We start from the raw sequence: 137099 nt of genomic DNA, 5'->3' as shown, positions 1-137099 counted from the left end.
CTGGCTGACATCAGCTGTGTTACCTTGGCAGTGAGGTAGTGCTGTTTGGCCTGGTCAATGTTGCCGCTCTGTTTGGCGTGTATGGCAGCCATCTTATAATCCCTCTGTCTGGTCAACACTGCCTGTTTCGCCTCTGCGTGAAGAAGACATAGTCATGTGAGGGCGAGCATTACAGTAACATTTAGTTAGCAGACACGCTACTTGTCAGAGCAGCATAAATTATAATGTATGTTGTCAGTTAAGCGTCCATCGATCTCTTTAACCGCTTATCAAAATAAGGGTCATGGAAGAGCTAAAACCTATCCCAGCTGCTACAGGACTGAGAGGTAGAGTGGTGCACTCACAGGGCTAACTCGAAGAGATAGACAACACACTGTCATCCACACCTACAGCCAGTTTAGAGTCACTCATTAACTAAGCATGTACTGTATGTCTGACGGTGTTAGCAAGGAGACAAAAGCATTCATGCAAACTGCGCGCAGAAAAGCCACTGACCAGGGGATCTGAACCAAGAACCGTTTTGCTGTGAGATCACATTGTGAGGCATTTATTAAAAAGGTGTCGTCGATAACAGAAGCTAGAGAAAATGTACTGTCTGATCAGAAGTGAAAAAAATCCCACATGTATTTTAATCTTAATAAAGGAAAGAAAGCTTCTCTCAAACTGAAACAGAAGTAAAGATCTGCAGAAGGAAAGAAAAACAACGCAAATTAATCTTTTATGCAATGTTGTTTAGTGCAGTTATTTAAATGACCAAATATTATTCAATTCTTTTGAGTACGATGCTAATCTGATTAACTTGCACTATGACCGTGTATTTACTTTTATACTCTTCTAATAAACAGTATAATTCACATAATGTGTTTACCTGAGTGATGAGCATTAGGCTGGCTGGGTGTGAGGGGAGAGATGGCAGGTGTTTCCGGAGTCATGGCAGCAGCTTGCTTTTGGGGAGGGATCAAACGCGTTGGCTTAGTGTTCAGAGGTGTCGGGTCAGCTTCCCTCAGAGGTTTCTGATTGGTGGGAGGGGGAGGGACCAGCACAGGCTTGGGCACCTCTCGTTCTTTAACCACTTCAGGCTGGGCTGGGGAATCCGACTTTCCGCCGAGAGCAACAGGTGGAGGCATCTCTTCTTCATTGACTGGTTTTCCTTTCTTGGCAGATGTTAGCATGGACTGTAGAGTCTAAGGTGGAAGAAAAAAACCCATAAACATAAAGCTTGATCTGAGCAGTAAATGAAAACTTGAAGACTCTAAATAAAGACAAAAGTATGTACACAAGACTTCACATCCTATAAGATGCGTTTCTGCCTATTTGCTTTACCTTCAGCCCGCGTTCATATCTTCGAACTTTGCTAGTCTCGCCTGCAGCCTTGGCGTTGGAAATGGCAGTCTGATACATTTCAATACGCTCGAGGAGCCGTGACTCCAACCCAGTTGCACCACTGGGAGCAGCAGGAGGTGAGGGGTGTGAGGCGACACTAGTTTTAGGAGCTGTTGGTGTAGCGGCAGGTGGAGTTGGAGCAGGAGTATGCTCCTCATCATCCTCCAAAACATCATTCAGTTCTGCCTATGTGCAGAAAGGAAAATGTCAGTTAACTGTTTAGTCCCTGAAACGCTTACGTTTGTGTCTGTTTGTGTCCATTACCAACAGATCTTCATCATCCAAATCATCGTCCCCCATGTCGTCATCATCTATATCTTTCATACACAGAGCTGCCATTCGCTCAATTTCAGCCATGGGAACAGGAGCTGAACAGAAGAGGCAAACATATGAACATAATGTCAACTGCTCTTTGTGATATAAGGAAAAGGTCAGTTTAAACATTAGCACATGAATGAGAAAGAAAGAAGGCTTAATGTGCCAGAAGTGTGTCATCCTCACCTCTCCCATCACCTTTCTTCCCTTGTGCTCTTCCTTCCTTCCTTCCTCCCACCAGATTGAGCAACTCTGCCTCCAGCTCATCATCATTTCCCTCATCATCCATGCCGCCATCCGGAGACAGGTCAAGGAGCAGCCCCATCTGTGACACAGACAGACAGATAGGAGAAACGGCTTCAGAGTCCTGCCTGCTTGCCACACGTAAAGTTTACAGTTATCAGACAGGGAGGGTAATTACCTGTTTGGCTCGGGCCGCCCCTTGACCCCGAGGAGGTGGGTTGCGACTGCGACTCATTGACTTTTAATACCTAAAAGTGAACGCACAAACAGGATGACAGTAAATTACCCCAAAAGGGAAACCAATAGATATAGAATAAAGTTAAAACAAGTACAACTCTGACTCCTTGGAGTAAAATATACATAAATAATGATTACTTAGTACACCTGAGTCGGTACACTTCACTATCAGCCTCAAGGGCAATGTGGCGTAATAAATCAAACAACTTCTATGATCTAATATGCAGTTAGCTTCTATATTTATGTCAGCTAATAGCTAGACCCACAGCTTCACACGGGCTGTTTACCTGCTTAGATTAACGGAGTTAAACGTTAGCGTTACAGCCACACGGGTCGACGGTTAAAATCGGATCCAAATGAGGAACAGCAGACCAGATCTACCGTGACAGATATATTTCTGCCTTCTTTTCGAGTTCCCAAAACAAGATTCGCAGACAGTGGAATTTACTTCCTATATTGCGTCTCCAATAGCAACGAGCATTGCACTTTACGGCTAGACCAGAGCCGTTGAATGGAGAGTCACGTCTCACGTGATTCATGCAGGGCAAATCGATCCCGGAAGTGCTTAGGGAGTGTGATTGCAGAGCGAAAAAGTGTTTTTGTGTTTGTTGTTGTTGTTTTTTGTAATTAGGCATCAAGAAATGCATCATTATGTAATAGTGTGTATACCTCGATGAGGTACATCCATTAACATCTTTGTATATTTATTTATAACTCAAATATTCTAGGATTCATTTGAACTGGAAGCCTTATTTGCTTACTCAACATATTTTAAAACTGTTGAATTGTTGTTCATGTGTTGTTTAACAGCATGCTAATCAGAAAGAGTCTAAACCAAATATATTACTATATGTTGATGGAACAAAATAAATATTTAAAAGTTAATTATTTCCTACCTGCCACGTTTTCTTCATTGTCCTTTCAGAATTTATCATAAATTTATGTTATTTAAGAAAAGGTTATGAAGGATGACATTATAACAATTCACTGCACTAGCATGAGCGTTAGTCTGCTTTCTTTGTAAATACATAGCACACTTGATAATAATAATAATAATATACTGCTATTTGTTCTTTTGCATGACATAGGCAGAAACCTTTCTGTTGTGTATGTAAAAACAATCTGCTACTAAATTAGAACATCAATACTGGGAAGGTTACATTAAAACAAGTTACTGTGTATCATGTATCCCTGTATACATCCTTGTGCTGCTCACTCAGAGATCAGATTATAAATTACATCTACAGTCATCCCAGTGGCATCCTACTATCTTTCTTATTGCTGCTTACAAGTATTTCTTTTTTCAAGCTAATGTTTAAAAGTGAATATGTGATTATTTATGTATGTATTTTGGTAATAACTCTTAATTCTTATCATTGTAGTTTTTATGGCTATATTTGGATAGCTTTATCTAACTTGTTATCTTTATGTACGTCAGAGCTGATTCACTGATGGAGGAGTTTTGTGGAACAAGAGCAGAGTAACACCAGCAGCAAACTGTCTACCACAGATAGAGATGAGTCACTTTAACCTGAGAAATTAGATAGGGAGAAAACATAGCATCAAAGAACCACTGATATTATTGTAATGGTCCTCTAACCTCAAAGTGCCTATCAACAGCCAAAATGGGAAGCATATGAGCCAATCAGAGAAGAGCTTTCGGACAGTTTGAGCTGCGTGTTGGTATACATGTACTCAATATTGTTTCTCTTGCATCCATGAGGGGAATTAGCATGATGTTTGCTCAACACTTTGTGGGAGGAGCTAGATGTTAACCACGTTGATGCTCTGGCTAAAACCGTAAATGAAGCCGTAAATGATATTTCAAATTATTATTTGCATCAGGACATCTTGTTATTTTTAATTAGAAAGTATTATTAAAGTTAATGAAATGTTACAACTGAAAAAAAAATAGGAAATATTTCAAATCAAATATGTTCTCAGATTGTTGTTACTCTGTCCATCTCTTTTTGCTCAATAGAACCAGACATGCAACATCCCCGACAAACATCCTGATGAGAGTGGGGTGGATTTTACTCAAGGACAGCTGGATCAGCTCAGCTCAGCTGAAGATAAACCACACGTCTGTGACCAGCGTTGGAAGCTTCAGTCATTTATGCAATTTTAATATTCATCTGTATAGCCTGAGTGAAGAAAAACACGACTCTTGTGATGAGTGTGAAAAGAGTTTTACCCAGTCAACAAATCTGAAGACACGGCATACCCACACAAGAGAGAAACCATGCATCTGTCAGTGTGGGAGGCTTTCAGTGACCCATTAAATTTATGACATAATAAGAATTCCTATCAACGTTGTCCCCGAAGCTACATCAGCATTTCCACAAGGACCACAATCTGAAAATTTCAGAAGCATATATGAAGTCTATGAAGCAATAAAAAGCACTTTGTAAGAATGCTCAGTAGTTCTGATTCACTTTTTCTAATGATAGCATTAAACTCAGGTGGAGTTATGGATTTAAAAAAGAAAAATAACTACTACTCTGTGGGATGCTGGGATGCCACCTGGATAGATTTTTACTATCTTTGAGTTTTTGGTGCTGAGGAGTGAGAGCAGGGGTGAGGCATGCCCCTCACAAAATGGTATGGTCACATCAGTGGAGCTGTGGGCAGAAACTACGGGAGGATAAGCAGGTTCTGATCTTATTTTACTCTTATTTTACTCTCATAAGTACATCACTGACAATATAGTAATATTAAATGAATATTAAATTAAGCAGTACTTCCAAAAAAAAGGGAAAAAAAGTTTACTCCCTACTTTACTTGTACAGTTTCATCACCTGTGAGCCCAACATCAAAAGAGTTTTTTGCTCCTTCATCTAGAGATATTAAACTTTTATGTCAAATCTACTGAGTAGTTCTTAGTAGTATATATTATTAAATGTTATCTTCAAGCACAAACTAGTAACTGTTTTGTTCATCTATGTTTTTGCCACCATCTATTGGTCAATTAGATTTCCTGCAAACCAATTCATATTTTAGAGAAAATCACATATAAGCATTGGTTTAATGTTCAGATGATCAGATTTATTTTGAAATTAGTAGCCAAATCAGGTGGGTGATTTAGAATTTTCAGTCAGGTGCATATTTTTGGATATTGGAAAAAATTTGGAATACCCGGAGAAAAATCCAAAAGAACATAGAGAGAATATTCAAACTCCTCACGGGAAGAAAGAGGATATTAAGAGTGCAGCAGATTGATAAACAAAAGAGCAGGAAAGGTGAAGAAGAGGTGAGCTTCCAAAATACAAGACAGACGTGAGAGTTAAAAAACAGTAAAAGGGACCATTATGGCACAATGGAAGTAGAAGGCCAGTACTGGTCTTTGTCTCAGAGCTTCTACTTTAAACTGACTTTAAAAACTGAACTAAACATTTTTACTTTTTTTCTTAAGGTTTTACTTCTGTTGCTTAAAAAAATAATTGTGAGACTTTAAGCTTTAGGAAGAAAGTGTTTGACATTTAGTATTCAGTTTACTATAAAATGTATAAATTAAATTTTAAAAGGTGCTATTATTGTGCTGTTATCTGTTAGATTGAAAGTCCAGTGTTTTAAGATTCTGGGAACACCACTGCTAACAAAAGCCCTTTACTTCAGGCCTTATTTGAATCCAGATGGATAAGTTATATTAAAAAAATACTTCAATGCAACTTTTGTGAAATGGGGAAAGTGCCACGAAACGTTTTTGTACCAGGCTGGAAACATCTGCGTGTCTTTGAGAACTGAGTTGCTTTTGAAATCAGCTTCAAGTGTTGACGAAACACGTCCATCACTGACGTAAAACGTAAGCACACGGTCCGTGCATCTGGTGGGTGGATGTATGTCCCCGTGGGAAGAAAAAGTCAGCTGAAAAAAGTCGTCACTTTGTCACAGGAGTTATTTAATCCCCATATTTTTATTACTTAATGTAAGCAGACACATTTAATCGGTGCTCCGATTATCTGTACGTTTTCTCATTGAGTAAGCAAAGTTTACGTTTGTTAGCTAGCTAATACATTTGTTTCGAGAAAAATGTCTTTAACAGTTAGCTGACTCTTTTGCATAACCTTAAGTTAGCTGGCTTATCAGCTGATATATCTTTGATATTTTCACGTCTTTATCTTTCTCGTAGGAGGAGATGGCGAAAGGCAAAACGAAGATCAAGAGCAGTGGTAACAGGAGATGCTACTGACACAGATATTTGCTAATTTAGCCGCCGAATATAAATAATTATAAGATTAATTATGGTTTAAAATAAGTTGATTTTGAAAAAAGTTACGAATTTGATTTCAGTCCATTTAAAGGAGTGTGTTGTGTTGTGCTGTGTCCTGTGACTCCTGTCTTGTGCCAGAGAGTGATTACCAGTATTTAAACTGTTGTAAATGACTTGTTGGCCTATAATCTACCAAACATATCTCAACATATCTCTGATGAATGATAAAAAAAAGTCATTTTTGTCCAGAAAGAACATTTCTGCCACAAAGTAGCAATCAGTTTTTGGCAAAGTGACTTTTATATTTATATTTTATATATATACTTTATTTATTATTATTTATAGACAAAACTCTCATTGACATTAATTTTTTTTTCAAGAGATTCTGGCTAAGAGGGAAGCAGGAAATATAACATCATCTATAATGATATTTTATGTGGAGTAAAAGGACTGGATCGATTATTACTGATTAGGTACAATAATGCAGAGTCACAAAACAACAAGCCATTTCTTTGGATAACTATTTTGTAACTCCTGTTACAGAAGGCTAACACAAGATAAATAGTAATAAAGGAAAAACATTTTGGAATAATCCTACTAATAATACATAAATATATATAAGGTATTATATAGTAATTTTACTTGTCTGGCCTACTTGAGATTAAACTTGCTGTACGTGACTTAAGAACTAAAAAGGGTTTGACTCTCCTCTTTGACATAGCACCAACTAAATGTTAATGGTGAGTATATGTAGTGATTCTTCTCCACAGTATTTGATTAATTGAACGGATTGCTTTGTTTTAAGAAGACTTAGCTCCACCCCAGGCTCGGTCACTCAGGTCTAGAAAGAGGGAATGTCCAAGTGATGACATTTCTCTAACCGATGATGTTCAGGCTCCACATCAACAGGTACTTTAGGTGATTGAAACAGAACCTACATTCACATATCATTAAGACAAGCTGCTTGATTCTCTTTGTCTTTTCTTTAACTTCAGGATGCTGAAGAGTATAACTCAGCAGTAGTTTCCACACCACCACAGTGTCCTCAGTCTCTTGCTCAGGAATGTGCTAAGACTACAAATCAGCAGGAAGCAGATCAAGCCTGTGCCACAAAACAGGAAGAAGATGCAGGCTGCTTTACAAATGTGGAACTTCAAGAGCAAGATGCTAACAATCCCAAAAATGATTCTCAGCTGGAAGACCTTCAAGTACTTTCTGAAAATTTCACCAACAAGAGTGGAACAAATGAGGAGGAAATGGATTTAGATGAATGTAACAGATCATTGTATGACACACGCACAGATCAGCTCAAGGTCTTCTTGCCTATCACCAAAGAACATGTCCAGTCCTGCCCGGTTGCTTTGAATGGAAAGGAGAACTCTGATGTGGAGAGCAATCAACACACTGGCCCAGAAGAACCTACCAACGTGTGCTTGGGTGATGTCACAAAGGGGTCGGTAGCAGGATTGCCAGCCAAGAAAAAGCGAAGGATGGGCATGTGTGGCCTGACAGAGAAGGAGCGGAGTCATTTTTTAATGACACAAAAGCGTGAAAACGGGCAAAACAGAGAGGGTAAAGTGGAGAAACCTATTTGCGAGAACACAGCTGAACCTGTGACTGTGGAAGAAAACACATCTTCACTCCCGTTACCATCCTCACCTCCATCCATCCCAGCAGACGGGCAGAACGGGGAGCCGAGAGAGGAAGAGATAAAGCTTCAGCCTAGTCACTGTAAAGGAGATGAAAGGTAAGTGTAATATTACATTTATTACATTTATTACATTTTTCAGAGTTTTACACTGTTTTAGCAACCAGCAGTGTTGGAAAGGAACATTAACACAACTACTGTTACATTAGTTATATTTTACCTAAAAGAGGTTTCACGTAACAGTTTTGCTCATTTAAAATTTAAACACCATGAACTTCAGTTAATGATTAGTTTTAAATACCTTAATTATCAAAATGGAGTTCAGTTTAGACAGTTTTATTTTCCAGAATTGAAAATCACAGGACAAAGAGAAAAATTAAGATTGCAAAGTGCTGTTTTCATTGCGAGTCAAGATGTTAAATAACCGTTTCAGAAGAGGTTTATAAAAATTCAAATGACTTTTTAAAACTGACTTGTATATGTAAAATACAAGAGATACTAATTTGTCATTTCTTTCTTTGAGAACACACAGAGCAGAAAGTGAAGCCTGTGCTGCTGTCAGTCCTTCAGATGGCTCCACCGCTGGTTTCGATTCCGGCTGCTCAGAGGGAAAAGGTAGTGAGCGTGAAGATGGCATAGTTACTGATTCAGAGCAAGCCGGTGACTTAGATCACATTGCAGAAAAAGAAGCAGGGGAGGATTTGGGCAGCCAAAAACTCCAAGAACTCAAAGTTTGTACCAATGAAATTATGGCTGAAGTACCTAAAAATCAAGAGGAAGCTGGCTTAGCAGAAGCAAACTGCAGCTCTGCCATGTCTTTCTGCACAAGTCAAGATGAGAAGACTGTCCACCTGCAGGCTCTCCTTCTGCAGGTGGACAGTGTTACTGGAACAAGAGATGAGAAGGAGGAAGAGATCAGCGGGAATGTGTTCAGTGGTGATGGAGCTGATAAAAATGTCTCCTGTTCACACACCCAAATGGGAGGATTAAACTGTGGCTCTGTGGAAATCTGTGAGAGCGCAGCTACACCCAGTGTCTCAGAGAGGAAAGACAGTGTAAGTAGTGGCGCTAAAACCTAAAACGGAGGGAAGGAACAGACTGTTATGCAACAGAGTATTATTTTGAGAATAATGTCAAAATGTGGCGATTACAGTTGTTGTTTCAAGTCAAACAACTTCCACAGCTCGTATAAGCTCTACAAAATGCCCTGTGTAGATGAGCTAGGGAAACAGCTTGATCAGCTGCCATTGTTTCCCCTCTGTACTGCATGAGGGCGTAGCCATCCATATCGATATACTGTCCATTGCCAGCTATTTAATTTTGCAAGTATGATTTCACTAACTCATCAGCACAAACCATTTTTTAGAGGTTGTAGCAGCCGTGGCACGTCTATGACCTGAAACAACAATTTTAATCTCCACATTTCAACTTTATTCTTCTTCTATTTTAAGGACTAAAGGACTAAATCTTTCTTCTTATTTTGCCCTTTTGTTCCCCTTAATGATTCATTAATGTAGTTTATAATGTCATCACAGTCTTTCACACTTATGCACCACCAGTAAACGCACTGGGCATTAGTGCTGAAACTCTTAATCAGTTATTGATTAAACTGTCTGTAAAATTATAAGTCATTTATGTTAAAAATATCAAGAACAAATGTTTCAATCTTGTGTGTTTCTAGTATATTTATCTGTGTTGATTTACAGTCAGTTTTCCTTATGTTCTCTTTACTTGTGATGTTAATTTGACAAATTAATTATTTTAATATTTAAAAAACTAAACTATGAAATTAATTAACTGAAAATAAGCCCAACATAAAATAGCTACTTAATTAATATCATGTGGAAAGAGCATTTATTGTTTTTGTTTCTTTGTGTTTATAAATACAGTGTGATCCTGATGAACCTGCTGCTGGTCCGTCAGCTGTTCACGCTGATCGCTCGCAGACACTCTCACTCACTGCTGACTCGTTTGGATCTGGGTGCTTAGATTATGTGTCGGACTCCCAGCTGAACACCATCGTTCTGATGTAAGAAATAAGCGAGGAAATACCAGTATATCCGCTGATACACAAAAGACTGCACACACGAGCAGTCGGATGCTTCAGATGTACAAGTCTCTGTATGTGTATCTTTCAACTCTACTGTGCTAATTTTACTCAATATTCAAGAAACTGTTTTAAAAAAATAGTCTCAAATATAAAAAAAAGACATTTTTAAGAGACAATGCTGTCTTAAAAGTTAAAAATGTACTTTGGTCATCTTATGAAATTAACAGACAAGCTTTAACACCTCTATTTTTAAATTATTCCGATGTTTGTGTTTCTGTAGTGAGGATGAGGCGATGCAGAAAGAGGAAGACCCTGATTCCTCAGACTGTGATGAAGATGGTACAGACCTAATCTGCGGACTTATCAGAGAACTCTCCTCTCTAAAGTTAGTACATGCCATTCTTCTTTCAGCTACCAGCGTCTTAGCGTCTCTTCCTATAGGTAACCTTTTGACTTTCACTACCATTAGTCAGTTTAATTGTTTTTATACTCGCCTCCCTGCTGTGATTGGTTGGGGGTAAAGCATGTGTGGTCAACTCTGCCAGCTGTAGATCTCGTCTGGTCAAAGATGAGCAAGCGAAAGTATGTAGATGTGAGAGAGACCGACATTTAAGTGGCAAATTTGCTTGAATAATCCTGCAGCACCTTTAAAGTCCATGACATTTATCTGTTATTACACACCTCTCCCATTCTTTAAACCAGTCACTTAAAAGGCAGTTCTTGCTCTAATTTCTAACTCCAAAATTTCACTAGAGCAACTTTGTAGGTTGCACATGTCCAAAAAAAATGAATGTTTTATCTCCCTTTCTCTTCCAAGCAAGGCAGTTTTCTTCTGATTGGGTGCCCCACACAAAAAAAAGCCACAGTTGTGTGCCTGAGATGACCAAAGTAGGGCCATCTACTCTCACTGACATTACACAGAGCCAAGATCAGAAAAACAGTAAACCCTGTTGTGCATCGTCGACATGCACAGCGGGTTGAGGATGGTAAAACAGAATCGCTGACAAAATTAAATATAATAGTGGCTTCTCTCAGCTTCCCAGTAGATGCACCTATGGTACAAATTTGAAGATCGTTGGTGATTTGCAGAGAAGTTGACCTCTGACCTTAAGGTCAAAGTCATTTGGATTTGAACTTGTCTGAGATTTTTTACTAGATGCTTCTCTGGGATTTATCTTAAAGTTCTACATCGCCTCATTCTTGAGTTCACAAGCTTAGGTGTCCATGACGCTTGTAGCCCACCCGGCAGGTTGACGGATACAGAGTTAAATTGTCATGAATGAAAAATAATGTCCTCCATCTTTCTTCTAGTCGGAGAGTCATGGCTGCTCATCGAGAGCTGGAGAGTCTGCGCCGTAGCAGTAAAAGTTCAAGGAGCTCAACTCGTTAAGAGAGTTGTTTCAGGTTTCTTCAGTCCTTATTTTACTGCTGCCCCAGTGGTTCACTGGTAAAGAACATGTTTTAAAGTGTTTACTGTTCTGGAGTTAACTGCAGCTCAGTTTTGTTTTGCTTTTTTAGTTTAATGACTCATTCCACTTCTTCCCAAATAAAGATGGATGTTTATTACATGCGTCTTGTCATTGGTGATTTAGTCACATTAATTTGAACATGGCTCATTTAAAATGTCAAAAATAATAAAAAAATAAAAAATAAAAATTCAAAATTGAAAAATGACAACATAGAATGCAAATAAACTTAACCAATTTAGTTATTTATAACTTTTTAGCACACAAGAATATCCACAGAGAAATTTTCAGACTTTTTCCACAAAGGCAGAAGAGTTACAACGGCGTTAACATTTTTAGAAAAGCCACAATTACAGTTTTCAAAATAAAATAATCTATCCTCAAGAACAGAGGCCTACTTGCACACAGAAACAAGAACAAGTCACTCATTTTTAAAAAATTTAAAATGCTGACATGGTCACATAATGCTTTACCTGTTTTAGTAGAGTTATTAATGATGACTGCATCTCTTATAATGTTTGACAGTGTTATAATCCTTCAATGCATGGACAGGAAATATGAAACGATATCAGCTGGCCACGTTTTAAAAGTATGTAAAAGAAACATACAGTAATTTTTTGAAACATGTCTCCTCCCAAACATAAAATCTGGCAGTCGTTCTTGAAAGTGCCTCTCAAATCCAAACACCAAACAGCTGAGGTATTTTAGGCTGGCAGGACCAGCTGCAAAGAAACTCTAATCAGCTACACAGCAAACGAACCAAAGCATGCAAATGAAAAGCACACAAAAGCAAAACCACACTAGAGCTAAAATAAATACACAAATAGAAAAAATAAAGTCACACTAAACGAAACGAGGGTCCTGCCTTCTGTGTAGTGTCTTATTGTCCCTTGCCACCTGCTGGTTCAGCGTCTGGACTTGGCGTACACGGAGCTGTATGCGCTGTCCACTTTGGGGCAGAAGCGCTTGGTGTGAGCCTTGGCCCCCGTGGCTCCACACAGAGGACACACGTACTGGCGCAGATAGGGACACAAAACATCTCCTTCTTGGTTCTTCAGCCAATGGGATCCGTAGACCAGCTCAGACTCTCCGTTGTGTTTACAAAAGCTGCAGAACATGCGCTCAGGAGTGGGTAAGACTGCCTCAGGTGTTTTGAAACGACTCGTCTTCTTTCGATTTTTTGGCCCCCGGGAGCCCGGCGGGTTTTGCATCACTTTCACATCAATTGCGTTTGGTGCATACGCCACACCATCCACTGGATCCGTGCGAGCAGGGGAACGCATTAGTGCACATTCGCGGGAGCAGGGATCCGGCGCGCTCTCTGCTCCGAGGCCACCTTGTGCGTTATTGCGCACAGATACCATAGCTTGACTCATGTCGTCACACTCCGTGTGATGAGCTTTGGACACAGGCTGGGAGGACTCGGAGACGGTGCTGCGACCCAGGATATCTCGAATTGTATCACACAGTCCCATGTAGTCTCGCCAGGGCTGGAAACTTTTGCTGTCGGACTCCATGACGCGTGGCAGGTGATGAAGGAATCCCCAAACCATTCCGTTCATTCTAGCTCCAGTCCGGCGATGTTTTCGGCCCCTTCGGGAAGATGACCCAGTTTTTTTACTTGAAACAAACACCAGCAGACAAAACAGCTCGCGTTGCGCACAGAATTTACGAGTAGTAATTGAGCACAAGGTGTGACCTCACCAACAGCGCAGCAGCCAGTCACGTGAGCACGTGCCCAACGCGTGCGGCCAATTAAAATGAATTTCCTCCAAATGTTTGCGCAGCCCTTGTCGAGGGTTAATGGGTACATAGATTTCATTTTCTGTACGTAAACATATTCAACATGCTTCAATGTCAAATTATATATGTCAGTATACAAACTTTTTCATTATTGGAATAAACATTAAAATAAATAAATTCTATTTTATTTCGATAATGACTGAAAAGTCGAAGCGCCAGAAATACATAAATCATTCTATATATGTAGACACCTTCGTGCCCATCTTAGTCCAGTTGAACTACTATTCAGAAATTTTGGATTATACCCCCCCCCCAAAAAAAAGTTATGAATTTGCTGAGCTTCACTTGATTCAAATAAGTTAAACCAGTGATAAAGGCCAATGGCATCTTAAAGAACCTCATGGTATCACCCTTTAGTTATGCAGCTATAGTCTCAGACTGCTGTGAGACCTCCCATGATGAACTTTCCACCACTCCTTTTCACTCCCATTGTTAATATGCCACTATTGCATGCTAACTTATGTACTCTCTCCTGTTTGAATTTGGTCCCCTTTTGTCGTGCAAAGTCTCTATGCTCCTTTTACCCTTGTGTTGTCCTCGGGATTCCCATATACTTGTTTGCCATTCACCTACGGGTCGTTTTTGACCTGAGGACAACACAAGGGTTTAACAAGTCATAGCAGATGGCTGCCTGACCTGGTCCAGATCCTGGGTCGTCATCCTGTTAAAAGGGAGATCTTCCACTCTGCTGTTGCAAAGTGTTGTTCACAGCAGGGAATTACAGTTCACTAAATTCTTGAGGTTCTCTCTAAAATATAGTGCAAGTCTACTGACAACTTTAGATCACAGCAAACAGCACTGCATCCACATGAAAAAAAAAAAAGAAGAGAAACAAAAAACAGTGGAGATAAATAAAATTCAATATTTATTGTCAATTCTAAAAAGGGGAAATTGAGTTTCTGTTGAATAAAATTGCATTAAAATGACCAATCTAAATGTGGAGCATGGGGCGTGTGCCCAATCCTGTCTGCTCCAGCGTCCCATGTTTCCAAGTGCTGATCAACATCTCTGGATCTACACAATACAGAAACAAAATTTAAAATAAGCAGCACTTTCATAAAGTCAGGAGGAAAAGAGTTTGCAGTAAATACAGAAGTTGTATCTGTTTTCATGTCACAACCCCCCACCACCCAAAAAATACTTTGTTAAATAATTATTGCATGAAAGGAGTGCAGGAGAGAACTGAAGAGTCATATCAATCCACCTGCAGTTGTATGGTAGATTGAGGGAAGAGTAGAGCTCAGGAGTGCTGGGAGTTTGGACTCTGCCTCTTCCCTGATGTAATCCAGCAACGGCAGCGGTCCCTGACTCAGAGGTTGATGGAGTAAGGGGAAGACAGCCAGATATGTTTGTGGGTCCCAAACCTGACAGACCTGGAGTCAAACATGTGTGTGACTTCAAAGCATTTGACGTAAATTATTTAAACCTATTAAAACGACTTCACTCACTGAGAGCAGTGCTCTCTCTTCTGTTGTTGTTTGGCGCTCCTTTGTTAAACAGAGGTGAGTCACACAGATATTGCTGCTTGAGAAGAGAGGCTCTCTGTTGCTCAAAATCACAGCGCTGCAGACAAGACATTAAAACAAAGCAGAAAAACAAGTTGCATAAGAGAACCACTCGAAAATGTACAATCCTCCAGTGTGATGTGTCCTGATAAACTATTTTTTTTATTTTTTTTGACAAACCTTATTAGGGAACTATCAGAACTGACAGCAAATGACATTTATATAACCCTTTATAAATGAGTCTGCCTTATTTTCTTCAAACCTCACGGCTCAGTCGAATGGCGGCATCAGTGAACGACTGACGTTCCCTTTCAAAAGTCCTCCTCATATGATGGAACTCTGCCCAGCGCACCTGAAGACGTTCCCACTCTTCCAAAAAGTAGCTATCAGTAAGTTCGGAGGGGATGGGTGAAGCAAGGGTATCCTTCACAAAGAAATGAGGGGAAAAAAGTCTGAGACTAGCAAAAGTTTACAAGACAAAGAATGTTAACTCATATTAGAGGGCAATACCTGCAGCATTTGCTGCTGCAATCTGACAAGATGTTGACTCTCTTTCAGTTCAGCTTCCAGCTGAGCCAGAAGCTTTTCTTGGTCGGTACCAGCAGTAGTCTGACCTGCATGAACACTGTAATTCTTAAAAGTTTTCCAGTCAACACTCGATACAGTCTTCTTTGACCCAACAATATTTCACAGATTGTTTTAAAGTGTGTTTGAAAGAGGTTTACCTTCAAACATGATGCCCGGTAGTAGCCTCTGCACTTTCCTCCAACTCTGAACAACCCCGCCTGTCACATGTTCTCCAAGTGCTTCCTCAGCTTGATCCAACCTTTTATCTCCATCCTGGGCCATATCCATCGACTCTGACAGGGTCTTACATCAAAGTTTAGATCGATTTATTGAGATTGGGAAGAAGACTCTAATGTTAAAAATATTCAAAAGCTTTGAAAGTGTATTTATTATCTTGACATTATTTTAGTAGCTATTCCAGAACTTTAAACTTTACATGGTCTTCATCAGCAAATGTAATTTGTGGTTTAAGGCAGCAGATTTATGAATATATGATCAGTCACTATAAGGTTCATTAGTGTATCATTCCAAATGTTTGCAGCAGCAGGGATTGAAACTCTAAAAGGATCTTGTGGTGGGATTGAGTTTTCATTTGACTGTTTTTGGATCAGTTCATTCAACATAACTTATTCAGCATCTCTGGTGTTAGTTAAGCCTTTGCCCACCTGCTCCATGTCGACTCTGAGTGCATGAAGTAAAGTGGTGAGGCTGTGACGCAGCTTCATCGCCTCCCTGAGCTCTGCTTCTCTTCGCTCCAGCATCAGACGCAATGCTGCCTCTTCTCGTCTACAAGTTGGAGAGAGCAAGTCAAGATTAGGAAGAGCAATTTGATGAGAGTCCAAGGTCAGAAAATGCATGAAAATAACCAGCTAACGTACTTCGCAGTAGATCTGAATGATTTAATTGGCTGTTCTTTTTTGCCCCGGCTTCCAGGTGGAAAGTTTAGCACCTCTATGGCTGGATAGAAAAATATAACTGGTTGAAAGCTACAGGATGTGAGAAATATTTAAGAGGTAAGCAAACTGCTGGGGTTAATCTCACCTGGTCCTTTCTCTCCATGTCTGTCAGTCATCTGTGACAGTCGCTCCTTCAGTCTGTTGGTCTGCAGTTCTCGCCGTCGCAGCTCCGCTTCCTGCTGGTTACATTGGAGCTGCAGATGGCCGCACTGACAAGTGGAAAGATATAGTTTAGGAATTGGAAATGAATATGAAGGCATTCATTTAGAAAACCCTCACACATGCTTTCATCTTACTTTGACCCGCTCACATCTCAGCATGTCCTGAAGCCTGGCCACATGCTCATCCATCTCTTTTAGCTGCTCCTAGAGGGAAAGAGTTCACCTTGTCTCCTTAATCTGAAACACAAATCTGTGCTCTTAAATTTATTGTAACACACCCTCAGTGAGTCTCCTTGTTCCTCCCTATCAGCCCACCAGGAGGCGCTTTGGGGGTGCGCATTTAGAGGGTTGAGACTGGGATCCCTAAACAGATGAGAGTCTGCAGGAGAAACACAAAAAAGCAAGTAGGTGGAGATAAGGTGAAATATGAATACAAATATGTCTTCTTTTTTAAAAAAAAAATCTGTGGTCTGGTAGCTTAGATAATGTTCTTTCAAGTGAAAGGATGTCATTACCTGAGTACTCCTGTCTGTCGTCTTTTCTTTGCACAAACCTGGAAGCCATCTGGCTGCAGTATACGTATAATAGCAAAAGGTAGATGTTTTTACAATTCTAATTGATGTGCACAACATCTAGGAAACGCGGCTATATATAACTTTACAAAGGCTCTCACCTGAGCAGCAAAACCTCCTCAGGTGAGTCCAGCCTGTGTTCACAGGTGATGGCACTTTTGTTAATTATCACTGACAATGATGAATGAGGAGACTGCAGCTTTAGACTATTATTCAATCAAACTACTTATTATAAAAGAAATTCCACTACTACTTCTCAAATTGTTGCTGTGGAGATTGAACAGCACAAGATTCCTGGGGGTGCATGTGACCGACAACCTCCTCCAGTGTCAAAGCTCACCAGCACCTGCACTTCCTACAGAGGCTAAAAAAGACTCATCCCAACCCATCGGGCTTCACCACTTTCTACAGAGTCACCGCAGAGAGTGTTGCATTCGTCTGCAACATGAGAGTAGCAGTGTCTCAGAAAGAACGGCACTGACAAGATTATCGGGGTCTCACTGCCACCATCTGGGGATCTGGCAAAGGAACGCTGCCCTTCATGGGCAAAAAGGATCGTGACGGTCATCACTCACCCGGTCACTGGCCGTTTTCCCTCCTGCCTTCAGGCAAAAGGTATCGCAGTATAATGTGAATTTACCCAACTGCCATCAGACTGGTAAATTCATAATGTACATCATAAATGGATGTAGTACAATAACCTAAGCACGACTTAGCTTTTTCAGGTTTCTTATATAAATATAATGTTTTTTGACAGCTGCACTAGAGCATTTTTACATGGTCCCCTTTTTGTTTTTCTGTGTTCATAATTTCGTTCAGCAATGCATCTGTAACGTATCGACTGAATGCCAATAAAGAAATCCAGATGGGGTTTTTTCCCGTTTAATGTCAAATTAAAAGCAGTACCTCGAACAAGAGCAGCAGCGATAATTTGAGACGTCTTTGCAGTGTCACACTGCTGTAAGTCACAGTGTTCGTCATCTGTCCCGTGACTTTGAGCTTGGTGCTGTATTTTGTTTTCAAATGCATGAATAGAACAAATGCAGCACATTATCAACATTTATTTTATTGTTTTTTTTTTTGTTTTTGTTTTTTATGAAGACACTGCCGTTATCAGTATATTTTTCTTGATTTATAGAGGTGACACATGACATACTGATGCTGGTGAGATCCTGGAGATTTATGACATGTGGGCAGACACTTACTAGTGCACAAAAGTTTGTGTTAATGTAGAAACATGCCACTTGCATACAAGACAGATGGTCACTGGAACTGAGTCAGTGCATGCCTACCCTAAATATTCATTTAAAAATCATAAATGATTTCATATTCAGCTGTTCAGATGGCTTTAATATCAGATTAAAAAAGTGAAACCACGTTTCAAAATGACATCAAACTTTTGAGCATCACACTTGATGCAGTTCTCTGTTCCTCAGATGCACTTTACACAATATATGATCTGGAAAATGTTGATGTTTGCATATCCTTCAGTCTTTTCACTTTGACTATAAAACACCTGAGACTGAACCTTCTGACCTGCTAATGTGCGAGTCGTAAAATAAGTCAAAAAAGTGACACTTCATAATAATCATTTTCTTATGCTATCTGTGCAAAGGATTAACATTTCCTTAAAAAAAAAAACAAAAAAAAGCATAGCATACAGATTTTCAGTGTTCAAAAAAAAAAAAAAATTTTTTAATTTAGTTTCTTTTGAAGGCTTCCCACAAAAGCAACGTTTATAAAGATACAGACTAACAGCAGTGAAGGTTTTGGTTGATAGTAAAATGATTCCAGTGTGGAAAACAACTATTGCAACAAGTCATTGCAGTAGATTCATTAAATACAAACATTATCAGAAATATGTTTCTAATGTGATATACATTCAATTTCTGCCACTATCCAAATTGTGTAAGGCCATAATGTGTTTTTAAATTAAAGACAGGTACAGATACAGGCAGGTAAAAGCACGTCTAATGGGCTCTTACATACATACAGAAAACAGCGGGACAAAATGTTAATGAACAATCACATGCCCTAAAGCGAGAGGTTAAAAGTGTCGTAAATCAGATTATTAGAAACACCTTTTACATAATCACAAATACATGAGCAGTTTCTTTTGGCCACATATAGAGTTAGTCCTGTGTCTGTAGTGTTAATGTCTGTGCTTTGTAATGACACACTTGGCATGGATAACAACATGTTCCTATTGCTGAGCAGCACCTGCTTTAAATTAATGATTGATTGTACTTCCACGTGTTACGCAGAATACAAGAGGAAGTTACACTTGCACTGGCCGTTAAACATGGGCTGAATTTCACTGACTGGAAACAGACACTGTTCAGTCAGTAAATGGAGAGTGGACATGTTAAGTACTAGGTAAACCCAGAGCGGCTTAATCATTAGTCAAGTTAGTGTCAGGAACAACTTTTTTTTTTTTAAACATGTAGAGTTTAGACCTGCTTTTATGTAACAGATTGGAGTTATGAAGCCATTAGTTTGGCAAACAAGTGGAATAACTGCCCCCCATAATCCCTCCTCCCCTCTCCCAAAACCCCGACCCCTGTGTGCATCATCCCAAGAGGTGTTGCAGGTAGATCTACAGCGGCAACAACTAGAAGTGAAGAAAGCCTTCAAAGAACAGATCCAGAAATCCTCCGCGTCTCCTTCCGCTACACACAAAAAAAAACAGAAACATGGAAAAAAAGAGTTAAGCTGCAGGCCAAAATGACAAAAATCAGTAAATCAATAAAACACATCTGATGACATCTAATGCATGCTAAAACTCTGAGTTTGTGTTATGAAGGTGGTTCACTCGGTACCAAGGTACATCACCATGGTAACTTATGCTGCAGAATAAACCTGCTCCAGATGAGTGCATGTTTGAAATTTGAGATAAAAAAGGTATGAAATCACTGCCTACGGACCAACCAGTTCTACAGAGAACAGCTTCAGCATTCCTAGAATATCACTCAGACCTCCGTGTGTAGACAGTAGGAGGACCAAAAGTTGTTTTTTTTTTTTAAAATCATCATCTAAAGTCTTTTGTCTTTCTCTAATGAACATCAATAATAAATCCATACATACAATAAATATTCTTAGAACCATCTTTATTTCTCCCCCCCCCCCACTTGTTGGCTGCAAACAATTTGAAAAACTTTTCATTGTTCTAAAAGCCTTAATGCTCGCTCCTAAACCAGAGCACTGGTTTGTATGTTTTATTCTTTACTCTGGCTGCAGCTGAAAGGATGAACTAAAGCAACAACTATTATAATCTGTAAGATTCTCTTACCAAGTCTTAATACCACATTATGTGTAATGTTATATTGTTGCTTTATTTACACAGTCATCTTTTGTTTTATTGCCAACTTTCCTTTTTGACTTCAAATAGGCCAATCTTTATTAACAAAGTAGGTCTATTCTGGTCTTACTTACAAAAGTGCTTAAACAAATTACTAAACAAGTGGACACGCACTCAGCTGCTCTCAGTTTGTATTATGTGTGTAACCTTCATATTTTTCTAATATCACGGTTTTATCCTTGCAAAATCAGCCACTCTGCTGCTAAACAGACTTATTTGTGTTTGTTATCTTTTGTGTCAACACGCTCCATGTGACCTCTCAGCCTGACTGATGATGTTAGGGTAAATGAAGCCAGATAACAGAAAGATCACAGAGGAGAGCAATGACAACACCACTGTTGGTTTTTCTCGGAAACATTAAGGTCAGGAAAATTCCTAATTGTTTATATAGTCAACTCACATTCAGCTGTCAAACACATGCATATCTGACCAGGCCAGACAGCATTAGGGTTTTTGCTGTTTAGTGGAATACGTTTTAGCCCAAGCCAAAAGAAAAACACGAGTACTTGGATATAATATTTTGTTCTTACCAGTGTTTTGCTTAAAGCACATTTTTGTTTTTCAAAATGTTAGAAATAACACAAAAACACAAGTTTTTGTCAATTGCTTCCTTTTGTGTAACACAAAAGCACACACACTGTTGTAACACACAATAAAGCAAGCTTTAAGAAACAAATGAAGCAACACTTCAAGTACTGCATGCTATGTTTATCTCTTACCTGTTTTTTCTACTTTTTAATTTTAACTATTTTTAATAAAATATTCAAATATTATTTACTTATTCTTACTTAAAATATTATTTGACTATTGTACCTTTTACTTTTATTTTCTCTTTTTTCGACATTTTTAAAAGCAGATTTTATTTGTCTTTTATTAGTTTTATTATGTCTACGTGATTCTCTTATTTTGTAATTATGGGCAGTGTTGGGGAGTAACGGAATACATGTACCGCCGTTACGTATTTAAAATACAAAATATGAGTAACTGTATTCCGTTACAGTTACCATTTAAAAAGGTGGTATTCAGAATACAGTTACTTTGTTGAAATAAATGGATTACACTGCGGTACTTTCCTGTTTCATTTTGGCGTGGGTCAGGACTGTTTGGGTTTTGTTTGACAGCTACGTGCTGTTGTTCCAGGCAGCAGCGTTACGGTTGCCATGGTTACAGGGCGACGCTCTCTCTCTCTCTGCGACTGTGTGTTTCCTGGGTGAGAGAGCACCTTTTCGTTGTTGTTGTTGTTGTTGTGCTAAGCTAATAGGCAGAATGCTACAAGCATAGCTCTAAAGAATGTAGCATCATGGGCAGTGTCTGTGAGCGCGAGGAGGGAGAAAAAGGGGAGTGGAAAGGTACAAGTTGTCATCGAGGAAAAACGGGAGCTGGAAGCATGTAAATATAATAATAACCACTGCAGCCAAGAAGAGTGCCTGACGAGCCCAGTTGTAAGTAAGCTATTAAGACTCGACTGTACACAGTGTTCATGTTTTCCTCCGAAAACAATAAGTTCCGTTGGAGCAGTCTTTCAACGCCTCTCTCTGTGTCTCGCAAGAAAAGTTGACCCACACAACAAAGTAAAGCTATTTTTCGGCTACGAGCTGACACGGACCCCGCCGTATTAGTCTGAGGTCCCTTTACTACAGTTCGGAGTCGCGGACCTTCAGTAATAGTAATAAATCACACAGCAATAGTACATTCACGTTGTTGTAAAAAGCATGATAATATATTAAGTAATCCAAAGTATTCAGAATACGTTACTGTCATTGAGTAACGTAACGGAATACGTTACAGAATACATTTTGGGGCATGTATTCTGTAATGGAATACATTTTAAAAGTAACCTTCCCAACACTGATTATGGGTTTGTTTTTTTGTATTTTGTGTTTTCAGTTTTGTCACTGCTGGTTCTGCACATTTTTGAAGACTACATAGTCCATTTGCCTCCATTGAAAAGCACTTAACTTTGGTTTTAAATTTCATATTAAAATTAGTGACTTAATTAATTCACATATTTAACAGGGAACTACTCCACCTATGTTTTAAAGTTTTTAGGTTTAAAGTTAGAATTAGGTTTAGGTTTAAGAAGCTTGGAAGTGCAATAATATTACTGAATGCTTAATCATGCTTTGTGTAGATACCAAAAATAATTAAAAATAATGACAGTGTAACAGCATTGAGTGTGGGAGTAATGTTCTGGGTGGTTTGTACTGTAGCCTTACTGGAACAGGTAAATAAAATAGGGGCATCATTACAAGTATTATCAACACTTGGCCTTTTCCTGTGGTGAAAAGTAAAAGTATTTCATGTGCTCTTAGTAGCACATGCAGCTTGGCAATCTGATGTAATTTCCTGGAAAACTCCACCCAACCTTAACAGACAAGTGAAAACTCCAGTATAGCTGTACTGGGTTTATATTCTTAGTGCTGGAGAAACTGTGGGAAAAGCAATGCCGACATTGTCATTTGTGTAAAACATAAATAAGTTTGAGAAAATATGGTGGCAAATGATAACATTTCAGTAAAACAATGGTTCTATGGATGTTTTTTGGATGTTTGTAATAAAAATAAATGGGTCAGCACAATGGTGCAGCAGCTGGCGCCATCAATTCACAGCGAAAATATTTGGGGTTTTAATCCGTTGACCTGCTGGGGCTCTCCTGTATAGAGTCTACATGTTCTCTCTGTGCCTGCATTGGCTGGCTCCAGGCATGAACATCTTTGCATTAGTGCTGTGATAAACTGGTGACCTGTCCACAGCTACAATAGGCCCCACTCATGACCCTAAACAGAATAAATTTGTTAAGAAGACTGATGGATAGTATACACTTAAATGGATGTACTCACGTGTCGATAAAGAAATAAAACTGAACTTAATGTGTTTTTTGGTCCCATTTTTATTCTCTTTCCATTTGCTTCTGTAGGGTCAGATAATGTGTAAATATACTGTTAATTTCCACTGTTATGCTGATGACACACAACTATATGCAAATACAAAAATCTTTTGAAGGGCGAGGACGAGTAAAAAAAAGCCGCCCCGGCCTGTTTATAGTCTGTTTATATTCTAGCCTATTTGCCCCAAAGGCTGGGTGGAGCAACCCTAGTGTTTGTAGTAGTGCTCAACAGCATGATTTGAGATCCCTTCCCAGACGCCTTAACGCCCACTCACATCCTGGGCCATCTGATCTCAGGAATTCGCATGATAAGGTGGGGCCAGGTTTCACAATGAACTCACCCGAAACTCTGGCTGATTGGGACCCACACCCAGTTTCACACCTTGGCTCAGGCGATTAGAGGATCATCAGGGGGTCCTTTTGTCCCTCTCTGTGGGGGATACTCCCACTAGGTTTATATCTGGGACTCTCCACCATTTGACCTTAGAACTGAAGAAGCTTCTCGGATGAGAGGTGAAACGTCTTCAAGCAACTTAAAGAAGTCCAGACGCTTTTCTTTGCAAGCTCCTTTGACTACGATGACCTGGATGACTGAGAACCTTCACAGTCAACAGCATGATCAATTCACTTTTACCAACAATAGAAAAATTTGGACTGTGAAGCATATTTAGGGGCACGTGCGTATAATACGACCAGCCCAACTAGCCTCTTTTATCTCGACTAAAAGCCTGAAAACAATTACAATTGTAATTACAATCATAATTACAATGAAAACCCTCACAGCCTTAATCAACCCGCCTGATCTCCAGCCTTTCTTTTATTTAGAATAAATTAAAACTAGTCCAAATACATGCACACCATCAGGATGACTGACTACTTGCAGAAATCCCATACAGGCACAGGATAAACAGTGAGATGCCACTGTTTACTGTGGTATCTTTAAATTCATCAGATTTCTTGTAAACTTTGCTGCAGGCTGAAGGCAGCTAACCTCAGTAACTCCTAGCATGAAAAGCTAGAGTCCTTCATGTTTGTAATTAAAGCTTTAATTAAGTTAGTTTAAGCTTTAGTTAATATTTTTGTGTGTGTATGTAAACTAAAACTGTAAAATTAAAGCTGTTTTTGATAACATGGAAAAGAACAAACAGGGCTGTGGGAGAAAAAAGAAAAAAAAAAAAAAAAAAAAAAAAAAAAAGGTTTTCAATCACGTGCCCAAAGTTGCGACATTGGATGCCGCTAAGACTGGTCTCGATGACGTTAGATATTTGATGTCACAAAACTTTGGTTCAGTGATTCCAAATCTGAGGTCCTTTTGTTCATTTCCACAAACCTGACCTGTAGCTTGGAAAACAATCATGGAAACCGGTTCTCCTACATTGAGGACTCTGCTACCAATCTGGATGTGATGTTTGACTCAGAGCTTTGTTTAGACAGTCATGCCTTCTCCAACTAAGAGATATTACCAAAGTTAAAACTGTTTTAATCCCAAGCAGACCCTGAAAGTCATCCATACTTTCAACTCATCACATTTGGGCTTGTAAGTCACTCTGTGTGAGTCTCAGCCAAAAATCTCCAAATTCAAAGAGACAGAGTCACATCGCTCCCATCCACGTGACACCAAACTCACTGTCTGTAATTGTAGATTTGATTTTATATTTTCCCCAGTTACCTTTATAGTGTCTGTGGGCTAAATTAAGTTCACTGACCGGAAAGGTGCTCTAGCCTGTGAGCTTCAGGTCAAGCAGCGTAAAACAAACTTTGCATGAAGGCGACACATAGAAACACATTTATGCATTTTTGGAGTCACCAACTGAATCCATGCAAATTCCGGTGGCAATGTAATGCATGCAATTTGCGCTGCTGTGACTTTACCACACAGCTTCCTTGTGATGTTGTTGTAAAGGCTCTGAACCTTCCTCCAAAACAGATGTGTTAGCAAGATAGCTCGACATGTATAAAATGCATTCCTTGAGCAGAGGAGCGATGCACCGCTTGACAATTTTAAACTACAACTAATTTTATTTACATTTTTTTTTTTTTTTAATCAAATATCAGGAATGTACTTTAAGGTAACACTACATTATTTGATACCATCTACTTCAACTGTGTGTGACCCATATATGCATTAACCCCCTAAAAATGTCCATTATAAATGCCCCCCAAAATGCAGGGTTTTAACTGGGTCATAATGGATATTTTTCAGAATCAGAATCAAATTCTGATTCTGAAAAATGTCCATTATGACCCAGTTAAAACCCTGCATTTTTTTCCCGCCCTAGTTTAATTAAATATACAGTTTTATACCCCCACCAAATGAAACCTCCATGAAGGAGCAAGCAAGCCTACCTCAGAACAGGGAGCAGGACTTGGGGGGTCTGAAGGGATTATCACTGGAGGGGACGCCCATCAGGAGAGGATCCTTGGAGGCGTTTTGCATACAGAAGTTTTTCAGATCTGCGGCAGCCTGGGACACCTGCAGAGCCAGACACACGAGTGAGTGTGTGTGTGTGTTGGGTGGGGGATCATGAAAACAAAAACAGAGTATTTGTGATTCCTGCTACAACCCTTTGTACCTCCCACTCTCTCATTTACATGACTAACTGGCTCATTTTTTTTGCATAACATTTGCAAGGAACAGTTCCATACACGAACGGGTGTGTCTGCTGTGTATCTCTGACAGATTATACTCACAGTCTCCTTAAAATAATCAACCCAGGGAGGTTTAACTTTCAGAAATTCCATAAACGGGTCACTTCTCCTGACACTTTAGAGCGACTTTCTAAAACAAACTAATAAGCAGAAGAAACTTGTTCGCTTGTAGCTGCGATTTAAACTACCAGAAAGCAATCTGTGAGTCTTAAGTGTAACTTAGTGTGGACAACTTTGTTGAATCTACGGACACAGCGTCACTTCTACGGTCGGTCTCCGCCATTCAGCAGCAAGAACAGCTCAATCTTCCGTGTTTGTGTGTGAGTGTAGCAGGGGTTCGTTCGTACCTTGATCCTCCGGATACTGGCCTCGAACCGGAGCTGCTTCACGGCTCTCTGGGCGATAACTAAGTTGTTGTTGGCATTGTTGTTAGACATGGCGACGGCTGTCGGTAAAGACACGTTGAAGGCTGTTTCTTATAAACTGCCACCACCGAGCGAGAGGCAATTTATCCCTAACGGCTCCAAACTAAACCCGAGAGGGGAAACATCGTCCACTGGTCAGTGCCCCGCCCCCGCTGCGCCAATGAGGTACTGGATTGGACTCTAGACCCGTCAATCAAAAAGTAAACTCGGAGACACGCCCCTGAAAACATTAACCATTATTATTAGTTTCCTAGAGAGCAGATCTCGAGGGTATCCTGTGACCTTCAGCCACAACATTTATCACATCACTTAACGTCCACCACTGTGATAGCCATATCTACAATAAAATACGTGAAAATAAAATAAGTGAGGGTAAATGACTCACTGAACACAAATCTAGTGTTTTGTTGGAGACATCCAGTGTAGCAACAGCAGGGCGTAATTCAGGGATTTTTACTTTGGTGCCTACACAATAGCATGAAAGACGGACATAACTTCCAGATCTGAAAAGCCAAGCCAAGGTGAAAGTGTGCTAACCTTTGCCTTCTTTTTAATACCACCAGGTGGCGACTCATGTGGTTTCAGAAAGACTTGTATAGAAAACATGGGAAAATGGTCCAGGGCTCACTTAATCTGTGACCTCAGTAAACACTTTCCCAATGAGTTTATGAGCTTAATTGATACTTTCCAGTCATACTGAACTTAAAATTAAGTCTGTTTGAATTGCAAATGATGGTCACTCAAAAAGTCTGACAGGATTATACAAGATTGGCTCCCTGGGTGTGTATTTTCACAGTACTCACCCACACATCACTCATCATATCCACTTTCAAATCACTAAGTTGGAAGTGGCAAAAATGCTCACCTCGAGTGTTTGCAATAGGACCATACTATAGGATGGTCCTGTTGTGTAGGATAGGATAGAATAGGATCATACTAACAACTGGGTGACATCAAACTGGCTAGTAAGACTAGTTCAGCACTGTTAAAACAGTAAGCACAGTTCTAGTGTTAGTACTGTATCGGTATGAAGGTGATATCTCATGAACATTGTCACTGCATGAAAACTTGGTCTAGCTATTATCTGATAACTGTTTTGCATTGTAATCGAGGGCTAAAAATTGAGCCAACACGGAAATACCAAAAATTGTAGTTCCTGGAGTAACTTCAGGATGGCTTGAAAAACAAATCAGTCCCCACAGACTTCCACGGTAAAAATGGCCAAACAAAAAGTATGTTTAGAGCCCTGTGTAAAAATGGTGTTGGGTGTAGTGGGTGAGTCTTTTATAACTTATCTGTCTGGATTTTGCTAAGATTTGCTTTGACTTCAAAATTAACCGGAAAAACCAACATAACTTTAATTATGCAAGAGGATCCTTGCCTACAGGCTGTCAATCACTGCCTGTAGTTTAGAACCCATTGACATCACCAAATGCTTCAGGCTTTCTTCGGTAAATGTAAACCATGGTCTACTAGGGTTCAGATCAGGTGACTGACGTGTCTATTGAAGAATATCCTATTTCGTTGCCTTGAGAAATTCTTGCAGTATTTTGCTTAATCTGAGCAGAAAGTACAGTGGTGTACACGTCACCAGGAGTCACATAATCACTAAACACTAGTAACTTGTTTCTATTCTTAACCATACATGCTAAGGCCATGACATTACCTGGTGATGTGGTATACTCTGGATCATACTCCTTCTTTATTTGACTACTCGTGAACTCTTTGTTATCTTGCTCATAGGTATATATGTTTTTAAGTCAAGATGTTAATGAGGTACTTTTGTAAAAACCTCTTGAATTCAAGCTGGAATCTGCACTTCACTCACATCTAGAAAATTCACTGTTGTAGTGTACAGAGGATCACTGAAACAGTCGTTGACCAAAACCTTACGGACCTGAATTTCATCATGTAGTACAAATGACAGCCTCATGGTGACGCCAGAGGAAAAGTTATCAGTTAACCAAAGTCATTCAAATCCTCCATTGAGACACATACTACATTTAATGACAGATTATCAAGCAGTTGTTTTTCATCATATTTTTCACCTTTTATGCTGTGAAACTTTATAACTGGTTTGGTTATTAGACCCAGAGAGGAGCCCAGTGTTTTTTGAAACAGATGGTCTTAGTCCCAGTAATAAAGAAAAATAGTTGTGAACATAGTAATAATAATAGTTCAATAATTCAAACAATTTTTTATACAAATAAGAAAACAAAAACAAATACAAAAGAAAGTACATGCATCTTGATTTTTATTATTGATTAAATTGTACAATATCACAGCATTAATATTTATTATTTAAATATGAATATTTAATGAATTTGAAAAAAGGATTTAAAAAAATGAATATGCCCTCATAGAATGTCCTTGCGATATACTTGGATATTATGAGTTCATGCAGGTGACTTATTCCCTAATAGAAAAAGAAGAAATGGTGGTTATTGATTTGAGACCGATCATTAAACATTAGTATTGAATCTAAATTTGTATTCATACTCACAAGTGATCGGTCCAATGGTGATGGGATTCATAGAAGCTGAGTTGGAAACAGAGCGGCGTGTCCTACTTGTGCATGACTACAAGGAGAGAGGCGATGAGAATAAAGATATAGGATTAAAACCAGAGAAACCATTTTGGATTATGGAGTAGTGCTAAAGTGAAATGTGGAACTCACTGCTACACAGCTGGAGGTCCCCTTTTTGCACAGGCTGAGGCTGCAGTGAAGATATATGTCTCTGTATTGACCCTGGAGCAGGAAGAGCAGAGCAGAGAAACGAGCTCGGAGGGACGAGCCGCTTTCAACTATTGACACCTTTAGGCGGTTAGTGGGACACCTGTGAGACAGGAGGGAGGAGATCAGCAGGGTCCACACAATTCACTGTATCTCACAAAGCATTGGTGAGGTTGGAGAGATGCACATACTGGTTCTGGATGAGAGGATATTGTGTGGGATCATCAGGGTTTGGTGAGTGAGTGGCATAGCAGTCCTCCAGAACAGCTGCCAAAACTGGGTCTGTGTCCTCCACAGAGACGCCCACGTACAGAGGTGAACCCACTGGGAGGAAGACTTGGCCTGGTGGATAAGACTCAGTGTAGTTGGAGTTGCGGAACAGAGACATGGAGGCTCGAGCTTTTGGACCCGAACCTGAAATGCCTCCAGACAACCTGAAAAAAAGGAAAGAAAATTATATAATGCAATGATCTCTCAGACACTACTTGCTGCTATTCTGTCTTTTTCCTGGTTTGTGTAAGTGGAGGCCTTCAGTTTGTTTGCTTTGTTTTCACTTTATGTCTTTATGCCCACTGTGCTCCGGAGTGGACATCTCTAAATCAGAAGTCTGATGGTTCAATCCCCAGCTCTTCCAGACCATATGTTGGAGATGTGTGTATGTGAGCATGTGCCGATAAAAAGTGCTTCAAGTGCATAGACTCAAGTAGCATAATCAGGGACCATATAATGACCAAAAATGTGCCTGAGAGCAGCACCACTTTGAGATTATTGACCTGGATTTCACAACTTATCTTTGTGCCTGTGCGTGTGTGTATGATTGTGTGTGTATAATCACTTCACCCCACCAATCATTCTGCTGAGTCAAGTGATCACTGCTATCTCTCCTCTCTTCCTCAAAGCCTTTGTGGGAAAACTCTGTTTCAGCCTACATACAGTTTGTGGGGTTATGTTAATTTGTAAATCCAAATTGTTGCCTCGAGGCAAGTGTTTAAAGTCCCTGTCAGTACTTGAATGTGGGTATTTAGATCCTCATCATTAATAGATTCGTCTTTACATGATTTTTATTGACTGACGGCTCTGTTCACTAAAGCAATGTGTGGCTGTCATATAATTTTGTTACAACATTTCTGAATTGGTGGATACATAGAAATAGCAAAAAGAAGGACAAATACAAATATAGAAATCTCTCATGTGAAATCTCCTTGAGTTTTTTCCTCTCACTGTACTGATCTTTATTTGTTAATGAATAATCAGGTCCTCAGATGACAGGAGGCTCAACAAGTCAACAAGGACAGGTTAAATAATAAATAAGGCTGTAAAAAATCAGAAACTTGTTTTAGTGATAAAAATCTAATTGCAGAATCTTTTTGTCCTGTTTTCTCATGTTTATCCTGTTGTTCTTAAAATGGACAGGATACATTATGGAATGAAGCAAAGAAAAGACTTTTGAGAACAGGAAGTGCTCTCTTTAAAAAATGTACTCTTCACATCCCACGGCTGCTCACTCAAATATGTGAACGCTTGCTACCAAACAAATTTCCTGTAGATGAACAGTTAAGACAACCTTGAATTTTGAACCTTGACGTGTGTGTGATCATTTGATTCAGAAAGAGTCATAAATAATCATTTAGGAAATGAATATAATTACCACATTTGTCTTGGACCTATGCCTATCAGTGACCATGTAATCTACTTTCCCTTTCATCATGGGAAGCCAAGTAGACGCACCCTTATGGAAAACACTGTCCTCAGCTGGAGAAAGGTAAAAAAAATTAAATAAAAAAATTATACAGCATAATCAGGGACCATATAATGACCAAAAATGTGCCTGAGAGCAGCACCACTTTGAGATTATTGACCTGGATTTCACAACTTATCTTTGTGCCTGTGCGTGTGTGTATGATTGTGTGTGTATAATCACTTCACCCCACCAATCATTCTGCTGAGTCAAGTGATCACTGCTATCTCTCCTCTCTTCCTCAAAGCCTTTGTGGGAAAACTCTGTTTCAGCCTCTCACTAAAGACTCAGGTGGGTTCTTTTGCCCCCTGAATCCTCTTCTTTCTACTGGAATTAGAGTTTGTTTTTAGGTTTTATTATTAAGTATATTTGTCTCAAATTTGTTTTTAAAACTTTAAGTAAACAGTTTTTAGATTTAAATGTTTTATATAAATGTGATTTGACTAAATAAGAAGACGCTTCCTACGTATTCTTTACATCTTAGAAACCACGTGGTAATCCACCATAGGAACGCCAAGCAAAACAACACTATTGTACAAAAACACAGAGAAAAGATGAAAAATGTTTAAAAACAACATATAACAGATGGGCTGAAGAAGATGATTTTAAATAAAGGACATTTGTGGTGTTTTAGTCACAAAATCTTGAAGAATCATATTTTTTATGTTTTATATTTATTTGCACCAGAGTACCAAAAGAATTCATTAATTTTGGCAGTTTTATTTGCACAAACATTATTCTTGAATGTTTGACACTTCATGAAATGTCATGAAGTGGAGCTAAAGAGAAAAATCTCAAGTAACATTTTGCAACTACTTTGGTTAATTTCTATAAGGTCATTAACATTGCTGGGTAATTGTATTTCAAATCAACCAAGTCCTCTGCTTGACCAGCAGGGCTTGGTTGTCCAAAGATTGCAAAGTCCCATATTTGAACACACATAAATCCAAAAATCCAATGTGAAATTCCCAGTCACAAAAATGAAAAAATTCTATTCCATGTTGACTCATCAAATTGTTTAGACTATTTTTTGTTAAACCATCTCAGATTCATCTACACTTTTTGTTATCCATATTTACGTTTTTAGTGGAAGAAACGAGGGAAAAATAAGAATTTGCATATTAATGATTAAGGAACTGACCTCCCAGACCATTGTTCCTTCAGCCGTTATGCAGCGTACTGTTTATAAGATTGGGGAAACCTGCACTCAGCTGAGACCGAAGAAGTCACTTGGATTAGTGACGAAACGTTTCTCTCACTGAAAACTTCACGTCCAGATGAGCAGAATCAAACTTTGGTGATTTACTTGTAGTCATTCTATTTCCTCTGTACTAATACTTAGGTTTATCCCAGCTGTGACCAGTTTCCAGCCCTCCTGATTATCAGGGGCGGATCTACTGGGGTGGCATGTGCCACAAGTGGTTGATTGTTACACTCTGGAAATGGAATGAAGGTGAGTGTTATTAACCTTCTGGGGCCGACGGACGCAACACTATCAAGAAAGAGAGAGAGAGAGAGAGAGAGAGAGAGAGAGAGAGGAAGAGAGAGAGAGACAGAAAGGGGTACACAGACACTTTGCGCAGGCACCGTCTCCACCTCACTGAAGCCAGTAAACACGTCACTGGATTTGGCCCGGTGGCAAATTCATAAAAGGAGACATAAGCCTGCTTTGTTATAATATTTACCTCCACAGATGACTCTGGCATCTTTACAGTTAACACAATTGTGGACCCCAAACCAAGTATGTTTGCATTTGGTAGTGCTATTAGCGCTGCCACAGCCCAACTGTCTGCACACCACATTGGCATCATTAAGATCTCAGGAATCATCACCAACAGAAAAACAAAATATTAATTGGGGTAAGTAAAATAAGAATAATGTTATTGGTAGACAAGGCTTGCTATGATGACTGCTAACATATAGGATGATGTGGAAGAATGGGGGAAGGTGTTGTTGCTTTGGGTCTTTGGGCAAGAGTTTCGTGTTTCTATTCTTAGTTTATTCTTTTGGATATTTCAGTCTGTAGTTCTTGTTACTTTTGTACTCTGGCTCTGTTTGCATTTTGAGCATTGGTTTATATCTCAGCATAACATCTCCAGTGTCCTTTTGTATCTTGTTAACACTTTGTCTCTCTCCGTGTTTGTTACTTCCTGTTTTATTTTCGCCCTCTGTTGTCTCCTGTGCAATCTATAAGAGATAAGAGACAGAGAAGCTGATACAGACTCTGGCTACGTCTACACTAATTTCAAATGATAAATTTGAAAACGACATTCTCGTCTAAAAACGCTCCGCGTCCACACTGTCGTTTTCAGTCATTTCCTAACAGTTGTTCATCTACACTGAAACGACTCAAAGCGCTTGTTCCTGTATTGCGCATGCGTGAAACGAAAACGATTCGACCTGCTAATTTCTGCCTGCTGTTTATTTACTTACCGGCTCTTTGAAACGTTGCTGTAAAATGTTGAGGAAAAGCACCAAGTTTTTTAAATGGACTGACAATGAGGTGGAGTTCTTGCTGCAAGTAACACAAAAGTACAAAGTAGCAAAAGTGAGTGAGAATTAAAGAATTTTCTAAATGCTCCGGATTCGCAGTCCACACTGCGATTCGAAAACGATGTTTTCAAATGTATCCGCTTTGGAGAGCATTTTCAAAGAGCTCAGTTTTCCTTGACCAAAAATGCCGTCTCAGTGTGGACGGAAGGCCAAAACGGAGAGAAAAAGATGCGTTCTCAAATGAAAACGTATTATGTGGACATGGCCTCTGGGTAGTAGGGAATTAGTTGCCAGATGACTTGGAAAGTACAGCTTAAGTGATGAGGGAAATTCCCAAGAAGGTGTTGTGTCCTCTGGACTGTGGAATTGGTGGTGGAATGAGGAAGTAAAGGAAAGTGTTCAAAACAAAACAAAGAGATCAGTGAAGAAAAAGAGGGGTAGTGAAGGACATGAAGAAAGTAGACTAGAGCAGCGGTCCCCAACCTTTTTTGCGCCACGGACCGGTTTATGCCCGACAATATTTTCATGGACCGGCCTTTAAGGTGTCGCGGATAAATACAACAAAATAAAACTAGTACCGGTACCGAAAAAAAGAAAATTTATTCATAACACACGTGAAAAGACCAAGGAAAACCGAGTAAACGATAAAAACGATAACAAAATAACGCTGAAAACCGATAAAAACCCTGAAAACTATACATTTCACACCTGAGCCTCAACTCTCGCGGCCCGGTACCAAACGACTCACGGACCGGTACCGGTCCAAGGCCCGGGGGTTGGGGACCGCTGGACTAGAGCACTGGGCGGCTTGGCGTACAGAAAAGAGAGAGGTAGCAAAGAGACAGCAAAGAGAAAAGACTTTTATCAACTTGTCTGAGAGAGAGGGTAGTTGCTGAGATAGTTTAGATATCTGCAGAGAAGATATAGAGTTGATGTATTTGACCAAAGATGTTGATTATGGAGCTTCCAGGTGCTGGACAACATAGATGATTCATGGATGTGGTGAAAGAGGAGATGCAGAGGGTTGGTGTGACAGAGGAGGGATAGGGTGAGATGGAGGTGATCCACTGTGGAGAGCATGCTAGGGAGCAGCCAGAAGAGGAAGAATGAAAACAGATAACCTATCTAACCAATTCAGGTTAAACTATTGCACTGATAAGATACCATATCTTGGTATTGTATCTTGATAGGATAAAATCTTGGTATCTTATCAAGATATGTTTGTTTTAGATTTGCTCTCACGTGATTTTTACTGTAAGATATGAGGAATAGGCTTTGATATAATCTGACCTCCTTTCTGTTTTATGCAGGTAGTGTCATACAACATTCAAGTCTTACAATTAGAGTCATTACAGAAGATGTCGTTAGGCCCCCGTTTTTTTAACAAATAAAAATGTAAAAAAAAATCTTTTGAATTTGAAGAAAAAACATACAAACTTGTCATATCTAAAATGGATTACAACTTACATCGCACTCAGAATAAGATCTCTGAGCGAAAATTGATTACATCTTGGAGAAGCTCACTGCAGTCGTTAGTTCTCAGAATCTGCTCTTTGAGCACAAGAAGGACAACATCACGGAGCGTAGGTTTGATAAGATCATGGAGAAGCTCACGGCTCTCCAACGGGAGATTGAGAGACCAGTGTCGGACTGTTAGAACAGCTTTGAAATTCACATGAGTTGTTCGCACTAAAGTAAAAACCACCATCACTTCATGCGGCTACCACTTCGGCGCCAGCTGTGATCTCAAGGCAGGAGCTGAACAAAAACACCCTGATAACAGACTGTGCTCAGACTGTTCTTCCTATCCTACGCAAGGCCACCTGGGTTGGCTGGAAGACTGTTTACTTAGCCTAGCAGGGCGGAGGACACTGTCTCAGCTGAACTCTGGACACACACACACACACACACACACACTGATACACACTCATCCCCCCTCCCTTTCCAAACTCCTTCGATGCTTGTCCCCTCCCGGGGAAGATGGCGGTCGACTGGACCAGCGCAGACATGCTGCAGGACCGGATGCGCTGTCTACACCGGCTCTCTCTTACCCTTTACCCACCCTGTTGCTTGTCTTGTGTTTCTATGGTGTATTGATAGTCATGTGCTTTTTGTGCTGAGGTGTTTTTTTCTGTTATCAAACTGTTCTCCCATTAGGAGCTCAGTCTGAGTGGAGTTTTTTTTTCTCCTCCTCTCACCTCATGTTATATATTTTCGTTGTTTTTTTCCTATCAGCCTACCTCTCTGACATGTCTTCCCAATGTGTTGTTTGTGTAAGTTTGGTCAGAAGGTTCCTTTGTAAGTGTGCATGCGCCATTAGCGTGCTGCCTGCTGTAACCCTAATTTCCTTCGGGATTAATAAAGTATTCTGATTCTGATTCTTAGATCAAAATATTACATAGACAAGACATCATATTATCCTAAACTAAAGTGCACATGATAAGACCCAATGGGAAATAGTGATGTTATTTGATCTGGTCATGTTCTATAATATTTGCCTCAAAGGCATGAATTCATCTGTAAAGAAAAACTAACATTTTTTCTGCCTATAGTCTGTTTTAAGATTAAAAGAACAAAAGCCTAGTGTTTGAAGTTAGTGAAAGAAAAAACAAGTGGCTCAACAGCACGATCAATTCATTTCACTTTTACTAACAATAAAAGCATTTAGACTGTCAAACACATGTATAAAAATTATAATACAACCAGCCCAAGTAGAATCTTTTTCTCAACTAAAAGCCTGTAAACAAAAAACACTAGTGATGACAATGCTGTCTTATGCAGCAGTAGCCTCTCCTCTCGGACACACACGGCAATCAGCTTGTTACTATAAATACAATGAAAACCTTCACAGCCTTTATAAAACCATCTGATCAACTAGCATAACTGAAGAATTTTTTCAACTACTCCCGTCTGTGTGACGCCAAACTGACTGACTGCTAAATGTAGATTTGATTTTAAATTTTCCTCAGTTACTTTTATAGTCTTCTGTAAGCTAAATTGAGTTCACTGACTGAAAAGGTGCTCTAGCCTGTGAGCTTCAGGTCAAGCAGTGTAAAACAGACTTTACAGGAAGGCGACACATAAAAACGCATTTATGCATTTTTGGAGTCACCAACTGAATACATGCAAATTCTGGCAGCAATGCAATGCATGCAGTTTGTGCTGATGTCACGGTGACATGCACAAAAAGCATTCCTTCAGCGGAGAATCTATGCACTGCTTGACAATTTTAAATTATAACTCAGGTCACATAAAAGGTGCTCAGTGTTAAGTTACTATGGCGATCTTACCAGGTACAAAGGAAGGCCACCTTTGTCACACTGAAATCTCGAGTTGAGGCTCAGCACAGCTCAGTAACCTGTTACATACATATATACATTATATATAATATTTATTTATATATATATAAATTATAATTTGAGTAAAAAAAAAAGCACTGGATTGGACTCTAGACCAGTCAATCAAAAAGTAAACTCAGAGACACGCCCCTGAAAACATTAGCCATTGCATGACCTTCAGCCACAGCATTCATCACATCACTTAACGTCCACCAGTGTGATAGCTTTATTTACAATAAAATAAATGAAATGTGAGGGTAAATAGCTTACTAAACACAAATCCAGTGTTTTGTTGGAGGCATCAAATGTAATAACAGGAGAGCGTAATTTTTACTTTGGTGCCTACAGAGTAGCATGAAAGACAGATATATCATCCTGGTCTAAACAGCATTATTTACCATTATTTAGCACTAATTAGGTGGTGCAGTTTGGTCGGTAACCTTTTGGAAAACTGTACAATTCTTGTAATTTTGTTTTTAACCTCCTAGGACCTGGCGTCCACATATGTGGACATCACATTTTTGGATGTCTAGACCAAAATACCTAATTTTGCTCTACAAGGGACTGATATCCACTTACGAGGACATTATACTGCCACTGTTCTATCAAAATTTAAAACGAATGTCCTCATATGTTGATCTCATTTTTCTCAGAAACAAAAATTAGGTTATAAAAAAAAAAATCAGGTAATTCTTTGTTTTTATATTCATTAGGTCCCAATCAGCCCAAATGGCAAAGAAAAATTAAAAATGCATGCCGTGAAAGAGTTCAGGTCTTAGGAGGTTAAATAATAAAGTCGAGATGTTATTGAAGGGCTGACCTTCAGCTTTAATTCAAAGGGTTTAACAAAACTATTAACTGCTTAGGAAGCCATTTTATACATAGTTCTGTATTTCAGAGGTTCAAAATTAACTAGATAAAATAACATAATTTTACATTTGAATACTTGGATGAGGATTCTTTGCTCTCAATAACTGCCTGAAGTTTAGAATCCATGAACATCACCAATCCCCCTCTGCGATTCGCTACCTTATCGTGGTGGAGGGTTTTGTGTGTTCCAGGGATCCCAGGGGCTGTGTTGTCTGAGGGCTTCTGCCCCCTGGTAGGGTCTCCCATGGCAAATTGGTCCTGGGTGAGGGACCAGACAAAGAGCGGTTCAGAAGACCATTATGAGAAGAGAACAGTTCACCCTGCCTGGGATAGGGTTACCAGGGCCCTTCCCTGGAGCCAGGCTCAGGGAGGGTGCCCGAGGGCGAGCGTATGGTGGCCAGGCCTTAGTCCATTGAGCCCAGCCGGGCACAGCCCGAAAAAAGGACATAGGCCCATCGTCCTGCAGGCCCACCACCCGCAGGAGGTATCGCAGGGGTCGGGTGCATCGTGTGTCGGGCAGCAGCCAGGAGCGGAGGCCCTGGCAGACCGATCCCCGGCTACCAAGACAGCAACTGGGACGTGTGAACATCACCAAATGCTGTGGTTCCTCCTCTGAGATGCTTTAACAGGCTTTTATTGAGCCCATGTTCAGTTGTTACTTGTTTGTGGGTCTTTCTGCCTTCAGTAACTGTAAACTATGGTCTACTAGGGTTCAGATCAGTGACTGATGTGTCTATTGAAGAATATCCCATTTCGTTGCCTTGAGAAATTCTTGCAGGATTTTGTTTAATCTGAGCAGAAAGTACAGTCGTGTACTCATCACCAGGAGTCACATCATCAGTAAACACAAAGTTAACTTGTTTCTATTCTTAACCATACATGCCAAGGCCATGACATTACCTGGTGATGTGGTATACTCTGGATCATACTCCTTCTTTATTTGACCACTCGTGAACTCTTCATTATCTTGCTCATAGGTATATATGTCTTTAAGTCAAATGATGGCCTGACTAAGCTGTTAATGCTGTACTTTTGTAAAAACCTCTTGAATTCAAGCTGGAATCTGCACTTCGCTCATATCTAGAAAATTCAGTGTTGCAGTGTACAGAGGAAAGATCACAGAAACAGTCATTGTCCAAAAGCTTACAGACCTGATTTTCATCATGTAATACAAATGACAACCTCATGGTGACGCCAGAGGAAAAGTCATCTGTTAACCAAAGTCATTCAAATCCTCCTTCTTTGACTGTTGATACCCATCCCAAATTTAATGGCAGTTTATCAAAATATGGAAAGTCAGTAAACCAACCCAGAGAGGAATCCAGTGTTTTTTTGAGAAAGATTATATTAGTTCCAGTAATAAAGAAAATGTTTTGTGAATATAATAATAAGGTTGGATATAATGTACTTAGCATATAACATATGAAATAACATATTAAATTCTACAATGTAACATCAGTTTGATTAAATTATATAGAATGAATTTGAAAAAAGGATTTAATTACATCATAGAAAGTCTTTCTGATATTACAGGATGTTACAAGCTCACCGAGCTGATTTATCCCGCAAAACAAAAAGAAGAAATGGTGGCATTTATTACTTCTAGGCTGGACTACTGTAATTCATTATCAGGATGTCCTAAAAATTCCCTGAAAACCCTTCAGCTGATCAAAAATACTGCAGCAAGAGTACTGACACAGACTAGAAAGCGAGCAGATTTCTCCGATATTTGTTTCTCTTCACTGGCTTCCTGTTAAATCCAGAATCAGATTTAAAATCCTCTTCCTTACACACAAGGTCTAGAATAATCGGGCCCCATCTTATCATAATGATTTTATAGTACTGAATCACCCCATTAAAGCACTTCACTCTCAGACTACAGGCTTTATTGTGGTTCCTAGAGTATTTAAAAGTAGAATGGCAGGCAGAGCCTTCAGCTTTCATGCCCTTCTTCTGTGGAACAAACTTCCAGTTCGGACTCGAGAGAAAGAAACTGGTGGAGGTTTCTTCCTGTTAAAAGTGTGTTTTTCCTTCCCACTGTCACCAAAGCACTTGGCCATAGAGGTCATATGTTTGTTGGTGTTTTCTCTGTTTTCTTTGTATTATTGTAGGGTCTATACCTTACAACATAAAGCACCTTGAGGAAACAGTTGTTCTGATTCGGCACTTTATAAATAAAATTGCATTGAATTGAATTAATACCTTCTCTGCAATTTTCATACGGTGCAATGAAATGTAAAGGGTATGATTAGAGTGTGTGAACTGTGATACTTGGTGGATGCAGTTTATCACCCAGTTGGTTTCACATTCTAGCATCAAGGTATAGTTTTTACAAATAGGATGCATACCTTATTTGGACAGTTTGCAGTTATACAATGAAAAAAAGCCCAAATGGAACATAATATCAAAAAATATGTGTAAAATATTTGTGAATATTATATTTAAATCATCTCTCTTCTGAAAACAGAGTTCTGGCAGTTAATTTCACACTACAGAATGTTATTGGATGTTCCAGATCACTCAGCTGGCTTGTCCACTAAAAAAAAAGAAGAAGAAGAAAAAGTTGATATGGCAGTTATTAGTTTAATATAAATCACTATGTCAAGACATGAGCTCTGAATCCAGGTTTTAATTCATACTCACAAGTGATCGGTCCAATGGTGACGGGATTCATAAAAGCTGAGTTGGAAACAGAGCGATGTGCCCTACTTGTGCACGACTGCAAAGGGCAAAAGAATGAGAAAAGAGATATAGGATTTAAACCAGAGAAACCATTTTGGATTATGGAGTACTGCTAAAATGAAATGTGGAACTCACTGGTACACAGTTGTACTTCCTCTGGTTACACAGGCTGAGGCTGCAGTGAAGATATATGTCTCTGTATTCACCCTGGAGCAGGAAGAGCAGAGCAGAGAAACGAGCTCGGAGGGATGAACCACTTTCAACTATTGACACCTTTAGGCGGTCAGTGGGACACCTGTGAGACAGGAGGGAGGAGATCAGCAGGGTCCACACACTTCACTGTATCTCACAAAGCATTGGTGAGGTTGGAGAGATGCACATACTTGTTCTGGATGAGAGGATATTGTGTGGGATCATCAGGGTTTGGTGAGTGAGTGGCGTAGCAGTCCTCCAGAACAGCTGCCAAAACTGGGTCTGTGTCCTCCACAGAGACGCCCACGTACAGAGGTGAACCCACTGGGAGGAAGACTTGGCCTGGTGGATAAGACTCAGTGTAGTTGGAGTTGCGGAACAGAGACATGGAGGCTCGAGCTTTTGGACCCGAACCTGAAATTCCTCCAGTGAACCTGACAAAGGGAAAGAAAATTATATAATGCAATGATCTCTCAGACACTACTTGCTGCTATTCTGTCTTTTTCCTGGTTTGTGTAAGAAGACAGCTTTGGATTTGTTTTCTTCAAAAGTCTGATGGTTCGAGCCCCAGCTCCTCCAGACCATATGCTGGAAATGTCTTTGGAGATGGTGCTAAACATGCATCCATTGGTATGTGAGCATGTGCAGATAAAAAGTGCTTCAAGTGCATATAATCAAGTAGTTGAACAAGTGAAATAGCACTGCCTAAATAACAGATTATATAGCTGATTTAAATTTTACACTAGAGTTTTAATCCAGTAAACATGTTTTGTTATGTTAATTGACAAATCTCCCTTTCTGACTGGAAAGAAGACTTTGTTTATTTTATTTTATAAACTTTATTTTATAAAGTCCAAGATATATATGTATTTTGAGCAAAAAGCAACAAAGTCTCTTGAGGGAATTGTGCGACTAAAAAGACATTTGCACTGGTAAAACGCTGCCTCCTGGTGGTAAATGTTTGTTAAATTCTGCATTGAATAATTACAAAACACATCTTTAAACTACAACTAGGCAGCAAACTGTTAACTGGATTGAGTAAACAACTTAATGTGGAGCTTTCTAAACAAACTGTAACGCTGTTTGGAAAGTAGCCTCACAGCTAAAAGCACTTAAGTTTATGCATGAAGGATCTGAAAATGACTTTCAGTGGTCATGTTAAATTACAAACAGCTCACAGTAATGCATGCTTACTCTCTCATAAATGGTTAAAAGAAACACACACAGTAAACAAGATTCATCTTAATTATTGCAGTTTGGTAACAGAATAATTGAAAAGAGTGGGGTAATAACTATACTATTACACACATGAGAGCCCTGAATTTTAGAGCTACATATACTAAGTGATGCTGCAGTTAAATTCAATGAACTTACAGGTCTGGCCTGATAGCTACATTCAGGCTGGCGTCTGTGTCCAGGGGATAAGCACAGGAGAAGGGAAGACCCACAGGAAGAGCGAAGGACAAATTAGTCAGAGGGTAGATGAATAAACTGTTGAAGTAGATGACATGTGTGCTGTTGGTCTGAAAGACAGATGATGACATTTTCAGTCAGTTAAGAAATCATGTCACCTAGAGAAAGTCTAATCACCAGAGACATGTCCACAGGGGTTAATACAGTGAATCCTTCTGAAGTCTCTGACTGCTGTTGCTCACTTTTTTCTCCTTGAATAACAAAAAGGCCATTTTATGCCAAAACACAGTCTACAGCCATCTTATCACAAATTAATTGCGCAGTAGTGTTTTTTAATGGGACAGTTAAACAATAGGAAAAAGAAATAAGTCTTTACCCTCAGCACATTTCCACAGGCACCTGCCCGAGCCTCCATTTCATACCAAACATAATCATCACGGACTCTGACCCAGGAACAGTTGCTGGAAGCCAGGTTGCCCGAGAAGGGGTTCAAACCGGAGGATGACATGCTGCCCATATGCAGACCTACTTGGATTTTATCACGGCCACAAATTAACTGTGAAGTCTGGAGTGGAGGCTGCTGGACTAAAGAAAAAGACATGAGGTCACTAATAAAAAATGAAAGCAGATGAAATAGGAAATACCAAATGAGGCCAGCATGAGTACTTCAATGTCATAATATAAGATAAGATAAAAGATTTCATTATTTCAATTTTTCAGTATGTGAGAACTTTAACTTACATTCACATACGACGCTGGCATCTTCATGGTGACCACAGTTGTGGACTCCAAGCCCGTTGTGTCTGCAGTCAGTTATTGATGATTCATTTCCAAAACAGTATACATCGTCCAACCAGATGGGTCCGCTGCCCTGTCCAAAAGCTGCACTTTGTAGCGCTGAACGAGCGCTTCCACAGCCCAGCTGTCTGCACACCACTTTAGCATCATTCAGGTCCCAAGAATCATCACACACTGTGCCCCACTGTCCATCATTGAAGACCTCCACTCTGCCAGAGCAGCGGTTCTGACCGTTGACCAGCCTCACTGACGAAAGAGCTAATAGAAAACCAAAAGAAGGAACACTGTCAAATTTTACTGGAATATTTTTCAATAGTAGCATCTGTACTTCTACTTAAGTACAGAATTTCTGTACTTTTGCTACCTCTGGTGGTGCTGTAAAAGATGACACCACTACAACATGTCAGTACATGAAACCTCTTGCTTCTTAGATATTCCAGGATCACCTATAAGTGATATTATTGCAAAGTGGAAACTCTTAGGAACCACAGCAGCTCAGTCACAAAGAATCATCCTATGTAAAGTTACTGAGCAGTGTCTCTGTGTGCTGAGGCACATAGTATGTTAAAATGTCCAACACTCAGCTGGCTCAATAACTGCAGTGCTCCATACCTCCTCTGGCATTAACAGCTGTTCAAAAACTGCGCAACAGGAGCTTCTTGGCATGGGCTTCTGCTCTGTCTCAAAGCCAGACAGTTACAAAGTTTGATTCCACTCTTCATAGCTCCACATGTTCATATTTACCTTCACAGACGACACCAGCATCCTCAGAGTGGGCACAGTTATGAGATCCAAACCCTCTGTGTTGACACTCAGAGAGCTTTGATTCATTGCCCGTGCATGTGACTTCATCCAACCAGATGGGTCCGTTGCCCTGTCCAAATTGTGCATTTGTTGGTGCTGATAGGACCGTACCACAGCCCAGCTGTCTACACACCACCTGAGCATCCACCAGGCCCCAGGCATCGTCACACACCGTCCCCCACTGTCCACTGTGGAAGATCTCCACCCTGCCAGAGCAGGAGCTGTTTCCATTAACCAGGCGGACCTCCCCCTCGACTGCTGTGCTGTTGCCCACTGGTGTTGTGGTAGAGATGTTAGCGGTCACATGTGTGGTGGTGAAGTTCTGTGGCCTTGGTGTTGTTGGAAAAACAGTGCTGTTGATTCCTGGTTGGACTGAAAGAAAAGTGTCTTTGAACTAAAAGGACAAACTCAGTTTGCACTTCCTTCTACATTAATGAGGATAAGCTCTCATTAGAACATCTCAACATAATTGTTTTCTCACCAAATCCTTATTTACTTTGCATTTGACTCCATGTGCTGCACAACAACTTTATATTTAAATGGTAAATTAAAACAACAAATGAGAATAGTTTTCACATCAGTTAGATGTCAGCAGTAGGAAGTGGAGGATGGTGAAGATGACAACATTTGTTTTGAATTTATTTATAATTTGTTGCTAATTACATAGTTTTTAGTGGCATTATCTGTGGATCCATGGAAATATTGCCATAGTAAGTGTATCTTTAGTTAAAAATGGTAAATTAAAGCAACAAATGAGAATAGTTTTCTCATCAGTTAGGTGTCAGCAGTAAGAAATGGAGGGTACCTGAAAAATGCATAAAATTTACCTTCACAGATGATGCTGGCATCTTCATTATGACGACAGTCGTGGACTCCAAGCCCGTTGTGTCTGCAGTCAGTTATTGATGATTCATTTCCAAAACATGCTACATCGTCCAACCAGATGGGTCCGCTGCCCTGTCCAAAAGCTGCATTTTGTAGTGCTGAACGAGCGCTTCCACAGCCCAGCTGTCTGCACACCACATTAGCATCATTCAGGTCCCACAAATCATCACACACTGTGCCCCACTGTCCATCATTGAAGACCTCCACTCTGCCAGAGCAGCGGTTCTGACCGTTGACCAGCCTCACTGTTGAAGCAGCTAATAGAAAACCAGAAGAAGGAACGCTGTCAATGGGAGTACTTCAGATGAAATGTAGACTTATTAGAATAATATAACAATATAATAATATATATAATATATAATAATATAACATAATCATCTTTCTACTATTTATTTAACTTCAGCTGACAACATGTTATTTTAAACTTATTTTTAATTTGTTGGTAATTTGATAGTTCTTGGGGGCAGGTTCTGGATTCATGGAAATATCTTCATAGTAAGTTTATCTTTATTGAAAAATTTCTCATAATTCAAGACTAAAAGAAAAAATTGTTGTGTGGATAAAAACCTGTAGTAGTATGTAACTATAAATCATCTTAGTTCAGTGTTATCCCAAATGCACACACGAACAAAGTTGGATTTCACTCTCTTTAACCCCACATGTTCATATTTACCTTCACAGACGACACCAGCATCCTCAGAGTGGGCACAGTCATGAGATCCAAACCCTCTGTGTTGACACTCAGAGAGCTTTGATTCGTTGCCTGAGCATGTGACTTCATCCAACCAGATGGGTCCGTTGCCCTGTCCAAATCGCGCGTTTGTTGGTGCTGAGAAGACCCTGCCACAGCCCAGCTGTCTACACACCACCTGAGCATCCACCAGGACCCAGGCATCGTCACACACCGTCCCCCACTGTCCACTGTGGAAGATCTCCACCCTGCCAGAGCAGGAGCTGTTTCCATTAACCAGGCGGACCTCCCCCTCGACTGCTGTGCTGTTGCCCACTGGTGTTGTGGTAGTGATGTTAGCGGTCACATGTGTGGTGGTGAAGTTCTGTGGCCTTGGTGTTGTTGGAAAAACAGTGCTGTTGATTCCTGGTTGGACTGAAAGAAAAGTGTCTTTGAACTAAAAGGACAAACTCAGTTTGCACTTCCTTCTACATTAATGAGGATAAGCTCTCACCTTGTTTACTTTGCATTTGACTCCATGTGCTGCACAACAACTTTATATTTAAATGGTAAATTAAAACAACAAATGAGAATAGTTTTCACATCAGTTAGGTGTCAGCAGTAGGAAGTGGAGGATGGTGAAGATGACAACATTTGTTTTGAATTTATTTATAATTTGTTGCTAATTACATAGTTTTTAGTGGCATTATCTGTGGATCCATGGAAATATTGCCATAGTAAGTGTATCTTTAGTTAAAAAATGGTAAATTAAAGCAACAAATGAGAATAGTTTTCTCATCAGTTTGATGTCAGCAGTAAGAAATGGAGGGTACCTGAAAAATGCATAAAATTTACCTTCACAGATGATGCTGGCATCTTCATTATGACGACAGTCGTGGACTCCAAGCCCGTTGTGTCTGCAGTCAGTTATTGATGATTCATTTCCAAAACATGCTACATCGTCCAACCAGATGGGTCCGCTGCCCTGTCCAAAAGCTGCACTTTGTAGTGCTGAACGAGCGCTTCCACAGCCCAGCTGTCTGCACACCACATTAGCATCATTCAGGTCCCAGGAATCATCACACACTGTGCCCCACTGTCCATCATTGAAGACCTCCACTCTGCCAGAGCAGCGGTTCTGACCATTGACCAGCCTCACTGACGAAGGAGCTAATAGAAAACCAAAAGAAGGAACACTGTAAATTTTAATGAAAGGTGGATCTATTAGAGCAATATAAAAAACAACACAATAATCTTTCTACTCTTTCTTGCATTGACTGACAGGTGACAACATTTTATTTTGAATTTAATTCTATTTAGTTTTTACTGAATTGGGTTCTTGGAGTGATTTTGTGTAGAGTTATCGAAAAATTGTCATGTTATGTTCATCTTTATAAAAAAGGTTACTCATAATTCGCCTGAAAGAAAAAATACTTACCATGAAAAGCCTTATAGGTAAAAACCTGTAGTAGTATATAACTTTAAGCCATCTTAGATCAATCTGGCCCCAAATGCAGTCGGTACAAAGCCGAACTTCACTGCACATGTTCATATTTACCTGCACAGATGACACCGGCATCCTCATAGTGACCACAGTTATGAGATCCAAACCCGTTGTGGTGACACTCGGAGAGCGTTGATTCCATGCCTGAGCATGTGACATCATCCAACCAGATGGGTCCGTTGCCCTGTCCAAATTGTGCATTTGTTGGTGCTGAGATGACCCTGCCACAGCCCAGCTGTCTACACACCACATGAGCATTCACCAGGCCCCAGTTATCGTCACACACCGTCCCCCACTGTCCACTGTGGAAGATCTCCACCCTGCCAGAGCAGGAGCTGTTTCCATTAACCAGGCGGACCTCCCCCTCGACTGTTGTGCTGTTGCCCACTGGTGTTGTGGTAGAGATGTTAGCAGTCACATGTGTGGTGGTGAAGTTCTGTGGCCTTGGTGTTGTGGTAGGTAAAACAGGTGTAATTGTGTTCACTTCTGTTTAAAATAATAATAATAATCATGCACTCAGAAACCATTGAACCAACTGAATCATCAACAGGTTAATCATATTTAAAGCATAGGTTTACCTGCACAGTATGCAAGGTTGCATGCATATGGCTTCACAAGTTTGTAGACATAGTAGTTTGCATGGCAAAGTTTAACATGGATGGTGTGTGACTGAAAATGGCAGCAGCTGCCACTCCAAACATTGCACACAGTGCGATTCACAATTTCACCTGACCATGTGGGATGAGGTTGTGTTATCCACAAAGGCGCATGAGTTCCACACCTGTTTGATTCGACACACCTCTCTGGAATACGAGCACTGGTTTGATTCAAAAACAGGCGATACCAGCCTTGCCAGTTTATATATTGATCACAGTGTAGGACCTCAGTATTTGTGTTATTTGTTGAACGCCAGTCATCATTCAATGTTGCATAGTTCTGACAAGGGTCCACACATTGGGAATTGATGCAGTCCGTGCCTGAAGGACAAACTGTGTTCCCACAGTAGAACCGGACAGATTGGGAAGAGGCAGCTGCTCTGTTCTTGGAGGAAGGCTCCGGACATTCGTATGAGCCTGGTGTGTTGTGGCAAATCTGAGGTGGTGTGCATGGTGAGTTTGGGAGGGAACACTCATCAGTGTCCACACAGCCCTTCTCTGAGGACCAGTGGTAACCTCGGTCACAGCAAGAAGAGTCACTGCAGAGTTTTGGGTCATAGCAGGTGAGGCCATCACCTACAAAGCCATCTTTACAGATACATGAGAGGGCGTGGCCGGTGAAGGTGTCACCTCTTTCCTGTGACTCCAAGCAGGTGGCTTTGCCATGACATGAATCACAGCTGGTCACAGGAGTCCCTGCAGACAAAATAGTCACAGCATTTCATCTGTCACAGCACTTAAATACAAGTAAGACTTTTTGATTCATAATCATTTTGAAACATCTTTTGAAATCTCACCACAGTGTAAAATAGCTGAATTTAAAAAGAAGAAAGATTTGAGTAATTTGTTGTAATTTAGATAATTCATCAAAATAACTCTTTGGAGGCATTTCACGTCACTGTTGAATACTCTTACTGAATATGAGGTAAATATTTGTCTACTTTCAAACTGATATTTAAATAACATACCTTACCTAAAAAATTTCTAAAGGAGAAATGTGAAAATGTAAAATTAGCAAATTCATTATAGTTTGTCTGGAGCAATTATTTAATTAGTGTCTTAATTAGAGGCACAATAATTGACAAAGGAAAAAGTACCATTATAATAATTACATCAGTCCATTTAGAAAATGAATTTATGTCTAACTAGAGATGATTTACCTGAAGAAGTTCCTGTGAAAATATGCACAAGTATGAGTAAGAACAGTCCAGAAGGCGTTCCCATTATTGATCACATCCACGACTCAAACTGCGTGAAAAAGACAAAGGAGATGTTTTAAAACTGCATTTTTACATTATGCCATCTTATTCTGTATTAAATCTATAACTTCTGATGTGTCTGTACTTACCCTGGAGAGACTCTGAGAATCCAGCGCTTAAGCTCACAGAGAGTCTGAGGATGAGAATTTATTGGCCTGTTTCTGTGTGCAAAGGACAAATAGAAGTGATTGATGGGGAAATATTTAAGTAGGTAAGACAAAGAACTTATTCATATGGCATCAAAGGAGTTACTCATTAATCTAAAGAACGAAAAAGAATCACGTCCACAATGAAAGGGCACATCCACAAAGCCCAAGTCAGTCATTTTTATGGTACAACAAATTGATGTTTGCACAATCCAGTATTTTCTCACACTTTGCTCATTTATAACCATCTCAGAAGATAAAGAGTACACTAAGTTTTGTGCAATGAAGCTATCTGCCCGACATTCAGAAATGTTGTTTGATCCAATATTCTTATCTCAAGATCCTGTTGGCATCTAGACTTTCAACTATTCAATATTTCCAGTGACATCAGGTGAACCCTGCTAATAATCATGCATGAATCAAAATGCCCCAGCACATGTAAGTACTTTTACAGTTAGACCCAAAAGGTTTTGGATAAAGACTTGCTGTTGTTGTAAGTTTGACCAAACATTGATGTTGTGAAAGGCTTTCATCTTTAATATGAGGGGCTTTACAACATTTTGCTTTATTGGTTTAGAACTTACAGCTGCTTGTGCATGTGTTTCTTTGCCTTCAGGTTTGTATTGAAAAGTTGCTCTGTTGGATTGAAATCGGCAGCTCAACAGTCTGACTGACGTGGCCATTGATTATTCCTTTCCTTTGTTCTGAGAAATTTGGGGGTTGCTTTTGCAGTTTCTTATCATTATCTGAACAGAGCCATGCATATAATCCATCTATTATTCTTAAAGACATCTCTTCACTGTAAACTGACAGTCACACACCTACCTCCTCAAACGTGTTCTTGACATGGTTAGATGTTATGAAGTTATTTTTCTTAACCAAGGAAAGAATTCTGTGATCATCCTTTTTCATCTTCTGAGCTCCTTCAGGCGTTTTAATGTTGCTAAGCTGACCAGAATGTACCAGATTGTTGATATATATATATATATATATATATATATATATATATATATATATATATATATATATATATATATATATATATATATATATATATATAATGAATAATAGTAATGGGTTGCAGCCACAGCTGCCCTGGGGCAGACTGACAGAAGCGAGGCTGCCATATCGCACCATCGGCCCCTCTGGCCAACACCAGTAGGCAGTAGGTGAAATGTCTTGCCCAAGGACGCAACAACCAGGACAGAGAGCCCGGGGATTGAACCGGTGACCTTCCAGTTACAGATACGCTTCCCAACCCCCTGAGCCAAAAAATTCCCCACTCGCCCCTGCGGGCGGTCAATCCTTCAAGCTGGGGTCCTCTACCAGAGGCCTGGGAGCTTGAGGGTCCTGCGCAGTATCTTTGCTGTTCCTAGGACTGCGCTCTTCTGGACAGAGATCTCCGATGTTGTTCCCGGGATCTGCTGGAGCCACTCGCCTAGTTTGGGAGTCACCGCACCTAGTGCTCCGATTACCACGGGGACCACCGTTACCTTCACCCTCCACATCCTCTCGAGCTCTTCTCTGAGCCCTTGGTATTTCTCGAGCTTCTCGTGTTCCTTCTTCCTGATGTTGCTGTCATTCGGAACTGCTACATCGATCACTACGGCCGTCTTCTTCTGTTTGTCTACCACCACTGTGTCCGGTTGGTTAGCCGCCACCATTTTGTCCGTCTGTATCTGGAAGTCCCACAGGATCTTAGCTCGGTCATTCTCCATCACCCTTGGGGGCATCTACCATTTTGACCTTGGGACTTCCAGGTTATACTCGGCACAGATACTATGCCGGCCACTTGGTTATGGCGTTTGTTAAGGTTCAAAGTTGAGGAAGGAGAGTACACACCACCCATGGTCCAGAAGGTCTTTGGTCAAACAATGATTTTAATGAACACACGTGTGGGAAGACACTCTGTACGCAGACAGCCAGTAGTCCTCGACTTAATCAAAGCATGAACAGATATTTTATAGCATCAGGGTTTGTTTACTGACGCCCCTTCATGCGTCACCGGTACATTTTATACATAGATCAGATCAACATCATCATGACTTTTCACCTAGAAAATCATCTTCTATTTTCATGGCTAGCCCTTCCTGTCTACCTTTCAGTTCTTGTCTTGTTCCTCTTTCTTGCCGAGACAACAAGGAACGGTTCCTCTTTTACCGAGACACTTTTGCAGTTACAACCAGACATGAGTAATCTCTCCTCTAAATAAATTTAACTCTATGTGTGTGTGTGTCACGACCTCACATGCTCTTTGTGTCACCTCTTCACCTGTTGCACTTCTGACCTTTTACCAGACCAGAGGCTCACTGAGACTATGTGTATGTCTTCTACTAAATAAATGTTTTAATCAAGAACCTCTACTTAAAAGCTTAATATAAAATGATCTGATATATAAGTGTTTTGTAAGCATGTATTGCAATTCCTTCTATGTTCTAGTTTTCCCTCAGCATGGATCATCTAGACACTCTCACTAGATGAAGCTTAAGACCTTTAAAGAACCTGAACATCAACTCAAATAAGCACAGATATGCAATATGTATAAAATAGTTATAACTGCACCTGGAATACAAAGTTAATTTAATACCTGTATGCATAAAACCTTAAAGCCTTCTTAAAGCTATCTGTTACATTGTTAAAGCCTCGTCTTAGCCTGCTGCTCAAAATAACTTCCTGCTTTCACTTCTGCATACAACTTCCTGTCAGCCTGCAACTCAGTCTTTCTGAAAGAGACACTGTTTAACCCCTGAATGCAATATAAACTCCAGATTATATTATTAATGCAATGGTAATGATGACAATTATTTAACAATAGCAGTAAAATAATTTCCCTGCTCCACACGTTCCATGTATGCCTTACCTGCTAGCATCTTGCACCCTACTGTCATGTGCTGGATTGTCTCTGGGGCATCTTTACACAGCCTGCACCTGGGGTCTTGCCTGGTGTGATAGACCCCAGCCTCAATGGATCTTGTGCTTAGTGCTTGTTCCTGTGCTGCCATGATTAGTGCTTCCGTGCTGTCTTTCAGTCCAGCTTTGTCCAGCCACTGGTAGGATTTCTGGATATCAGCCACCCCCTCTATCTGTCGGTGGTACATACCGTGCAGGGGCCTGTCCTTCCATGATGGTTCCTCGCCTTCCTCCACTTTCTTGGGTTTCTGCTGCCTGAGGTATTCACTGAGCACGCTGTCAGTTGGGGCCATCTTTGTGATGTATTCGTGGATGTTCCTTGTCTCATCCTGGACTGTGGTGCTGACACTCACCAGTCTCCGGCCTCCTTCCTTCCGCTTAGCGTACAGCCTCAGGGTGCTGGACTTGGGGTGAAACCCTCCATGCATGGTAAGGAGCTTTCTTGTCTTGATGTCAGTGGCTTCTATCTCCTCCTTTGGCCAGCCTATTACCCCAGCAGGGTACCTGATCACGGGCAGGGCGTACGTGTTGATGGCCCGGATCTTGTTCTTACCGTTCAGCTGACTCCTCAGGACTCGCCTGACCCTCTGCAGGTACTTGGTGGTTGCAGCTTTCCTAGCGGCCTCTTCATGGTTCCCATTTGCCTGCGGGATCCCCAGGTACTTGTAACTGTCCTCTAGGTCTGCAATGTTGCCTTCTGGTAGTTTGATCCCCTCTGTTCTGACTACCTTTCCTCTCTTTGTTATCATCCGACTACACTTCTCCAGCCCGAACGACATTCCGATGTCATTTTTGTATATCCTGGTGGTGTGGATCAGTGAATTGATGTCTCGTTCACTCTTGGCATACAGCTTGATGTCATCCATGTACAGGAGGTGGCTGACAACTGCTCCATTCCGTAGTCGGTATCCGTAGCCAATCTTGTCAATTATCTCACTATGCAGAACAGCAGTGGGGACAGAGCATCTCCTTGGTAGATCCTGCACTTGATGGTGACTTGTGCTATGGGCTTGAGGTTGGCCTCCAGTGTTGTCTGCCACATCCCCATTGAGTTCCTGATGAAGGCTCTCAGGGTCCTGTTGATCTTATATAGTTCTAGGCATTCCAGGATCCAGGTGTGGGGCATTGAGTCATAGGCCTTCTTGTAATCAATCCAGGCAGTGCACAGGTTGGTCAGTCTGGTCCTGCAGTCTCGGCTGACTGCTTGGTCTGCCAGTAGCTGGTGTTTTGCGCCTCTGGTATTCTTTCTATGCCCCGCTCATGTATTGACCCATGTGCCTGTTCATCTTAGCCGCTATGATGCCTGACAGGAGCTTCCACGTGGTGCTGAGGCAGGTTATTGGTCGGTAGTTGGAGGGGACCGGTCCCTTCTGGGGGTCCTTGAGGATCAGGACTGACTTCGGTTAGCCATTCCGGGTGTCTCTCGTCAACTAGCAGCTGGTTCATTTGTGCTGCCAGGCGCTCGTGGAGTGCAGTCAGCTTCTTCAGCCAGTAGGCGTGAAACATGTCAGGGCCTGGTGCTGTCCAACTCTTCATATTGGAGACCCTTTCTTGGATATCTGCCACTGTGATGGTTACTGGACCCTGTTCAGGGAGGTTGCTATGGTCTGCCCTCAGATCCACTAGCCACTGAGCATTGCCGTTATGGGTTGCGTCCTTCTCCCATATGCTCTTCCAGTATTGTTCCGTCTCCAGCCTTGGTGGTGCTGTTCTCATATTGTTCCCCTGCCAGTGAGAGTACACCTTGGCTGGTTCCGTGGAGAACGGCTGGCCAAGGCTGTGAGTCGTTGCTTGGCAGTTTCCAAGGCCTCAGGTATGGACAGCTTCCTGTACTTCTTAGGCACCTTCCTCATCGCGCCTTTCTGCAACTCCGATAGTTGGCTAACCTCCCTCCGTGCTACCTTGGTCTTAGCCTCTAGCCTCCTTCTCCATGGAGGGTACTGCCCCTTGTGGCTGTTCAACTTGTAGCCAAGCATCTCACTGATCACTGCTGCCGTATTGTAGATCAGCTTGTTAGTGTCGGTAATCGTGGCTGTAGGTATCATCCGTAGTGCTGCATTAACATCATCTAGCAGACCTTCTGAGGATCGTTCTCCTATCGCACTTGGGGCTTGGTACCCAATCTCGGGTGGGGGTGATGATATCTCCCCCCTGACCTGGCGTCCTGGCTCCCCCTTGCCATAGCATTTATGTTGTACCTCGTCAATCTCTAGCTGTGAGAGCAGTCCCTTCTTCCAAATGTTGGAACACTGAGCTACTAGTTGTTTCGCCGTCATTGTGGATGTTGGGTATCGAAGAATCCATAGGTCCCTCATCCTATTCATGTAGCCCCTTCCGCCAGGGTTACTTGCGTAGTAGCATTCCAACAACGCCCTGTTTTCGTCTCTTGCCCACCGATGCCTTCTTGTTCCAGTAGCCCACTTCTCGTCAGGGTGCCCTGTTCCTCAACACCTGATGCGGACCTTGTTGATCCGGGCGATGTCCGAGCTGGCATGCCTTCATATTTATCTGTCTCGCTCATGTCTACGGTAGGCTTGCTTAGCAAAAGGGGTCTAGCCTTGTGTGTATATATATACATATATATATATATATATATATATATACACACATATATGTAGATATATGATGAACTCCTTGAATTAAAGCTAAAAGTCTGCGCTTCAATCACATCTTTGTGTTTATCATTAAAATCATCTCTACAGATGCGAAAATACCACAAAAAAAAGGTGCCATTTTCAAAAAGCAGATAGACCACACTGTATATCACGTTTGTTCTTTTGTGTGTTGTTCTCTATATTTATCCGACTGGCTTTAAAAAATTGGTTTCAATAAATCAAATTGTCTTCTTTGAAAACAGGAGTGGCTCACTTTAACCTCTATTTGACTGATCGTTCTCATTTTCTAGTTCAATTTATTTTACTTTTATTATGCTGGCATGTCACTTCTTATCATTACTTAGTGGAATAAACACCATTACACAATATTTATTCAGAGAATTCCTTGTTCCCCTTTTTGATTAATGATTGACTTCTTCTTTGTTCAATTACAAGAAAAGTTTGATAGTAATATTTTTACAGCACTTTGTGACTGTAAGTACCAAAGAGCACCAACGATGTTCCAAATAGAAACTAAACTTTCAGCCCTTCAGGAAGGAACGTTATTAAGAAAGCACATATTTGTGTTCCTCTCAGGATGTATTTAACATTGACTGTGGAGACCAAAGCAAAACATAAAGCACTATACATCACAAAGCATAGATGTGAGAGTAACACTGCAATAATCATCTTGAGCTTTATCATTAATAGATTCCTTTTACATGACTTGTTTTACTGTAACATTTTATTTAATAACTGAACCTGTTTAAGCTAAAAGGTCAGGCCATATACATTTTCTTCTTTAATTTTCTCTTTCACACCATGTGCCTGTAACACACCACTCCAGTCTTTCTTTTTAAAACTGCAAAACTGGCACAAATGTTGACACTGATTATTTCAGTAATATATTCAGTGACAATCTGTTTTTAATGCCAGTCCAGCCAGTCTTTCAGAGTTACTAAAACACAGATAATCAGCTATTCTTAATTTTTATGCAGGTCTTGACAGGTTTGACATAAGAGGTCTTTAAGAGCACAGAAACTTAATGTCTTGGAGACATGGGACTTTCTCGTTTCTCTGTTTAGTGCCTCTTCTCATCCTGCAGATCAGTCTCATTAAGTCACGTTAGAGGATGTCTTAAATTCTAAAATACATATGCCTCCTTTGCAGAAATGTTTTTACCTCTGATGCATGAAGTTGGTTTTCCATGCTGCTGAAATATACATATAAAAAAATCACCTAATGTGGACTCTACATGCTTGTATCACCTCCGATATCATTAGATAGAGTAGCAGTTGGCTGGCAATATCAAGCAATATCAGTGTTGCCATACGAAATTTCTTTAAAATTCATAGAATGAGCCTCTTACACTAAGGCAACTGGGATCGGTTCTGTTCTCATTCTGCGTTCTCTTGTGTCTGGTTTCCTGTGTTAGTATCTCTCTTTGAAGTCAGTCTTGTCTCCGTGTTAATTTGTCTGTTCCCTAGTCATGTCTCTGTGTAGCCTATCATGCCTGGGAAGTTCTGTCCCTCGCACTCCCACCTTGTTCTGTGTAATTCTAATTTTGTCTCTGTCTTGTTTATTCACCTGTTCTGCAGTCGGGTCGTGTTTCCCTCACTCCCTCTGTTCCCTGTGTTTAGTCAGTCTGTGTCTCAGTGTTTGTTTCGCTTCATGTTTTACTTTAATAGTCACTTGTGTTGTGTGCAGAGATGGGCAGTAATGCGGTAGCTTTACTGTAATCTAATTACTTTTTTCAAGTAATGAATAATGTAAGGGATTATTATTGCAAAAAAGTAATTAGACTGCTGTTACTTTCCTGTAAGTATGCTGCGTTACCTCGTTACTAAACCGTCGTGATTTTGTTTGTGAGAGTGTCTCATGACAATGACGTAAGCGTGTGCGTCGTCCATGGCAGCAACAGATGTGTGTAGATCAACAATGGATAATATGGATTGCAGCAGAGAGTACGACCATGCAGCGTTTAAACCGTGGAAATACTTACATTACTTTAAGTTTAATTCTGTAAAAAGTGACAAAAACATTAGAGTCTGCTGTACTCTGCTTGGGAAGAAAACGTCTTTCTACAGTGAAAAATTAAACTTCAAATCTGAGCAAGAACCTAGCAAGCCACCATGGGAATGTGAAGTTCACAGAGAAACCCCCGTATCCCCACTGACAAATGTAGAATTGGGCTGAAAGGTCTATTGCATTATTAAGTACTCGGGTTTATCATGTTTTTGAATTACTTTTGGAAAATAAGCAATCAGTAAAGTAACTGGATTACTTTTTTGGAGAAGTAATCAGTCATTAGTAACTAGTTACTTGACCAACACTGGTTGTGTGCAGCATGTTCTGTTTTGTTTCCCTGTCTCATTAGTTAGATAACGTCCTGAGAGAGACAATCACATCTGCAAACTTGATTATATTTCTGCCCTGGTAGAGGCTCTGACATTTATTTGTATAATAACAAATAAAAGTGGTAAAAGGACACAACTTTGAGAGGATCTGATGGAAGATAAAAGCACATCTGATAAGATATTGTTGACTCTCACTTTCTGAGGTCTATCAGTTTAAAAGTCAGTAAGCCAAGAAATCAAGCCAGAATTAAGATTAAGTGTACTGGTGAGATGTCTTGCTAAAATATGGGGCTGAATACAATTAAAAGCAGATGAAAAATGTGCAAAAAGCACAACGTCCACAGGTGGAAACACAGCTGACACTAATCTGACTGACAAGACAGGGGAAGCAAAACTGAACATAATGCACATTAAACAGAAGACTATCAAAGTAAAACAGGAAGTACAAACACTGGCAGACTAAGAAAATCGTAAACACAAAAACTGGGTTGAGAAGTATTTGATACATGAAGCTAAAATTTCACAGCTCTCATTGTTTATGTTTAAACTTTTGCATAAAAAAAGATGAAAATATTCTAAAAATGTGCTAATTTGAAATAGGTTGTCCGTATACTCTTTTGAAACTTTTGATTCACACCCACATCAAGTTTCAAGATTCTTTGTCTTTTTTGTCCAACAACAGAAAATTTGTTTTGCCAGAATTCAAATTTTAGTGCAGAGTTGACCTTTGTAGCCTAAAGTGTGGGCAACATCCGGCCAGTTGGTTCTCTGTGATCTGACAGGCTGGTACGAATCACAACTGTCATCCTTGTTGTGGGGCCACAGAAAAAGTGAGCTGCTTTTGATCTTCATCATTAATAGATCTATCTTTACATGATTTTTGTTGACTGCTCTGGTCACTGAAGCAAAATAGGTGTCATAATAAAAATATTTTTTTCCAGTGTTTCAGCATTGTGGTTTTAAAACACATTTGACTTTTGCAAGAACAGCTATATCTATAGGCTCCTCTTGGTCATGTGAATCTTTTATCTGTTTATTTATTCATTTCTATTTGTATTATTTCAGTTATTACATTATATGTGGTATAGTTAAAAAAAACATACAAACAAACACAATAATTAGAAAATACACAGATGCATAAATTAACAATTCTTTTATAGAGTGAGAGAAAGAGAATTAGTGTGAGAATGTTTGTGTCTTTGTCACCAATGTACTTGAGAATGAAGGTGGGAAGCTGCAGCAAGACCAGGGAGACCAAAGGATGAGAGTCCCAGAGGACCAGAGGTAAGGAGCAGTCGAGCCTGCTAGAGGCCGGCTACCCTGGTACGAATTGAGAATAGGGTCCATGAACTATTAAGACAGCCCAGAATTCTGAATTTTGGCATGTATGACTCATCTTTTTCCAGAAAGGTTCATAAGATAAGATTATCATTTGTGTTGTTGGAGTGTTAACCTTCCGAATGTAGGTTAACATTCTGAATTTCACAACTTATCTTTGCGTGTGTGTTTTTCCAGGGGTGTGGCTGGTGTTCCATTTCTCTGATAGTAATTACCTCACTTCTTTCCTATCAATAATCACCACACCTGCCCAAATAATTCCGCCAACTCAAGTTGTCACTGTTATGTCAATATCTCTGATAGAAGCTGTTTGTGACTCTGGAGGTGTGACTGACCTGAGGCACCGACCAGAAGGCAGTGGATTCTCAGTTGTGGTATCACAGACAGCGGTGGCAGACCGTGGTGTTGCGGGAAAGTAGGACCCAAATGCAGGACTGATGCAGATGAACAGTGAGTTTTATTAACAGTGAAACAACTACTATGTACATTCCCAGGCACTGTGGTCCCAGTGGTGATTCCTCCCCAGAATCCTCACACAGCACATACAGCACTTTAAAATAACATAGTTGACCAAAGTGCTTTCTAATAATAAAAAACCAGAGATAACAGTTAAAAAAATACATTAAACAGACAAAGAAATATATATAAATAAAAGAAAAGAAAAAAAAATCAGTATATCTTAAATATTAAGACATGAGTAAAATAAACAATAAAATATACAATGAATAAAATTAACAAAATAAATAGATTAAGAGCGACCAGTTACTGACTACAAGCTGACTCTGTGTCATGGCTACTGGACGGACTCACGCGCAGACAGTTCTTTCTTTGAGAACAAAAGGAGATTATTTATTTACAACAGGGATCACCTCAGTGCTATATATATATATATATATATATATATATATATATATATTTTCCAGGGAGGGAAGGGGGGGGGGGGGGGGGGAATCCATACAGCTCCTCCGCACACACGCACTCCTCTTCAGCCGCACTCGCTCCAAAACTCCACACACGCTGCCACACCCGGGCAGGTCCCGTGATTTGGTCCAGAAGATGGATATCTACACACAGAATTTCAACGTTAGTTCCACAGCAAAATACACACAGGGGATTCCTTTGATAATGCCGAGAGCACGAACTCAAGAGGCTCAACGTTCCAGCGGTGAGCTGCTCTGTGCCACTGCCTTAAATAGCAACTGGGGAAATCAGCCAGATCAGCAGCAGGTGGAGACAATCACACAGGTGCGTGGGCCAAGAGCGAGAGCCCGTAACGAGCTCCACCCAGGCAGAGAGGAGGAGGAGAGACAAAGAAAACAAAAACAAAAAAGAACAACAACAACAAAACGTGTAGCCAGCGTGAGCCAGCCAGAGAGACACAGGGACCGTGACACTCTGGTACTATTCCTAAAAAGCCTTGGGAAAAAAGGTGTGTTTTTAAAATGATTTGAACATTTCAAGTGTTGGGGCCAGCCTAATATGGAGGGTCAGCTTATTCCATATTTGTGGGCCACAACAGCGAACGCTCAGTCCCCCCGGTGTTTCAGTCTCGACATGAGGACAGCAAGGAGTGACTGGTCAGTTGATCTGAGAGACCTTCGTGGTATCGGTGTAGAAGGTCTGACAGATAAGAAGGAGCCAGGCCATTTAAAACTTTAAAAGCAAACAATAAGATTTTAAAATTAATTCTAAAATGGACAGGCAACCAGTGTAAAGAGCAAAGAACTGGGGTAATGTGCTCACGTTTGCGTGTCTCTGTCAGCAGGCGAGCAGCAGCGTTCTGGACCATTTGCAGGCATGTTAGTGAGGCCGGATCAATACCAACATAAAGTCCATTACAATAATCACGGCGAGTGGTCACAAATGCATGTAAAACTCTCTCCAAGTCACAAAAAGAAAAAAAGGTTTGACTTTAGAGAGCTGCCTCAGCCGAAAAAAAGCTCACCGCTGTATTTACCTGTTTATCCATTTTAAGAGCTGTGTCGATTTTTATTCCAAGGTTGGTGACAATTGGTTTGACACAGGATGTGAGAGGACCCAAGTCAGATGGTGGGACACCAGGGCCACTCGGCCCAAATATAATGACCCCAGTCTTCTTTTCATTAAAATTTTAAAAATTCAGAGCCAGCCATGCTCTGATATCCTTAAGACATTCTTAAATAGGCCTGAGGGGGTTAGGGTCATTGTGTTTCAGGGGTAGATAAATTTGACAGTCGTCTGCATAAAAATGAAATGAGACTCTATATTTTTTTTTAATAATATGGCCAAGGGGAAGTAAATAAATGCTAAAAAAAAAGAAGAAAAAAAAGAAGGGGCCCGAGGATGGATCCTTGAGGTACACCACATGGGAGGGGGGCGGCGAATGAATAAAATTTCCCAAGTGAGACAAAGAAACTTCTGTCAGACAGGTATGACTTGAACCACTCCAAGGCAGTGCCTCTAATTCCGACATGATGTTCTAGGTGGGAAATTAAAATGTTGTGATCTACTGTATCAAAAGCTGCTGTGAGATCCAAAAGCACAAATAAGACAGAATTCCCAGAGTCAGCAGTTAGTAAGATATCATTAAAAACTCTCAAAGTGCAGACTCTTTGCTGTGAAGTGCTTTAAAATCTGCTTGAAATACCTCAAAAATGTTTTGACTCGTTTAAAAAACAGTCCAAACGGTGAAAAAATTACAATTACTTCTTAATTGTTGTTCTTACTACTTGAGCTATTCCTGTTAAAAGTAGTTTTAAAACCTACTGCATCATAGAGTGTACTTTTTTTTTTTTTTTTTACACAATGCTTGCATTTTGGTTTAGTTTTTGTCAAAGAGATAATAACACAGTGTAACATGTCATGTGTTGCTTTTTCATCTGAGGTTTTATTTAAATTATTTCAAAATCTGGTGAAGACTAGATGACTTTTTAACTTGTGTCCTGATGTGTAAAACTAGAACAGAAAGATGGCGTACTTTTTTTTTTAAACGACTGCATTCTGGGGAGAGTTATGAACAGACTATGAAAAGATGTGGCAGCAAACTGGAAGGAAAACTAGCAAAAATAAAACTAATAGAAATGGAAAAGAACCCTGAACCAGCTTTTCAGTTGCAGCACGGTTGCATGGTGATCCCAAGGATCATGCCCATGACAAGTGATGATAACTAATGATCATTAAATAGAAGAATAAATGATAAATGAAAAGAAAATTCTTCATGTACATAGAAACACAAATAACTTGTAATGATTTATTCAGGAAAAATCTTTGTATAAATGTGATGATTTGGGTTAAAAATATAATTCACTCATCTTCAACATTTTTTTAACGTCTGAACTAGAGATCCTGTCCCAGCTGTCATTGGCTGGGAGGCTGTGTGCACCAGGTCTCTCGCAACACTGGAATAATTTATTTATAAAGAGAAAAGTTTTGTCTTTTTCCCACCTAGAAGCATTTCTTTGTCAACATAAAATAAGAGACTACTGCCTTACAGTACATTTTACACATATGAATAAATAAAACGATAGATGGCACTTGTGTTAGCCTGACTTTGCTCAGTTCATTAATCAGTAACTTCTTATTTTTAAGAACATATTTGGTCCCACTCTGGACTTTCAACCTTAAAACACCACACAGACATCTATTAGCAAAATTATACCACATATATCCACTATTACTTACACAGTCCAGATATTAATAGATTATATTATTTACATTTACAGACATTATATTAAACTTGTGCTCCAAAGTTGTTGTGCAGTGGACAGTGTTTGTAAACTTAACAGATTTCCTTATTTCTTCACTTGGTCAGTGGCAGTCGCTGCAAACTGCAGAGAAATTACTCGCTGGAGGTAGTTTATAGATTTTTTTGAGGTCTTAAGAGCCTTATAATTCCAGATTAGGGGCATCTCTCCTCTCCAGGCTGTAACTGGATAGTTTTTGTGTTAGTCATCAAGAAGGTTCCTTGACTCCATCTGCAGTGCCTCGTCTACGCTGTGATTGTGCCTGAAGCCCTCCAGATCAGCTGCCAGGAGAACCTTCAGAATAGAGGGCTGAAGGAGGGAGGAAGACACAGGCAGGGGAAAGCAAAAGATGATGAGTATGAACTCATTCAGTAAGGATTAAAGGTTTTTAAGGACTGAAGGGTGTACCTGCAATCCGGCAAAAATCAGATGCACTTCTCGGAGTTTGAACTGCCTCAGCAGGTCCCTGAGCTCACTGATCACTGTGTAATCGATGACGCTGACGTGAGAGCAGTCCAGCACCACAGACCGTGGTGGAGACACTGGGGAAAGACGAGCAAGTAAACAGCAGGAAACACTGAAATGTGCCCACGCAGACTATCAAGCATTTCATTACCCTGCAGAGCCCGAGTGTGTATGATGTGGCTGAGATACTCGGTAGCAGGAAAACTGAGGCCACTGCTCAACTCCATCACCAACACGCCGTGATCAGTCACCTGCAATGCAGATATGCAATATTACAGCATTAGTCTTGTTTGATACCACATATTTCAAATGTGTCCTCATCAAAGTTATGAAAAATGTTTAGTTTTAGTTTTTACTACTTTTATTTTTTGCTTATTCATTATTAAGTATTGGCAGGGCAAGATTTAAGAAGTTCATACAAAGTCTCAAAGTTCTGTTGACATTCCAGTTCCAGTTCCTCATTTTGTTTTTCTTAAGCCTCTCAGAGGTGGACTCGCTGGTGTCTTTTGTCCTGCTGCAGAACCCAAGTGCGCTTCAGCAGAGGTCATGAACAGACGGTCGGACATTCTGCATTTTGTATTTACACTTTTTCCCACCACTGTAACTGGCTCTAAAATAAACTGAAATGGTGAATACCCCACTACGAAACAACACAGTGTCTCCTGCATCTGGGTTCTAGTTTGGTCCTGATATAAGATGCAGTCTGAGAGAGTTTAGCTGCTGGAAGCTGGGCCAGTCATCACACACTGGTGTGACAGGAAGAAGCAGCAAAACATCACAATTTAACTCTATGATGACTGTAAAATTATGATATTATTTTATGCCATGTTATACCCCTAATTAAAGATTGTGAATTATTATGTAGTTTTAGTTTGCATTATTCTCCTGAATTAGAAGAAGCTGATAACTATTGCATTAGTTAAACTGATTTGCATTACATTAAATTGCTGACTTGTTGTGAATGAATGATATTGTTTTATGATGCATTATATTGCTGAGTTATAAGAAATACTGTTCGCAGAAGGTTATTGTCTAATTTGTCTGAGTAGAAGAGAATAGAGTGTGCTGGAGTTTTCTGCCCCATTTCAGCAGGAGCAGATAAACAGGGAGCCAAGGTCGTAGCTCAGGCGCTGTGTGAGAGAGAGCATGTGAATGTTTAGGCTTTTTATGATAAGGTGGAGGCACCAGAGGCTATAAAAGTTTGAGCAATGCTCCACCATTTTGAGATTTTGAGGCTGTCTGCATCAGTGTCCATCTCCCACGTGTGTGATCATTAAATCATCGTTTGACTCAACCCGACCGGACCAGTGTTGTTATTGTGGTTTTTTCTCTTGTCTCCATCCCCAATATTTTGAACCTTAACATGACTTTTCTCTGGGTGGATAAGGATGGATCCAGCTTTGATTCACATACCTACAAAAAGCAAATGTTTCACCCAGGCAAATACTAACAAAAAAAAAATCTTAGCTTTTAAGCTTTTAAGACATTTTCACGGTCAAATCATCCTTAATCATTATCCTCTTTTGCGTCCTTCATCTCTCCCTCCCCTCTTTCTCTTTTCATGTATTTTTTTTACATTTTTAGTACTTTACGGATTAGTATTTTATGACTTTTAAGACCATTTCATGACTTAATATTTGTGACCTTCTTAATTGTTTTTTTCTCCTGTTTTATGCTTGTGAACCACTTTAACCCTTTACCTGTGATATTGAGCCAAACAAACTCACTTCACATGACTAGTTTCATACACTGCTTGCACACAGATATAAAAAGATAACGCACCTCTATCTGGGGTCTGGCCATACTGTAGAGCAGCAGGGCTCCAGACACAGCTATACCTCCTACGATGCCGTACTGCACCGCCCAGAAACTCATCAGGAACGTCACAAAAAAGGGGAGAAGGTCCAGCTCTATGGGGGATAAATCATCATCATTAACGTTTAAGTGCCATCGATACTAGACGTTACACATGTTACATATTATGTTCTTGCCTAAAAATGGGGTACTGAGACGGTGACTGAGTCTGGCTCCAGACTCCAGAATTCTCCCTCCCATATAAAGTTTACAACAGTTGACAAATTGAATTCAGTTCAATCATTTTTTCCCACATCCTTTTTATATATTTTGGCTACTCTGTATAGTCGAATACAAAGAACTTTGGGTAAACTCTGTTTTAAATTTAAATATCTTACATAAATAAAAGTGACTTGACTAATTACAATAGCAAGATGAAACTCACTTCGTATCCTCCACATCTTAGCCACCACACGGTAATCCACCATGGGAGCCACCGCACAGATGATGACAGCAGCTAGAGAAGCTTTGGGGATGTAATAAAAGGCCGGCATGAGGAAGGCCAAGGAGAGCAACACTATTACACCTGCAACAATAAAGAGAAAGAAAATCATGAAACATTTAAAAACAGTATAAACAACATAAAATATGATATTTATTTGCACCAAAATAGCAAAAAAATATGTGATTGTTATTTTGGTTTTGACTTCAAGGTGCAAATTTTTTAAATAAGAAGGATGCTATGACAGACTGAAAGATAAACTTTTGAATTCTTGTACAAACATTGTTCTTGCAGTGTCTCCAACCTGCACGATAAGCCTTTTAATTTCACCAATAACGAAAAAAGAAACTAAAGAAATGTGAAGTGAGGATAATTTGCTGTATGACAACATAAATGGCCACAAGGGGGCAGAAGAGGAAAACGTAAAAGCTGAAAGTGTCACAACTTACTGGTGACAACCCCTCCAGCTGGAGTGCAAACTCCAGTCTGGGAGTTCACAGCTGTCCTGGATGTGAAAGAAAACATGTCAGTATAAACATAACTGTTATTATAACTATGAAAATAACACACACAGACACACAAACCTCCCAAAGCTGCCTGTGACAGGGTAGGCTGACACAAAGGAGCCCATGATGTTGGTCACTCCGATTGCCAGCAGCTCCTGGTTGGCATCGATCCTGTAGTCGTTCTGACTGGCTGAGGAGAAACATTAAGTTAAAATCAGCCACCAGTGTGATGAGGAAAAACATTCTTTAGCTGCCTTTATTATCTAATATCTAATCTTCTTTCTTTAGCACCTTTGTGGTTCAGCTACCCAATTTCGCTGTGCAAGAAACCGCACAATGACAATAAAAAGCTCTAAGTCTAAGTCTCTCTAATAACTATTTAATGAGTAGAAAAATGCTTTTGAAACATGTTTTGTTTTTAAAAATGTATAAAGTATTGATCTTTATTAATTTCATCTTCATGATGAAGCCTTAAATTGACAGCCAGGTTGCACTTACAAGCTAAATACATGATAAATATTAAGATTGCTATTGGAGTTTTATATGTTTACAGTGTTAGTTTAACATGTTAAATTATGGGACTGTCAGCTATTAGTTTTGGAGATACTTATTTTTATTATTATTCTGGTAAGAAATGTGAATATCTGTACCATATTTTATGTCTATCGTTTAATTCTGTCTGAAGACATCTCATTGAAAAAGTGGAAACGTCAAGGAATTACCAGCATCATTATGATTATCCTCTGAAACCAGTGACTAACATTACTTACCAAATGCTTTCGCAATAGCAATGCTCTCCAACAGGCCCATGAAGGGGATCACCGCTAGCCCTCCTCCAAAGTCCTTTAAAACACACAGAGAGGAAAACGAGACAGTCAGCAGCTCTTTCTGAGAGCAGAGGGATTCTGGAAGTGAAACTTTCAGCTCAATCATTTATCAAAAAGATCCAGTGTCTTCATCGGGTTACTGGCGGTTTCCTCCTTACTTTCACAATCTCTCCAAAGGAAACGACGGTGCCGTTAGCTGTAGTGTCAGAGGTGGGTGGAGGCCTGAATGGTGGCAGTCCGCGGGTAGTTTTTCCAGTGATCGTGAAGACATGATTACCATACACCTCCCAGGAAAATGCTATGAGGGATGCAGCGATGACCACTGCAGCGTTACGCACTGATGATATAAAGAAATACAATAAAAATGTAATGAACAGAATTTTTTTTTTGTAAAAGAGAGACACGTGTACTCAAACACAAAGGTACTCACTGGTAGCTACAGCCCACACTACTTTCCTGGCATACATGGAGCAGGTGGAGTCACTGTCAGAGGTTAGACTCGACTTCATGAACATCAACGTGACCAGCAGAGCGAGACAAATCAGACCAAGAACCACATCACCGATCCTGGCCTCGGGAATCTTGTGGAAGGTGTAGTAAACCTCCAGGAAAAACTGCTGAGGGACACCCTGGATTCCCAGAATATTCTAGAAAAAAAGGAAGAGCGGGTAAAACCACTGACATTATGAACGGAAAAAATGAGAGGGCAAGAGCAGTTCTCTCTTTGGAGTTTAAGCACTCAGAGCAATCAAAATGCATTTTTGAGTATAACCTAAACATTCGCGTGTGCGATTGTGGCTCAAGAGTTGGGAGGTCGCCTTGTAATCGGAAGGTTGCCAGTTCGAGCCCTGGCTCGGACAGTCTTGGTCGTTGTGTCTTTGGGCAAGACACTTCACCTGTTGCCTACTGGTGGCGCCAGTGTCTGGCAGCCTTGCCTCTGTCAGTGCGCCCCAGGGTGGCTGTGGCTACAATGTAACTTGCCATCACCAGTGTGTGAATGGGTGGATGACTGGATGTGTAAAGCGCTTTGGGGTCCTTAGGGACTAATAAAGCGCTATACAAATACAGGCCATTTACCATTTATTGTTAATCAGTTCACCAACAATGATGCAAATCCACCAGTAAAAGCTCAACACAGATTATAGTGCTCACCGGTCACATCTTTGACCTGTCTGCATGAGGTCAATGGGAAATTGATAGGTGTGATTTTTGTGGGAAACCACACCACAACTTTTTTCCTTTTTTTTTTTTTTGAAGGCAACTATTAATTTTATTGTATATTATGTATGCGTGTGCAAGCAAAGAGATTTCAACTTGCATTAATTAATAAAGAAACACTGATGCAGAATATAGAGTTTTAAGACAGACTTTTCAAATATTTATTTACTAAAGTCAGAGGTAAAGCCATGTGCTTAGTTTGTAGAGAGCAGACTGCTGTGTTTAAGTGTTTTATTAAGAGACTAAACCGCAGAGAAGTACAAGAACCTGACTGAAGCAGAGCGGGAATGTACATCAGAGCCTGTGCTGGTAAAAAAAAAAAAAAAAAAAAAGCAATAAGGAGTTTTGTAGGCAGAAGGAGAACATGCAAACTCCACACAGAAAGGACCCAGCAGGTGGATTCAAACACACAATCTTTTAGCTTAAAGGCAACAGTACTAACCACTGGTCGACCCAATGCTCAAATCATTATTGTGGTGCTTTCTGGTGACTTTTCTATTTTCTTAGATGCCAATAAGCTAGTTTTGATCATTCTAGAGATTATTTTTTAATTCTGTGTGCTTCTCAGCGTATTTTTCAGCACTTCTTCTGTCATGATTCTGGGTCTTTTACCCAGCGTTTTGTGTTTTTTGGTCTTTTCAAGTTCTGTTTATTTTTCATTATCTTTAGTTTGCTGGTTTTGGTTTAGACTTTCACCTTTGTGTACTCCCTTAGCATTTCAGTCTTGAGCATTTAGTTCAAATTACTGTTTCCTACCTTTTCCTTCTATGCCAGTTCCCCTACGTTTAGGCTAGTTCTGTCTGCAGTTTAGTTATTGTGCCTCTCTTCCCGTTTTATTTTGCTACCATTTTGTCTCCTTTACATTGTGTTTAGTCTTACTTTCTCCCCCTGCCTCATTGTGTCGATTATTTACGCCTGTGTTTATTTGCCCCAGCTGTTCCACGTTCCCCTAATCTGCCTTGGTGCAGTTATACCCCCAGTTTGGCCCTTGCTCTTTGTTGTGTCATCTGTTATGCCTTCCTGTTTTCTCCGGTCTCATTTCCATCCTGGCGTGTTTATTTATATAATATTTTCCTTTCTGCTTTGTTTTAATAAAGACTCACTTTTTATCTTTTCATTCTTTTAAAGACTTTTTTCCTACTGAGGCATACAGTTCGATGTGTTGTATATGCTGAGATAACTCTATGTATGTGTGTTAGTTTTTGCTGTGTGTGCATGTTTTCACTCTTACTTTGACTTGGCCAAATCCAATGGTTACTGCAGCAGCACATGTGAAGCCTTTTATTACAGGAAAAGAGATGAAGTCCAGAAGGAAACCTGCAGAAGAGAAGCAAAGCAGTGGATGATTTACAGAACCAAGACATTATTAAACCTTCCAGATTTCAAATATTACAGTAACTCTTTAAGGAAAAAATATAAATTCTCATTTGATAAGGAGCTTATGTTCGTAGGCTGCCCATTCATTGACATTTTACCGTAAAATGACACAAGACTAGTAAGTCATTTAAAAATAACCCGCAGCACAATTAAGTTTGGATTGGGTCCTGTCCAAGGAGAACATGAGACAAGGTTTCATGTTCTCCTTGTGCCTGTGGAGTTTGTTCCAGGTACTCTAGCTTCCTCCCACAGTCCAAAGACATGCTTGGTCGGGTGATGGCAATTCTAACCTAGATGTTAATGTGAGCATGAATGGCTATCTCTGTGTGCCATCCCTGTCCAGGGTGTATCCTGCGTCACACCATATGAAAGCAGTGAGGGGGCTCCAGCTCCCTACGACCCTGAACTAGATATGTGGCTAATAAAATGGATGACCACATGACTATTTAAGAGCCACAGATTTTATAGTAGACTGTCTACCTCTAAAATTTAAGTTCCTACATGATAGTTACTTGATTTTTGTGATGTTGTTTTTACTTTTGGACTTCACCTTAAATTTTACATACTGGAGGATGTGATAAACTACCAGTGCTCTCAGACTCACACAACAATGTGTGTTACTGTGAAAAAATATTTTGTTTTGCTGTCAGTGGTTCACAAGTTTTTCAGGAAAAGCCCAAAACTGAAATCACAAGCTTTCCACATGACCTCGGGAGCACTCATTTCACCTAATCTCAGTAACGCCATCACAGCTTGGATGAGTCCACAGAGGAGGCTGAGCAGCACGGCTCGGTGAGGCTGCCCTCCCACCACAGAGGAGCACAAGAGGGACATGATGGCCGTGGGGCCCAGGGTCACATCCTTGGAGGTTCCCAGAAAGGTGTAAATGAACCCCCCCATGAAGGCCGAGTAGAGTCCGAACTGTGGACAGAAAATAAAATAAAGTCTGAACTAATTATGCAGCTAATTATTTTTTCATCTTAAAGCTCATGTCTCAGGAAAAGAGGAAAGCCAAATTAGTTATCCAGAGGGAGGTGAACCCTAATGGAAAGCCTAAGACTCGCCTGCACAGGAAGGCCGGCCACTTCAGCATAAGCCAGCGCTTGTGGTACAGTCGTCAATCCAACAGTGAGACCAGCAAGGACGTCCATCTTTAGCCATTTCAGGTTGTACTTTGGCAGCCATGAGAGGATGGGCAACCAGGCCTTCAGGGTGCTGTAGGAACAGCAGCACCGGGCTGACTGTCTTCTCATCAGACGCCGCTGCATCACACTTAGAGGTAAAGACCGGCGGGAGAGGAATTCAGCAAAGAGACATCTGTAGCAGAAAAAAGTAAAATGAACAAAACAACAGCCACACACAAAGCAGCTTTAAATATCATCAGCTTTGCTGGGTGCTGCCCAAGTTTCTGTTTTTTCCTTTTATTTCCTACCTCCTGCTGAGATATGCAGCATTCAGGAAAACGCCACAAAGATGCTGCTCATGCAAGCAGCTGTCAACCTGTTTGTTTGCATTTCTTCAAGCCGAGGACTTATCTTCAGGTGCATGCTGTGATCTGCGTGCCACACAAAAAAAGAACCATTCACAAGCTCACTGTGTGTCATTTACAATTATATGGCGATCATATGACAGCTGGGTGCTTTGCATACCGGTATCTGAACAGTCAGGACTTTTTTTTTTCATGAAGTCACCTTTACCTTCAAACTATAAACTCCCTCATCAGAAAAGTCCAACAGATAGGTCCACAGTCTTACGTGAACTTGACCTCAGACTGATACTTTATCTCCCACTGTGTCTGATTATGAGTCTATGTTACCCAGACTATAACAACCTTGTAATTATCAAAAAAGAATGATAATACACTAAAAACAGTGATGTGTTTGAGTGCAAGAGAGAAGAATGCACAGAAGAGACTGAATTCGTATACTACAGAAATGAAACAAAACAGAATAAAATAGAAATTTGACAATATAATATAAAATAACTCCGCAGTGTTTAACCGAACTGAACCAAAATAGACTAAAATAGACAAGAACAGACCAAAATAAAGTAGAAAAGAGTAAATAAAATAGAATAGAGTTGAATAAAACATAAATTCTTACACAGCGTGATGCTTTCTCTTGGCTGGGCTGTGATTTTTCACGTCCTTCTCTACTGTTCCTTTTGCTAAACCCACTTCTCCAAAAACATTTCGCTGACTAGGCGCGAGATAAGTCGTTTCCTGTTTTTTTTCTCCTCACGTGACTTGTGTCATGTGACTCCCAGTGGGCGGGGTTTGAGTTGTTTGAGGAAGCATATTTCACGTCGTTCCAACAATGCTTTTAAGTGCTAACTTTAGCGAGTTTTATTTTCATATTTAAAGTTTATTTTTCTGTGGAGAAATAGAGGAAGAGGCCAGCATGCTCCCTCGGGTTGTTTTTATTATTTTTTTAGCATCATGTTGCATCGGAGAGTCCAAAACAAGAAATGTGCTTCTAATAATTGGTGAGTTCACGTTTTTGTGCTCCTGGAGAAACTATAAATCATTTCTGTTATCTGGCTGGAAATTTAAAATGCTGAAATACACCCTCCTGTTGCCATTACAATTATCTGCAAAAATCTCGAGCCACCCTTTAATTCGTTATATAACAGAGATTCAATAGTTCCCGAAGTTTTTCATTGGACATTGACTGCTTGTTCACTCATTTTCAATCCACTTAAAAGTGCCAGGCTTAAAAAAAATATCTACAGCATTAATGATTAATGAAAGCTACATGGGGAAAAGGCTTAAGTACACCAAATTACACAAGAATTGAACTGAAAATCAGCAGTAACAGTCTCAAATCCAAATTTGAGATTGTTGGTTCAAATCATTGTTAGTATTTACAGAGAAGATCAGGAGAGAGGTACAACAGCGAGTGTCTACAGCTATCTGTAACAGTGCAGGCTCTGTCATGGTTTGGAGCTGCAGTTGGGGATCATAAAAACTGATGGACACTGAGATGGATGCAGAAAGCGTCTTACTAAAAACAGCTTTAATTTTTCAGGATGATCAAATGATCTCAAATGCACCGACAATGCAGTGAAAGCATGCCTGGATAGAAAAACACATACTGGAGTACCATCAGTCATGGATCGGCCTCCCCAGAGACTTTATCATTATAGTGAAAGGGAACAGTGCAAAAGAACAGCTTTGAATGTCCTTCAAGCCTGGAGAATGATTCCTGAAGACTGCTCAAAAAAAATTACAAGAAAGCTTGCCCAAGACAGTTCAGGCTGTGTTGAAGAAATAAGATAGTCATACCAAATACTGACGTTTTGGATTCAAAGGAGCTTGCAAAGAAAAGTGTCTGGACTTCTTTCAGTTACTTGAAGACGTTTCACCTCTCATCCGAGAAGCTTCTTCAGTTCTAAGGTCAAATGGTGGAGAGTCCCAGATAATAGTCCCAGACATTTGACCTTAGAACTGAAGAAGCTTCTCGGATGAGAGGTGAAACGTCTTCAAGTAACTGAAAGAAGTCCAGACACTTTTCTTTGCAAGCTCCTTTGACTACAATGACCTGGATGACTGAGAACCTTCACAGACATATTGCTGACTTTTTGGATTGTATAAACTCTGTATATACAAATAAGTAGAGGCATGAGATTTGCACAGTACTGAAAGTGCATGATGGAGGTTATAACTGTTTTAGGCAGTTGCTTTTATTTTGTTTATTAGTAGAACCTCTCTCCATAACATAAAATAATTAAGTTGACTAAATACAAACTAAATATGAGGCAGAAGTCGGTTTGTATGTTACAGTCTTGAGCCGTTTTAACCTTCATGCAAGTAGATTTTATTATCGTACAAATATTCTATAAAGAAATATGTTTAAAGTAAAACTAATCTAAAATGATCTGTCAGAAAATGCCAAACAATTGGAAAAAAAATGAAAACTATACTCGGGGAAAAAGAAAAATGTCAGTGTCTCTTTACATGAAGCCTGATCCACCAAGAAACACTTTTCCTACTTAAATCCTCTGCACTGAACCCCAACCTTAAACCCATCCTGTACTTCTGAGAAGAACTGGAATTGTGACTCAAAGCCAGGTTTCATTACTCTACTGACTTTGCAAAGCAGTATGTAGATGACAAAGATTTTAGAGATTATTAAAAGTGAGTTATGGGCATTTTGTTTGAGCCCCCGCATCAGTTTCTGTCTTTTTCTCCTCACAGCTGATGATGCAGGTTTCGAGACAGAGGTTTATAACAACTCTGTGGTCCACACGCCTCACCTGCGCTCTCTGGCTCAGCACAGCGTGGTGTTCAAGAACGCCTTCACATCTGTCAGCAGCTGCTCACCCAGCCGCTCCGCCATCCTCACCGGCCTGCCACAGGTGAGACACACACACCTGTAAATGCCACTCATTAAAGCGAGGTGAATTATTGAGGTGTGTTTCTCTTGTGGTTTCCAGCATCAGAATGGCATTTATGGACTTCATCAAGGAGTTCATCACTTTAATTCTTTTGATGAAGTACAAAGTCTGCCGCTGCTTCTCAAACAAACCAACGTACACACAGGTAGATAACAAAATGTCTATAAAAAAATCGTTCTTATTTTTTACTTTTTGAACTCACTGATTGTTTCTTCACAGGTATAATTGGAAAGAAGCACGTTGGCCCTGGATCTGTTTACCCCTTTGACTTTGCCTACACAGAGGAAAACAGCTCTGTCCTCCAGGTGGGGAGGAACATCACTCGCATTAAACTCCTGGTCCGCAAGTTTTTCCAGACTCACAAAGAGGAAGCCTTTCAACAAAAGAACGGGAAAAAAGCAGAAAAAAGTAACCGGGAGAATATAAAGAATGAAGACAGGCCATTTTTCCTTTATGTTGCCTTCCATGATACTCATCGATGTGGACACTCGCAGCCCCAATACGGAGCCTTCTGTGAGAAGTTTGGGAATGGTGAAAAGGGGATGGGTAGAATCGGTGACTGGACACCACAGTATTACACGCCAGACCAAGTAAAGGTCAGAGAAATCCCAGTTTCTGCTTTAATACCTGTTTTATGTCATTATTTAACTGTTTTAAAAAGAAAAAGGCTATAAAAATGAAAGCAGGCTAGTCCATTTTGCTGAAATTTCATTGCAGCAGCTGACATTGTTGTATGCATGCTCCTACTGAGATGGTAGATGGTATCATTAGGAATTTCCTGATCTCCAGATCTGGACCCGGACATCACTGAGCTCCTAGGTAGTCTGAGGTTCAACCTGGCAGCATCAGATAGCCTGAAACATAACATACCAGAGTTGTTCTATTGGATTTAGGGGCCCAGTCGGTGGTATCAGTTACTTCATCCTCCAGGAAGTGCATGCATACTCTCGCCACATGAAGCCAGGCTTTGTCGTGCAACTGGAGGAACCCAGGAACCACTGTGCCATTGTACTGTGTGTGCCGTTGCCTAGCCTGCATGGATATGCTTCCCCAGACCATCACAGAACCATCACCAAACTGGTCATGCTGAACAACATTACAGGCAGCATTATTCTCCAACTTGTCCAAACCCATTCTTGTCTGTCACATGTGCTCAGGATGAGCCTGCTCTCATTAATGAAAAGTACAGGGTGACAGTGGTGGACTTACAAATTTTGGCATTTTATAGTAAATGACAGTCAGGCTCTATGGTGCCGGGCAGTGAGCACAGGACCAACTAGAGTACACTAAGCCCTCAGTGCACCGTCATGAAGTTTGAGACATTCACACCAGTGGCCTGCTGTAGGGCTCCAGATCAATATCCCAGAGGTTGGCTTGATGCTATACTCTGGTTAAAGTGTTTCTTTAATTATTACAAAACTGTTTACTGTAGTAGTGTGTTTTTGTTTCTGGGATTGTGCCTAAAATGTGGCTGTGCAGATTTCTGCAAAACTGCTCATTCAAACGAAATGAATGAGTCAAATCATTTGTTACAGGAAACTAAAGACAATAAATAAATGAAATTAAACAAAACATATACTCAGGTTTTTCTGAGAACGGTTTAAACCAGCGGTCCCCAGAGTTGAGGCCGCGAGAGTTGAGGCTCAGGTGTGAAATGTATAGTTTTCAGGGTTTTTATCGGTCTTCAGCATTATTTTGTTATCGTTTTTATCGTTTACTCTGTTTTCCTGGGTCTTTTCACGTGTGTTATGAATAAAATTTCTTTTTTTCGGTACCGGTACTAGTTTTATTTTGTTGTATTTATCCATGACACCTTAAAGGCCGTTCCGTGAAAATATTGTCGGGCATAAACCGGTCCGTGGCGCAAAAAAGGTTGGAGACCGCTGGTTTAAACCATCTGACTGATTAAGTTGTATAAAAGTTAGGACTGTTTTGGCCAGATGTCATATTTTTCACACCAAGTCAAAAGTCTGTTTAAATGTCAGAATTAGCTGTAGTTACAGTTACGTGCTTTGGGAGTGCATTAATGTTAATAAATGTGGGTTCATTCATGACGTACTCGCCTAACAATAAATTCTAAACGGAGTACTCATCGATGATGGTTTTATCACGGACTTCATATTTAACCAAACACCAGATAAAGCATTTAAGATTTGGTCTTGAGCTCATTGCTGCTTTGCATTACAGCCTGCACAGGCTGCAGTTGAAATTAACAGAAATTTTCAAATGCCCAAATTTTCCACAGCTTTTTCTTATTTCCCAGTTTGTCTTAGTCTTTACTCTTTTTTTTTAATTTTTTTATTTAAACTTTTCACATTACATTATGGTTGAATTAAAGCTACAGAACTTTAACACATGATAATGCAGAATTTCCTCATCTTCTGCACTTCAGGTTCCTCCTTTTGTGCCGGATACACCTGCATCACGAGCTGACTTGGCTGCACTGTACACCACAGTGAGCCGGCTGGATCAGGGTGCGTAACGGTTTTATAACATAGAAAAAGAAGGTTGTAAAACACTAAACTACGATGCTGTGCATATCCCCTGCAGGTATCGGTTTAGTTCTTCAGGAGCTCAGAGAAGCTGGTTATGAGAACGACACTCTGATAATCTACAGCTCAGACAACGGGATCCCCTTCCCGAATGGCAGAACCAACCTGTATCACTCTGGAACGGCAGAGCCGATGCTGGTGTCCTCTCCGGAGCACAGGGAGCGATGGGGAGACACCAGCGAGGCCTACGTCAGCCTGCTGGGTAAGAAAATTGAAGATACAAGGAACGATGCAAATGGACCTTTTCTCAGTATTTTAGGCCTTAAAATTAAGCAGCTATCCATTATGAGCACAGAGTGAGCTGCAGGTTAAAGTTAAATACTGATGCCACTCATTCCTAAACCTTTCTGGATTGTGAATAACAAACAATAAAAAAGTTCTAATAATTACGATCCAGTAAAGAGTGACAGAGCAGAAGAGTCGGTGTGTTGATCTGAAGCAGACACTAGATGGAGACTTAACAACAGAGCATGAAATATTGATAGAAGGAAAAATAATAGAGTAATAGACTGTACAAGTAGGGGTAGAAGTATTTTCTCAACCTATCAACAAATACTAACAAAAATACAGAGATATGTGGCTTTCTTTTTCTTTCTTTTGACGGTGTTGTATAAATATGAGGGTATCCCTTAGTTTAAAATGTACTATTTAAAGCTAAGGGGTCTTATATTTTGGTCTGTGTGCCTTTTTAAGAATTCCTTTAATTATTAGTAACTTAAGTTGAACATTTGTCAGTTTTTTGTTTGTTTTTACTATCTTTTCTTTTCCTTTTTATTTTTACAGACATCACTCCCACCATCCTCGACTGGTTCTCTGTTCCTTACCCATCCTACAGCCTACCTGGCACCCCTGCCTCCCAGGTCCACCTCACTGGCCGCTCGTTACTCCCTGCTTTGGTAACTGAGCCCACCAGCTGGCACACTGTCTACTCCAGCCAGTCCCTGCATGAGGTCAGGACATCACCACCACTTTAGCTTGATGAATCATTTTTATTTCTAACTCTAAATTTTTATTTTGGACTCTACTGTGGTAGCCTTGCTTGAGTCTCAGTTTAAAATATTCCCTTATCTAAACTAATGATGAGCTATTTTCGCTCCTCTTACTTGAAGCCAACCTTTTTCTGATTGGCTGCCCCTTACAAGCTAAAAGTTTGAACAGCAGTGGGCTGTTGTGGTTACAGCTAGAGTTGTAAGCCTGACACAACCATATAAGAATATCTGCTTTGACTGGACTCACACTGAGCCAAGAGTAGGGAACAAAAGTCTAAAACCAAGTGCTTAGAGCAGTGTGCAGCTTTTGGCTCAGAAGGATTAATTGCACGTACACTGACATCTTTATTTTAAATTCGCTGTTGCAAAAGTATTAATAAGACAGAAAATCAAGAAAAACATGACAGCAACACTTTAATGAGAGAATAAAATGTCTTTAACTAAAACTTTTGCTGTGATTTCAGGTCACCATGTACTACCCGATTCGCTCTATTCACCAGGGGCCGTACCACCTTCTGCACAACCTGCACTACCGTATGCCCTTCCCTATCGATCAAGATCTGTACGTGTCGCCCACCTTTCAGGACCTGCTGAACCGCACCACGCTGAGTCAGCCGACACACTGGTTTAAAAGCCTGGAGCAGTACTACTACAGAGCTCGCTGGGAGCTGTACGACACCAGGTCTGTAACAGCTGCTGTCGCTCGCTTTGTTAGAGCTGATCCAGAGAAGCAAACACAACCTTATTCCTGATAAGTATCAGTCCCTGCAAAGGACGGGAGTTAAAAGGTCCTCATGGAAAAGTGGATCACAATACTTGACCTTGATCAGTGGATGACAGGGGCATCCACCGATTCCAGTGAGATAAACCTAAAACAGCTGATTTAGCGATAACAACTCTGTCTCAGAAAACAAAGAGCAGAGGTCAAAAACAGAACAAGAATCACGTGTTGAGCAAATTTTATTTGCCATGATTGTTCAGATTTTTTTTTGGTGATCTATCAGTATTTAAAACTTTTTTCTTTTTCTTTTTTTTTCTTCAAACACTGTTGCATTTGATGGTAAAGATTCCTGGCATGAATCTCCTGCCCCCCACCCACATATTCAACAACACAGAAAGAAACATGCATGTTAGGTTAATTGGTGATTCTCAATCTGCTGTGGATGTGAGAAGGATAAAGTGCTTGGAGTACAGAAGAAACATGTACTGGTCAAATGCAACTCGTCTTTCGAAGCACTTTGATCGGTCACTAAAAAAAATGTGACACATAAATAGCAGGCTGTTTCCATTTAAAGCTTTTTATTTCACGGTTTGTGTGTCCGTAATTTTTCACTGCAGCAGTAACAAGTGAAAAACTGAGGAGGATGTTGATAACGAGCTGTGCCGTCTTTCACACTAAAAATCAGCAGCACTGTCTTTGCTGTGACTTTTACACTGAGGTTAATCAGTTGTGAGTAAAAAACGTAGATGGTTCACTAGTTGAGTCCACCACATCTGCAGACACATCGTTCACATCTTATATCAGACCGTTAACAGACTGTTCCCTCAGTTTCTTAGAGTGTAAAGCTTTTTTAAAGATGACATTCATAACAACGGATGAAGGTGACTGTTAGCTGAAGAGTGAACGAGCACAAACGTAATCAAGTTTCTTTTTTCTCCAATAATGAACACTATTGATAGTCTAAAACTAAAACTACACCACAGATTGGCGTTGAAAACCATGTTTAGCTTAATTTAAAACTGATTTTCAACAACCTGATTGAATGCACAGTATAAAAACATTTAATGAATGACTTATAACACACTATAATGAAGGCATACACTTGTATAAGAACATTTTAACGGATTATTACTTGTCATAATTTATTTCACCATTCATTTCTTACTCCTCTTTCCTGCTGTGCTAATGACTGTTGACCTGAAGGTTTTAATTAATTAATAATATACCAACAAACGCCTTATTTAAACATAGGTATGTAGTGCACTTTAAAAAAGTATTTGATGGTAATATTAAGTTTTTAAGAGGTAAAAGTTGGTTTCATTCATAGGCTATGTTTAGTACTTTTAAATGTAATGTGTGGGGAAAAAACACTGGTCAGATATTATGTTAGCCAATAAAATGCTTATTATTTTCACTAGAAATGGAGGCAAAGCAACCATTCTCTTACTGGGTTTAGGGTTGTGGAGAAGCTGTAGCCTATCACATGTGTCATGGGGTGAGATTCATGTTAAACCCTGAACGGTTCAACAGTTTAACGCCAACATATTTCCCTGAAAAATTAATAATTTTAATAAAACTAACAGAAGCTATAGTTGCTATAGTCTATAGTCATTTTAGTAAATATAACTCATTATTTTTGCATTAGATGGAGGGATTTGCAGTGAGTAATTGTGGCTTATGAGCTCAGTCTTTCTAAAATGTTTAAATATTAATAATTGCATCGCTAACGCAGGACAGACCCACTGGAAACGAAGAACCTGGTGTTAGACCCGTCCTACAGCGGCGTGCTGGAGAGCCTGAAGCAGGATCTGCAGAAGTGGCAGTGGAAGACTGGCGACCCCTGGGTCTGTGGACCAGACTATGTCCTGGAGGACAAACTGGAGCCGCACTGCAGACCACTTTACAATGGACTATGAGGGACCCTAATGGTACCTTCAGTCATCTTGACTGATAAAGCTCTATGGATGAGGACATTTACTTTGTAAAATACAATATGTTTATTTTAATTTCTAATTTTGTATGTGAGTGATGCTTTTAATGCTTAAAATAAACAATTTTAGTTGCTTTAATTTGTACCGTCCGCTTTATTTTACTGCATAATTTAATCGCTCATCGTTTTTCTCCGTCTCTGTACATTTAAGGTTCATTTTCACCATTTTCATCCAGACTCTCACGATAACCCTGAGTTATAGAAAGGCAACATATTTAGACACCATTTAACTGTTTTTGTTATTGTTGATAGATTGATCTGGTAACTGAAGACGTGGTGGAGTTCATAGAATAGAATAGAATTCAACTTTATTGTCATTGCACATGCACAGGTACAGGGCAACGAAATGCAGTTTGCATCCATCCAGAAGTGCTTTAGTGATATAGATATATTACAATATATATTAGCAATAATATAGATATGTGAGTATATTACAGAAATGGGTCTATTATGGTATGTTATAATGTACACGGTATGAAGTATGTTGTGAATATTCTATAACTATAAGTATGTACAGGCTGTAGTGAGTACAAGCTATGTACAGGATATGAACAGGATATAAATATGAAAAACTATACAGAATATGAAATAAATAACTTTACAGAATCTGGGATATACAGCTATACAGAAATGGGAACTATGCAAGTTGTAAACAGTTGTAGGATTAAAAATTATCGAATGTACAGAATGATTATTTACACAGAGCTATACAGTAGTGCAGTTAAGATAAGTGAGGGTGTAGATAGTTTCTACAGAGGCTATATAAAGTGCTAGTGGTTGTGAGTGGTGGTTCAGTCCATGTTATTATTGTGTTTGAGGGTACAGTTGTCCATTGTGGGTGTGTGTATGTTCAGTCCATGAGTTTAACGTGGGTCAGATGTCAGGAGGCAGAGTTCAGGAGTCTGACAGCTGTGGGGAAGAAGCTGTTCCGGTACCTGGTGGTCTTAGTCCGGAGGCTCCTGTGGCGCCTCCCAGAGGGCAGGAGGGTGAAGAGTCCATGTGATGGGTGACTGGGGTCTTTGATGATTTTCCCAGCCCTTTTCAGACACCGCTTCCTGTAGATGTCTTTTATGGCAGGAAGTGGTGCTCCGGCGATGCGCTGGGCAGTTTTCACGACCCTCTGCAACGCCTTCCGGTCCGAGGCAGAGCAGTTCCCGTACCAGACTGTTATACAGTTGGTCAGGATGCTCTCGATGGTGCAGCGATAGAAGTTCACCAGGATGTCTGAGGACAGGTGGTTCTTCCTCAGAGTCCTCAAGAAGAAGAGGCGCTGGTGAGCCTTCTTGACCAGCTTGGAGCAGTTGGTCGTCCAGGTGAGATCCTCGGAGATGTGGACTCCCAGGAACTTGAAGCTGCTCACACGCTCCACAGCCGTCCCCTTAATGTGGATGGGTGGATGTGGGTCAGCATTCCTCCTGTAGTCCACGATGAGCTCCTTGGTCTTCTCGGTGTTAAGCAGCAGGTTGTTTCTGTCGCACCACTCAGCCAGACGATCCACCTCCTCCCTGTAGGCGGCCTCATCGTTGTCACTGATGAGGCCAATCACCGTGGTGTCATCTGCAAACTTAATGATGGTGTTGGAACCATCAGCAGGTCTGCAGTCGTGGGTGAAGAGGGAGTAGAGGAAAGGGCTCATCACACAGCCTTGTGGTACACCGGTGTTCATTGTGATGGTAGATGAGCAGCGGTTATCCAGCCGGACATGTTGGGGGCGGTTGGTCAGGAAGTCCAGTAACCATTTGCAGATGAGGGAACTGATACCCAGGTCTGTCAGTTTCCTGATGAGTTGTGAGGGGTGGATTGTATTGAATGCTGAACTGAAGTCTATAAACAGCATTCTGGCGTAGGTGTTGTTGTTGTCCAGGCGTGAGAGGACAGAGTGCATTGCAATGGAGACTGCATCCTCTGTGCTCCTGTTCCGGCGGTATGCGAATTGGTGGGGGTCCAGGGTGGGGGGGAGACAGGATTTGAAGTGTGCTAGGACCAGTCGCTCTAAGCACTTAGTGATGATGGGGGTGAGTGCTACTGGGCGGTAATCATTGAGGCAAGATGGGTTGGAGTTTTTGGGTATCGGGACGATGGAGGTGGATTTGAAGCAGGCCGGTACCACAGCGTGGGCCAAGGACAGATTGAATATGTCTGTGAGCACTCCTGCAAGCTCCCCAGAACACGCTCTGAGAACACGCCCGGGGATGCCATCAGGGCCTGCAGCCTTGTGGACATTGATCCTGCTCAGCACCGCTCCTACATCGGTGGGGGAGAGAGTCATAGGTTGGTGGTCTGGCGTCATGTCTGCTTTGGTTGTGGTTGTGGGGTTCCCTCGCTCAAAACGAGCATAAAAGTTGTTGAGCTCGTTGAGGAAGGAGACATCAGAGGATGCGGGGGAGGGTTTGGTGGTCCTGTAGTCTGTGATGGTCTGGAGCCCTTGCCACATGCGTCGGGGGTTGGAGTTGGAGAAGTGTTCTTCTACCTTCTTTTTGTAATGGTGTTTGGCTTTTTTGATGCCCTTCTTTAGATTAGCCCTGGCTGTACTGTAGGCGTGTGCATCTCCTGACCTAAAGGCAGTGTTGCGGGTCTTCAGGAGGAGACGAACATCCCGGTTCATCCAAGGCTTCTGGTTGGGGTACATGGTGATCCGTTTCTGGGTGGTGACACTGTCTGTGGTTTTGGAGATGTAATCCAGTACAGATGAGGCGTACTGGTCCAGGTCTGTGTGGGTGAACATATTCCAGTCTGTGTTTTTAAATCTGTCCTGGAGCACTGCGTCTGTCCCCTCTGGCCACACTTTAATTGTCCTCACAGCAGGTTTCACACGTTGGATGAGTGGTGAATACCGAGGTGTGAGGAACAGGGAGAGATGGTCCGATTGTCCAATGTGGGGGAGGGGTGTTGCTTTGTAGGCTCCAGCCAGGTTGGAATACACATGGCCTAAAGTCTTGTCTCCTCTGGTGTGGCAGGAGACATGTTGGTGGAATCTGGAGAGGACTGTCTTTAAGTTGGTGTGGTTGAAGTCGCCAGCAACAATAAAAGCAGCCTCGGGGTGTTTATTCTGGTGTTTGTTAATGGCTGCAGAAAGTTCTTTCATGGCCAACCTAGCATTAGCGTCGGGGGGTATATACACGGCAGTGAGTATGATCGAAGTGAATTCTCTGGGGAGATAATAAGGTCTGCATTTGACCATTAAAAATGACGCATGACTGGTGATGTCAGCGGATCAATCTCGAAATGGGTTCTGTTGAAATAGGACCGTTTTTCCTCTGAGCTCCACTTTGAAGTCAGACTGGTTCGTTAAATCCTTGGGTGAACGAGTTTTAACAGCTTCCTACATCGATCGGCTCATCTTGTCATTCCTGATCCATCTGCCTTTACTTCAATTCAAGATTTTGAAGCCCTTTGCTCTGATTTTGCTTGATCGAGCTGATTTCTGTGAATGAAGTAATGAATCGTAACTTTTCACTGATGTGAAAACTCAACCAAGAAATTCTGAAAATTGGTCAGTCTGATTATTTTACATTGAGATTTAATAAATACGTGCAGTTAGGACACACACACACGGTCTCATAAGCTATTACTGGGTGATTTATTGAAGGAAAAATTGGAACCCTTTACCCCTCAAGTGAGGTTATTCAGTAATTCTGTTATGCTGTGGGCGGCATTTTGCTGGCATGGTTTCACTCCACTTATTCCCTTAGATGACTGCTTCTTCCAAGATGACAAAGCTCCTCATCCAAATGAGAATGATGTGAATCATATGCTGAGACCTTCACACTTACCAATTTTCAAATTCAAATTCAAATTTTATTTGTCACGTACACAGTCATACACAGTACGATATGTAGTGAAATGCTTGGACAACTGCTCGTGACCTAAAGAAAACAAAAAAGGAAAAGGCTATGAATAAGATAGGAAATAAATATGAAAAATTAAAAAGGGTAAATTTAACTAGGAAGGAATAAAATATAAATTAAGGTTAAAAATGAAATAACTGTACAACACAAATTAGAATGAAGGGTAAATTTAACTGGGAAGAATAAGATAAAGATAAAATATATAAATTAAAGTTGAAAATAAAATAACTGTACAACAAAATACACAATATAGAACTATATAAGAATGTATGAAGAAATATAAATAAATATATACACAATAACAGCAGCTGTACAAGTATTAACCGGAAATGAAGAATATAGTGACCAGTGTTGTGCAAAAAAACAATGTGTGCAAAAACAATGTCCAGAAAGTCCAGTGTGTGTGTAAGAACCATATGTGTGGGTCAGTACTGTGTGGTGGTGTGATTGAGAGACCGTATCGCCTGCCAATTTTGATTCTAACTGAACATTTGAGGGATTTTCAACCAACTTCTTAATCAGCATCTCAACAACCATCAACAAAACGACAAATCCGGAAATATCTTTTGGAAAGGGGAAAAAAGAAAACCACCTGTCGCTCAAGTAGAGTTCTTTTAGGAATGAATCAGTGAAATACAAGGTGTCTTCCTTTAATTTGTCGGTATCCGGTGTCTATTGTGTTTTGACTTCAGTGTCTGTCATGGTCGACTGATGTTAATCAATTTCGCTCTGACCTCTTCAAGGGTCAGAGATTTGCTGACGTCCTATGACCCTCTATCACTTACCACATACACAAACACATTCCAGTGGCGCCAATAAGCCATCAAGAGCAGATCAATTCGGATGTTTTTTTCTCCTTTTGAAGATGGATCATCATCCGCCCACCTCATGGCTCTGATTTGACGAACGACCTGGGTCACGATAACGTCGCCCAGTCAGCCTATATAAGCAACAGAAAGTTTCCTGAACACCAAGCAAAACAAACGCACCGCTGACGAGAAAAGTCCTGCGTAAAACGTGTCAAGACGGTTCCAGACATGGAGAAATCAGCCAGGTTTGCTGTGGTGTGCGTTGGAGTGTCTCTGCTCATCTCCTGCTATTCAGTTGAAGCCTGGTACAAGCAGACCACCGGTCCCAGTTACTACTCGGTTGGTCGCGCCTCAGGTTTGCTGTCCGGTATCAGGAGGTCACCGTACGTCCGGAGATCCGAATCCGAGGAGACGCTGATGGAGAGCGGAGAGACAGTCGGTAACAACGTAATCCCGGAGAGTTCCAGGCAGATCTCCATCCTCAAAAGCATGGTGAGTGCCAAAAAAGAACATACTACAAACGCTATTCTTGTTAGGAAGCGCTTTAAAACATGACCATTCAGAGTAAAACGAAGAAGGTATGCGCGTAAAGTTTGCTTTCCATTCAGCTCGCACACTGGCGATTAATTAGTGCTGAAAGTTTGACATCTTAAAAATAAAATAAATTTAAAAAAAAATCAGGATGAGATTGAATTAATACTCCTGATTTATTTGTTGTTGTTTTTTAATATCATAAAGACAAAAACAAACAAACAGAAAACAGAAAAAAATCAAATGATTGGGCGCTGAAGGTCAGCTTTAATAAAACTGCTATCGCATATTTAACTAAATCTAAACTGATTACATCCCTAACTCCAGGATTAATTATTTTAGTCTGCATGATTTTATGTAATCGGTGTAAATCAGTGAAATGTAGGTTTTCAGGCTGGTTAAACAGGACTCGTCTTTTGCCTTTAAATTCTCTCATCTGTCATTTTCGCCTCATTCAGGCCATCTGCGTGAAGGACATCTCCCCAAACCTGAAGAGCTGCGAGCTGATGCGGGACGGGACGGGCACCTTCCAGTGCAAGGCGGACGTCTTCCTCACTCTGGACTCCCTGGACTGCCTGTCCGCGTGAGTCCCGACTGGACTCGTCCTCCGCAGAATCCCGGGAGCACTGCTGTGGAAACCGGAAAAAAGAAAAGTAACGAGGATGCATGAGTGTGAGGGTTAGGTGGCGACTCCCGGGAAAGACCCACAAATTGTCAAAGACGGACCGCTGCAGACTCTGAATGTTCTCTTATTTAAACCCCTCAACATTGTTCAGTTTTGCTTTTGTTGCGTAGACATGAGTGTAAAAGAAAAAACAAGAAAAACATCGGTGTGAGAGATGTTCGCTCAAGCCGTTTTCTTCCCAAATTATTTCTCATCTTTAGTGTTTGAACCCTGACATTTACCTGTGTTGCCAAACTGTATTAAATATACGAGAAGTCGACTGCAGAGCAGATTTACTGTAAAGTACTTTTATTTATTTTATCTATTAAAATGAACAAACACTGGTAACCTGCTGTGTGGTCTAACTGTGTCTTTAAATCTTCAACTGCACAGGGGACACATAAGTGGTCCAGCACGGGATTATTTGAATCTTATCCATTTGCATGAGTTCCGTTGAGTTTGCAGCATAACATTTATTCTCTACTCCAGATTCAGTACAACCCATAAAGTAAGTCTCAGGACGTAACACTTAATGAACTGTAAACATAAAAAATAATTCAGAAAGAAGAAACAAAGAATGAAAAACACATTTCATACATGCGTATGAAGCATTTATATTACAGCACAGTAAAACAACTTCATCAGGCACTTGGGGGTGTTTTTCTCACTGTTTTTCTTTTTTAGTATCCATAATCACACTGCATCAGTCATTACCATATCTTGTTTATTACTGGAGTCAGTAGCACAGGGGAGCCCTGGAAACAAACTCCAGCTCAGCTAATTGCAAACAAATCACATATAGGTGGTTTCATCCTGGCTGAAAAACACAAAAACGGGGTTTGTGTGTAATACTGGAACAATAATTGTCATTGGTGATGGGAAGGAAATTAACAAGTCAGACGTTTCACTTTTTAAATTCTAATAAGTTTCCCCATATCAGTGTGACTGGTAGGAATCAGAAGACAGAGGGGCTGTGCACGGATGTGGGTGTTTTTAGCTCAGGATGTCAAGTCAACACACTCTGGTGTGTTTTTAAAGTGATTAAGACCTCATTTAAAAAAAAAAAAAAAAAAAAAAACCAGGCATGACGCACAGCAGAGACAAAGTGATGGATGAGCAGGAAACACATGATGGAATACTGCGCCACCAAAGTTACTGAACAAACCCTCACCCACGCTCCATGCTGGCCCCACGTTCACAGAGGAGGACACAAATAAATGCCACATGTATCTATATCCAGTCTTCAAACATAAAAATCAGTGTCACTTTTCATAGTTTGACTTCATATAAATCTACAGTATAAAACATTAATGCCTTTTACTTTCAATTAAAGGTTTCAAAAGTCAACATTTCGGGGACCAACACGAGCAAAGCATGAACCGAGTGGTCCTCCACTTCAATCTGCTTTGAAACAGTTTTTAGAAGCCACATGTGATCATGAAATCGAAGAGGAGCAGCAGAGCTCCTGGGGTTCTCCTCACATTAGGGAGATCAGGAATCATGTTTGCGTGACATGATCTCCATATTTCAGTATTTAAAATGTGACAAAGTCCTCACGCAGTCACAGGAGCGACACGGCCTCCAGGTTCTCTTTGATTATTGTCTCCATAACCACCTGGAAGACAATCTGGATGTTGGAGGTGTCGGTGGCCGTAGTGAAGTGGTGGTAGATGAGTTTGCTGGGCGTTTTGTTTAGTGAGATGAAGGTGACGGCGATGAAGCGGGCGGCCGAATCCACGTCACAGTCTGCACCTGACGAAGATGAAGGGGGAGAGATCAGATGTGTTTGCAAAAACTCCCAGAGTTGCTTAGTTAATGTTGAAAAGAATGAAATTCTGAATTCTGTATTTGCATTTAGGAGGAGATGTGACACCAGTGGCAACCGGCCCACTGAGGCAGTGGAAGTTTCTACTTTTCTATTACAAAAACAGCTTTACTATTCAAGTTTTCACTGACAAGAAAGTGGACATAAGACAAAACAATTGCAAATTATGTAATAAAAAGGCAAAAAAGTTTGAGGTGCAGATATTTAAGCACATTTTCTGCCACTTGATTTGAATTAAAACTGATGCGGTGTGTAAGCATCATTTTACTGCCTTAGCTGCTTGTGGGTTATTTACAGTTTGGTCCATAAATTTGTTGGACAAAGACATCGTATTTGTAGTTTTGCACCTCCACCTCCACAGTGAATTTTAAATCAAATAATAAAGTGCAAACTTTCAGCTTTAGTTTTGTTACAACCATGTTTATACTCAGTCCCTCACAGTCAGAGGTTCATAATTAATTGGACAAACTAACACGATTTGAAATATAAGGACTAGTTTTTCCATTTTAAGACAAAAAAAATAAATGTCTGAACGAGGTCACGACCCATGGACATCACCAGATGCTGCATTTCCTACCTTGAGATGCTCTGTTAGACCTTTGATGCAGCCACCTTCAGTTTCTTTTGTGAGGCTTTCTTAAATAGATGGACAGGTTCTTATATAGCACTTTTTTTACTCTACTTGAGTTTTATAAAACGTGTTATTCACCCGTTCATATCAGTGTTTTCTATCTAGCATTTACATTCCAGTGAACATATTTTGGCATCCAGGTTGGAGCAGCGAGTGACTGAAGGTTAAGTGGATCGAACCACCAACCTGATTAGTAAATGACTTGGTAAGATGTGTGAAAGTTAATTTTCTTAACCATGGAAATACTCCCGTCATCGTGCACTTTACTATCATTCAAATGTTTTTGCTGTTGCTGAGCTGCCCAGTGCATTCATTCATATTAAAAATGATCAGGTTGTAGATTTGGTGAATCCCAAAGTTTTTTTTAGGTTTATCTCCATTTTTTAGCCAAATTATAAATTTGCACAAGATGTTATATTATACTTTTCCTTATTTTCTGTCATTACTGTTCCACTGTAATGCCAGTGGTCATGATTTGAAATGGTGAATGTTTATTTTAATCTCATTTTAATCACGACCAGCATTTTTAAATCATTAAATTTAGGCATACATGAGTAATCCCTGTGAGGCAGAATGTTCAGACTGCTTTGAACACTCTGTTTTAAACGGTTTGCTTTTCAGTTTTTTTGTTCTCTGTGATGTGACAGAGCGGATATCCGAGCAGCTCCACCTGCTTGATGTTCAAACCTTTTGTTTGCGAGGCGCAGCACTTCTGAGGAAAAGCGGTTTAAAGGGAGAGGAGTTAAACAGAGGAGTTTATTTCAGCCAGAGGACGAATTCAGAGGTCAAACCAAGGTGCCGTTTATGATAAATAATGATTATTTTGAACTGTGAATCTTCTGTAGTAGGGTCTAAAAATAAAAGAAGTCGTGAGATGATTTATGAGAGAGGAAAGGAATAAAAAGCAAGTTGTAGTAACATTTTATACTAGATAAGAATAAATACTGGGATGAAGTAGAAAGATCTTTTTTAATAACTGTACCGTTTGGATATTTTCTTAATTCAAGAGAAAACTACGTGGTCACAGGCTTTAAATTAAAGTTGTGGCCACATTGATTGACAGGTGTACCCACACAGGGCAGCTGGAGCAGACAGCTGTCCACCAAGCCTCCTCCCAACCATATCTGACTAACCTAACTGGACCTCTCATCTGTGTTTGTGCTGTTGGTACTTTTTCAAGCAATAAATGGCATTATCTGACAAATAACAGCTTGAAGTTTGTGCTTCAGTTTTAATAAGTGAAATTCTAGTGTTTCATTAGTCTGTTACTAAGCACTAATTAGCAGATTTGTGTGTCTGTGCACTGCAGCTTGCTTCAAAATTGGACTTAATAACAGCACTTGAATAAATGCACTTAGTCCATTTCCACGACTGATACTAACCAAGCAGAGAAGCTAAACTAGAAAATAATGAATCAACAGTCCAGCCATCCAACTTCTGTCAGCTCCAAGCAAACAAAAACACAGCCTACACACATAAAAATGCCGGGAGCTGCTGTATTACTCATCATCACATCTGAGGTCAGTGTGAAATAGACTCTTGCTCTGCAGGCTGACCCCAATCCCAAGTGTTTTAGCATTTTTATTGACATTTGCATGCGAGCAGAGGGGACACGGCCCCTGTTGAGCCCACTGAGACACGAGAAGTGAAATGTTGAGCAGATGCAGAAATCCCCCCAAAATATCACAGTTTGCAGCAGGCTAAGAGCTCATCATTCATTGTACGCGTTTAAATCCCCTAGGTGACGCTGGACTAAATTTATGCTTTTATGACAGCAAATATCTATATTTGTAAAACGTGTAAGCTTCATTTAACTCTTGATAATTTAAAAAGTTTTGACATAGTATTGATGATTTTTAAACACTAAAACCTGGCAGCTCAGTGTTGGCCAAACAGATAAATACCAACATTAATTTTTTATTATAAACACATATGATAGCGAGCATCTAAAGACAAATTCAGGCCGTGATGCATCTGCTGTTTTTCATGATGGTATTCAATGTTTGGGTAGTTACCATAAATTGTGCAGTACTTTCTATGCAGCTCTAAATGCACTGTGCTTTCAGACAGCACTGCAAGATGGTGAACTTACTGTCTACTGAGTGATTCTGGACACAGCCATGGACTTTTGCATGCTATTATGCTGACCGTGGTAATAACATTCCTAATGAATATCAATCCTACCTTTAAATTGCGGTAAATACAACCGCAGATGTCGCCCAGAGTGCAAGATCTTGTCTTGAAAAAGGTCTATCTTGTTCATGAATAAAATCTGCAAAGAGAGAAAAACAATGAGCTGAGAGAAGGAGTTCATAACAAGAGGAAAATCAGTGTGAAAGAACAACTGTGAAAGATCACGTTTGCAACTAAAACTCTGCAGTAACTGTGGAAAAACATGAAATCCACTCGAATAAATCACAAATATTCACATTAAATGCAAAAATCAATAGCTGTGTTGACACAAACATCGTGTGTTGATGGTGGATCAATGGCTTCGCTCACATCAATGTTCAGTAATCTGTCGCGCACTTTCCTGCAGTCGAGTTCCACAACCTCAGCGACTCCTTTCGTAAATCTGTCTCTTTGTTTACTTCCTCAACCTGACTACAACTAAACTACACCGCTACTTTTGGCTTTGTAGTGTACCAATTAAAACTCAGACCAGGTTTTCCCTTTCTGGCCTGTCTGATCACAAAAAAAAAAAAAAAACAAGGACTAGTTTTTTCCAATAATAACAACAGAGGGGAAAGGTTGTGCACATTTTCAATGAACAAGAAATTGAGCGACACCTAGGTGTGCAATTATCACTGACCAGCCAAAGTGAAAAGTTAATTGAGGTGGAGGTTACAAATTTCCCTCCCACATATATAAAAAAAAAAAAAGGGTATCATTAAACACTTTTGTTTAATGAGCCTGTTGGCCATGTTAACATGCAAATCCACACACACAACCCTGCACATAAACACGTCACACAAAGATACTTAATTGCCTATTTGGCTCTAATGAAGCCTTAAATACGTTTTTTTTATAGCGTAAAAATGAATAACCTACTAGGAGAGGATTTGGTGCAATACAGAAACAATCACATGAAGAGATTTTCTATAATACACACACAACTTAAAACTTTAAGTTAAATAAAGCAAAAAAAGGCCTTTGTTTTCTCAGAGATTGGAGTTTCCTTTTTCCAAAGGTTAATCAAAAGTGTTAAAAAGAGGTCGCAGCCTTTGCATCACTGTATTCTAAGTGGACCGCAAACTCAAGTTAGGTGGAATAAACTAAACAAGTTCATTACACGGTTGTTTTACTGTGATCGTCAACCAGAAATGGGAATGGAAAAACAGAGAGCCAAAGATCATCCTAATTACAACTCGCCGTTTAATTGCAAGTGACAGCGCGCTGAGAGACAAAAGGCAGAGACAGCGATCCGTGTGTGGAAACAACATTTACCAGACACATTAGCTTTATGCTCGTCTCGTGGTGTCATAGGGAACAATCGGAGAGCGACAAAGATTTAACTAATTTCTCCTCGATTCATCGGCGAGCTCCGCCCGCCTGAGCCGAGCTGTCAAACTGAACCGAGGTTCCCACCTTTTCTGGACGGGTCCTTTTTGTTTTTTGACTTTAAAACAAAGGCAAAGTCTCTCTCCCGTCTCACAGAAAGACATGTTTAACATTTTCCTTTCCATCGCTTTACGCTGTAACCTTGTAAAAATATAATAAAGTGGTTTCCAACATAAGTCTTGGAGCAACATGGTGTTACAGGAGGGTTAACAAGATAGGAAGGAGTATATTACATTAGACACTCAAGGACATCTTTTTCTGTTTGTATTTATTTGTCAGGGACTTTGTACAAGAACATCACTCTCCCAAGAGAAGAGATGCATTTTATCAGATTTAGCCACTAGCTAATTTCCATCTGCAGTCCCCGAGCAAGTCAAACAGGAATAAAATGCACAAAAAACAAACAAGACCTATAAAAATGTAACTGAGATTCCCGGCCTAACAAACTGAAACACGGCAGCTGATATAGAATCACAAAACAAACCCAAGTCTGATAAAAATAACAACCATCAAGAACCATCAAACTTATATAGCATTAATCTTTAAAAGGAACTTAAACATTAAACAACTATTAAGAGATTCATGTTCACAGGACGTTTACTACTTTCTTTTGTGGCGCATTGAGAGAAAGCACAACTTCTCGAAGGAGCTTTAGACTCCCCTCGAGCTGCTCTGAGCTCTGTCCTTAAATGTTTTAGGACAAAAAACAGTCTTTAAAATGAGATGCATACCTGAATATAGAGGTAAATTCCCAGAACTTGAAATGTTATATTGACTACGAGTGTTATAAAGACGAAACTGCAACAGTTTGCTATGTAGGACTTGATTTTTAAAGGATTGGTTATAATGTTGCAACACGAGCAGCAGTTTCCTTCAAATTCCTTTCAAACTTGCAGAAAAGTAGCTTTGTTATATTTTCATAACTTGCATGTCTTCTTTTGTGTTTTGAAAAGCCAAGTGAAGGAGATAAAATAATAAATATTTGACTTCAACGTTTTCTATTTTATGATGATGAAAAAAAAAAAGTTTGGAAATGGTCTCTGCTGGTATTTTGTTACAAAGTGTGTTGTTATCAACTTCATCAATATTCAGCTGAAGATTTGACTTAGTTGAAACCTTTTCTGTAACATGAGACAGCTTCCTAGCCACTTGCTCAGCACTGCTTCCACTCCCACGGGAATCACAGTATCACATCTGCATTCATTCATCAGATTTTACTTATTAAACTCTTTATTGTATTACAATTAAATTTTGATCTATTGAGCACTTCACTTTAAAAAGAAAAAAAAATCATCTGAGCCCCTTCTTTTGTGTATTTCTTTCCCTCTTTGATCCATTTTATCTTGTGTTAATATATCAGTTTCATTGAGGAAAGTTGTTTTTCATGTAATTTGCCAGCTTCTAGGCTAAATAAAGTATTTCATCTTACTTTATGTGGATAGTAGCTTACGCTCTCTAGCACCTGAGCCACAGCTGCCTGATAAAATGAGACTGAAATGTAACACCAATAGCGAAATATCTGAAATATCTCAGCAGATATTGCCATTACGTTTTCCTGATGGATCCGATCATTTTTTGTGATCCCTTCAACTTTTCCCCTTAAGCCAAAAACTGTTGGGAGCTACTGTCAGTCCTCGTTGAGAGAACTGAATTTGTTTTGTACAAATTACCAGTCTGATAAGATGATAATGAATAAAACTAGCCCACTTAAGCACAGAATCATCACTTATGCAGTTTCACAACATATTTCTGATTTAAAAAAGTGAACAATTATAAAGCCAGTCTATGAATAAAACACGTCTCCTTCCTATGATGACGCTCTGTGGACTCACATCTACCCTCCTGAGGTCAAAGATGAGTTTCTCACCATGGATGTGCTGCGGAAGAAGATATTATTGCAGATGGAGGAGAAGAGCTTCATGCTCTCTTGAAGACGATTCTGCAGAGAGAAGATATTACAACCATCAAACAGCTGCAGAGAGAACAGCAGACACACTTTCACTTTAAACGCTGTCTTTAATAGTAGTCTGACCTAAAAAATAAATCAATAAATGAATAAATTAAAAAAAGACTTCTACGTTCGGTCACTTAACAAAACAAACATTTGTGAATGAGTGATTCTGTGCATGCTGTACCACAGAAGGCTCTTCCACCAGGGTCATGTCGTATCCGCTGAGCGATACCACGAATAGCACCGCCCTGACGTCCTCGAAACAGCCAATCCACTTCCTCCGCTCTGTTCTTTGACCTCCAACATCGTACATCCTACACACAGACGAAAGGAGGGAACGAGACAGTTTAAACATCTAAAGAGAGATGCACAGCAGTCCGGAGCGCTACTGGGTTGGTAGTTACTTTCTGATGAATATAATAAACACACGTCATTCTGTGAGATCCCAGAAAGTCACTATCAGTAATGAGGAACCACCTTCACCTCACTGTTTTTGAGAAAAATAAAAGGAATTTAGAATATTCATACCTTAACCCTGTGATGTCTCACAACATGCCATAATATCTGCATTGAAAAGTCTTTGTTTCAGTAGAACACATTTTTCACAAAATCTATCATGACATAGAAGATAATGACAAACTATAGGTGTGTGCTTCTGATTCGGCAGATCAACACACTTAATCAGGAGTGCTCAAGGGGCTAAACACACATTACAAACAGTGATTATTCACCCAAACATTGTATTACCTTTACTGTAAGCAACATATTATTATTATAGTTAGCATAAATTTATAATCCAGATCTCTTGTCTGTCATTTTACCAAAACGATAGAAATCCTGCTCATTTTCATTCAAGTATTTAGAGACCACATGTCTGTGTTTGCGATTAAGTGTATGATCTGAGATTGTGCCGTCAGCGTGTTCATGACCTCCCATATGGATGATGAAGCCTGCTGAAGTGCCTCAGGATGCCTCTCATCAATGACAGATTGTATTGGTTTTGGATAAGGTCATATTTTTGAAAAATGCTATTTACACTTACACACACACAAACAAGGAGCCTCGTGCCGCACGTCTCTGCAGACCCCCCCTTACTTTTTCAGTTTTTCCAGAGACAATCACACCGTGGCACACAAAACGCGTAAAGGTCAATGTTCTCCAGAAAGATGATAGAAAGAAAAACACAACAGGAATAAGAGCCGAGGAACACAGAGAGCACCACAGATCAGTTTCTGCCACTTCACCCATTTTTCAAAGCCAGATGTGCCACCTTCCTTTGAGCATCTGTTGAGTTAGTGCAGCTCTTTATTAAGAGGGGAAATGAACATGTGGAGACACAGACACACACGGGGAAACAAACAGGAAAGACTGCAACATAAAGATGAGATTTATGCTGGAAATTTTCAGTGGAATTGTTTCCAGACACAGGAGCTGTCATTGAAGCTAAAGTTCATTATACAAACCTACTAATAAGCCACGTGCATAATGACACCTGTATTACAAATAAATGTAATAACGTAGGATTTCTGATGTGCACACATACTGAGTTTAACTGTTAGTTTCCGAATTATATTGAATGTAGTTAGCATCCAGTGGATTGCGTTCCAGCAGAGTGACGTTTTTAGCTAATTACTACTACTAGCATGTTGATGGTTTGCCAGTTAAATGTAATATTTGCTCATTAGCGCTAAAATTAAAACACAGCAGAGGTTTATGGTAGTCATGATTTGGCAGGTACTTGTTCTTGAACAGAAGTATAAACCAAATTACGGATGAGGACAAAATTGCTAGCGCCCCTAAAAAGAGAGCAAAGGATTTTCAGCATAGCATTTCTAAACATGCTAGTTTTCTTCAGGAAACAAAAATATATTCTATTTGCACTTAACAGATTTTTAACCCCCTAAAAAAAACCTGACATTTTTAATTAGCCCTAGCACAAACCACTGCTGCATGATGATGCGTTTCACTTTTAGTGCTTAAAGCTTGTGAAATCAAGTTAAAACTGAGCGTAATCTTCCAATTTACACACAGCGCAAAAACCTCAGCAAGGGTTTGAACTTTCACTTTTTTCCAAAGTTTGAGAAAAAACATTGTTGATGCTCACAAAGCAGAGTTATCACAGCGTTTCCAAGGGTCAATAACCAGACCAAGAGGTATCATCAAGTACTTCAAGAGAGCCACACAGTATAGAACAAGCCTGGCAGAGGTAGGAAGCAAAAGATTAAGAAATGAGTGAGACGTGTGCCTAGACCGCAGAACAACTGCAGAGATACTAGTGAATAATTTAACCAAGACAGGAATTGTAGTCTCAAAGAAGACAATCACTGGAACCCTGCACAGGAATGGACTGTGCAATGAAATCTCATTTAAAATCTGTTGGCTGAACTGAGGACCAAGATCCATGCCAGAAGACCATAAAATGTAGAGGAGCTTGAGGGATCTGACAAAGAAGAATGTGCTGGGATTATTCAGGAGATGTGTGTTAGACCTACAACAAATGACTGTCGGCTGTTATCCAGGAAAAAGAATACACTATAGCCTCAGCAGGGCTAATAACTTTGGAAAAATCTAAAATAATGCAAGCATCCAAAATAAAACTCAGATATTTGGAAAGGCGGTGAAAAATCCCTTCATCTGTCTGGAAAATTAAATGACATTTCCATAAGCTAATAAATCTGTCAAGATACACAAAAGCCCAGCTTAACCAAAACAACATCACTGACATATTCTGAGTAAAACGCTCAGGCTTCAAACTGCTCAAAATTATTTTTTTCCTCTAGTCAGGGCTCTGGATGATGTCACTGAGAGCCTCTATCATTTATTATGTTGCTGTAACAGTTACTCCACCGAGATCTGTAAGCGCTTTACTTAAAATGATATTTACAGTGCTAAAATACAATTATAGTTGTCATCCATGAACTTACTGTTTATAAAAAAAATGATAAAATAAAGCCCATAATCCATCTTATATTAAGAATGTAACTTACAGTTATTTACTTGCTAACTAAATACTAAATAAAATGTGTTTTTGATGCATTTCTATTTCTGCATGTTTGTTTTCTTGTTTTTTTATGGCAGGTGGTCTCTAAAAGTTTGCACATTGAAATGTGCCTATTAGAGCCTCTCAGTAGATCAGTGGTTCTCAGTAAGTTTTATCAATTTTACGTGACATACCACCTTCAGCACCAGTGCTCAATAAAAAGCTGGAGGGTGCAATTTGAGTTAAATGGACCAGGGAAATATTCATCTGTCAGCCACAGCATTAAAACCCATCTGCTTAACACTGTGTGTGTCCTCCTTGCGCCAGTAAAAACAGCTCTGACCCATCAGGACACAGACACCTGTGCTGATAAAAACCAGTACACTGGCAGCGAAACCTTTGGGTACCATGAGGTACATTGTTTGGCTGTTGCAGTGGCAGCAACAGTGTTTAGGTGTGTGGTACATCCACGTGAATATCAGGACAGCTGCCATTATTTTTTAATGCCGTGGCTCATCGGTGTATGCTGTAGCATTTAGTTTGATGGAAAGCTCCTTGCGTGGCTCTACTGCGTTTGTAATATTCTCAAAATGAAAAGTGATGAAACTCCCAGCATCCAAACGCCGACCTCGCCTGCATAAAGAAACACATTTCTTTCTATAAGACATCTCTGTTTATGTCATCCTTCCCTCCTCTCACCCCTCCCCTGCTTCTGCCCCTTGATGTTCACCCTCATCTGCAGTGTTGTAATTGTAATTACCAGAGCAGTTGATGTTAATGATCCAGGAAAAGACTCAGAACCTTATTACACAGAGAGGTCAAAGTTCAAACAGGACCTCTGTATGCTAACTAGGCTGTGTCTGGGCGTAAAATTGCGAGACTGTACACACACACACACACACACACACACACACACACACACACACACACACACACACACACACCTCATCAAAAGTGTCTGAATAAGGATTCAACAGAAGTGCAGTGCTGTTAGTTTATTATATGTTTTTGAGGTATGTAATACAAGTTGCATGTTTTACATGTAAAAGATGGCTTCTCCTTCTGAACTGCCTCAGTGCTTCATGGCATTTGTTTCATATCCATGATCTGAATCTCTTCTTCTACCCCAAACATGCTCTATTAGACTGGCATCCGGTTGCACTGTGGTTATAAATGTAAGAAAAAATATTCAGGTGGGCTGTAGTGTTAAAATGATGCTCAGTTGGTACTAAAGGACCCAAAATGCGCCAAGAAAATGTACAAGACACCGTTAGACCATCACCTCTTGCCTGGGCTGTTCACAAGTGTTATCATGTTAGGTGTGGTCTGCTACTGCTGTAGCCCACCTGCTTCAAAGGGTGACATACTGTTTGAACTTTGGCTTTTCTGCATTGCTTGGTTTTAACAAGTGGCTACTGTTACTCTCCTTTCAGGTTGTGGCAGTTTACCCACTCACCTTGGACATGGGTAAACTTTGACATGTGATTTTTCTCCAAGAGAAAAATCACTGGATATTTTTTCCCCACTGTCTCTGTAAACCATAGAGATGATTGTTTGGGAAAATCCCAGCAGATCAGCAGTTTCTGAAATACCCCACCAGTCTGTGTGGCACCAACCACCATGCCACATTTAAAGTCACTTAAATCACCTTTCTTCCAGATTCTGATGCTCAGTTTGAACTTTGGCTGCATCTACATGCTTAAATGAGCCGAGCAGATATTTGTATTAATGGAAATTAAAGCAGGTGTAATAAAAGGGGGTTGACTGTTATTCATCAAATCTGTACACTAATAAAAATTCTAAAACAATATATAGTTTTAAAAGTTGTTCTACATAGTAGATTAACTATTCTGTCTTTATACTAACATAAGCTAGTTGCTGTTTGGCCCCACACGCACACACACGGTCTCAATCCTCTCATTAAAGTCTTAGCAATGTTAGCGTGCAAATTTCATAAAACGGTAAACTGTTCTTTTGAATTATTTGTTTTGAATCCAAGAACACCAAAAGCTCACACTTGGAACATTTTCAACTTAATAAAGTGTAATCCTGTGTGCCTCAGGTGTCTCCTGTTACATATTTCAACTAATTAAAGAAACTCATCTAGCGCTCTGCAGCTTTTTCAGAAATCAAGACCGTCAAATGTGATTTGAAATAACTAAACAAAAGTGGGTCAATAAGGTCAACTACAGCTGTGGGAAGTGTGGGTGGAGGAAGGCAGGCAGACTTATTTTCGTACAGACTTCCGGCACACCACTGTAGTGTGAGATCAGTAAAAGATATTGAATTATTTAAAAAATGAACATTTGGTCATGTTCATTATTCAGAGCCTCTATAATATAGAAAACAAAGTTTGATGTTACACACTGGTTAATGTATTAATATTTTACTACACGTTTACTTCTACATGGACGATTCCCCACAATGTTTTTGGTTTTCAGTAAATCTCCTGTAACAAAGATAATGTGAAGCAGAAATTAAACACAGCTGTACAAAAAGATCTAATGACAGATTTGGAGGATTTTATACTTCTGATTTAGTGCCTGAAGAATTTAATTTTGAACGAGAACATAAGACGAGAATAAAACTCCTGAAAGGGTTCGTCCTCGATTATAAAACTAGATTAAAAGACACTTTTTTTAATTTACCAGCAGACACACAGAATATGTACTAAACCAGAAATAAGCTCTTATTGGTCTATTAATTTGTAGAACACTGCTATCAGTGGTTTCACAAAATTCTCATAAAATGCATTTAAGTTTCTCAGAAAAAGTGATTTTGTTTGGAAAGCAAATTTGGAAACATCAATATATTTAATTTTTTTTCTTTTGAAAAGTTTATACTCTATGCACGTTGGATTGGAGATCTACCTGTAGATTGATTTCAGATTTCCCCATGTTCAGCTGGCCTGCTGATTCATTTAAAATACTAAATTCTTTGGTATGTCCCAAAAACTGAAGCTTTTTGTTAAACCTGTAAGAAATTATGGTATTTTTATTTGACAATACTTTATGGTTGATTCGATTTTTCACTTTTAAATGGGTTGAATATACTTTCTACAGTTTTTAAAAATGTTGGATTTGTATGCCACCACCATAGATGCAAATGTTAATCTAAATGCCGTTAAAAGATTACTTTTCCCAAATAAGTAAAGTGCCTCATTGCACACCATTCCAAGCAAATGTTATTATACTGTTGTATTTTACAATTAATTTTAATTTTCTTTCATTCTGACTTTTTCCTTTTAGTTCAGTTTAGTTTCCAGAGTGAGTTTTCTTATTTCACTTTACTTCTTATTGTTTGAAATTGTTTTAGTTTAGTCTTAATTAGTGTCAGTCTTTGTTTGGGAGGTATATCAGAGGCATGATAGGTATTACAATAAAAACGGAGCACTCACTCTTGTAGACATCCAGAGTCCCATTAATGCCTCATCAAACCAAACAGATACTAAAACTAAAGATATTTCCTCAATATTTTTTTATTGTACTGTAGCTCCTTTTCACAAAGGTCAGTTCGTTAGTTTTGCTTTTTCATGTCTATTTTTAGTTTTCCATTTAGTTTTATTTAAGTACAATAACCCCAAATCCACATTTTCACCTTCGTGCTTTATAAACTCCAGGATTTATCCAGCTGCTTCTGTCACATAATCAATAAACCAGTAACCCAGTCCCAATGAGAGCATCGAAAATGTCTTACAGGTGCTTCGGATCGTGAGCAGTCATGCTGGTATATCCGGTCTTAGATTCCTGTCCAAAGAAGTCAGTTTAGGGAAAGCTGTTATTGTTGTAGTTCAGAGGTCCATCTCTCTATCCATCCATCCCTTCTCGTCTGCTATTCCAGGGGTCAAAAAAACCAAAGCAACCGAAAGCTATTTTTATGTAATTCTTGAAAGAAAATACTACCTGGAGCTCCAAAGCATATGAGTCTAAAGTGGGCTTTTTAAAAAAAATGGTATTTATTACATGTTTGTGGTGTGCAACTTAATTTTTTTAATATCTGCTGCTATAAAACAATGTCTAAACTTTAGGATAATAAATGTCTCATCCTGATACAACCTATTCCATATATAAATCATCCTGTTAAAGAAAACAAAATCCACCAGTGGATCAAGTATACCTGCAAGCCAGTAGTGTTGGTAATGAAATCACATTAAATTCTTGAACACTTAAATTCTTGTTCCAATCTATGTGAACTATAAAGATGAGCCATTTGTACATCCATGTGAGGTTCTGCAAAAGTAACAGGACTTTTATAGCCAGTAAAGATGAACAAAGAAGCACATGTGGCTCTGAAGACAGAGGTCCCTGGTCTGATCTAATCTTTCTATTTTTTAAGGCCAATGCATGTTGTTCTCTTTCACTTGCTGTGAGAGGTCATTCAACTATATGTTGTGTTCACACAGAAAATGTTTATACTAGGAATCTTTTTTTCTACACAACAGATGAATAAATAATAAAGTAATAGCCTAAAAACCCTGTAATTCCTAAATCTTTCCTCCAATCTGGATCGAAATAGCACTCAAATAAACCTAAAAGTCTGTTTTTGTAAACTCATAGAAGCTTCATTTTTAAACTTTAATTTGTGACTTAAAATCTGATGATTTAGTACCTTATAAAATGCACTAAATGAGTCAGAATGAAAACAGACACAGGCCTAATAGCACTTACAGTGAGACCTAAAGTGATTCTTAAATAATAGAGGGAAGGAGTACAGGGCGCAGATGTGGCCACTGATGAGAAACCTTATGAACGAACAAGCGAGACAATCATTGAAGAGAGGGAGACGGTTTCGCATTGTGTTAGCTCTGAGTGCGGCCCGAATGGCGACAAAACGACACCAAAAACTCGCCTCTGTAATAACACCACACTTTCTGAAATATCAGCAGGTTACTAACACAAATGCTGGAAAGTAATATTTTAAATGTGAAATCAAAAGTCTTTGTTTAACAGTAGGTTAAAAAACAAACAAAAAAAAAAAAAACTGCACACTTCCTATGTCTGAAAGCAAAAACTCACCCTTTCTCCCCTACCATCTACTTCTCCAAATCCCTGTAATACCCATTTTATGGCCAAGTATGAAATAATTACATTAACTTATGCTAAGCTCTTCATCAACCCTCTGGGTTTAATCTTTTCAAGTCACAGAAGGAAATCCACACACACTAATGGTGCAGAGTGTCAATTAACTAAAGCCAATTATTTATCTTCTCCAGAATTCAGATTAGAAAGAGGCTGCGTGAGATGCTGGGCTCCTTCCTGCAGCACCACCTGGGACTCCGCTCCCCCAGCTCTGATCTGACACCGTCACTTGGTGGTGACGTCAGCTTCTTAGTGTTTCACAAAAAAAAAAAAAAAAGCAGAAACTGAGCAACTAAATGACGCAATTAATAAGACTGTGAGGGAAAGGTAGCATTTATCACCACAGAACAAAAGATTCGGGCACGATCAAAGGATCTCAATGCAGTGAAATGTTTCCTGAGTTAAAAAAAAAACAAAAAAAAAAAAACAAACCACAACTTACTTTTGTCAAATCAAGTCAAACATGTCACGTCTGCAGCATCCAGAGACATAGTAGAAGCATTTAAATGTCACGCCAATATCCCAGATGGCAGCCGTGTGCTGACAAACTGACTTTCTCTACAATGTTTATATGCTAAACAGAGATCGTATGAAGCGCTGAGGGTAATGTGTTTTATTATTATAATTCCATATGAGATGTAACGTCGAACTGAGATGAAGGACAGGTTGATATTGTGGTGGGAAAAAGGGGGAGGGAGCGCTCCTTTGGTGGATATTACTGACAAAGAGGTGGAAAATAATCTGATTTTCTGGAATATGATGACAGACACAAACCCACACACACAGAAACAATGCGAACTGTGTTGCCCGTACCATAAAAGTCACACCGGTAAATGGAACCGCAAAACCAACTATTAAATTTTATGGTCTGTAGAGGTCAGTTGCTAAAGTTCAATAAGAACTTACTGCTCTGGAGTAAATCATTTCATCCCAACTCTGACATTTTTTTCCCACCAAGTCAGGATTATGTTTCATTCATTTCTACAAGAAAATGACTTTGATGGTAAATTTTACATAAGAAAAAACTGTGTTAGCTTTGCTATCTCCATAACGGCCTGGACATGACAACAGACACAACATCAATTGAACATTCATTGCCTGATTTGAGATTTACATGATTTTTAGCTACACAAACAGCAGGATTTAATATACAGACCAGAATCATACTAGATATTACCTCTAAAAGTAAAGTAAAATTAGCGGCTATTGGGGATATTATTTAAAGACAGATTAATTTTCAGGAAAAACACCTACAGCAGTCACCAACCTTTTTTGCATCACGGACCGGTTTATGTCCGTCAATTTTTTCAAGGACTGGCCTTTAAGGTGTCGCGGATAAATACAACAAAATAAAATGATACGACAAAACCTGTGGTATTTTGTAAATATAATAAGAAATGTGAATTAACTGTGTAACTTTATTAATAGCGTCCTCCTGAAATGCGCCAACAACATTGAGAGTAACATCCTCCTCTCTGCCCCTTAATGCTCTCTGGTCACTATGGTAACAGGTAAATATTTCTTTCAAAATAAGACACAACTACAACACAGGAAAAGACCCAGAGTCAACCGAGTTAACGATAAAAAACCCTGAAAACCATTAATTTCACGCCCCAAGCCTCAACTCTCGTGGCCTGTTACCAAAAGACTTACATGGCCTGGGGGCTGCAGACTGCTGACCTATGTCACCCAACTTGAAATCTCCAGTAGAGTGAAAAATAAAGTCACTACATAGGTATAAAAACTGCAGTTCCTGGAGCAACCACTAGAGGCTGTTTAATTCAGAAGTAAAACACAGAAGTAAACTTGTTTACGGCCTGACATAAAAATATCTTTTTTGGTCTTTGCAAATAATTTTCTCTTTCAATTACATTTATGCAGGGGACGCATTCTTATTTAACAGACTGGCTTTCAGTAATATTAAGATTTTAAGGTATGCAAGGGTTAAGGGCGGGGCCACTTTAGGGACAAATGTTAGACTGATGACAAAATTAACATGACATGGGACCGACCACCTGGTGAGCTTTCTTCAGGCCTGCATTCCACCTCTCTGATTAAAAATGTTATTTAACCTCCTAGGACCTGGCGTCCACATATGTGGACATCACATTTTGGGTTATTTAGACCAGAATACTCAATTTTGCTTTACGAGGACATTATACTGCTACTGTTCTATCAAACTTTTAAACGAATATCGTCATATGTGGCTCTTATTTTTCTTAAAAACAAAAATAAGGTTAAAAAAAAAATCTGGTAATTATTTGTTGTTCATTGGGCCCCAATATGCCCAAATATCAAAGAGAAATTAAAAATGCATACTGTGGAAGAGTGCGGGTCTTAGGAGGTTAAAAAAAACAAAAACAAAAACACTAAATCTTGATGGCTAAAAGGCTGAAATCACTTCAAAAAACACTGTCTGCAACCCAATGAATGACATTCTAGGTGACTACATCCATCTTTTATTTGCAGTGAATATAATTACACCTTATAGGCAGGTCAGTCAGTTTCTTATGTACCTGTAACTTTAGACTGTACTTTAACTACAACCTGAAAATCCTTCAAATGTCATACATTATCATCCATCACTGAATAACATCTGATCTGTCCCAGATTAACGCACCCAAACACAGACAGAGTAAGAGACTGTATGTGCATGTGTGTGTGTGTGTTTTACATATAAACATTTTATATTTTTATCTCTTCTCAAAAATAAAACATAAAAAGCTGAACATTTCATTTTAACAGCAGGAAATGAAAACTGTCAAAGACGATCAATACAACTCGCAGCGAATGCTCTGGCAGATTTAATTGACATATAATTTTCTAATTCTATGCTGCATTTCATTCCATCGGCCCTAACTCTTCTCACTCCCAAACGTACTGCTGTACGTTTACTGATTCAGGTGTTTAGATTTCAGCCAACAATTCAACTTGTTTTGCCAGTAAAAGCACTTAAAAGTGACGGTTCATATCAATCACATACAGTTCAGCTCACATTTTTACTCAACTTTAAACTCCTGGCAGCACTTCAGATGAATTATAAAGTACTTTGATGCTTTCACTTGAACTGAAACCTAAACTTCCTCCAAAAGTATTTGTGTTTTGTCTGCCACCTGTACGAGACTTTCAGCATTTTACTGCTTAACTTAAAATACCCAAACACAGGTGCATTTGCTCAAGAAAGTTTTGCTCTGTTTTTTCTTTAAATTACTTAAAAAAAAATCTAAGCTGAAAACAACAGCTAGGGAAGTAAGGATTAGCAAAAAAATGGCGTCACTTCCAAGCCAACCTCGGGAATTCCTTTATCCACACCTCATCATCTTTAAATAATTAGCAATTAAACCCAGTCAACACCCAAAGTCTCTTGTGCTACCTGTATAAGGACAGTCTGGGTTATAGCCTGATGTAACACCTCTGCTCATAAAGGTTTCACCAGGAGAACAGCTACAGACTACAAGTCTTATTTAAGTTACAACAAAACATCAACCAAAAACAGTAACAAATAATCCCAACAAGAAGTGATCACTTGTCCCCACAAAACAAGTGGTCTGATATGACTACAAGTTTCCACAGCCATAAAATTCAGCAAGATAAATGCAAGTGTCCATCTGCAAATAAAGAGTCACACCCACAGTGTGGCAAAGGAACACAAAGTTACTTTTTTTCAGTTAACCACATTTACAAGTTATTCAACAAAAGTGGGCCGCAACTCTAAAAGTCACACTACAAAAGAACTGCATCATTATTCAAAAGTCACCAATAAACAGTAATGTAGATGAACACAGCCATGTTCACACAAGGCTATAACCAAACACTTTTCAAAATAGCATAACCAACCACGCCCATCTGCAGTACTGTTCCAGGAACGTGGCAGATTCCCACCCAGAATAACCAACAAGCATGATGACCTAAATCAGCAAAGAAAAAAATACTAAAAAAGATATGCTTCAATATAAGGACAGCACAGCCATCTAGCCCAAAGGATCCCGGACAAACCCCCATTTATGTAGCACAGACGGACACAAGAATTTTTGGAAATATTGGTTTTACTTTAAATTTCTTATAATTAGTGCTGTCAGCGTTAATCTCGTTAAAATGACGTTAACACCATAACCGCATTAATGCCTCAAATCTCTGTTAGTGAGTTAATGTGTTCATGGGGCTGCACAGTGCTAACGTGTTAGCACGGCTAGCTCGTTAACACGTTAGCGCCGTCCAGCCACACCCGCATTAAGTCGCTTATAGAGATTTGCTGCGTTAATGCGGTTATGGCGTTAACGTCATTTTTACGAGATTAACGGGGACAGCACTACTTATAATCTAAGAAACAAAAACAGCCATGACAGCATGATGAGTGCAACCAAAAACTGGTGCTACCCAATTTATTTACACACCAAAGGTTCTTGGACTTCAACTGGAAGGACAGTTGGGGCTGCAGAGCGTGTAACAGTCATACGACAAATGTAAAAGAGTATTTATCAAAAAATCTGATAATAAATATTTTAAAAAAATGTGTCACTAATCAAATGAAGCACCGTTTAAGTAAGGCGTTGAATATTTAATAAAACTGCATCGATATGAAATAAAAATGACTATTTTTTCCTTTAGTGACATCTATTCTGCATTAGTCACACTGCAGAGAAAATCAAGTTCATTAGTACCTATTGCCCTGTCGTGACCGTCAGTGGCTTCAGGAAATGAGTTCAGCCATAGGAAGATGATAAAGAAGGTGGTATTATGTGACAACGGCCCATTGATCAGAGATGAATATGGTCATCTGACAGCAGTCTCCTGAGCTCAGATACCTGCCCTCTGCTGCTCCACTGATAAGACCGAGCCACTGATGCTTCTGCGTATGTGTGTGTGTGTGTTTGTAGATGAGCATAAAGCCAACTGATAGGTGTCGTATTGACGTATTGAATGAAGCCGCCCATCTCCATCTTATATCTCAGGACTATCATATGGCTGTAGACTGAGATAAGACAGTCGCAGCTAAAGAAGTGAAGTAAGTCGGTACGACAGGCGCTCCCTGCAGAAGTCAAGAGCAGACCTGACAACAGCAGCTCTGAGTGACTCGGTTCTTGTATGCAGAATCATCCTTCACCTTAATAAAAAAGAAAAGTGACTACCTGAAAATAAGGTGGTTGACTTTGAACTGGGTCTCTATCACGCCTGTCGTCCTCAGTCGTACTCGAAGGACGTCTGTCTCTGTGGGCACGTACTCAGGAGACATGATGCGGCTCATGTTCTCAAAGAAACTGGGAAAGGAGGAGGAAGGAGAAGAAGACAGAGGGAAGGGTGCAAAAAGGTTAAAGAGCCAGGAGAAACAAGGGGAAGAAGAAAGAGAGCGGCAGGGAAATTAATAACTTGAAAACAAACTTGAGATCAAAAGAAAAATCAGGTATCACTTACGGGAGTGGAGGCTAACACATTGTGTGTTTGGTGTGGCTGAGTGCGTGTGTTGGGTGTGCAGCGATAAGGCTGAAGCCCCAGGGGCCGCAGCGGTTGATCACGATGAATATTCACACTGTGGTTTACCATAATAACACACTGAGGCACAGCTTCTAAACACAGATTAGCTATTTACACAGCTAGTGTAATCAACTGTATCGTGTGTGTGTGTGTGTGTGTGTGTGCCTTCAGTAAAATGTGATCTTTTTACACACACATTCACACGATGGCATCTCCACCTATGTGAACTGACTGTGACATTCTCTACCCGTCATCCTGAATTAGTTTCTTGGACAGCGACACACATCCTGCTGCTAAAAAAAAAAAAAAAAAAAAAAAAATGTTACACAGGGCAAACAACATGCAAGAGCCTGTTTGGTACTTCTGTTGTTGTGAGGACCACTTTGAGCTTTAGTCGTTATTTTACAAAGCCAGCAATTTAAAAAAAAAATAAAAATCTGTTTGCAATTCCTCAAAATACTGTATATAATGCAGATTTTTGCACTGCAAGTGATCTGCAAAGCATCTTTTTGCAGACGATGACTCGACTCAGCTGCTCGCCAGCTGTTTGCGTTCTGGTTTTATTCAAACGCAAAAGCGAAGTTGCTGAGAAACTATATTATTTTCCGGTTAATTCGCCATCCTGCAGAAATTTCGTCACCATTTGTGGAGGGATTTCTGTTTTAAATTTCTGACATTCTGGCTGGACTCTCCGTACAAGCAGTTAACAGATGGCAAGAGATTTGCAACTGTTGCCAGTTTATCACAGTTAACAGTTGGAAACACCTGAAACATCTAACAAGCCTTTTTATTGGAAATCAGTGAAAGGGCTTTGATTGAATCGACAGACCAGCAGTATTTTTACATGGTTTGACTTAACAATAGTAATCATAACAACAGTAATGGCATCAGTCAAATTCAATTATAAGATGTGTTGTGTGTGGTATTATTGCAATTGAATCCATTTGTGGTTGCGTCAGGAAGGGCACCTGGTGCCGAGCTGCCCACTGTAGCAACCTGTGTTTTCATTTTTAAATATCATGTTTATCGTCAGTGCACACTCTTTGTGTTCGTCTTTAGTTTGTCCTCATTTTCAAGTTTCTGCATATCCAGTTTTCAACAGCAAACTTGGTGAATCCAATCACAACAAATGACAGCAGACAACAAATATCTTAATTTGTGTTTAAGAAAACACAAATTAAGATCAAAGAGTAATATATGCATTGTGTCAATAAGAGTCCTCATAAGTACTATAGAAGCACAGTGTGTGTGTGCATGTGTGTTTGCAAGAAGGTGATGCATGGTGGTTCTCAGTAGGAACCAAGAGTCCTGTCGGTGTAGATAACCCCAAAGCGAGGCCTCTCACAGGGGCGGAGGATGAGACCGGACGGCCTCCTGGTGGGTCAGCGCTCTGTCTTATTTCTGTTTCACACACTCTACTTTCTTAGTTTCAGGCTTCAGCCTCAATTCTTTGCTTTCACTATGGTGTCATCACTTTTGTGTCTAATCACAATTTTTTCCCTATACTGATAATTTTAAAAATGCCTTTCCTCCTTCATACACGCATCCAAAACTAAAATAATATCTGGTTTATGTATGTATTTAATGGCTTTTATTTTAAGATATACAACAGTTGTGGAAGTATATGTGATTCCAAACTGTGGTCTATCTTCCTGCACTGTTTACTTTCTTCCTTTCTCCAGACATTAACTCCCAGTGACAGTAAGCAGATGGCTCAGCATCAGCTGCTAAGTCCAGCTAATTAGTCCCCTGCATCTCTTCAGCACAGCGTGAGTCTGTTCTCGAGGAGTACTCACTACAGCGCCGAGTCATTGAGCTCGTACTCGTATCCCCGGGCGGCCGCGGCCCTCACTCCCTGGTCGGCCCACAGGCAGGACAGAGCATGGCTCAGGAAAGGAAAGAGCACCTGGTCTTCGTCAAAACAACGCCCACACGACAGCACGGAATGGGCGTGAACCTGCCAGAAGACAACAGGGAGACAGAAATTCAGATTAATGATCAGGGAGGAGCGATTGGTCAGATGGAAAAAAAAAGATAGAAGGAAGCCTAAATGATAGAAAAGTTTATGAGTCTGTCTCCACATCCAGACTTGTTAATCACACAAACACATACACAAAGAGATGCTCACACACACATTCTGATGACATCTAATAGAGGAAATACTTTGGTCATCATTGCCCAGCAGGATGTGCTGTGTAGGTGGAAAACACATGCACTCTGATAACTTTGACAGTAAAGTTCAAATTAAATTAAACCTCACAAGCAAACCACCCACCAGTGGCCTAACTTTATGCTCTCCTTCAATGAAAGCTGTGTAGCTATAGTGCTAAGATGCTGCCCTCTAATGGTGATCCAGGTGACGTGCAGAGACACAAGAAGCACAAAACTCTAAGAGGGCAGGAGCAGGATGACAACGACAGAAAATAAAAAGACCAAAATTGAAGGTGAGAGAAGTCGAACATGAGTACCTTGTTTCTGTTGTTAGCCAGGTTGATGCGGAGGGTGCCCATGCCATGGAGGACAAATTTCATGGAGGTCAGGAGGTTATCGAGCACTGCCGGCTGCCAAAGAGCACAGAGCAGAGGTCAAGTTCAACCACAGGATAAAAGGCACTATCGAGCTGTTTGAAGCTTCTTCTCTGATCTTGTATTGTAACTGACTTTCACCAATCAGAGCTCCTGATCACATCTTCATTTGCAAAAAGCAGCTGCTACCCACCAGGGAAAACCACCCAGTTTTCCTCATGTTACAACCCTGGCAAACACTGCCCCTGAGTGGTTAACCCCTGATAGTATACTTTGCCAGTTCAGGTTTGTGGACCTCTGAGACCTGACTCATGTCCTTCCTGACTTGGTACTTGGAACTTAGTTGAGTCCAGTCAGTGTATCTGAGTGTGGCTGGGATCCCCATCTGTTGGACATTTAGATGATTCTCCTCTGATTCTACTGAATGTTATAAACTTGTTTTGGTTGTATCCTCTTGATTAAGTGATTGTGCTGTCTGCTATATAAATAAATCTACTACTACTAGCCCACCAAAGCATGTCCAGTCCTCTAACATAGAAAGAATGTGATGCATAAGATCCTAAATACACCTGAACAACTCAAATTAAACTAATTTCAAAAATCTGTATTCATGCTTACACACCTGGAGATTTGAACTAACTCAGGTGTGTGTGTGTGTGTGTGTGTGTGTGTATGTATATATGAGTTTTTGTCTCTGTCTATCTGCTACCAACTAAAGATAAGCTTCACATTCCATCACAATTCTACCACAGTCTGGTTGCTCTCCTCTTTGTGTGTGTGTGTGTGTGTGTGTGTGTGTGTGTGTGTGTGTGTGTGTGAGAGAGAGAGAGGTGACAAGGCTTCACCTCACCAGAAGAGCTGAGCAAACAGCCCTGCATTGACTTGCATCACAAATAAGTTGCTTTGTGTTTCGTCTCCCTCTGACTCACAATAAAAGTCACTCAGAGATATACAACTTAATATCACAATAACTTTGTCACTTTGAGTCTTAAAAACCAAATAATGTGTTCAGTTTTTCCTGCTTTATGACCGTGAACTTCACTAAAAATCAGAATGCTTCCGGTAAAGGGACGAGATTTGAGATGTGCAACAAATAATATAGGAAAAAAAAAAAAAGATATCCGCCTGGAGCTGCTCAGATTTGTTAGGTCACTTAGTGAAAATGGAGGAAAACATGCTAGTCCTTATTTATTTCTTTTACAGAAACTGTTCTAACGGTTGATGCTCAAACCTCCACATAATGACATCAGCATGTATGCAAACAATCTCTGTGAGACTGCACTACACACTCAAGTTTCACATCTTTTTTTTCTAGTCTTCAGTCTGCATGATATCACTGAGAGTGCTTATTATGTATGGTCATCTCAGGGACAACACTCTGGCTTTAAGCACAACAGCCCAATCCACTTGTGTTAAAACTTGTTTTTTATGAGGAAGCCAATCAGAAGGAAACTTGTTTCAGACAGATGAACGACTTCACATATTTACATTTTTCTTTCTGTTGTATTTTTCGACCAGCGGCAGTGCTGTGAAGCAGTGTTTTAATACACAGACCTTTGCGTGCATGCTGTGCACAAACGTAATATAGGAAACAGTTTCCCAACGCCCTGCTGATCAACAGCTGTTGGCTGCAGATATGTCAGCATGTCAGAGATGTCGGAGAAGACCGAGAGTGGCAGCTGATTTGAATTATACACAGCTTATATTATTCAGAAAAGAAATGTTTATGAAGAAGAAATTTCAATTAAAACAACATCACATGTTTATATGTTAATATATACTTCATCTGCAGTCACTTCTGATTTCAAACCTGTATGGCACAATAGACAGCATGCTGTTGTTTGTCCAAAGCTCAAAAGGTTTAACAGAGTTTATATAAACTTGATTATATTTCCAATAATTACTATAATTTTAATATTTATGAGTCTTTCGAGATTCATTGGCTCATGGGGGTCATTCGAAGTGGAAATTCACGCCTGCACTGGGCAGAGTAGTGTACAAATAGTGTCTATATGTGCCCTCTATATGGATACATGTGCACTTTAAGAGACTGAGGTTTTACAGACACGAGACCACTAACTATGTGATATTAAGTGGTTACCTATTTTGGAGGTGTGACAACTGTGATAACAATGTAGGCTCAAGTCACACAAGCCTAGAGACCGGTCAGTCACAGCAACCACTATTCCCCCTGCCAGCTGGTAAAAACCACTATGGGATTGCTTTGGTCGCTGGCATATTGCTGTAGTGGAAGTGAAAGACTCGTCTGCAAACACTGTCCAGCTTCTTTCCGAGCTCTAGTGAAACTGTGAAAAGCGTGAACGCAAACGAGAAATGGAGACAGTTCGACTTCAAAGTGAAAGTTGTGCCTCTGCCCTGCAGCCAAAATATTTCAAATATTCCAAAGAGCACAACTCTTCTCCATTTCCAAGCTTGGCTAGTAGTTACAAAGTATTTGCACATAAAAAACTACAGGCAGCTGTGGCAATCTGCTAGTAACCAAAGCAATCACCTTTGATGCAACCATTTCACCCAGCAGGAGCCAGCAGCCTCCAGAAACCACTGCCAACCAGTCAGGAAATACATGTTTTTCTGTAGCAACGAGCGCTTGCATCACTTCCAATATGATAGACAACTCTTGAGCAACTCCACATGATGTCACACGAGAAACCTCAGTTATCCGTTATTGCCAAACAACTTTTCTGTGGCCTGTGTATTCAACCCTGTGTCAGAGCAAAATCTGAAATATTCACAAAAAAAGAAATCCATTTGTTTACGTTTACGGACATTAAACTGCAGGACGTATGTTATTCAGACCCTTCAGTGGAGATGTGTAACCCTGGCAACCAAGAAAACTGAGCTTTAAAAGAAGTGGCAGCTGTTGTATTTTAAGCCAAACCATGACCTTTTTCTACGGCCCGTATGGTACAAGGGCGCTTGCAAAGCTTCAAGCGATAAAATCTTCAAATGACAACAACAGCACATCTTCTGTTTCTATCCAGATACAGATAACAGCTGCACACAAGCAAACAACAAGAAGACAACCAGCCTTCATCTGCGATATTCCATAACCAGAGTCGAGGGGTTGTTTTGACCAGGCAGTTACAGTGACGTGTAATACGGCATGGTTACACAAGAAATCTTAAAAACTCACCAAGCTTCTTTGTTAAATCTGTAAAAGGAAGAAAAAGAACTGGTTGTCCCATTGGTACAACATCCTTGTGTCCCTATTGGAAAGATGACAAAGGAGCCGGATTATCTTTAGTTTAGACTGAAAACTGGACGTGCGGGTAAATATCGAGGTTACTAATGCTTATTAAAAGGCAAAGATTCACACTTTGCATTCACTTGCCAAGTGAAAGGTCACCGGTTCAATTCCAACTAGAGACACACCAAATAGCATTCCTAACCCAGTCGGTACCAGTTGTGGCAACCACTTGTGACAAGGGAGCAGCCAAAAGTGCCCATTAAAATTTTTTTTTAATAATAAATAAAAGTAATGTTTGTCACCAGACATGTGGATCAAGAAATCACTTAAATATAACCTGTCTGATAAAGTGAAGTAGGCTAAATATCTTAAAAAGAAAAACATCATGTATCTAAAGAAACTCAAGAAGTCAGTCTGGGATCTAAAGAACTGCAGGCTTGACTTTCCTCAGTTAAAGTCAGGATAAATGTTTCGACAATAAGAAAGTGACAGGGCAAAAATGGCATCAATGTGAGAGCTCGAAAAAGGACAAAGTCTCATCTCACAGAAAACATCCTGATGGTTCACAAAACCTTTTGTGGACATATTCTGTGGACTAATGAATATTTCCCCAAAAAGCTGAAATTTTTGGAAAATTTGGATCCTATTGTATCTGACATAAAACTAACAGCATTTCATAAAAAGAAAATCACACCAACAGCCAAATATGGTGGCAGTAGTGTGATGGTCCGGGGCCCACTTATAGCCCATTTACGCTAGTATCTATATGTACGACAAATTAGCAAAACATAAGAAATCAGCAAAGACACCAATAATTTTTCACAGCAGTGTAGGTAGATTTAAGCACAACAAACATTGAGCAAAGTGTTGCATGACAATCAGTAAAATAACTGGGATAATTAAAACACAACAAAGGACATAGTTTAAAAAAAAAAAATAATAATTAAATTAAAACATAAATATAAATGATTAAAGATAACAACCAGAACTGTTGATAAAAGGACGATGTTAATGATTGAAGCTAACATGAAGAGGCTAAAAGAAAAGCTGAGGGGAAGGGAGATTCAGAGGACTGATCGGCAGTAGAAGTCAATGTGTGACGAGGGGTATAAAGCTGTAAGCTATTAGGAAAGGTAGGCAGCGTCAGAATAGGAGAAATGTTTAAATATGTAACAAGTATGCGAGAAAACAAGAAATCAGGACGGGGCAAATAATTTTCACAGCACTGCGTGTCTTCCTTTAGACAATAGATGTCTTTATTGGCATTTTCAAATTTTTCACAGGTATATTTATTGTCGCGAAGCTGGAGATCATCTTCAATGTTTACCACTTTCAGCATTTTGCAACATACACAAAGTAGCAATGAGGACTTTGTGTTTGCTCCGGGCTGAAACTGAGCTGAAGCAGAGTTCTCAGGTTCTCGGAGATGGAGTAGCTCAAAGGTAAAATGTAGCACTAATATGAAACTTCAGGGAAATAGTTCACAAATCTCAGTTACACTAGTTTACTTTCCCATGAGAACAAACAGGTTATTGTTTCAGCATTGTGGGCTTCATCAAAGTAACGGATCAAGGCCACAAAAACAAATGGAAGTCACAAGTCTGGCAGATAATTGGCTTTAAAAAGCTCTCAGACATATTGCTTATACTTGTATTTGATGATTTTCACCAGATTTTTTACCAGGGTCACTGGTTAAAAGACAGACAAAGTTTCATTTTGTTTTAAATTATTTAAATTGTTTAGATTTAAAAACAGCAAAAACAGATTGAATCTGTTCATCGATAACATGCCTTTACTCTCGCATCTGACCTCACAAGTGACTCCAGCAAGGATTGGGTTTAACCAGGTAGCGTAAGTGAAAGCATGTGTGTGGGTGTGTAGACGCTTTCAGAATAAAAACAGTTGCACAACACATGTGGTCATAAAGATACAAGAAATACAGTTATGTTTGTGCGAATTATGCTTTTATGTTTTGTGGACTTTCACAAAAAAATTTGAAAAATGTTTATTCAGATCTGAGTTTGAAATACTTCTCGATTCAGTCAGCAGCACCTACACACTCTCTCTCTGCACCAGCCTAACAAACCAAATCAAACACCTGTGACTGATCTGTACCGACTGACACTCACTTTGAAGAAGCTGGAGCTAAATGAATGAACTGAAATAAGCAGATGCAGAGAAAAAGAGCCGCTAGCAAGTAAACATGAATGCAAATAATGCAGGACTCCAAAAATCAGTGCTCTTAGTTTGAAAAGCAAGAAAATGCAACACAATCGATATATTTTTAGAAGTTCAGGAGTACACACACATGCAGCTTAGTGAGGAAGGTGAACTCTCATATTTCAAGTTGAATTAAAGTGATCAAAGCTTCATAAAGACAATGGAAGCATTTACTATAGAGGCGTCACAGTTCATGCTTCTATCTTTACAGCTCGTCTCAGGGTAGTGATTCAGTTGTGCTTCCTCACTTCCCCCTCTCCACCTTTGTTGTCTTTATCAATTGTTTCCCAGTTCGTCCTCCCTGACTCAGCTTATTCTAGTTTAGCACTTACAGAGGAGAAGAAGAGTAGCAGGATGCTCACTGTGGCATCCTTTAAGTGAACTTGTGCAATGTGACAGCATTTAGTTCCACCCAAAGTTGCACAATTTTTTCACCGAGACTCTTGTATTGATGATGGGAGTCAGTCCACTGTGTAAAGTCTTTTCCAACCCAAAGATTCTCAGTGGGGTCTGGGCTCTGTGGTGACCAATCCATGTGTGAAAACAACCTCTCGTGCTCCATGAAGTCACTATTTTGGTTGCTTTATGCTTGAGCACAGGTAGCGCTAAGGCACCCACGGACCGCCCGTCTATCTGCGGAGAGTATTTGTTGTTGACAGAGGCAGTGTAGAAATTATGTGATACTGTATTATGTGGGCTACTCGTGCCTGTGCTGCTGTTGGTCCATCAGCAAGCTGAAGTGAAACCAGGTGTTTAAAAAACAAAAGTATTCGCCGCTTCTGCTTTTCATGCTGTGTTGTTTATCTTTGATGATTCTTTTTTCACACTTCTCCCATTTAGTTCCATATCTTGCTCCACTCGTCAACCAATCAGCATTCGATGAGCACATAGATTATCCAAGACTAATAACATGCAGTTGGGATTTTGGAAGAAAAGCTAAGGAGGGATTTTGTAGGTGAAAACCCATCAATGTTCACAGGCCAAACAGACCATAAATGACATTTTTCAAAAGGGTAAAAGTAGCTTTTCACAAATGTTGAGTGTTCTCTGCTCAGACTGCTGCCCCATGACATACATGGATGGATGGATGGATGGAGGGACAGATGTTAACCCAATAAAGAATTTTGAGTCACTTCCACAGTTCTTTGCTTGATGCCAATTATTTAACCCTTCTGAAAGAGAGAAGCTCTTTTTTTCATCTTCCTACATATTGTCTTTAGTTTAGGAAATGAGAAGCCACTCACTGCACCAGTTTGGGTTAAATAACCTGTCACCAACTTAAACATACCAGTGACTAAAGTTTTTATACAGTTCAAGGCTCATCCCCATTTGCTTGGTTAAATCCAGGCGGTGGCTTCCTCCTAAAAGCAAATTTCACCATTTTGCAGGCATCTGCAGATTTGCCTCTGGTAACTTGTTTTCATGCATTATCTGCATCTCTCTTTGATCATGCCAATATACAGAGATGCTTCACCAGCAATGGTGATGAACACCTTTGGAGACATCTGTGCTTTGTGTGCAGATATCACTATATCTCATTGTCTTTTCAAGTGATAACTGTTAACCATTTCAGAGCATTTGACCAATCAGTACAGAGCACATACCCTGCAGCCTACAGGAGTCACTGTATGGTAATCTGAACTCATTATCAGCTTTACCTCACCTCTCAAGGAGTAAAGTGACACCTTGTTTTTACCAGTGTGTGTGTCTGTGTGTCCTTTTGAAAGGAAGTCCACCAGATAGAAATCCACAGAGCCTGTTACACCTTTTGAACCTCTGTTTCCAGCTAGATTCAGCAGTTCAAAGTATTACGGAAACTTTGTGTTGCACTGTGCGTCAGCAAAGACATTATGAGTCCCATTACAACAACATAATCGCTAAATCCGTCCAGTTACACTGAACTATTGTCCTGGTCCAGCTCGGCGTTTGGATCAGCTCACTGAGCACAGAAAATTAACAGCCATTAGCACATGTCTCGTGTCAGAGCAAACCACGACAAAGAATGTGACTTAACTGGCAGCGGCCTGATATTTAATCATTAACTACCAACTTTTCTTTTAACAATGAGTAACTAAGTATAAGAGTGTAGCATGAGTCTGCTTGCAGGCTTTGTAGTCACATTTGAGGAAAAAGTTCAAAGATTTATTGCATTTCTCCAGCAACTTGTCCTTGACAAAGGTTCTTAGTGAAACACCTGAGTCAACAGACGAGATTACAGGCTCAAAAATACGAATTCAGTTGATAAAAACTACTACATCAACAGTGCACCCACACACACACACACACACAGAAAAACAGAGCTGTGTGCACTGGAAGGGAACAAAAGGAAAAAAAATGCCTGCCCGTCGGCATGTCCAAAGTAAAAACCACACCACGGCCTTGGGCTGCAAATAAAAGAGGGATGAAACAAAGAGGAGCCCACGTCCTACCTTTCTTCCACTTATTACTTCTAAACAGGCTGTCCTGTCATGGTCCTAACACAACCCAAACCTAAGAGCCACGCAGAGAAATGTAGGAATGTTTTCTTAATGCCTTTCTGGCTTTTGCTTCAGATGATATTTCATCAGAGAAAAAACAAAGTGGAGCAGGGATAATCTGTTCAGGTCAAGGCAGGGTTGAGGTGTTTACTACTGTACTGATGGAAGCACGGACTCTTATTCCAAATAGAGGGCAATGTGTCAGAGATAAACACAAACACATGTGAAACAATAGGTGAAAGAGCGATGAGCTCATCTGTGTATTTTTGTGCATGTGTGTGAGAGAGAAGAGGGCGTGTTTTTGTTTGCTGTGGGAGGCTGGGACGACAGGGGAAGGGAGGGGGGCGGAAGAGCAGGATTGTGGGTTGGTGTCATTTTTCCACTTTAAAATAAGGGCGTCACCTGAGAACAAAACCAAACCCAACTGACACCGGCAATGACAAAAGAGAGGTGCAACTGGAACTCAAAATGTGTTGAAGCATGTATGCAAAGTAACGCTGAAATCAAATATGTATTTATGAAACAAAAAATGATGTATGGAGGATTGTACCTGCCAAAAATAAAAAAAATTGAATGAAGCATAGTATATGGATTAGCCTCATTAATGTATACCTACATTAAACCAACTGTACTGTTGGTATTCTGTCTGTGTGAACATACAAAGCCCTGTCAGGCAGACAGTACCTCTGCAGACTCACACTCAGTTTCTTGACTCTCTTCTCCTTTCTGTGTTTTGATAAAAGTAAAATTTAAAAAACTCAAAAAACTGCATTTCCTCAAGTGGCCACTTGAGGTAAATTCCCAAAACAAAGACTCCCACATTAAAAATCCCCAACTTTACAGCATTACAAAGCAAGTTTACAAGCTAGCATGAAGACACATTTCTCTATAGCTAAGACACGGTCACTTCTGAGCCCAAAAAACCCCCCCAAAAACCCTAGCCATGTCCATCTTTTATATACAGTCTGTGGCCATAAAGCATTAGTGGACAGTAGCTGATCCTGGCCAATTAACTGCTCCCGAAGTTATTGCAAATCAAGGGGACGCCCCTCCCCTCTCCAACACATGCGTGCACACACACACACACACACACACACTTCTATCCAGACATCCGGTTAACTTATTTTAAATGAATACTATAGTCAGCACTGGTTCAAGAAAAACTCCAGCCTCCTAACTTTCTTTTCAGCTTCGTGGTCTGTTTCACAATCTAAAAAGAGGTTTGACTGTCAGACTTTTCCACTGACAGGACTGTTATTGCTGGGAGACAGAACAGGTAACTGAAGCATGATGAAGACCCTTCCTGTCATCACATCATTAAACACAGCAAGGAGAAGCAAGAGAACGAGAAGGGCAAAGTACAGCAAAGTAAAAATCAGGAAAAACAATAAGAGAAGAGGTCAAAGAGGATAAGCCCTCATTAAAAACAAGCTAATGGGAGAAAAAACTGTGTGTGTGTGTTGAACCGTTTCCATTCTCCCCTCCCCATCCCAACCTCTAGTACAACAGAGGAATTTGGCTTTCAGTCACTCTCACACAAACAGAAGGAAGAGCAGATGTGAGCCAAATCACTGCATACCAACTTGTGCCTGATCCTGGGTATCATGAGATATCTCCCCCCCTGCAGGAAAACCAGGCTTTGCTTTCATTTTCCATCTCATCTCTATCTCTTCTCTAATCATTAAAAAAAAAAAAAAAAACTGAAATGCATTCCTGTGTCTGCAGCATAATCTCAGCTCTTTGTCGAAGTCATGTTATTACCTGAAAGGAAACTAGACTCCAAATCAGGGATGAAAAACTCATTTTACATTGAGGGCCACATACAGACCACTTTCATCTTAAGTGAGCTGGACGAATGAAACTCCCCCTTTTGTCATTGCAAAGATGTTTAACTACATACTTAATTCCTGAGATATTTTAATATAGAATAAGGAAGAGCAATGGCTTTTTTAATTAATTAATTAAATAATATGAAAGTACATCTCATTTTTTCTAGATGATAAATGCATAAAATTACAGAAACGTTTTTGGTAGCTCACTGCCCACAGTGGCCTGTGTGTATAAGCAAAGTTTTTTATGATTGATGAAATTTTTTTAACCAAGATTTCTATAGTAGAAAGTGAAAAAAGGGAACTTTTCTGCCATTTAATCATTTCTTTTTTACTTAACGTCTGTGCTGTGGTATGAATCACTGGAGAGGTCTTTATCAGCAGGAAAAGCTGTAAAACTTACATTTTATGCCCTCTATCATGTTTGCAAAACTGTCCAGCGGGCCGGATTTGAGTTTTTGCCGTTCCAGGTTCTGGTCCTCGGGCCTTATAGATGACACCCGTGCTCTAACCCCACACGTGATACTGATCTTTTGAAGTCATGCATTTGTTTAGATTCTCTACAAGAGCTTAGTGGAAGCACTATATGCTAATAAACTGATAAAAACACAGGCAGGGTGAGCGTGAGTGTGTTTCTCACCTTGAAGGTGCACAGCTCTTGCTTGGTGAAGCCATTACTGTGGATGATTTTCATCTGTTTCACCAAAGTGCTTTTGCCGCTCTCTGCTGCACCTGTAGGAGAACGTGAGATGGTTAAAAAAGTGTTTTAAAACTTGTTTTACTGTGTGTTCAACTGTGATCGGGCTTTATTTGTAAAAGTTATCTATAAAATCAAAGTGTGGTGTCAAAGTAGGATTTGTGCTTCAAAAATTAAAGTTTACATGGAATATCTGAGTTATTTTAAACTAAAATCATCAACAGCTGGGTTCATTTAAAGCTGTCAGTCTCACCAAGAATGAGTATTTTAACCACGTTCATCTCCCGCTTGGCAGATTCGTAAAGTTCTCTGTCTATCTTGGCGCTGTGTATCCTCGCCTTCTTCTGCTCTTCTGTAACTTCGGTACCGAGGCACAGTCCCATCCTGAGCGCGCATCTCCTCCACGAGCCCGGCCAGAGAGAAAACAAAAGCAGGGCAATCCAACCTGGGATCAGTCCGACTTTCTTTCTACAAGCTGCATATTCCGAGTTCGGGCTCTGCCTCTACTCCAAAACTAAACCGGCAGAGCGAAAAGAGGAGTTACCTCGGCAAAGAAAAAAGTCCAGGCCATTGCCAAAACAACCTTCTTCAAACTTCCAAGAGTTATTTCAAACTTTCGAGACAAAACTGATTTTACGCACAGCCACAAGCGCTTTCCCCCCCAGTTAGCGTCAGGTTTCAGCGCCTGTCCTGGGCGTTAAAAAACAAAAAGAGAGAAACCGCAAATCTGCTCGGCCGCTTTCCGCCGCAGCAGTTCAAACTCTGTCCTGCCGCCTTGGCAAAGACCCCAACTCATCCAAAAAAAGAAAAACACTACCTCCGCCCCCTGCTGCCCGCAACCCAGATGGAAATCCTTTGGACTTCCTGCGAAGCGACGTGCTAAAGTGCTGCTGTTACTCTGTGTATTTCACCTTTTCATGAAAAACAAAATAGGCGTGACGTAATTAAAAAACTCCACTTACTACATTATAGACCTAATTTCTCTTTACTTTTCAGCTGTTAACACTTACTTTAATTGTAGCCTACAAAAACACAATCGACTTGCGTAACGTCACGATGACGCACAGGTAGGACGTTTCAGGTATATTCAGTTATCATGTTAGGTTGTGCAAAGGCATGCTGGGATTTACAGTTTATGAGCTCGTCAAAATCCGCCTCCTAAAAGAGAGAAACAGATACGTGGTTTAACAGGTTGTGCAACAAAACAAAAGGGTGTTTGTAACCATAAAAACACTTCTACTGTGAAATGCGAACTATTTCATATCAGTGTTTGGAGCATTTAGAAATAACGAGTGGTTTCTAAATGAAAAAGCCTTTGTATGAATTTAAAATTATTATTTTCCATTAAAAAAAACTTAGCTGTTCAATATGAAGACATTTTAATTGAATACTTTGCCTTTATATTAGTTCAAATTTCATTTGATCAGACCATCTCATTGAGACAACTTGTACCTAGGCTGATCAAATATCCCTCTTTGTGAGAGACTGTGCACCATTGAGTCTTTTTCTATCTGTCCCACATTTTGAGTCAATGTTGCACATTTTCGACTGATTCTGCAGGACACGCACATTCCTCACGCCTGGCTTTTACTCACTGCATATGAAAGAAAGGCTTTTTATTCAAGTCAGAAGAAGGTCAGCCTGTCTAATGGCGTACTCATCATCAGGGAAAGTTAAAGGGACCAAAAAGTCAAAACCTCTGCAGAGCTGAATAAAACATATTGTTATTGCTGAATATAATGAAAGCTCACACAAATGAAAAAGTAATGACATATGCTGAGAGTTTTTTTCTCCTTTTCTTGCTTGAGTCACTTTTAAATTTTGCATAGGAGGAAAATGCAGTGTGTAGTGACACGGTATATGGGTCATATTTGGATAAAAAAAAAACTGCTAAAATGAGCAGATATTGTTAAAATAAAAAAGGTATGCCAATTTATGGATACCTCCAAACTGAAAGCTAAAAAGAAGCCTGCTACCAGGCAGAAGAGCAGAGGAAATAACTGTGAAATAAAATTCACACATTCTGAATTTTTATTTCATATCTCTTAGGAGTGTCGACGTGTCCCATCTTGTCTCACACAAACACAGTGCTTGCCCCACATTTAGTTTGTTGGGATATAGTCACCCTACTTATACCTGAAAAGAAAAACAGTATAAACAATACATTATTACAAAGATCACAGGATTCCATAATAGTTTTAAACTCTCTAAAGGAATGATGGAGTCCTGTTTCACAACAGTAAATGTATATTTACTGGTTTACTGGAAGGCTTAAATGACAGCTTTCATGATAAACAGCAGATCTTTATAAATTGGACTATGGCATGGAGGGGTTGGGTGCTGGAGTCTTGTTTAGGCTGCATGACCATACAGAATATCTTCATAGTTGAGGAGAGACATGATGGCTGACTTAACAATACCTTAAAAGGTTGGAGAAGACAGACATCCTTTTATTCAATCCAAGAAGTTTAATTTTTAACTTTCTCAGCCAGATGTTGGATATAAATCTCAAATGAAAGTCTGCTGTTGTAGCTCTTGAGCTAAATTCCTGCTTTAGCCAGGGCCGCTATAGACAAAAGATTGCTATGTGTGTCTGCAGTGATTCATATTTGGCATGGGAAGCCACAGCGAGAGCCAGTGCAGAACACTGATTCAGGCAGATACAGCCATGAAAGGAGGAAATGGAAGTGTGGGTTGCAAAGTGGCTCGCAGATACACCGTAACCATGTTCAAGAAACAAGCTAAATAGCACACCCTAATTCAGATTTGCCAGTGAGATGTGTAGAAAGGTGTCAGCTGAGCCACTGACTGATGTGGGCTGGCACCGACTTCACGGCCTGACTGAACTAATACAAAGCTCCATGTTTTTGTTGGACTCAGCAGGAATAAGGCTGATGCCATTTAAAGTTTTAATTGCAGGATGGTCAGTGTGGAGAAAACCATAATTATACTTATACAATAATTCTTTTCTGCATTTAAATCAAGTCTGTGATTAAAGGGTGCTAGTTGGAAAGTATCAAAAGCCGAATGAAGGTAAGTCAGAGCCTGAAGTGAGCCTAGTGACTGAAAGACACTAAAATATTGATTAGTCTGATTTCTTTTATGTGTTTCCTTTATTGTAAGTATTATTTTATGTTATTTGTATCACTCTTAAAGCATAAAAACAATTTCCTCCAGAATGTCTAATTTGTGAGATGTTTTCTGGATGAAAAGCCACTGGCATTATTTCCACAAACCAAGTGTATCTCCTCTTGGTTGAGTGCCTCAATAACTCAACATGTGGAATAAAGTCCATGTGTTTTCAAACCTTCAGCATCCGTACAGAGCTCTGAAAGTTAGATCAAACAGAGCTTCTATGTGTGATGTCCAGAGTGATGCCCAAACTCCTCGGGAACACTGAGGATTGCTGATTAAAGATTTACTGTTTTTTATGTGAAGGTTTGCAGTCTTTGGTCAGATCTGAGGGTGGCTGGATGGTAACCATGTGAGTTATTTGTTTCTGAGTGGCTGTGGCCTCATTTCACCGCCTCAGTGAACCGTGACTATGTGCTGACCACGCTCTGTCATCAGGCAGCACACATTATGTGGCAGCGGTAATACAGACATCAAATGCACAAGTAGGGCTGCTTTCTTTCATCTGTGCAACATGGCTAAAATTAGAAACATCCTCTTTCAGGGTGAACTTGAAAAAGTAGTTCATGTATTTGTTGCTTTGAGGCAGGACTATCATAATTCACTATCGTTAGACTGTCCCAAAAGCTCCCTGAAAAGCCTTTAGTTAATCCAAAACACCACAGAGCTCATATGTCTCTTCACTCAACTTTAAATCCAGAATTGGATTTAAAATCCTTCATCATAGATACAAAGGCGTGAATGTTCAGGCCCCATCATATCTTAATGTGTTCATAGTATGATTAACGATAAAGACAGACGGCCACCTACAGGAGCTTTTATAACATCCCATTCTAAATCAGTCCTGTGTTTACAGCTGTGACAGTTTCCACTCTTCTGGGAAGGCTTTCCACATAATTTCAGATTATGTCTGTGGAAAGCTTTGCATATTCATCCAGAAGAGGATGTGTAAGATCAGACATCTCTGTTCTAGTTCATCCCAGAGGTGTGTGATAGAGCTGAGGTCAGGGCTCTATGCAGGCCAATCAAGTTCCACCAAGCTCATTCAGCCCTGCTTTTATGATCCCTGCTTTGTGCAGTGGGGCATAGTCATGCTGCAACAGAAAAAGGGGTTTCCACAACGTATTCCCACAAAGTTAAAAGCATATAATTATCACAAAAAAATTAAGCTCATGCAATAAGATTTCCTTTCATTGGATCTAACAGGCCCAGACCGAACCTGAGAAAACTATGATTAAGAGGTGTGACTTAATACTTTTATCCATATAGTGCATTACCAACTTCACTCTCAGAGTGCAAGGGTACTTCGACCCATCCCATGTGGCCAATCCCTTAGACTGCAGTCTTCTCTGAGTCAAAGCTCATTTAAAATGGGCTGAGGTGAAGTGAAAAACTGTTCTGTGATCCGACGAATCAAAACTAGAAATTCCTTTTGAGAAACATGGATGCTGCCTTCAGCTTGTTATCAGCACTTGGTTCCAAAGCTGACAGAGTGCATTAATGTCTATAGAATTGGCAGCTTTTACTTCTGGAAAGACATCAGTGCTGAAAGGGATACACAAGTTTTAGAGCAACATATGCCCTCATCCGGTCGCCTTTTTTAAGGAAGGTCGTTCACATTTCAGCAACAACGCTAAAATACATTCATGACAACAGCAAGGCCTCCCAGTAGAAGAGTCCAGTCGCTGCCTACAGTCCAGATCTTTCACCAAATCAAGATTTTGGAGAATCATGGGAAGAAATGTGTGAAAATATTTTTTCTTAAAATTGTGTTTCTCAGTTTAAACATTTAACGTTTTCTATTGTGATTTTATGAAATTTGCAAATCACTGCATTGTTTGTTTGTTTTTTCCATAGAATTACATCTTTTTCAGTATCTGCATTGTGTAAAGCATCTTGAAACGAGTGGTTAAGGACCGTTTTTTTTTTGTGTGTTTCTTTGTTTTTTAAATCAGCAGGCACTATTTAATAAAACTTAATAAAATGAAATTAAAAACCACGCTTTTGCCACATTGTTATTTATTAAATAAAGCAAATATTTTAACTGAGACAATGATTGAAAGATTGTGAATAATTGTAACAATTCACCTTTAATGCTCCCCATACAAAGACAGGAAAAGCAACGGACTTTATGTTCACATGACTTCTTGGATTGTCTCCTGAAGTAGGGAAACAAAAAAAATCCCATCTTCTCCAACACATTCCTTATAAACAGAAACAGGAGTAGCTGCAGATATGCTGTAGTTTGTGGAATCAGACAATGAGACAATTAACAGCCCTTACATTAGTTATAGCTTTTGAGGCACTATTCTAGTATAGACCAAACACACCTTCAGTGACCTCATTCAATGCACACTCACACACATACACACACGCACGCGCAGACACACACACACACACTTGGTGCAAATTCAGGTAGTTAAAACTATTCGACCACTCACAGATCGTTTAAAAGATATATTTTTAGGACTGATTTTTTTTTAAAAAGTGAGATCTACAAATTAAATGGATGAAAATTACTTAAAAACAAAGTACATTCAACCGTGCTGATGATAATTTTAAGAATGATCGTTAAAACTAAGCTGGTTAAAAATCTAAAAACATAACCGACAATGACATCAACACTGTGTCAATAAGTTAAGGATACTTACAAAATTAACATACCATTTCTACACCTATACGGGGACATGTAGTGTGTGACTTCATGGACAAAAACAGTGCACAACAGAAAATAAACGTTTTCTGTGGAGGAAGAGTAAAGGGATGCTGCAGATTAAGGTCTTAGTGGGTTTTTGGACTTTTTGGATCTATCCTAAACCCTTTAGGCTGGAGCAGTCCATACTGATAAGCACGCTGATTCACCAAAATATTCAAAGCAGGATTTTGCACTCAGTGGACTAGCAGAGAAACCGAATAGCCAGGCCCAGCTGAGGACTGTATGGACTCTGTCCGGGTCCATGCTCTTAAACCTGAGAGTCCGTGGACGAGTAAAACAGACTCTGGGGCCGTGCTTGCCGTTTTATTAGTGAGCAGTCTGAGCTGGAGCTTCGCCCTGCTGCTTCTGCTCTCTTTTCTTCATTGCTTCAATCACTGCCATCTCCTTGGCCTCTTTCTTCTGGTTCCTGGCTTCAAACTGCAGCCTGTTAACAAGAAAAGACCGATTAGTAAACAAAGGATGAAGATACAGATTTATAAATACAGAAAATGAAGACCCAGAGAAGCGACGAGTCCCCGACCTGTTTTCAATGATCCTTTGGACGATGTCATCAGTAGTGAGATTGTTCCCACTATCAATAGCCCTGAATACCCCCCTCTTCTTTGGTTCCTGAGGGGGCAAAAACATAACTGATCAGAATAAAGCAACTAGCAGATATTTTGCTCCATACTGCCACTTCAGGCCAGATGGGTTAATGGTTTAAATCCAAAGTGAAGCACCTATCATTCATCGAATCTAACGATTGTGGCGGACTCATGATTTGATTCAGGACCATGAAAAGTCTTGAATAGATAAACTTTGAAGAAGTGAATCAGATCAGGATATTTTTCCAAAGTTGTCCTTCCTTAACATGTAGTACACAGCAGGAAATAGCCAGCTTTAGATTGATTTATGAGAAAAGTGTTTGGTTTAGATGAGGCAGCTGCCTGTGCAGGGTGTGCACTGCACATGACACTCACAAGCCTGGAATCTACTGCACAAATTGCTGTGGTATTTGCTCATAGCTGCAAAGGTTAAAGTCCATTCAATGTCTGACCTGGCTGCGTCTGATATTTGCATTTCCACATGCACCTTTTGTTTGGTGACCTCTGTAAAAGTCCAGGGCTGTAGTACACGTGTGAAAACAGATCAAGACAAAGTGATTTTTATGCTCATCTTAGCTTTGAGCACATAACTCCTAATGGATGGATCAAATCCCTTTCTCCTGCTTAAATGGATTTGGGCAGCAGCAGTCTAAGCACAAATGCTAAGACCTTCCTCTCCCTGGCTGCTTCCTCCAGCTCTCCAGGGAGAACAAAGGTGTTCCCAATTCAGCTGAGAGACATAATCTCTCCATCATGTTCTGGGTGTGGCCTTTCCCAAAACGTCTCACCTAAGAGGTATCCAGCACTTACTGGTCAGATGTCTGAACCATGACAGCTCTTTTTAGTGTTGAGGGGTAGCAGCTCTACTGAGTCCCTCCTGAGTGACTCAGCTCCTCAGCCTGTCTCGAAGGGAGAGCCGAGACGCCCTCTCAGAGGAATTTGTGCTGCTCATCTCTGCGATATACTCACTGCCCACATTGGTCAAGGATTATCTCTGACTAACCTCAAACTATTTCTTTCTCTGTTTTATTGTTTTTTTGTCCGTTGCCACGAGTGCTTGTCCAGAAAATGTGAGAAAGGAAAAAAGAATAATCGTAAGGGATGGAGGCTTTGTGGAGACTCTGGATTTAACTAAAGTACTTCCCATCAGGCTGCCTGCCTGCTATCGCCAAACCACTTTAAAAAAGGACTTAACTGGATCGTCAGTGAATCCTTGTGCATCTGTGACACAATATCTTCACAGTGTTTATTAACAGTGTACTCACAGCGTAGGGATCCACCCCATCCTTGTCTGGAAGTACCTCAGTCTTCCCATGACACACTAGGTCCACCTGCACATTCAAACACACTCGATTAAACCATGACAAAATACAGAAACATCCTTTTATCTTCTTATTTTTTTGTATATAAACAGCTCCTATATAAATCAGATTTATCTGAAACTCAGTGATCACATACAAGGCTATCAAACCGATTTCTATACACATTTTTGAAATGATAATGGTTAACCACTTCAGCATGTTTAACACATCTCATACCACCAGGGGGCGCCACACATTTACAACTCACCTTAAAATGATCCAGCAGGTCTTTGCCTACTGCATAGGGAGCACCAATCACCACCTCTGACACATACTGCAGACACACAGAGACCAGTGAGAGGAAAAGTTATTAAATGATTAACCTTATAATGGCAGTATCACATCTGTGCATTTCTGCTTACACATCACAGTTTAACCAAAAACCTTTTACAGGAGACCTCAAAGGTCAGTATGCTTCTACAGCTCAGTGAACAACCTCTGGTAAAAACTGATGACAGAGCGGAGCGACTTAATGCTTTTATAGACTGTGTAACACTCTCGTAGGTAACACCAACACATGATGCAGAAGGGGCACAGAGACTTATTGTTCCTGACTGATAGCTGATCAGGAGGAATGAATGGCGCTTAGCCAAGTTCAGTGTGTGATTATGCGGGGCACAAAAAACATCTCGCTGTTATGAACATTTCTCTTATGCGAACTCACCCGGCAGGCGAGGACGCTCAGGGTCCTCTCGTGGATGTTCATGATCGGATAGTTCTTCCCCTTGTAGCGATTCACTTCCTGAAGAACAGGACGAGATCAGTGATTACCTCGATGCTCTTCCTTTTCAAATATTTATCTCAGATACGGATGTGACAGTAGCAAAACTGCTTTCTTATTTCTTATGCTTCCTCTAAATGTGACAATGAAAAGAGCTGACTGCTGTTCCCGAGTTTGATCAACAAAAATCAACAAAACAAAACAAAAAAAGAAAAAAAAATAGAGGTCAAAAGTTCTAATAGAGATAATAAGATGTGAAATTTACACAGCAAAACACGATTCAATTTATTTATAGGAGCACAATTTCTTCAAAATTGGATGAAATGTTGGGAAGAGTGGCCATCTGAAAATGAGCAGATGGATCAAAATGCACTTTAGTCAATCCTGGTCTTAAATAAGAACCCTTATTAATATAACTGACTCAGCCAGCAGTTACAAGGCTCATTTTCACGTTCAATTCTCCCCAAAAGTTTGACTAGAGTCATTAAGGACTTTAGTTTCCATTACTTCTATTTAATTGTGAGCTTCTGTTAATTTAACTTGTTCCAAATGTTTCTCCTGAAAGCTGCTGACGCAGCAGGGGGGAATAGATTTTTCAATCTTGAGATGTACCTGGTCGAAGTGTAGACCTACGATGACATACGGCCGCTCCGCCTGTTTATATACCATCTCTAAGAAGTCAACATGGCCGATGTCTGCAGAGATGCTGTCGTCAAGGAAACAGCTACAACAACATGTTCACCACAGAAATCTCTTTGTTCATAACTCAGCTCTGTTTTTTTTTTTTCATGTGATAAGGATACGGAAGAGGTCAAACGCTCCAGCCACATAGATGATGGTGTCTCCGGGCTGAGGCTCCTTTCCTGAGGCAAACTGGATAATTTTCTGGGACGTCTGCAGGAACTGAGAAACTCCTGTCCAGGGACTGTGGCCTTTAGGACCCTTAAAGGTGACATATAAACAGCACTGAACACCTCTGACACATTCCTATCATCGGGATGATGAGCAAAGACTAGCAAATATCACAAACCCTTGAAACTAAAAGTAAATGACATTTACCTTTCCAAAGTTGTCCGTATGCTGCTGATAATCTGGGTTATCCTGCAGAGAGGAAAAGATTAGGCTGACAATAAAATAAACAACAGCTATCCACACGCCAAAGAGAACCACGTAAACTCACTATGTTGCTGTGGTGGGCTTTGGTCATGAGAAGCATACGACCCACCAGGTCAGTGGTGGAGACGCCCTGAGTGCGCTTACATTCCCGGTAACGGCCTGCTCGCTTGACCTCTTCATATGTGTCCTTGCCGTCTACCGTCAGCGTGATGTCATCTGGGAAACATAAACATCACATCCTGAAGCCTGCCCACATCATGTACTCTGGTTGAGTGATATAAAGGATTGGATTTATATAGCGCTTTTCAAGGCACCCAAAGCGCTTTACAATGCCACTATTCATTCACTCTCACATTCACACACTGGTGGAGGCAGCTACGGTTGTAGCCACAGCTGCCCTGGGGCAGACTGACAGAAGCAAGGCTGCCATATCGCGCCATCGGCCCCTCTGGCCAACACCAGTAGGCGGTAGGTGAAGTGTCTTGCCCAAGGACACAACGACCGGGACAGAGAGTACGGGGATCGAACCGGCTACAGATGCGCTTCCCAACCCCCCTAAATGTTAAAATTTACAACTGTCCATCGTAAGTCCATTAGCAATCAGCTAACGATATATGTGGATGTGTGAAAGTCCAGCAGTTCTCATATTTGTTTGAGATAAAAATGGACAAAACCAGCAAGACAACCTAAAGATTAAGCAGGGAGCACATTAAGGACACCCTGCAGCCTCTACATCAGCAAACTGGTGGAGATGGCACATAAAAGATGGTGTAGCTCTGATTTCACGAGTGCCTTAACCCTGCACTGCACAACCCAGTCACTCGGGAGGATTCTTTCACAGCGACAATGTGTAACAACAAACGTTTTAGGCTGTGAGATTCAAACGGACTCACCTCCATGAACGCAGAAGTCACAGTTATATTTGTCCAACGTCTCCAGGGTGGTGACGTATGGTGCTCCTTCCACTATCTCATCCACCCACTTGATTGCACGCACCATCTTGTAGCGCTCTTCCTGAGTGAAGACTGGAGGGCCCTTGTGCTTGGAGATCTCAGCTTTAAATTGGGTTTTAGGTAAAGAAATGGTTATTAATGAAAAATGTAGATATAAATGTAGTTACATTTATATTTTATTTCAACCAACACATTTCCAGTAAGGAAATCTTAAACATCCACATTAAACAGCTGATTATAATCAAAGGTCTGCCTCTGATGTTCACAGCTAAAGCAGGAAAAATCTGACAAAGGTTAGCTCCGTGTTTAATCATTGAGCAACATCTTTATTTACTTCTACCATAAAACTTTATTGATTATAATTTAGAGATAAAGTGTTACTGGATGTGACTGAACAGACTAAAGTCTTTCCATAGAAAATCAGCCCCGCCTGACGCCCTCAGAATCAGCTATTAAGCAAAGCACTGAAATACAAATATCATTCGAGTTACACAGTCTTTAAAACTGCCTTATTTTTCCAGCATTTAGATCCCTTATAACTTCTGAAACAGCGGAGCTATCCGGATCAGATTTCCGGGCTTGGAAAACATATTTAAGCTCAAATACCTTTTCACCGGCTCGAACTGTCATAAGCTAAAGCTAAAATCTTGTTTTTGTTAAAAATGATGTCTGTGATCAACTTTGAGCATCACTATCATGAGACATGGCATATGTTTGATCTGTTTTCAGGTAATTCACTGCCAGATCCAATTTTTTTTTTTTTTAAGTGCCTTTTACGTTTGAAGGGTCATATGACCGTGTGGGATAGGTGGCTGGTCAAAATAACATATATAAATAGCATGTAATATAATTTTGACATACATTTTGATACCAGGCTCATCCTACAGCCATGGTTCCTTCTGCTTTTTTAAAAATTATTATAATAACATCAAATGAGATTTGAGAAATTCAAACCATGACACAGCTGAGTGAATGACAATTTTTCCATTGAATGACCGACCGTTTAGTCAGGAATTAATATTTAATCACTGTATCAGGGTTAAGAAAGGGTCTGTACTTGTGGTCTTACCATCTGTGTGGACGCCCACTATGAGGTAATCTCCCATGGCTTTGGCCTGCCGCAGCTGGTTTGAGTGACCGTAGTGCACCATGTCATAACTGTGGAGATGGAAAGAGGCGACACGTCATCACAGTGGAAAACAATGGATACATTAAGGGCTCAAACAAATGAATAAAAACACAAGTGTGGCCTTGGTAACCAGCACCCTGCAGCTTTAGGCTTTTCGTCTGAAGCCCTGCAGGCTCACAGCATCACTGTCTTTTAAAACAACCTTTCACGACCTTGTCGTGTCTTTTTTTTATTTTGGTGACCTTGCACAGCAGGGGCCAGACAGTGTCTTTAAATCACATGGCCTATATCCATCTAAAAACAAACTGACGGACAGTCGTGGTGAGCAAAAATGCTAAAGGTTACTGGGAGAAAGGTTAGACGGACACAAAGTCTACGATATTCCAGTGTTTATTTGCTTTCTACTATTTGGCAACTTGTGCAGTTAATGTTCTGTAGACTTGCCTTTTAAATAGGAAGGAAATGTGAGCACTCTTTCTCTCTTGCACCATAGTCAAAGTCTCTGCTGATAGTGAAAGGCATAACCTGATTGTGAAACAAAGAGTCGATAACTATGTTTGTAAAGCAAACATGGCAACACCTTAAAGGCCGGTCCGCGAAAATATTGTTGGACATAAACCGGTACATGGCGCAAAAAAGGTTGGGGGTCCGCTGCCCTGCAGATCAAACCAGGTCACTCTTTCATCCTCTGCTGAAAATTTTTTAGAACTCCAATATTCCCCAAAACGCCACTTATGACCTTGAACTGGCCCACAAAAAAAAAGATTTCATCTTTCCAAAGTGGTCCATTTGCCCCCATCTCACCCTATCCCAGCATCCTCCTCAGTCACATCAACCCTAGCATGTCTTCCTTCACTACATCCATCTATGATCTTCCTCCCCCTTTTATTAATAAACTAAAATGGCAAAAAAGGGCCATTAAAGCTTTAAAATAAAGTCCTACGTGCTGCAGGTATCACTGCTGGGGGAAAAAAAGAAGAGGTGGGTGGTTGCTGTCAACTTTTTTACGAAGTTTACAAGAAATTTGACAGATTTATCCATTTGACAGTTTCTGGCAAACTGAACAAAGTGTCTTCACACAGAGATCTTTCATTTCAGCTGCTTATTAATTCAGTTTTGCCCTAAATGTGGCAAACAAACTCCGGGTGAATGGAAGCGCTTTCAACAGAGCACTTTGCGTCACCTTTAACTCTTTGCACCTTAGAAGCATACTTTGAGTAACCCTTGAAGCTCTTTTGTATGTCATATTTTTGACCTGCTTATGGAACAAACTGACTGTGAATGTGGAATCAGAGGGTGTCTATGGAGCTACCATCTGAAAAACCCGAGAAACTATTCTAATGATCACCAAACCACAGCTTTACTGATATATACTGAGGTGTCAAAACTCGTCATTAAGGTACAGACTGAGATTAAAAGTTAAAAACTAAGACTAAAGGTACTAAAAGTACACAGTTTATGAAGAACTTCTGTTGCCATTTTATCATTTTAACATGAAAATACCGACTGTAAGGAAAAGCTACTCAGCATGCTTCTTCAGCTTCCATTGAAACTAACATTTTTACTTAATGACAACTGAATCTGAGCCTCCCCCCAGCTGTCATCAGGTGAGAGGACAGGGTAAACCCTGGTCGGGCCGCCCGTCCGTCACGAGGCCAACGCACATGGCCAACATTTGAATCCCGAGCTCCTATACGCTCATATTTCACCTGTCATTGCATAATTTCTGTGTCTCAGGACATCCACAGGCCCTGCACACCACTCCAACACGCCTCTTCTGCAATACAGCGAACAAAGTGTACACTAGATATTTATAACCACCACATGACTGACTGCCTGAGTGAATCCAGGAGAGAATTTACACATCACAAATGAGGACTCAGCTCTCTGTCCAGCCGCAGCAAGGGTCCAGGCATTTTCCCCACAGCATGCGCTTGTGGCAGAAGAGTTTAAAATCACAACAATGACAGATATACGCTTGTTTGTTTTAGAAGTAAGTCCCGTCTGTTGCCGTCAGCAAGACAGGCAGCGTAAAGAACTACGTGTCCCTGAGTAAATATACGTTCAAAGCAGCACTCGGCGTTACTCAGTTGATCGAATCAGAAAATAAACAAACAGTTCTGTCAGACCTGCAGGTGCTCGTGACGGGATTCCTAATGGGATAAAGGTGCACGTGTAAAAGAAGGATGACTAATGCTCACTGGGACAGCAGTGAAAAAAAAGAAAAAAAAAAGAGATATTTTAACATCCGCGCAGGCAACACAACTCACAGGTGTTGTGTCTGAGGTTCCTCTGACCTTTAAATAATCAGTTTCACTTCTGTCCAGGCAGAGTTTATTAAATGGGCGTAGGTTTACATACATTTTCTGTAAGGAAAGTGTGCACCAGTATGTTTCGATCATGAATGTGGCACCTGTTTACTCTAATGGTAAAGCCAGTTATTTTATTTATAGCCCTGGACTTTATGACTCTGTGACTGGCAGAAAACTGGACACAAATGAAGCTGTGATGACAAACTGTTGGAAAGGCAGCGAAGAAACTTTTTCTAAGACAGATTCAGATCTGCTGCAAGAAGGACAGATGCAGGAAACCTTTCACGCCTCGTGCAGCATCTCTGTACAATGCAACACATCTGTGGAGCAGAGAATCGTCTGTTTGCTACTTTTAACATTTTAATTCAAGCTTCCTCTGTCACTATACTTTACACTGTTACACTGAGCCGCTTTAAAAATAATGTGACACTTGCTATGCAGGTTAATGTTTTTATTTTGCTTTGCTGGAGTTTTTATCTTATTAAGATATTTATTTTATCATTGTATTTTATACTATTGATCTATATATAATTGCACTCATTTAAAATATTTTGTTTGTTTAGGTTTGTTGTAAATTACTTTTGTAAATTAAGTCATTACATATTTAAGAAAAGCTAAGATATACTTATTTATTAGTATTTATCATCCACAGTGAAAGGACTTGAGGTGGTTCTTTCCAGACACATCCAGGGTACTCTGGGCATATCGTGCCTAAGGAAAGCTCCAGCTCAGTCTCGGGACACACTGGAGAGATTATGTCGCTCAGGTGACTCAGTAGTGCATCGGGTTGTCCCCAGATGAGCTGGAGGAGGTGGACAGGGAGAGAGAGGTCTGAACATCTCTGCTTAGACTGCTGCTTCCCCCATGACCCAAAACCAGACATTGGAAGGAAGGATAGACAGACAGATGGGATGGATGCTTTATCGATCCCAAAAGCTGAGAAGTCACTAGTGCTAGTGCAGTTATTACCAAAGTGTGGGCAGTGAATATACTACAGGTGGGCCAAATAAGCAGGTTTAACATCATCATAAATTGCTTGCGTTTAAATATTAACAATCAAACAAAACCACCGTCGTCATCTGGAAGATATCCTGTCATTACCTTTTAGTAACTATCACAAGTCAACACCAGTATAGTATGTTCACCACAGATGTCATTCAAGGAAGAAGATTTTCGGGTTTCAAGCCGGGCGAAACATTTTTAACTTTCGTACAGGCTCTCAGTGCTTTTAATTATTCATTAATCGGCTTTTTTACTGGGGTACAACAAATGTATGTGTTTAAACTGCGTGTGTTGTTCTTGTAAACTTTACCTATACTTCCATATATAAACAAGTACTTTTTCTCTGAACTTAAACGCAGCTCGAGCTCCAAACTTACCAAGGAATGTGTGTCATGAGGAAGACAGACACCGAAAAATGCCGCCCGAGCAGAGGAGAGCAACAGGACGGAAACGACATTAAATTAAACACAATATTGCTAATTATTATTTTTTTAAAGGTTAGATATTTTAAGTATCGAGGCTACTTTTCATTTTACAGCACAGTCCACATCTCCATAATGATTAATAGCTATTCTGCTTGTGTGTGATCACCGGAGAAGAAAAACGGTGGGCTCAGAGGTCTAACGTGATGATCCGCTCAGGAACAACGCCCAGCTTTCTGAACGGAGCTCCCCACAACTCAAGCTTATCAGTGAAACACGGGGTCCTTAATAAACGCTTAATAACATTATTGACAACACAGCATTCACCTCTGTTGAACTTCTAGCGCAGTTTAAACACTGCGCATTTCATCATGTAGCGTTGGCTATACGTAATACGCTATTTAAGCTGGTTATCGTAGTAACAGATAAGCCCCGGTGCTCAGTTACCAACTGCCAAGCGGCTAGTTAGCAATAGCATGCTAAACCTCCTGTTCCCCTGCTGTTGATTGCATAACAATAGCGTATCAGACCAATAAACTATGGAGAAGAGTTTAATAAGTCGACACTAATAATAAGAACTGGAAGCGGGTACACACACTCACCAGCCATCACACCACAACCGGACCACCCGCTTCCTTTTCTCTGGGCTGCACGCCGAGGATCCCGGTTTCGTGCAGTCGGCTTCTTCACGAGGCTCGCTAGTAGCGTGGTGACCGTTTCTGATCATCTCTGTGGGCTCAGGGGAAACAGCGCAGCGCCAAACAAGTAAAAACGAGAGGAGACCTAAGTTTAGGAGTATCTGGATCGTTAAAGAACACTTCAAATGAAATCCTCCTGTGCGCCTCCTGTTTTCTAACTCAGACTTACACTGAACCGGGTGCCCCGGGCAACGCCTCTAGCACCACGTCACATCGAACCGCTGACGTGCAGATTGCGCCAGATCACATGTTCAGCGTAACTTTGTGCCCTCGGCAGTAACAAGTACCGCTGTGTGAGAGGCAGTGGCGTGTCTAGAAAATTTTTGTTGGGGGGGCCAGGTAGGGGCACAGATTTGGAGAAGGGTGGCAGATGTAATTGGCAGATTCTACCAACCGTTAACCATAATTCAATAATCCTATAAACCTAATAACCGAATGCGCTTTTAACTCTTATTAGAATGAGATTTTAACCACTACGGTGCAAAGTTTTTAGATTCTGTGTTGATAAAGTACAAGAGATACAATCAGTGCTTTGTCAGTGTTTACTCAGCATTCAAGGACAGCAATATTTGCATAGTATTTTTACTGACATATAGTGCACATATGTTTTGAGCAAAAACATTTTTGAATATTAAAATACGAACATTTGTAACAAACAATTGACAAATTAGCCAGTTCCAATGTAAAACTTTATCTGCCTGTTAAAAAAAGAAGATAATCTTCTCACAAACTGGTGTTTGATTTTGAAACAGGAAAAAAGTGGGGAAACAAATGAAAAGACTAACATTTGAATAAAACCTGAAAGCAAGTAAATACTTTCTATGCTGCCTTATGGTAAACTTTGGTAATATTGATAAAGAACAACACTGGCTGATGATGAAATACAGTCAGCTGGCATGGTGACACTGCCAGTATTAACCTGCAGGACTGGACTGGGACAGAAAATCGGGCATTTTGACTACAGACCGACCCACCAGGTGTTAAAGCCATAAAGACTTTGAATGAAAACAAATGCTGTTGTGACAGTGATGTACAGTCTTGTTGGTATATGTATGATTTCTATACATTTTACGTCAGATAGAAACTTTGGTTGTAAGATTTAGATAATTATTTAATAAAAGCTAGATATTTTAAATGAGAATAAGAAAGAAAAGTATTTCTTTGTGCCTTTCCCTGTTAATGCCCTACCTGTCCCCCTGGCAAAACTTTGCTAGACCCGCCCCTGCACAGTTACCAGTTGTCAGCTACATAGAAAAGGATCCTGGTGTTATTTGTCTCTCAGAAACAGCTCATAACTTCAACTCATTCATGTCACCTAAAAGGTAAACCTGTTTCTCCATCACAGCTCTGATGATTCAGTAAGGACATCTCCTGGTTTCATCTTCATGTTTCCCTCTCACCACATATCCAAACCGACATCATGACCAGCAGCTTTACAGCTGTGGCTCCAGCAAACATCAGCTGATACTAGAAATTAATATTAAATAAATTCTAACAACAGCTGATCAAGCTTAAACGTGCTGCTGTTGTTTAGCGCGACATCCGCTGGTTTCCTCTTTCTGGCGCAAAGTGGGCGATAAACAAACAAGAGAGAAAAGCCGATCAGCTGATCATTGATCAGTTTCATGATTGAAGTAGCAACAGGAGAGGGAGGGGGAGAGAATGAGAGAAGAAGAGGCAGCTGTGCAGCGTAACGACAGAATAACTCCAGCTTTGTCTTTTTTTCATTATAGCTAAAGTTCGGGACAAACTGCGTCTCTTCTCAGCTCAATA

The 137099-nt window shown here is 40.2% G+C and overlaps 10 protein-coding genes across 21 annotated transcripts in view; 3 read left to right on the top strand and 7 right to left on the bottom strand.

Annotated features, from left to right (window-relative positions):
- Window positions 1-2698, bottom strand: part of cc2d1a (coiled-coil and C2 domain containing 1A) — a 16715-nt gene extending 14017 nt beyond the window's left edge. The window contains exons 1-7 of one of the 3 annotated variants that reach the window (XM_082537023.1): window positions 2466-2698; window positions 2120-2189; window positions 1897-2023; window positions 1648-1751; window positions 1324-1569; window positions 869-1184; window positions 24-133 (exon numbers count right to left, since the gene is read on the bottom strand). In XM_082537023.1, the coding sequence (XP_082393149.1) occupies window positions 24-133; window positions 869-1184; window positions 1324-1569; window positions 1648-1751; window positions 1897-2023; window positions 2120-2176 (960 nt within the window). In that variant the 5' untranslated portion in view covers window positions 2177-2189; window positions 2466-2698. Of the gene's footprint in view, window positions 1-23; window positions 134-868; window positions 1185-1323; window positions 1570-1647; window positions 1752-1884; window positions 2024-2119; window positions 2190-2465 lie in introns of all 3 variants that reach the window. The other 2 variants (XM_082537022.1, XM_082537024.1) reach the window with 2 other exon arrangements.
- Window positions 2699-5787: 3089 nt separating this feature from the next.
- LOC309709206 (uncharacterized protein) lies at window positions 5788-11590 on the top strand. Of its 9 annotated transcripts, none has more exons than XM_082537755.1 (8): window positions 5788-5980; window positions 6308-6347; window positions 7197-7297; window positions 7384-8135; window positions 8560-9091; window positions 9926-10065; window positions 10367-10471; window positions 11398-11590. In XM_082537755.1, exons 2-8 carry the CDS (start codon window positions 6314-6316, stop codon window positions 11474-11476), a joined length of 1743 nt encoding a protein of 580 aa, XP_082393881.1. In that variant the 5' UTR covers window positions 5788-5980; window positions 6308-6313; the 3' UTR covers window positions 11477-11590. The 9 variants fall into 9 exon arrangements, with proteins under 9 accessions (XP_082393881.1, XP_082393877.1, XP_082393882.1 ...); XM_082537751.1 differs by having other exon boundaries at window positions 7194-7297; window positions 11398-11589; XM_082537756.1 differs by lacking the exon at window positions 5788-5980 and adding an exon at window positions 5987-6103 and having other exon boundaries at window positions 7194-7297; window positions 8569-9091.
- Window positions 11591-11776: 186 nt separating this feature from the next.
- On the bottom strand, window positions 11777-13325 carry nanos3 (nanos homolog 3). The gene has a single exon (XM_082537759.1). It carries the CDS (start codon window positions 13112-13114, stop codon window positions 12458-12460), a length of 657 nt encoding a protein of 218 aa, XP_082393885.1. The 5' UTR covers window positions 13115-13325; the 3' UTR covers window positions 11777-12457.
- Window positions 13326-14201: 876 nt separating this feature from the next.
- Window positions 14202-19785, bottom strand: LOC309709207 (afadin- and alpha-actinin-binding protein). 2 transcript variants are annotated; one of them, XM_082537757.1, is made up of 12 exons: window positions 17060-19785; window positions 16823-16923; window positions 16680-16748; window positions 16469-16592; window positions 16306-16384; window positions 16093-16213; window positions 15586-15730; window positions 15371-15474; window positions 15123-15284; window positions 14804-14918; window positions 14560-14728; window positions 14202-14369 (listed from the first exon to the last, which is right to left on the bottom strand). In XM_082537757.1, the coding sequence occupies exons 1-12, from the start codon at window positions 17106-17108 to the stop codon at window positions 14273-14275; spliced, it is 1335 nt and encodes a 444-aa protein (XP_082393883.1). In that variant the 5' UTR covers window positions 17109-19785; the 3' UTR covers window positions 14202-14272. The 2 variants fall into 2 exon arrangements, with proteins under 2 accessions (XP_082393883.1, XP_082393884.1); XM_082537758.1 differs by having other exon boundaries at window positions 14560-14719.
- Window positions 19786-38869: 19084 nt separating this feature from the next.
- On the bottom strand, window positions 38870-55577 carry LOC309709305 (scavenger receptor cysteine-rich domain-containing protein DMBT1-like). The gene is made up of 16 exons (XM_082537863.1): window positions 55491-55577; window positions 48561-48632; window positions 48373-48460; window positions 47135-47908; window positions 46611-47042; window positions 45908-46222; window positions 45056-45487; window positions 44325-44639; window positions 43438-43869; window positions 42637-42951; window positions 42272-42480; window positions 41857-42005; window positions 40674-40916; window positions 40426-40585; window positions 40252-40327; window positions 38870-40144 (listed from the first exon to the last, which is right to left on the bottom strand). Exons 3-16 carry the CDS (start codon window positions 48434-48436, stop codon window positions 40125-40127), a joined length of 3936 nt encoding a protein of 1311 aa, XP_082393989.1. The 5' UTR covers window positions 48437-48460; window positions 48561-48632; window positions 55491-55577; the 3' UTR covers window positions 38870-40124.
- Window positions 55578-61031: 5454 nt separating this feature from the next.
- slc26a11 (solute carrier family 26 member 11) lies at window positions 61032-70458 on the bottom strand. Its single transcript, XM_082537760.1, has 15 exons — window positions 70330-70458; window positions 69660-69782; window positions 69292-69544; window positions 68956-69148; window positions 68082-68167; window positions 66063-66279; window positions 65791-65969; window positions 65576-65648; window positions 64884-64995; window positions 64749-64804; window positions 64243-64383; window positions 63786-63913; window positions 62155-62254; window positions 61947-62080; window positions 61032-61847 (listed from the first exon to the last, which is right to left on the bottom strand). The coding sequence occupies exons 3-15, from the start codon at window positions 69493-69495 to the stop codon at window positions 61740-61742; spliced, it is 1731 nt and encodes a 576-aa protein (XP_082393886.1). The 5' UTR covers window positions 69496-69544; window positions 69660-69782; window positions 70330-70458; the 3' UTR covers window positions 61032-61739.
- A 24-nt stretch (window positions 70459-70482) lies between these two features.
- On the top strand, window positions 70483-78948 carry sgsh (N-sulfoglucosamine sulfohydrolase (sulfamidase)). The gene is made up of 9 exons (XM_082537761.1): window positions 70483-70711; window positions 72423-72583; window positions 72662-72767; window positions 72842-73218; window positions 75015-75096; window positions 75173-75376; window positions 75958-76124; window positions 76628-76845; window positions 78617-78948. The coding sequence occupies exons 1-9, from the start codon at window positions 70627-70629 to the stop codon at window positions 78798-78800; spliced, it is 1584 nt and encodes a 527-aa protein (XP_082393887.1). The 5' UTR covers window positions 70483-70626; the 3' UTR covers window positions 78801-78948.
- Window positions 78949-83531: 4583 nt separating this feature from the next.
- npb (neuropeptide B) lies at window positions 83532-85078 on the top strand. The gene is made up of 2 exons (XM_082536613.1): window positions 83532-84023; window positions 84521-85078. The coding sequence occupies exons 1-2, from the start codon at window positions 83760-83762 to the stop codon at window positions 84647-84649; spliced, it is 393 nt and encodes a 130-aa protein (XP_082392739.1). The 5' UTR covers window positions 83532-83759; the 3' UTR covers window positions 84650-85078.
- Window positions 85079-85179: 101 nt separating this feature from the next.
- gnav1 (guanine nucleotide binding protein (G protein) alpha v1) lies at window positions 85180-120256 on the bottom strand. The gene is made up of 9 exons (XM_082536612.1): window positions 119434-120256; window positions 119124-119215; window positions 108693-108785; window positions 108021-108181; window positions 105882-106010; window positions 92879-93008; window positions 92611-92682; window positions 89367-89454; window positions 85180-86478 (listed from the first exon to the last, which is right to left on the bottom strand). Exons 1-9 carry the CDS (start codon window positions 119561-119563, stop codon window positions 86288-86290), a joined length of 1086 nt encoding a protein of 361 aa, XP_082392738.1. The 5' UTR covers window positions 119564-120256; the 3' UTR covers window positions 85180-86287.
- A 4127-nt stretch (window positions 120257-124383) lies between these two features.
- pcyt2 (phosphate cytidylyltransferase 2, ethanolamine) lies at window positions 124384-135550 on the bottom strand. The gene is made up of 12 exons (XM_082535038.1): window positions 135231-135550; window positions 130833-130921; window positions 129704-129865; window positions 128875-129026; window positions 128754-128795; window positions 128498-128636; window positions 128307-128389; window positions 127638-127715; window positions 127182-127247; window positions 126878-126943; window positions 125549-125637; window positions 124384-125452 (listed from the first exon to the last, which is right to left on the bottom strand). Exons 1-12 carry the CDS (start codon window positions 135353-135355, stop codon window positions 125335-125337), a joined length of 1209 nt encoding a protein of 402 aa, XP_082391164.1. The 5' UTR covers window positions 135356-135550; the 3' UTR covers window positions 124384-125334.
- Window positions 135551-137099: the final 1549 nt, after the last annotated feature.

Source organism: Aulonocara stuartgranti, assembly GCF_965226115.1.
Source record: "Aulonocara stuartgranti genome assembly, chromosome: 6".
Taxonomy (NCBI): domain Eukaryota; kingdom Metazoa; phylum Chordata; class Actinopteri; order Cichliformes; family Cichlidae; genus Aulonocara; species Aulonocara stuartgranti.
This window is presented reverse-complemented; position numbering and strand designations above follow the sequence as displayed.

Bases quoted from the DNA above. Each gene is read 5' to 3' on its own strand.
- LOC309709206 (XM_082537751.1), top strand. From the start codon at position 6,314: ATGGCGAAAGGCAAAACGAAGATCAAGAGCAGTG. The intron at 9,092-9,925 runs GTAAGTAGTGGC...TTATAAATACAG, and splicing joins TCTCAGAGAGGAAAGACAGT to TGTGATCCTGATGAACCTGC. The intron at 10,066-10,366 runs GTAAGAAATAAG...GTGTTTCTGTAG, and splicing joins CTGAACACCATCGTTCTGAT to TGAGGATGAGGCGATGCAGA.
- nanos3 (XM_082537759.1), bottom strand. From the start codon at position 13,114: ATGAACGGAATGGTTTGGGGATTCCTTCATCACCTGCCACGCGTCATG.
- LOC309709207 (XM_082537757.1), bottom strand. From the start codon at position 17,108: ATGGCTTCCAGGTTTGTGCAAAGAAAAGACGACAGACAGGAGTACTCA. The intron at 16,749-16,822 runs GTGTGTTACAAT...CTTTCCCTCTAG, and splicing joins AACAAGGAGACTCACTGAGG to GAGCAGCTAAAAGAGATGGA. The intron at 16,385-16,468 runs GTGAGATTAACC...TTTTCTATCCAG, and splicing joins ACATGGAGAGAAAGGACCAG to CCATAGAGGTGCTAAACTTT.
- LOC309709305 (XM_082537863.1), bottom strand. From the start codon at position 48,436: ATGGGAACGCCTTCTGGACTGTTCTTACTCATACTTGTGCATATTTTC. The intron at 42,481-42,636 runs GTAAGTTAAAGT...CTTTTTCTTTAG, and splicing joins TGCCAGCGTCGTATGTGAAT to TCCAGCAGCCTCCACTCCAG. The intron at 40,917-41,856 runs GTAAGTTCATTG...TCCCTTTGTCAG, and splicing joins GTAGCTATCAGGCCAGACCT to GTTCACTGGAGGAATTTCAG.
- slc26a11 (XM_082537760.1), bottom strand. From the start codon at position 69,495: ATGCAGCGGCGTCTGATGAGAAGACAGTCAGCCCGGTGCTGCTGTTCC. The intron at 63,914-64,242 runs GTGAGTTTCATC...TATCCCCCATAG, and splicing joins TAAGATGTGGAGGATACGAA to AGCTGGACCTTCTCCCCTTT. The intron at 62,081-62,154 runs GTAATGAAATGC...GTCTTTCCCCAG, and splicing joins ACACACTCGGGCTCTGCAGG to TGTCTCCACCACGGTCTGTG.
- sgsh (XM_082537761.1), top strand. From the start codon at position 70,627: ATGCTCCCTCGGGTTGTTTTTATTATTTTTTTAGCATCATGTTGCATC. The intron at 73,219-75,014 runs GTCAGAGAAATC...TCTGCACTTCAG, and splicing joins ACACGCCAGACCAAGTAAAG to GTTCCTCCTTTTGTGCCGGA. The intron at 75,097-75,172 runs GTGCGTAACGGT...TATCCCCTGCAG, and splicing joins AGTGAGCCGGCTGGATCAGG to GTATCGGTTTAGTTCTTCAG.
- npb (XM_082536613.1), top strand. From the start codon at position 83,760: ATGGAGAAATCAGCCAGGTTTGCTGTGGTGTGCGTTGGAGTGTCTCTG. The intron at 84,024-84,520 runs GTGAGTGCCAAA...CGCCTCATTCAG, and splicing joins TCTCCATCCTCAAAAGCATG to GCCATCTGCGTGAAGGACAT.
- gnav1 (XM_082536612.1), bottom strand. From the start codon at position 119,563: ATGGGACTGTGCCTCGGTACCGAAGTTACAGAAGAGCAGAAGAAGGCG. The intron at 93,009-105,881 runs GTAGTCACTTTT...GTCTGTGTGTAG, and splicing joins GTCAACCACCTTATTTTCAG to GATGTACGATGTTGGAGGTC. The intron at 86,479-89,366 runs GTAGGATTGATA...CATCTTCGTCAG, and splicing joins GTATTTACCGCAATTTAAAG to GTGCAGACTGTGACGTGGAT.
- pcyt2 (XM_082535038.1), bottom strand. From the start codon at position 135,355: ATGATCAGAAACGGTCACCACGCTACTAGCGAGCCTCGTGAAGAAGCC. The intron at 128,796-128,874 runs GTGAGTTTACGT...TCCTCTCTGCAG, and splicing joins AAGCCCACCACAGCAACATA to GATAACCCAGATTATCAGCA. The intron at 125,638-126,877 runs GTGAGTACACTG...TTGCCCCCTCAG, and splicing joins ATGGGGTGGATCCCTACGCT to GAACCAAAGAAGAGGGGGGT.